Genomic DNA, 108869 nt, shown 5'->3' on the forward strand with positions numbered 1-108869 from the left:
TAAGTGTGTGAGACAAGATAAAAGTTTTTGACATATGCACTGCAGCACTGTAACAGTTACTCCTTTAATTAGCAAGAGAAGCTGGGCGTTTGCAATAAAACTATTTGTCAGTACTACGTCCGCAAAGTTCATTAAAAGTTCAGCACAGGCATTTTCTGGAGTTCGGCGGACATTTTATCTTGTTATGCAAACAGAGCAGAGCAAACAAGGTATAGTTGTATCTGGTACGTGAAACTGCATTACTTCACGCAGCACCATAAATGCTGGATTAACACGGCAGACTGATAAATTTGGAGTTTAGTATTCAGCAATACGTCAACTGCTGCCCGAATTAGTGTAACATAGCCAATAAAATAACTGTATGCTTGGATATTTTGTTGCCTTGTTTTAAGTATGCAGCAAAAGTTCATAAACAACGAACAATTATATCATGAAACTACGCTAACAGTTGATGGTAAGGTCTGTAGCATACTATAATATAGTAAAACCAAGTGTTTGCTATCAAATAGAACAGACTTTACCCAGACGCGCCATTGATATTGACGTCATAAAAACCTGTACATGAAATTTACCGTTATAACGATGCGGTTAACCAGCATTAACCTTCGTTACTTTGAAGGTCGATTACCGTGTACACACTTGCAGTGGAGATGTGTTTGCTAATTGGTGTTGCCTAGTGCTCTGCTTCTGTTTTCCGTTGCATGGCTGTAAATTACTGTGGTAATTTACGCTCGTGGGTTCATGACGTTTATTTTGGCATCGGATTTCGATGAGACAAGCTGTAAATAGCTTCTGGTATGATATATTACTGTATTGGAAACTGACCGTATTTGGTATTGCTATTTCTGGTTCTGGAAAGCAACAGCATATTTAAGCATGTTCTGAACAACCAAGAATTATCAAGCATAACCTGACCAATAGTATGGTTTTCAAATTGTTTCAAACTGTTTGCATACAAGTTCATTTGCTTAATAACAAATATCTAGTTTTTGACGTGTCATGGCAGCACAAGCTGCAAGGTAATTATTTGGCGCGATCGTTACATCGGCGACAGCTTTACTGACCTCCTACGCCAGCGACGCAATTGATTTACAACAATGCGTGCTGTGCAAGGTCGTTTCGCCGGTTGTGGTCAACAAACGTCCTCCGAGACAATAAAAGTGGAATGTTGGCAGAACCTTCGAATCATGGGAACTTGGCAACCGGGATAATTACTGCGTGCTGTGGTTAAATATGCGCTTCCTCATTTGCGGTAAAACACAGCAGTATATAATCAGCACTTGTGGAACCTCTCGCTTCATACAGAGTTTGCCACAGCGCTCAATTCAAGTGATATGTTAAGTGTATTCTGTAGCAATATACTCTAGTCACCGTTCAGCAACGTAGTTTAATCAACTCTTGCCGATTTAACGCTTGGATAAACTCCCACAAAGGCCTGCGCGTTCTTACAGGCCGGTGACAGTAAACAATAGTGCTGATAATCTTTAACACGGTGTAATAAAAGCTTGTCTGTTTCGCACCAGCGGCTTTGTGTAGGACCATGACGAAGGTCTTTTGGGAAGGACGCTTGACACTAACTAGCCGCAGGGATTGTGATTAGTGTTTTATGGATGTATGGAAATGAGTTAACTGACATGCTATGCGTTTTGACATATATTGACAGCACCATGCCGGTCTAGAAGAAGGAAGTGGTTGCTTTCATGCAGTTCAACGATATAGTTAGGTCGCAGTGAAAGTCGAAATCAAGTAACGTTTTGGGCAGGCTACAGCTATTAGAGTCTGGCTGTTCCTTTGCGATGTTGCAGACGAATTAATAAATTCTTATTAATTTTCCAAAACCGTAAATGCAATCTTTTAATTGCGGAAAGCGTTTGTAATATTTTATTTTATTCAGACCATCTTCCAAATCCACAATAACAACATCGCAAAAGTTATTACGTTTATCAAGTATGATATCAAACAGTTATTACGACCGAGAATATTTGTTACACAAACTCAAAGGCAATGAGGAAATCCCTTGAAACGAAAGAATATAACTGCAGGAAATGCTATTCACTGAGTTAGACATAAAAGCGAAGGTCTGGGTCCGTTTCGTCCTTGCAGCTGTTAGGTGGTTTGTCTGGTTGTCTAATAACAGTGACATTCAAAGTCAAGGTTATCAGTATTGTCTTAGGTTTTGATTTTGGGGACAATGATGAGTTTTAAATGTTTGATTTCTTCCAAACAATGCGAGAGACTATTTTGGCATATGTTTTGACTTGTGTATCATTTGTTTAGCCTCCAGATTGTAGCTTTAGGTACGAGCACTTAACTGAAGCAATTCTGCCATGGCGAAATGGGGTTACAACAAGTCCGATTGTCGTAAGTGAAAGTTCTAATAGAATTCTTGTCCAATATGACTAAAAATATTCCGTATAATTAAAAAAGTGGTTCTGTATATTACAAGGTTGACATTATACGTTAACGTTACAGCATTTACCGCTAGTTGCGGGCAGTGTATGACAGACCTCTAAAAACTTGATATGTATTAAGCTCCAAGCAGCTGGTCCAGTCTTTTCCCTATTGCCGCCGATGGAAAGTTCCAATCGCCAATCGACTTACGTACTTCCTTGGCTGTGGTAAGTCCCAAACAAAATGATATGCTTAAGTGCCAACAGTTGAAATGTAAAGACTATGCGTGACAATTTGGTAATTCTACGTTTCAAATTAGTTGTTTGTCGCGTTCCGCAATATTGCCGCCGCACTTTACATTTTTAATTTAAGCCGTGCCTATTTGCAGTAATGTTTCATGCTGTGTTTGGTACGTTCTACAATCACGACTTCTATGCGTTTTGACTGTTGATATACTATGATTAATATTCGACCAGTGCATGATAGTCTAACTAAGACAAACACTGTATTTGCCTGCCCGTTTATTATCCTTTCTGTGGTTCGTGTTGATGGATTTTGCATATTTGTATGCAGAAAACTGAACGCCCAAAACTTAGCATGAGCTACGTATCGGCGGAAGTGACGTCAGCAACCAACAACGGACATTCGGTGACGTTCCACCTTACCGGAGGACAATCAAGTTCGTAACGCATTAGGCGCATCTCCCCTAAACAAGTCTGTTCATCTGTGCTTTTGTCAAATATGAATATTTTTTTCCGGCTGAGTTTAGGTTTTTTTTCGGCTAAACTCTAAAGTCAAATGTTATCAAAATGTAAGTTTAAATTAGCGAAAGATTGCTTAAATTCCTTGTTTTTCTATTTTCCCCAGCTCTAAGCGGTGGACCACTCACAGGTGAGTACAAACTGCTACAATTCCACTTCCACTGGGGTTCCGAAAACACGAAGGGTTCTGAACACACATTGGACGGAAAACAGTTTGCAGCCGAGGTAGACCAACCTTTTATGCACCATTAACGGTCAGTTACAGACTAACGTCCCAAGCCAATGGTTCTGGACGTTTTTGTCATGGCGTACCACCTTATGTATTTTTTTAGTGTTATTTGCGTACCAACTTATTTGGTCCCTAGCCGAAGTTTAAAACATAATGATACATCAAAACGCATACAACAAACACCGTAAAACACAATTTAATGCAAAAACAAGGGGAGGTTAAATATGTGCGTATTCACGGTCGATGAGGTATGGCGATAAAAATATGTAACAGTACCACTAATGGTACGCGTGTCACTGGTTGCGAACCACAGCCCTAAGCTAAACACAATATAATACTGAGTGACCTTTTACGCCGGGGCGGAACCCACGGCCCACCAGCAAAATCATCCGGCCTGCAGCGGTGCTGTGATGTCATGGTGCAAAAGGAGATAATATGAATATGGTGCAAACGCCTGAGCTATTATACAATTCATTACAAGAACAAACATTTTGAACAACTATTGTTCACCCATCTGAATAAAATCACCCAAATTCGCAAGGTTTAACAACACTATAAACCGGAGTTTGCGTAAATGTTACCAGAAAAAATACTACGGTCCGCTGAAACCTATAACAGGTTTGGCACGCAGGCCAACTATAGTTGTCGGTCCCTTGCTTACTGTTGTTGTGCAAAGGGGGCAATTCTTTGCGAGGCGGTTCATGTTTGTGACGACCACGTCTAATTACTTTACTTTTTCGCAGTTGCATTTGGTCCATCAGAACATGAAATATTCGTCATTTGAGGAAGCTATCAAGCATCAGGACGGACTAAGCGTGATTGGCGTATTTCTTGACGTGAGAATAACAAATCTAATGTTACAAATAAATTAGTCCTAGAACAAGCAATTATAGGCGTTATACGCAAGTAAAAATGATGAGTTTAATTAAACGTGCACGAAAACTACATTATCCACAAACACGAATATATAAGCTTATAGAAACGCCATACTAACAGTCCAAAGTAGGTCTATTTCCACCCATGCTGTACGTTTCCTCTTATGCTTCAGTCCCATTCCGGTGGATCTGAAGTTCTATTGAACAAAGACAAAATGCATCCACTCTTGGCGTTCTTTCACAATGCTGTGGACAAAAAGCGTCAGGATACCATGCTTCCTTGCAATCACATAGGGGCGATGATTCGTATCCTATTCAACAAACCAAACAAAAGCATTTGAAATAAAAATAGTCACAACTTTTTTAGTCTGCGACTACGTAAGGTAATAATTAAGGAGGTGATTGTGACGTGAATCTACCCAATTATCCACTCCGTAACAGTGTATGGTAAAAAATCACTCTTCGAAACAATCGGAAGCGATTGCGTCCAATGCAATTCTTGTGAAGTAATGGGGCGCTCTGTACGATTTCTATAAAATTCAAGTCAGTGGCGTTCAGGATGTGCCGGAGCGAATTAGAATATCAACCTGGATTCCTTCTATTGAATAAGTTTTAAATTTATGAAGTTTTTGAATATTCAGATACCAGATTCGGCAGAATGATTGGACTTTGCCTGCGCCGTTAAAATCCATCATGCAATTACTACACTATGTGAAATATGATGTATTTGAGATTCATTATACATAACAGTAATCTGACAAAATTTCCATTTGTTAAAGGTTGACAAAATAGTATAATGTGTTAAAACTGTAACTTCGTCACAATTTTGTGCTTTCTACAGGTGCAAGGTGCCAACCCCGCCTACGACAGCGTGACAAACGTGATGAAGCAAATTCCAAACAGCGTAAGTTTGACAAGAAACACTTCGGTCAAATTTGACAATTAACAATTTGAAAAACACAGGGTGACAGAGCAAAAGTGAGCGGAGGAATCGATCTTATGAGCTTGCTGCCAAACAGTGAGTATGCTTTAAGTACAAACTAACTCAGATAGTGTTTCTTCCAAAATCCGCTTCATTATGCTTGACGTTTCGTTTGCATCCAACGGACCTTCATCGAGACTGCGCGAGGGATATCGACAGAAACGTCAAGACTAATAAAGAGTTTTGGGTCAGATGAGCTTTTAGAGTTAATTAAACGTTAATTTGTCTGGCAGCGTCAGCAACAAAATGCTTTGAGTATACTTGAACAAAAAAATATTACACGAATTTTTGAGATGCGGTAATCCTCGTCCAAGTGCCAATAAATTAGTAAACAGCATGCAGTTAAAGTTACAAGAGACAGATGCATTCATAACAGTTATTCATTTTGTTCAACGTAAGCTCGGTCCAAAAGCAATACATTTAGGAATAATTAAACTCTTCAACATTTACACGGTCCACAGCATGTTGCGTTTTTATCGGTTAAACACATCTACAAGGCCTTCTTTTTAATAAAAATATGATACAATTAATTGTGACCATTTTACTTTTACTGTTTCTAAATGGTCCATGGTGACACGCGTGTATGCACGGTTACAAACGTTGTTTCACTGACAAAATCAGAAAGCATGTGTGGGCATATTGTGTTGAATTTCAGATAAGACTTACATCCACTATCTTGGTTCACTGACGACTCCAACTTTGAACGAATGTGTTTACTGGATCAGCATGACCACTTCAGTGCATATTTCGGAGGCTCAGGTAAAACTTGTGTGAAAAGCCACGACACAGAAGAAAAATTTAAATTCTATTTAGCTCTAATCCAGATTTCAAAAAATGCAACTATCATGCTGATTCTGCGCGCCACAACATGCTTTATAATCTTAAGGCAATATGGTTATAACCTAGACCTTCGCCAAAATTAGCTAGTAGACATTATTTAGATTTTCGGCACAATGTGTACAAATATACCCTATGACTCTAAATTTTAAATCACGTATTAGGTATTGGTCTGGTATTTTATCAACAGTTTTGCAAAATAGCCCCGCCTACGAATTGGCGATTCGCAAAATTACGTTTATGTGTAACCGAAATTAGTTTGTCTTCCATACTTGGTTAATGCCAAGCTACTCTGCACTAACGGTCTATCGCAGAGGCCTGGAGTCACACGACCAAGGTGGTTATTTTTGTAATAAAATAGAAAAATGCTAATAAGTATGAAAGAATAAAACGATAAAAGCGCGAATAAAACAACGGTTGTTCTAAAACTCGCACAACTATGGCATTTCACTACCACTAGCGTTCATTACCAAATATCTCATTCGATCTCCCACAAAAACAGTGTTTGTAACCAGCCACTACCAGAGAACTGTCTGGCTTTTTACATATTCTTTCTGCCGCCAGCACTTGAACCAATCAACACTGCCCACGTTTGCCACGCAAGCGTGACTGCTCGGGTGTATAAAAACGAGTAAAACAGCGAAATAATAACAAATATATAAGAAAATGTGAGTGTAAAAATAAACAAAGAAAAACATGCGAGTGAAAGTGAAGTGAAAATACCTAAAGAAAAGCGTGAAAACCAAAACGAACAAATACGTTTACATATGTCTATATTCCAGATTCAAGTGTTTCGCAACCTTTTCCACAACGCCAAAGGCGCAGCCGAGGAACCACTGGTCGACAACTGGCGTCCAGTTCAGCAACTGCATGACCGAAAACTTGAAATATGCCATCACTAGACTGCATTCCGTCGAAGATATTCCACTGTCTTGATGTGGTGATATGAGCAATAGTCACGTCCTAAAACGTAATGCCTTTTCGTACTGTTGTAACCTTTAGTGCCTTTTACCAAAACACTTGTCCATTTCAACAGCATTGTGATTGTTATGTCGCCAGATTGTGTATACTGCTAAAAATGATTTATCAACAGAGCTTATAAATATTCTTGAAGACGACACAAAGCATAATAAAAGGACTTTATGCAACATATTTTGCAATGGCATTGGAATTGTATTTTAGATTATTTATGGGTAAGGTTATATGACCCTTTATTTACCCTTAGTATAGTTCAGGTGAATTACCTCCTCACAGTCTATAATACCCTACTTATGTTATTAATGTTTGTTTAAATTATTGCAACGTTATAGCATCACATTTGGCAAATCTTGTTTCAATTTCTACATACCTGGCCTGACTAACATAATACTTCGCAACAATTAATCAAATCAACACACATGCCACTATATTAGGTACTTCCCGGGGTCACAGCAAAAAGGGCACAACTTTTTCCACTTCCTTTCTCGACACCAGGTCTCCCTAAGACTTAAACCACAACAAAACAGCACATAGAGACAGACAAAGCTTTGTGTAAAGCTTCAAGCAGTAATTCTGTGGTGTGCGCCCAAGTTGAAGGACGAAATCAATGGGAAAGGACCGCAAATGGTCGTACAAGAAAGGCAAAGGCATTTGTGGTAAGTGAAGCATCAAGAGGTTACAAAAAAGGGCTACCTTTGTGTTGGAACGAGAAAGAGTGTACGCGAGGTAAGACCACGTGGCCCCGTTTAAATAGTAAATACGACACCATCAGGGCAAAGGTGATATAGCACGTGGGAAAATATTTGTGCATGTTTTCAAATGCCAGCAATTACGTAAATGCTGGAAATTAGAAAATTTTAAGTTCAACTACTGTTGTTGCTGTTAGGGACATCTTCACATACATGAGTGGTGGCAACGTATGCGCCAACGTATACCGCATACGTTGCAAGATCGTTCAAGACACACAAGCAGCAATGTATACAATGCTGGACAAAGTATAGTGTGTTATAAGCTGTTGTTTACATTACAAGGCATTGCTTAGTGAAGTGTCAAAGTCAGACTAGTTACAAAGCATTATGAAAATAAGTATTAGCTATATTGCTGAAAGAATAAAAAACCTACCTTGTCTCCCTGTTTTCTGTCACATCAAGTATTTGTTTTTATTGTAAACAGACATGTTTTTTAATTCTTCCAGTATATTGAGCAAATTGTTTTTTTGATAAACAAAAGATTACTATGAGCTGCAGACAACTTTTGCGTGTTTGTGTTTGCAGTGCCAGGTATACAAACGCATGCAGACCAAGGTTTGCAAGTCAAACAAAAGCAATCAAAGCACTGTATGAAAGTATGTGTTTAGAGTAAAGGTTTTTGTACAAATTGTTGCATTGCTTTGAAATGTTTGTCACAGCTTATATCTTTGTCGTCACTTTGTTGCTCAGCTAATTGTGACTTGTTTTGTAGAGCCCAATGACTGGCACCAACTTTATCCCATTGCTTCTGGCAAAAATCAGTCACCGATCGATTTAGTGCTGCATGACACGGCAATTTGCAAAGTAAGATTTAATTTTTTGATGTACCCAAATGACACCAAGCAACAGTTTTCATAATTTAACTTATATGATAATTTTGTATTTAGAAACAAAGTTTTCCAAAGCTTTCAATCACATATGAAACCACAGACATAAAATCAGTTGTCAACCAAAACTTTTCTGTGACATTTAACTGTGAAAGCACAAATTCCAGTAAGTAATGAATTGTAGTTTATCTTCTACTTACATATCACGTATTGTTGTGTAAAATAATATTTACATAATCCGGATCAGTGAATTGTGTTTTCCAGTTCTTAGTGGTGGACCTCTGCAAAATGATTACATGCTCCTGCAATTTCACTTTCATTGGGGTTCAAAGGACCACTTTGGCTCAGAACACACTTTAAATGGGAAACAATACTCTGCTGAGGTATTGTATGACAATTGTGTTATCTGGTGTTCCATAAACGTTCAAACATTTTCAATGATAGCTCCACTTGGTGCACAAAAATGAAAAATACAAAAGTTTTGAAGAGGCTCTCAAACATGCAGATGGCCTTTGTGTCATAGGAGTATTTTTGCAGGTACACACCATGTTATAATAAATTTTAAAATTACTTATTGTAAATATATATATATTATATATATATTCGCCCTTTTCAGGTTGGAGAAGATCACAACAAAGCTTACGACTTGGTGGCAGATGCAATAAGCCACGTAAAAACTGAGGTATTCATTTTTATGACCGAAGTGTGCTGTAGTAGAGTCGATAGTTATTGTAAAGCTATAATAAAAAGTTAAACACACCATTTTGGGCGACACAGGTGAGGTGATTTAATTTAAATGTGCTAAAGGGTGAACAATACCAGCTAAAGAACGGAATCGATGTTGCTGCACTGCTTCCTAAAGGTCAGTAGAAAAGCAGCAGTTTGCATGGCGCCATTTAGTGGAAAATAATAGCTCACATACATTTACACAGAGTAATGTGTATTTTGTAAGCTTGTAAAGATACTGAATGTGAAGATTGTAATTTATTTGCTTCCACTCAGACAAACAATATGTTCACTATGGTGGCTCTCTGACCACACCCCCCCTGAAAGAGTGTGTACAGTGGATAAATTTTCTCGAACCAATCACAATATCAAAACAGCATGTAAGTACATTTGTACAGTATCATTTGGCTTACAGGCTTCGCAGCCCTTTGCATAGCACAATAGCAATAAATATGTCAGTGAGGTTGTATCTAACAAAACAGGTGCATATTGTTTCATAATTTTTAGATTGAAGCTTTTCGATCCCTTTCCTTTAATCCATCCGGTGGGTGCCATGAATGCATAATGGACAATTTCAGGCCCGTCCAACCGTTGCATGGCAGGACACTTAAGTTTTGCAATCATTGATAATTGTGTTACATTGGTGCCGTGATGTTGTAAATTACAAAAACGTTTATTGTTTTGTTTGTCAAATGTAAACCCGTCTATGATTTTTGTTGGAAAGTGTTGCAGGAAATCTGTTGTGTTTTACAACATAACATGTATATAACTGATAACATACCAGTATCAGTTAAAACTGTGTACCTCTTGTTATACCGTACTCACATAATCCTTCCATCATGTATTCGTTATAACCTATAATAAGTACGTTGGTGCAAGATGTATGTAACTTTAGCCTACCTAAATATAAATGCAATAAATGTTCTAGTTTCAGTTTTTGTGATTCACGGTCCAAGATTAGAATCATTGTTACTGATTTTAAAATCTTTATCTGGTTCTACTGGAGTTTTAAGTTTTAGTGTCCTACAAATGTGCTAATGACCTGTTATCAAATGAAGGTTTCCTATTTGTTTGTCTCGTCATTCTGGAATGTGGCCGTATCATGTAGATTTTCTTACCACCAAGTGGCGCCAGAGGTACATGTGCAAAGGCTGTTGACCCACAAATTCGATTTTGACAAAGAGGTGTCTGTTGAGGACTTTTCTGTAAAGGTTGACAATAAGCTTCAAATTATCATAGCTCTTTAAATATTACCTAAAGCATAAATCCAACTGGATCCAAAAATTACTAAAGTTCGTGAATAAAAGAAATATTGGTAAGTAGTTAAGGTAGGTATCTAATTAAAGCCAAACAGGAACAATTGAGCAGGCTAAAAGTGTGTCCCTGCCTATTGCAACCATGTTTTCTGTAGCTAAAGATTTTTTATTCTGACACGGCAGTTGCATTGAGACACCGAAACGCTTGAACAAAGTTTTTTGTACAGATCCTATGTTAATGCAGTGGGTAACCCTAGTAGGTGCGGTTTGTAACAGCCCAAATCTCTGCACAGCTTCGACGCGATTAACAGCGGAATTTCGGGACAAGGAATTTAGCACGACGCTCCGCTGCAGGGTACAGGTGATCGCTTAAAGCGTGCGCACCCAACCGTGACCTAAAACCTGCGTCATTTCGCACTGTAACAAAAAACCTGTTCAGTTCGTTCGAAAAGGGGTAATTGTTGATAATAATGAGGATTTGCGAGTCTCTGACACAATCAGTGGTACTGTGCACTATTTGCTTACGAAGTCTTAAACCAATGTTTGAAAACAGCAAATACACCAATTGGGCTATGCGTATTTGTTCACGTTGGTACAACCACAACGGCGCTCGCTGTCAATGGTAGTAAGTTGTTTGCCAAGCAGTCGGAGATGTCTGTGTCACAGTATAGGCGCGGCCTTGTTCAACCGACGCCGGTGCCATAAATATTGCCGGCGTCGAAGAGAGGGCAGTGCAAAGCAATTGAGACTTGTTGATTGCCATACAATCAGGGCAATAGTTGGATGATGAGTGGCTTAGTAAGCTGTCAGTAATAAAGTTTTCGTTGCTGTGTACCTGTAAAGAGTAATTAGGTGCTGTCTCAAGAGTAGCTGTATGACTCTTTGTCTGTTAAAAAAAAGGAACGGAATTCAGAACCGTACGAATGTTTTATTTGCTACAGAAATCCGTTTTTTTTTAGTTAAAAAGCCATTTTAATACGACATTTTAAACACAATAAAGCGTATAGGCCTGTACAGCTTTGATTTCTACAGACAGCGTACAATAGCTTTTCTTATCTCCAATGTTTGTACAAGCACCCAAGCTTCCACACATACTTTTTACTCGGCGTGTTTGTGGTAATTTACCAACATGGGAGAGCGCAGATCACCGTGTCGTGTTTTTGCAACAACTCTCCATAAAAGCGAACGGCGTCCTACAAATAATAAACCCAGTTTTTGGAGTAAAACGTGATGCGATACCGCAAGAATGTTCATTACACTGCGTGGGTGTGGTTATGAGCAATAACTGTTAGGAACACTTTGTTTTGTTCCAAGGAACAGTGATTTTGAACTGTGACGTTCCCACTTCCAAAATCGAGCACTTGAAAAGCTCCCAACTGCGTTGCGTCATCAGTTGAATGGGCCTTGGTGGTTTGGCTTGAAATGCAAAAGCAAATATTGTCACATTCCTGTTGTGAGAGTGGTGTTATTGTAACGAATCAGCAGGAGGGCCCGAACGGCCAAATACCGTTGCCTTGTATCAGCAGGAGTGACGGACTAATTGGAAGAAAGATGTTACTTAATCCCCGCCTGTCATGGTCTTGTATTTAACCATCAGTAATAACGTTGCAATAGCCAGGTGTTTTATTTGTTTGTGGAAGAATGGCGTAAACTTTCGTTTAAAACTTTTGAGTAAAAAATGCTGGAAAAACGTACAAGCGTTGAGATGAGTGAAAAGTAAAAAACGCAGTATTAGGCACTTCTTTAGTGCAGTCGTATAAAATTGTAACAATAGGAACGAACCTATAAAACGCATCGTAAATTTGGGTACTTCGAGCTAGGAATGCGGGCGCTCGTTTTCCTCTCTGTTTCTTTACTCAGATGTCAGCTCTGCACTCGCATTGAAATGGCATGAATGAACGAACGACCGGATGTCCCTTGCAATGTCGTGATTTTCATTTCCAGCTGCTTTTGGCCTGGGCGTTGGTCCGTTTTACGGTTTGATTCGTTTCGCTTGTTGTTCATTAACATTTGCATAAGGTGGCGCTTTGATTTTGCGCCTGCGATCAGCTTACATGGGGCCAAGGCTAAACAGTGTGTGTATGACGTAAGTTGGGTCAGGCCATATAAGCTCATAGGCAGCATAAGCACTGCGGCAAACGTTTAACATCCGGAACACTTAGACTTATACTGCTCATAGCGATAATGGGCGAACCCGAGGCGATGTCCAAAAGCGCATATTTTACGAGGAAATATGCGCTCAAGACGAACAGCGCCGGGTCTGGTCGACGGCGTAGACGCTCAAGAATTCGAGCAACACCATATTTGGTGTGCGGCGCCGGTGAGGGCGCTTTCCCCGCGATGACGTCAGGACCGGCTCGGTTAAAGTTTTTGGGCACATCAACATTTCGTTTGGCGCGTGCCCGTGCAGTTGCCAGTTTCCAGTCCTAGCGAATGAAGGCGAAATTTCTGTGGTTGTTTGACGTTATTTGACAACTGTTGTGACTGCTTGAATTCCATTTTAAACTGTACTAAAAAGAACTATTTTCGGTCAAATACGAGCTTCTCGCAAGCTTACTTCAGGTTAATGATTGTCAGCATTTTGATTTCAGCAGGAAACGATAAAAACGACAATTGTGCTGTAAGTTGGCAAACAGTAATGAGTAGATGGGATTTAAAAGTGATTTTGAAATACTGTATCGTATGTAATTGTATTGTTATCTTTAGTAGGAACCAGCGTCATAAGTTTTGTCGGAATGAAAGTTTAGCGTTTTTCACGCTTTTACGGTTGGTAGCGGTTTTTGTTTTATTACAGACTGATCTACAAATTATTATTTAAATACCATCCTTTAGTTCCAGCTACGTGTAAAACCCTTAGAAGCACAAAAAAGCACATTTTGAGTATTATAAACATCTTGTAACAGTAGAAACGAAACTGTAATTCGATCTGTCTTATCTAACTTATTTTGTTTCTACAAAGCAAAATAGCAGCAAAGACCTTAAACCATTGCATTGGTAACCTGAGACGAACGGACAGGTAAGCTTGCGATTGGAGAGAACTGTTCTGTGCAAATAGAGCGTGACGGTTTGAAATTCTTTGCTCTCGCAGACTGTTTACTTGCATTGTGGTGTGATATTTGCCATTACTCTTAGTGTAAAATAGTTACGCGTCCTTTGCCAAACGCTGGGTAAACTTTAGGGACGATTGACCCACTTGGTAAGATTATAAGGAGGTAAGGACCCTTGAAATAAGGTCGAAACGGTTTTTTTTTCTTGTGAAGATTCTGACCTGATGCTGGTGGGAAGAATGCACAATTCGCGGAATCCTCATAGGACAGTTGACGATATATTTAAACGTTGTAAATATTGTTGTGAAGGATTGAATTTGATTCGAGTATCGAAAAGTGTTATTTAACAATTAAGAGTTAACTTAGTTTGAAATTATTGCGATTTGAGATAAGGTATTTACAGTACCCAGAATCTGATTGCGGAGTTTATGTTGTTTAGGGAGGGGTACGTGAAGTTCTAAGAATTATTATGTTGAAAATCGAACTACTTCCGGTCAAAACTGGCCAGATTTTAGCAGGAACAACCGTTTATTGAACGTTTTGGCAATATGTTTGTTTCAAAGGAATGTGTTAGTCATTGTGTTGACTAAAATGTGTATAGGAAGTCAAATAGAATTTAGCGTTTGTAATCAGATGAATATTTGCCTACGTAATTCCAAATCCGCTTGGGTGTGAAATAGTGCGATGCGTCACCAAGCTGACTTCCGAAGTCTTGCTGGAGTTAACGGTTAGGTGGCAAACGCAAACAAAGCCCTGCTGTGTTTAACGTCATTTTATTTTTTCGTACAACCTTCACTCACTACAGTATTATTGGTAGCGTTTCGAATCAACACGCACACAATTGTGTTTTCGCTGCTGCTGATGAAGGTCGTTTACGAACTATTATCGTTAGAACATTTTAACTATATGTTCGTTTTCATATAGCGATAGCAGCTTTAGAGACAAAACAGCAGCAGTTTCTATATAAACGCAAGAACGTGTATGTACGCTGTCGGGCGTGATGAAAGGCAACGCCTCAGTTTGATGGTTGCCACTGAAAACCATAACCAGAGTTATTTTTTCTGACAAAGGGTTTGATGCAAACCCGTGCAAAAACAAGTACAGAACAACTTTTTTTATGTAAATTTTTTTTTACTAGTGAATGAGGTTATAAAGATAAAATAATTTACTTGTTAACTGAAAAAGGCAGGTTTAATGGAATCACCGAACGTTGATACAACTCTAAAACTTGGGCACATAGTGTACGAATAAGTTTACTCATATACTGTTTTTGGTTACATGACTGCAGTGGAACCGAACATCGTTTCACGTGGGAGCGATTCAATCTTCAGCGCAGAAACCGTGTTAACATACAATAGAGCATAACACTAATATAATGATGTGGGCTTAGATTTACGTCTTGAGTTGTAGAGATACCGGGCATTAGTGCAACGGCGGAGCGGTTATTATCTGCAAAGAGCGGCTCACTACATACTTGTTATGCCCCGGGGTGGCGATTTCTAAAACGCACTCAATGGCTGTATTGACCACGTTCTCGCGCAAGTTACTTTTACAGCGATTTTAGTGCAGTCGCTTGCGAACCTTGCTGTGTTGTTGCTGTTATTTCGGTTTATTGTCCAAAGGGACAGTTGTATCAACAAAAATAACATTGCACTATAACAGGAGCGAGTTATTCAGTATCTGGATTAGCTCCTATGCAAGTTGTATTCTAACGATCGGTATGTTACAATATATCGCCAAGTAAAAGTGTTCGATATTAGGTTATCTTGCCTTCGTGTATATATAATTTTAATAGGAGCTGAGGATTAAACGAAAGCTTTCTGAAACACTGATTCAAAGCGCTTTAGTACCTAACCTAATATGGAGTCATTTTGTGTTGTGGTAAAACTATACGGTTTGGTGTGAATGTTGAACTAACACATCGTTGGAACAATCATCCTAACATATTACATGATTTGCACAGCTTAGGACCTAACAGTTTGTGATTTAATATCTGCACTAGTCCCCTCTCACCCCCGTCAAAATGGAAAAGGTAAAGAAGAAGATGCAAGACTTGCGCAACGACATTGAAGACAGAGAAGACAAAATCTCCCAACTCTGCAAGGAGCTGGAAGAGGAAAAAGCAGAGAAACAAGTGGTAGGCATCCATGTTTTTGCCACTTTTGTGTGATACAATTCTTTGTCACTAAGACAAGGAGAATACATCGTATCTTCACACCAAAGGCCGTTTTACAATTAGGTGGAAATAAATTCATACGACCCACGCAAAAAAACACGTTTAAACTGTACATGATAAAATACTCACATAGTTAATTGTTTTCCCTTTAGATTTTCTAGATACACACTATGTCATTTATACGATAAAATATTGGTAAAGAATTCTTGCTGCGTGTTGTCTGATGCGTGTCTTGCAACTAAAATCTTACAAACCCTCGTTCTGTATACGTTCAATAAGTTTAACTTTATACTGGCCTTTTTAGCTGGAGGACCAAAACAAAAGTTTGGGATTCAAAATTCAAACCCTGGGTGAGGATCTGGAAAAAACAGAGTCCCGACTTGATGATGCAGAACGGACAAAATCTACGTTGGAATCGTAAATAAAACTTCTTTTACGTCATAATAACGATGCGTAATGTTTTCATCACATTGATTTTCTTTCTGTAGGTCGTACACTGATACAACGAACTACAGCAAAAGTCAGGTAACAACAAACCAAGTTATTTTCTTTGATCATATTTTTGTTGATCTTGCCAGATATATTGATAAGGTTTCGATTCGTAATGAGCCTAATGAAGTAATAGGGGCGTGTCAGACTGATTACGAACATTTGGATTTCGAATATCCACCGCTAACCCTGCGAGTTTTCTAATAAAACGAATTGAGAATCTCCCATGTTAAAAGTTAAAAAAAAGATCTTTAACTTGTAGTAACTGATAGGAGTATATTTGATAGTGCTCCCTTTAAATATTAGGAACCTTGTGTAATGTACCTAATTTCATTCTTAAAGCCTTTTTCTAAGCGACTATTTGCTTCGTAATTATCTTCAACACGATGTTCTGGTTTTTGATCCAAATTATTTTTCACGTCACAGATTGACACGCTTGAGCGAGATCTGGACAGAGCAAGTGCCGATCTTGAAAGCTATAAATCCAGATGCCACGAGGCCGAAGAAGGACGAGAAGTAGCTGAGCGGGAAGTGGGCGTTCTGTCAGCAAAAGTGGATGCATTAGAATGTGGGTTTTTCGTTTATTTACCTAAAACAGGTTTTACGTAGCTTAAAGTAAAGCTGTGAGGAAAGCGCTTTTTTCTTGGAAATCCCACAAGATTTTCGGCCTTAATATTTTGTTTCCCACCTTATTGATACACCAGTTGAAACTTTTTCACGTAAGGGATGCTTGAAATAGCAATAAAGATGCGTTTTGTTGAGCCGCACACAATATATGACACACACTGTTTTGACCTACTGGTAACTGGCGACTGTTGTACTGGACTTACTCCACTTTGTAGTTGAACGGTCCATTAAGTACACATAATTAGGTACTAAACAATAGAGACGACAAGGTGGAGCGTACAATGGCTTTTTACTTATGGCTAATATGGCTCCTTTGGTTCTACATAGAGTTCGGAGTCACGTATTTACGATTATAGTTTCCCAAAACACCATAAAAAGCGTGTATTTTTCCACAGCTCAATTGGACCGGGAAGAATTGAAATTCAGAGAGCTCAAGGCAGATCATGACAGAATAATGGAGGAACTTAATTCCATGTAAACTCTCAGTAGATGAATAAGTAAAGAAAGCTCGTGACTTGTGACAGAAAAAGCAACGTTCAAACGATAAAGCCGACTCAAATGGATAGTTACAAACCGATATATGTCGTTGTTGAGTTACCGGGTCCAGATTATCTTACGATTGTTAAAATTGTTGGATTCATTTTCATTGTGCCTTCGAACGGTTCTTTTATATATATGACTGCTTTGTATGTACAGAAGCCTTTTTGTAATGTATCATAACCTTGTGTATGTTTATCTGTATCTTGTGCATACAATTTTTTCGTCAGTCATTGCGAGTGGCTTCCACAGCGCTCGGAGACACGGCCCCGACAAGTTTCATGTCCTTCCACAAAGTGTATGTTAATATGACTTCTATATATCGTTGCATGTTTGTGTGTATGTATGTGATTTTGCTATTGTGTCTGTTAGTGTTGTTAATTTCAAAACCAGCAAGAAATCGTTTTTTTTTTCACACGTCCTAACGAAAGTTTAACTAGCGATACTTTGTTTACAATTGTGGAAAACGATTTCGAACAGGTTACATTCTTAACAGCAACCACGATAAGTCTTCTTGTGCACCATTGACTGCAGTTACTCTCTGACCTATCAATTTGCTACACAGTAACGTTCAGCACCCATCTGCCTGATATATCATTCAAAATTTTTGCTAGCTCGGCTTGCATTAACCGTGTTGTCATTGTGCTTGCTATGCATGCCCATTCTTCGCATTGATTTCGTAAAAATCGTTTGTAAATTTTGAAAAACATGCCGCCCGTCGGGGCTTTTCTGGTACACAGAGTGCTTCGTTGGTGCGCATAATGATTTAATACAATTCATTGTAATAACTATCAGTTGGTGGAGGGAACAAATTGATTGGCAATATCTAAATTATGGGTTTTTGTTTACCGACTACAGCCCAAAAACTCGCTCATACAAAGACAAAACATGCAGAATTAGAAAACTATGATTAACAATGCACGAACAAATAATAAACAACAATGATCTTTAAACAAAAGTTATTCCCAGGCGGGTCCTAAGTCAATACACTCGAATATGTATGATTTGTTTCGTCGAGTGTTGACAATCCTTCATACGGAACGGTTCGCGAAAGTTCCCCACAGTCAGGGTTTTTCATGGATCGTTTGACGCCAAAATATGAATTTCTCAACTCGTTTGGATCCGTGGACTTCCTGGTCGATTAATTTGAATTTATTTAAAGTTTAATCATCTTGTACCTAGAACATTAAATGAACTTCGTCACTGAAAGTACTATTATTTTGGAAATTCCTGTGCCCCCTCGAGATATAGGTCTCTGTTGACTCTTAGTCAGTTGAGAAACACTGTTCTTAGTGGTTTAACGCAGTAATTCTTAATCTTTGCACATATGCATAACCAGAATTGATGCCCAAACATTTTCCGAACCCCAGTTTAATTTACAATATGATACATAGATGATTAAATCCAAAATCACCCACAGTGATATGAGATGACTTCATTTTCGACTGGATAGATATTTGTGTTGAATGGAACGTGTACCTTATATGCTCATAACCGTATCATAGCCAACCTGCAGTAATTGTAATCGCTCGCTTTTGGTATTAGTACCATCTATCTATATTTTTATGGCGAATGTTATAATCCTTTATTAAACTGCAAATCTGCAAAAAAACTATATTACTGTTTTATTTTGGCCAACTAAGTTATGTCACAAGTAAAATATAAAGTAAGACCTTGCAGGTCGAAACAGTGCGTGTATACACCCTGTCTGCGGCTCTCATTGATTATTATGGCTCGTTTGCGCATATAAAGTAAGACTGTTATGAACACCTAAATCGAGCCTTTACAAAGAGACCCCCGGAATCTGGTTAAGAACCATTGGTTTAGAAATGCCGATTTGAAAAAATGCCGATTGAAAATTGGAACTCGCCATAATGCCAACGTATTTAATGCCGACACCCATGCTAAGTTGGTTAACAGAACAACCGCGCATGTTTGTGTGTCAAGTCAGTCCAACACCGTTCATTGAAGCGCAGGAAACGAGTCTGTCAAACTCTATAGGTCACTTGTACACCGGAAGACACCGCAGCTCTTTCGTGGGCTTTCTGCCTCCATTGCACGCCGATGAATTAACGTAGATGGCGCGCAATGGAGCGAGATCTGCGGGCTGCGAGGGGAGGTTAAACGCCCCCGCGAGAAAGCTTTTTAAGCCGGGGAACGATTTGCAATCTTGTTTCGATGGAAGGCGGTATTTTAGTCGTTCGAGCGTTTGTATATAGCAGGAGATGCGTGGACACTGGGGCTTCTTTTGGCGTTTTGTGACTTCGTAGACTTGTGTATATTGCTATTAGGTTCTTGGAAGTTGTGAATAAGAAAAGTCAAGAAAATGTTGCCTCCGTTGTTGCCAGTGCGCCGAAAGTCACTTTAAACCTACTTGTTTTAAAAATCTACCCAAATATTTCGAATACCTGTATATGTGATTTTTACCGCCAGTAACTATAGTGACAACGTAGTTTTGTGTTGTAATATAGATGAAAAATGGTCATAATAATTGCTGTGAACTTTTCCATTGTAGCGAAGAAATTAAAGGCGCCTTGTACCATTACGAATCGCACTGGGGGGCTTTGATGTTTTCAATACACGATTTTGGCAGCAAGAGGCGATGCGCATAAATGACGTCGATGAAACAGGAAATCTTACCACGGTCAAATATGGGCGGTCTCGAGTGGGCTTTTGCGCTCAACGAACTAACATCAGTCACAACTCTGTTCCAATGTTTGCAATGTATAGGAAAGGGCGAAGAAGCAATGAAAAGTTTGGCAGTCGATGTTCAGAACATTTGGGCCTAATTATGGCATTTATTTGCGAGAAATATGCATCAAAAAAATGTTAAAGGTAATGTTTTTTGTAGTTGCAAGTCACCATTACGCACAAGTACAAGCTTAACGTGGTTTTATTTTCCAAATGACTCCAGTGCAAGCGCATGAAGTATCAGACGGTTTTCGCAGACAGTTAAACGAAGGTCTAGATTTTGAAAGTGTTTCTATACACTGATAGTTGAATCACAGCCTACACAGGGTTGAAAATCCAAACATAAATATACTATTTTAAACTCATGCGTCAAAATATTCCACTTATAGCTATTGTTTACCCACCTGTATTGTATCGCAACAGTATGTGAGTTGAAGGTAGCAATTTGGCAAAGTGAACGTTACCAATTTTGCGCCTATATGCACACCCGGTCAACCATTCGACCGTTAAACAGTGTACGTAGGGTAAGAAATTTAAAATCACTGCGCGTTGTTGACACAAGGCGACGGCTCAAGACTCGTTATTTGCGTTTTGAGATACAGGAAACAGTGGGAGTAGGTATACATACTGAGTACTGGGTATGGAAGCTGTTCGAAAGAAGATCGCTACTCTAAAGGACCAGGTTGATGAAAAAGACATACGTCTTGATGAACTGACCGAAGAGGTGAAATGCAAAGATAAAGAAATTCAAGAGGTAGATCTGTTATTCTACTTCGGAATTGCCTTTTTTGTGTCAACTGGTGAATGAAATAACATAGCTGAGTGGTTTGCACGCGTATTTGCTCTGTTAGGAGCACAATCGTCATTTCACTTTTTGCCAATGTTTGCTATCGCCTGTATATTTTCCAGCAATATTCGTAATGTAACCACGAAAATCCCGACAAAGACTTTTTTATCGCAGACAACTTTAAGCAAATATAGTCAGCTTTCTTATCTCCCATGAAAAGTGTCACGGATGTGTTCCACTTGTTGTTTATCATGTAAACCTACCGCATACCAAGCACTGACAAACCTGTCCTTGCTACATTTTCACATAATTATTTTTTGTTACCGCATCGAGATTCCAACCCTAGGCAAGAACCCCGATAGCATGTTTTGTAGTTGTTATATGAGTCACGCGCCTTTAACGGCATTGCCACTCGCTCGCACAGCATTTGTGCACGATGTACAGAAGCAGCAGAAATTTTTACTTTTTAGTGCCACCTGGCCGTCGATAGCGAAATGAATAGAGCACCCATGTAGAGATAAAGAGTAAATATGTGTTTTCTTTTAAAATGTGTGAAGGTGCAGGAGGATAACGACGCTTTAAAGCGAGAGGTTGAAAAGTTGAAACAACAGGAAGGGAAATTGGAAGGTGAAAATCCAATTTATAACAATCTGTCTTTTTGTTTGTTAATGGGAAAGATCTATCGAAGCTGTTTCACTGTCTTCGTTTTTACTCTTTTTTTTAACATCACTGCCAAAGTGTCAAAATTGCTGGTGCTAGTTTGTTACAATATGAGTTACCTAAGTCTGTTGCTTGTTAGTAAGACTTGTCCAATAACTGTAGATGAATCTAGCACTCGGTTGGGCATTTTCTATTTCTCTGCGACAGTAAATTAATACAATTGGTATAGATTGTGAAGCAATAAGCCTCTAATATATGTCAGCAGATTTTTAATTTGAAAAATCGACTTCGCTGATGTAGGCTAAGCTTCGTCAATTCTTGCAAATATTGCATAATAATCTAAGAGGAATTAAACACACATTAAACACCGCTGCATTTTGTCAATTGAATCTGGAAACTTGTAAGTGTATTTTGGTTTTCAGACGATAGAGACGAGGCTCGCGAGAGAGTAAAAGAGGTGAGTTTGCGTAAAACTTAAAATCGCATTCGTCAACATGTCTTTCCCTCAAATATGTTACCCTCAGATAGGAAAAAAGTATAACAATAAGGACAATGCAGTAGCATTACCAGCTGCCGATGCCGTATCAACAAAATTCTAATTTTTTTATCCAATATCTTACAGGTTGAATGTGAGTTACAGAATATGGAACGTGAAAATGCAAGTCTACGTTCACAGGCTGATGCATTGGAAGGTAAATACAATGAGATTTATGCCTCTTTTAAGTCACGATTGAAAAGTCATTCTAGCGCCTAGTTATAGCGATGGTATGCGATGTCTAATGAATGGTCCACAATTTTTTAATAAAACTGTTTCGGCAAAAGTCATCAGATGTTAAAGAACCAGCGCTATACGAATGTTAATCTACAGCATTTTCCGTGCTGTGACAAGTGCACTTACTTGGTACAAATAAAATAAAAGCCTATAGTAAACTATGATGTTATTTACTTGACAATAGAGCAACTGAAACAAGCCGGTTTGAGATACGACGCATTGAAGGAGGAACATGACACCACATTATCTGAATTGAGAGAAATGTGATGAAGGACTTTTGCCACACTGCTAACTGCTCTGTATGCTTACTCTATTAACATCACATATGTGCGCTTTGGCATTTTGTTGCGTGTGATGGCTGAAAGAGTTTCTTGTTGGTTTTGATTTATTGGTTAGTATCCAGCAATAAAATGGAATTTATGCGCGAGAAGAGGTTGCAGCTTCAACCGCGTCGTGTTGTTTCGCAATGCGTTTCGTTATGTTTGCTATGAAAGAAAATACAACAATATAATGTTTAAGCGTAACCTTATAAACAGAAACAGTTGTTTGAGATTCATAATCGTCCTCTTTGTTGTTGAAACTTCTTGATCTATGTTGTCTACAATATATTTGTCCATTATGCTGCCTACAGTATGATAAGATATTATTTTTGGGTCGACAAACAATCCGAATGAAATATGTTCCTGGAACAAAGTGAAACTTAGCAATTATACGCATAGAATTTTGTCAAATTTTGCCTTTAGACTATGCCAAATTAAGATGACTATTTTCAACGCTTGTAAAGCAAAAGTCCCGAGAAATACGTTAGAGGATCAGTACATTCTACCCTTAAGTTAAAACCACATTTTTGAAAGAGATATGTTCCTGAGCTTATAAGTTTGTTGACTTATAGACAAGTATATTTCGCTAAAATGCACCGTCAGTGTCTGTAAAAAAAAAACCTAAAAAGGGTACGGCCGAATTTTGTCGCTGCTCTCATTATCATACTGTGTTGTTTTTAACCGTCTTTGTTTTTGATCTACGTAATCATAGCCACACACAATTGACGTTTTAAAACACACGGAAACGACGAGATGCAGGGGACTGACGAAACTGCATCAAACAACAAATATTTTGTGATATATTGCACGACGTTGGCAAGAGAGCACATTTGAGTGAGCAGTATTATAGTCGCAACAATTACAATGGAAGAATTCCTTAAACGACAAATACAATCTTGGATGTCCAAAGTAAAACAACTTGAAGACGAAATCGAAAAACTGAAGATAGAAAATGGGTTTCTTGAATATGAAATCGAACAAGTAAATGAAAAACATTAGACAGCAAATAAACAGTAGAAATATTGCACCAGCAAGCAAACGGCCACGTGAAATGATTATAGTTGGCCTTGACACAAAATTTTCTACAAATAAGTTCTGCCAAATAAACAGTAATACCGCAGTAGTACCGAATAACATCTTCAAATTTTTTTTGCAGCTAAAGAAGGAAAATGACAATTTGAAACAACAAATAGTAACTGGAAAGGACGCCAGTACATCAACGTAATTAGTTTTGCCATAAAGGTTATGCACATCGAATTTAAAAAAGTTTTTTTTTGTTAGGTCGGAGACCGAAAGTAGAAAGGTAAGCGTGGGATTGCACAAGTGAAGTTTTATTCAACTCACAATGTATAAGCTGTTGCCGAAAAGTCCTAGAAAAAGTGAACATGAATATATTTTCTGCAATATGGGCCAGCACAATTCAAGTTGTTCTAAAAACCCCTTCGAACCGCACACCACACACGTGTATTTTTCAGTTACAAATTCAAGTAAAAAAAATGGACATGAAACTCGTGACGGTGAAGACACAAATCAAAAACCTGGAAGAAGAATTAAAGGCGGTTTCAGCAAAATTGGACGGGTAATTATGTTTGCGTAGATTTCCGAAATACATGAAATGATTAAAATATTGTGTATAAGCTGCAGACAGATGGCCACTGTTTCGACCTAAAAGGATTAAAATATTGTTGAAATCGCAATTCGTGTAACAAATAAAATCGAATCACTTTGAGATCTTTTGCGACTTTTATGTGAGAAAATAAATACATTTTTTTTTTAAATTTACGCAATGAAAGCCTTAATTGCAAATTCAGCGAAATAAACATGCTTTTTGTTTCAGTGACACTGAAAAACGTGTGCAAGAAGATTCGGTAAGTGTTAAGAGAAAAAATTACATAAAGTTCGTTTTCAGTTAATCTACAGCAGTAAGAAGATAGTTCTTAACTACAATTTCTTTAAAAAAAACTATTGTGCCCGAGAATTTTTCTCACAATTAGCAAAATTTAAATGTTATAACCTTGCATGACTGTTGATATTATACAGTTACTCTATATACCAACTTTCCAAGTATATATTTGTTAGTTCGCTGTTTCTTGAACACAGACAAAAAAAAGTATTTTAGTCAAACACTTGTAGCAGGACTACCCAAATTCTTTTATTCGGTGACCCTGTTGTGAAAAAAAAATTTCTTTGCTAACCCCTTGATGTGGTCCAAATAGGATTGTGGTGGATAGTTTAAGAAGTCGTGACTTCCGTTAAAGTCTTACACAGGTGTAGCAATGCACGTACGGTCTTGAAAACTTTATATGGGTCTACTTTTGTATTTACAGCCTGGATTGGGACTATTTGATTCACCTTTACCCAAGCTACCAGGTTTATAAACTGTGTAATATAATAAATATGAAATTATATGGCTTGTTGTTGCAATATGTGCTTGTTTTGTTATTTACGTGTTACCCGGTATAATATGTTGGATGCTTTTAATACACAGACGTCTTACTTGTATAATTATTTTCGCTCATGACGAAACGAAATAGTTATGTATGCATACTTGACACCTCTCCAATAAACGTGTTTCAACGTGTAGCATAGCTTGCATAAATTATTTCATAACCTGCGGCAGATATGCTGAGTATTGATGTCAACACACATGCGTTTATATCACAGGTAATTGCATTCAACATATCACACAAAATTAATAATAATGCGGATGTTCACAAAATAACGGCACAATGCAAAAATCACGATGTTTTAAGCAAGCTAGTTATCATTGCTGTGCGTAATACCAAGGCGTTACAATAACATTTAAAAGGATTGTTTCGGAGAATTATTACAAAAACAGGACCGTATAGAAAAAAAATGTTTCTACTGAAATTTCTTTGCAAGAAAACCGTCAGTTTATACCACATTTCTGCATACACCGCTAATACAATAGAATGCGTTATAAACAGAACAATAAACACCACTTATACTATACAATGAAATATACCAGGCCGTCCAGAACGATAAGAAATATGAGTTTGGTCAACGCTATTGTTTCTGATGCGCTGCGTTCACAAAAATTTTATATTTTTTTTTTATAATTTTTGAAACATTTTTTTAGCATTTGACTACCAAGTAACGTAACAATATGTGGTGAACTATAAAAGTTTACCTTAACAATACGGATGAACAAGTTTTGCCTTGCCTTGTGTAAAACCGTAAATGTAAAATACATAATACATGATTATTTTTGTTAAAAATCCGAGAAGAGAGCTTAAGAGAACAGCAAAATTGAATTGGCGACGATATGTATGAGCCTATTATCGAGTGAGACGCAACGATATAATAGAACTGGATGTGGTTTAGTTATAGCTGATTAAGAAATGCGACAATACACATAACAACATGCAGCCAAACAAAAGCACAAATAGACGATCTTGATTAAAATACGTTTTTATTACCGTGCATAGTTTTTCATCTGCCGTATTGTCAGACATATACGCATAACATGAGGCATGCATTGACTTACCCTCGCAGTTTTCGAGACAGTTTCGTTTGCTGCAAAGCACTCGCTTTCGTAAGAGTAGTTGGATAAGCTGGCGTTAGATGTGGTGTTCACCCGGATGACAAAACATACTATTTATATATACACGTTTTCAGTTTATGCATAGACTACACATATTTACTGTAGGGAATGTGACCTGATAAGGCAAAGTGTGTCTCGCGAAATTTCGTTTTACAACAGTTATTCCTTTAATCGGTCTATCTCAGTAAGTGCCGATAATACAATGGAAAAGAAGGAGTGTTGCTACACGAAATTCAAACCCTTCCTTTAGATTAAGTTTAACACGCCTGATGTAACTTGTTTAGAAATAAGACTAGTGTTGTGCCAAAGCTCGAAACACGTTGACTTGCCATGGCGAGTATTGCCACGTTAATTCCATTCCTCAGCGAGTATAGACGTTGATAACACCGAAGGTGATCATTCCTACCAGAACGTATCGTGTCTTCACGTAACAGCCAGGGTTTTCTCCCTGAATTGGAAAATATTTTTAGTTTTCGTAAATTATAATTAGGTTTTTATATCGAGCAAGTGAATGTATAAACAGTATTGCAAAGGTCTGCGTGACGTACGTCAGCCATTCATCAACCGTTGCCATACACCAAATTTCAGACTGGAGTTAAAAGAAAAAAATTGATGGGTATTTATATGACTCAAAACAGATTATTTTGTAAGCGATTTACAGGTAAACACGAATACGATAACTTCACATTTTCTCCCGCCTGTCTCCTTTTTTTTTTTCTTCGCAGTGTCCAAACCCAACAAACATTCCTTCAGAGTTGATTGCTCATTGAGAACGCCACAAACATTGCTTAAGGGGCACGGTTTCTTCAAGAAAAACAGTCACACCCGAAACGTCGGGCAAGGAAATTTTCGTGCTTGTTTGTTTCTTTGATGCTCCTCTATATCAGGGTCCCTGCGGCGCAAATCAAAACGCTGATGAAAATTGGGAAACGTTTTTCTCTTCGCCTTCAATCCACAGAACGTGTTGCTTCATTCGCTCAAGTTTTTACAACGGAAGGTTGTGTTTGGTTTCAACAGGTGAGTGATTAACTTCCCATAATCTATAACCCTTTGTAACATTTAATTAACTGATAGGGCTGGTAAGGTTGTTCTTCAAATCGATCCCAACATATGCATGTTGCTTGCTGTCTTGTTTTGTGGTGTGACTTTGCTTGTCTTGCATGTTTGTTTGTGTTCCAACATTATCATTAGGAAGCGGAACTTTTAACATGGCGCCCGATCGTAGTTGGAACACGTGCGTTTTAGTTAGGGTCACGTGATCTCGTTATGTTGGGATCGAATATGATGGAACGACCGTTTTAAATACCTCGTATTATAGTGAATTTATAGCAATATTAATAAAGGTGATATATTTTTATTTTACATGCTGCAACCTGGACAATATTATTCAGACCTGGTGAGGCATCTTGAACCTATTGGTGAGTTGTATCACTGTTTCTTTTGGTTGTATCAAAAAACATAGCAATTTTTTTATCTTCAACTTTTTTTTCAGATTGAAACAAAATCGGACTCTTGTTTTTCACTGGAATGATAACTGTTGCTTGGCGTTTTTCTTTATTGCTTGGCGTTTAAATTTGACACATTTAAACAGACTTGCCCAGTCTTTTTTTTTACAGGTCAGTGTTGCGTTAAATTGACGTAACGTGTTTAATAACAAACCAAATTGAATTTTGTCATTACAGGTATGTGGAATCGTTAATACGGTACTGTAAGCTTCATATTTACGAAAATGGTTTCAAATCCGGTTTCCTTGTCTCAAAATATTCAGCACAGCAACTACTTCACTTACTCTTGAAAGACCGATGTGTGTTCGTGGAAGATTATTTTAACTTTTAATCGTAACGCTTGTGTATTTACTTCGCTGTTGTACGATTTCTTTCGTGGTGGCGCGTCATTGTTTGTGTCGAAAGTTAGAAAACTACGTTCACGACGTTTATAGCTGGACCACCGGGTGCACACGGCGGTGTTGCTTTCAACGTTGTGAACACAGAGCATAGGATGGTTACGTTTAACTTGCGGTATGCGATTTTTAACGGTTCGAAATCGGTTGCGCTAAAAGTAGCGAAAAAACACATCCTGCGCAAATAAAAAGAAAATGGTCAGTCTACTTTTTGGGAAGTAGTAGTTGGTTTAGAAAAGGGAAGGAAAGCAGTAGACATAATATAATGCAATAAAAGATCCTACACCACAAGCGAGAACAATAAACACCGGTGAGAAGTAGGAAAACAAAGATGTAAAATTTTAAACGATTAACATGAAACCAATCACCAGGAACATGGGGTTTAGTGCAGCTTGGACCTCTACAAGAAAATGATAGTGCCTTCACACAATTTGTGTTGTTTATTGCCCTAACGCTCCGGCACGAACAAAATTAACATCGCGCACCTGATTAGGAAGCAGGAGGTACAAGTGAGTTATTGAATTTGGATAAATGATTATTTATTAAAACGACCAGGAGACCTTATTTATGCGCAAAAAAGCCATATTATTGGAAAGCTGCAGGCAGGGTGTGTACAAGCACTGTTTCGACCTGTAAGGTCTCACCAGTGCAGCTGTTGAGTGGCACTGTGCTAGCTTTTACACTAGCAGGCACACTAATATCCACTTTGTGGTACCTTTCAGTCAACGTCGAACTGCAGGGTACTCTGCACTGAGTATCGAAACCTTATACGCATGTGGTATTATGAGGTTTTCACAATGCAAATCGCTGTTGATTTTAGGAGTGTTGAAGTGTTGCATCTTAAGTGCGTCTCGGTCACCACTTCAACGGTTTTTCCCCCGTACAACATGCGATAAGGACCCAAAAAAATCGAAACCTTTTATTCCGCCTAAAGCAAAGTTTAGGAGGACCCACTATTTGCAAACACAATAGGCAGTAATCTAACATTATTCATGTGAGGTCGGGGCACAAAAAAACTAAAGAGTTATTTTTTGATTTTTCCGTTTTTGATTTTTCGAAAATAGTTAACTTTTTGTCTGTGGTGCCTTGCATGTTCTGGTAAACACATTCTGATAAAACATTAATTGAAATTTTCTAGGGTTTTTACCGACTTTTTTTACTAAAACGTCACCGAATTTCTACACGTATGATAGTTGCGAACGATTCTGTGTGCATAAAAACACCAAAAGGAGTGTTTTTAAAATATGTCACTTATATGTTCTGGTAGATACATTTTGATAAATCATTCATTGACATTTTATGTATATGTGATAGTTGCAAACGATTCCAAGTGCATTAAAACGCGTTTGCGACACATTGCGTTTCACATTAACACTTAGACCATTTGCATTGTAAAAATAAATTCCATGTAAGTTATGTTATTTTGTTTCATTCGTTCATCATTCGCATTTGTTACAGCTTGCACACCATGGTATGAGTGTAGCTTCGCACGACATCCAATCCGTTATCTTTTATAGTTCCGTTGATATTCCAGTCAACAATCGACACGCAATCAGGCAGTTCTGAACCTGTAACCTATCGCTCACCTATAACCTTTTGCTGTACAAACTACTCCAGACACTAACTGACCTGACAAGTTTTCTTGCTTTAAATTCATGCAATTGTTTTTAAGTGTGTCTTGAATCACCCAACGAGGGTAAAATGGATTTATCTTTAATGAGTAGAAAAGATACAAACGTCTCCCGATAGTCTAGTGGTTAAGATTCCTTGCCATTCGCATTAGGACGAAGTTCTCGGTTCGAACCTCACTGTAAAATTTGCGCTCATTGTTTTGGCAAAAAAATGTTTAAAAGAAAGATATAACGACAACTCCAGCTCCAACGAATCGTCGTCAGTTGTGGTGTAGAGGTTAAAGTCACTGTAATGTAATGCTCTGCACCCGAGTTCGAACCCCGGTAAAGATAACATCTTTCTCCATAACCGATAAGTCACATTGGGTTCGAACTATCCCCTCTCAGATAAACTTGAACTGGCGACCCTCCTTAATACGGAGGTCTGTCTAGATTACCGTAATTTCCTTCACTCTGGATACACAAATACCAATAACAATAAGATAAAAGTCAGAACCTTGCTCTGCATAAAAATCTAACATGTTGTAAGTGCCATCACTATCGCCGCTGTAACTCTCGGGATTAACCCAAGAACTGTAATGTAATTCATCTCGTGTCATTAATTAAAGTTAGCAACTGTCCCGGTAATGATGGTAACACGTAAGGCCAGGGATTAACCCATCTGTCACCGCTACCCCCAATGAATTAATGTTAAGGCCCGGGATTAACCTATCGTAAGGCTCGGGATTACCCCAAGCATCGTCAAGGCCAGGGATTAACCCAATTGCCATGGTATCGTTGATGAAAACTAACCGAACCTAAACAAAAAATCAAGAAAAAAACAAGGGGACATACACAAATTTTTCTTAAATTTTGCGAAATCATTGGCTGACTAATCTCCTTATGCACCCGCTTCTGAGTTGGCCACCTGCCTATGCCCCCTGATGGGACACTTGCCCCCTGGTGGGGCGCTCCCTGATGGAGCATAAGGTGTGTTTTCGGATCTCGGTGGCCAACTCAGAAGCGGGGACTTCTTAGCCTGACTAAACGCAGGGCTACCTGGCCGCGATCCTTAGCCTGATTTTGGTGAGTTAACGGGGGTGGGAGAGATAATTACCGAATTACTTTTACCCATCCGTGACAGGCACACACACGGAGTGGTGACACCAGCGGGAAGAATTTAGTTAGAGTGGGATAAGTCCGAACCCGAAGTGAATTAACGGTTACCGGGAAAGAAGTATTAACTTTACCGGGGTTCGAACTGTGGTGCAGAGCATCAATAGAGGGGGGCGGTAACCTCTACACCACGGCTGGTGACAATGGTTTGAAGAACTAATTTCCCTTTTAGGTTTCTTTGTGCAGAGTTTTTACTTAAAAGTGATTTGGCTAAGCTCGCAGTCGACGTGCATTAAGGTTACTGGGAAAGGGTTTTAACATTACCGGGGTTCGAACTATGGTGTAGTGTATCTCGTGTTCGGGGCGTTATCCTCTACACCAAGTCTGGTGACGAAATCTCGTGGTCAAAGTGTGCTACGTAAGTTTATGTTTTTACTTAAAATCGGAAAAGTCAAAAAAGAGACATGGAATATGGATTCTTGCTGTCGGTCTGAAACAACCCAGCCATGAATTACACGGAGGTTCGATATCCGGAGCGGGATAACTGTTTCGTGTTCTTTTAACCAGCACAACAACGGAACACATGTTTCGTTATTCGAACCAGTAATCGAACCAGTAATCTTTATTTGAATCAGTAATCTTTAGCACTCCTACCAAGCGCTCTACTCACCCCACAACTGAACACACTGAGGCCGTTGCTGGTAGTTTAAACATTAAGTTAAAAAAATCTTTTGGATATAGTTAAAGGGTTGCAATTTAGTAGAATGTTACCGTGTTATAATCTTCATCCCTAGATTTGAAATCGATTGAAATCGATATACACGCATTCTGACAAATTTTTGACTGCCATTTTTTCTATCTGAAAGTCGCAAGTGATTGTATCTGTGTTTTGATGACTAAACGTATATCTGTATTGATTAAAAATATTTAACTTGTATTACCTTGTTCTGGAACCTAAATCGGAAATTCATTTTAAATAAACAAGTTTTGGACAAAGCGTTATGTAATTCCAACGCATCTCATGGTAGCAAAAGATTCTATGTGTATTAAAACACAAAAAAGACTGTTTTCTATTTTTTCAAAAATGATTTGGCTGTAGTGCCTTACATATTCTGGTAAACACATTCTGATACAACATTCATTGCAATTTTCTTGTTTTTATTTTCAGTTTTTGACCAGAACGACACGGAATTCTTATACATATAATAGTTGCAAACGATTCTATGCACAATTTGACACTAAAAAGACTGTTTTTAACTTTTCGAAATTAATTACCTTTTTGGCTGTGGTGCCTTACATGTGCTGGTAAACACATTCTGATAAACCATTCATTGGAATTTTTTAGGGTTTTAACCCAGTTTTTGACCAGAACGACATCGAATTCGTATACATATGATAGTTGCAAACGATTCTATGCACAATTTGACACCAAAGAGACTGTTTTAAATTTTCGAAAATAATTAACTTTTTGGCTGTAATGCTTTATATGTTCTGGTAAACACATTCTGATAAACCATTCAATGGAAATTTTTAGGGTTTTTACCCAGTTTTTGACCAGAACGACATCGAATTCTCATACATATGATATTTGCAAACGATTCTATGCACAATTTGATGCTAAAAAGACTGTTTTAAATTTTTCGAAAATAATTAACTTTTTGGCTGTGGTGCTTTATATGTTCTGGTAAACACATTCTGACAAAATTTCATTGGAATTTGTTAGGGTTTTTACACCGTTTTTGACCAGAACGACATCGAATTCTCATACATATGATATTTGCAAACGATTCTATGCACAATTTGACACTAAAACGACTGTTTTTAATTTTTCAAAAATAATTTAACTTTTTGGCTGTGGTGCTTTATATGTTCTGGTAAACACATTCTGACAAAATTTCATTGGAATTTGTTAGGGTTTTTACACCGTTTCTGACCAGAAGGACATCGAATTCTTATACATATGATAGTTGCAAACGATTCTATGCACATTTTGACACCAAAAAGACGGTTTTAAATTTTTCGAAAATAATTAACTTTTTGGCTGTGGTGCTTTTTTGTTCTGGTAAACACATTCTGATAAACCATTCAATGGAAATTTTTAGGGTTTTTACCCATTTTTTGTCAAACGCCTTTGTATGTTCTGGTACACACATTTCGATAAATCACTCACTGCCATTTTCTTGGTTTTTAACCAAAACGGATAGTTGCAAACTGATTTAGAGACAATTTTTATCTAAACATTTAGATCACATTTCCAGAAGACTAACAGTGGTGTTGGAATTTATTTGCGCCAGATTTTGATGTGATGCACGCCGACCGAACCTATTTCTCAAATAATTAAGTCTTGCTAATAAAATTTAGCACTAGTCTACTACCAATGTCTAACAGTGTGCGTTTACAACATTTATAGCACCACCTCTGTGTGCACCCAGAAGAAGAGCAACAAACCTTGTAAACCTCAACCTAATTTCGGATACTGGAACATTGCTAGTGGCAAATCGTGCCGATGCAAGTAAAAATGCACAACCGATTAACGAAATAACACAATTTGATGGTAAATAATCTTCTTACAGTAGAGGTCTTCACTGATGAGGTTTGATGTGGTTGTGTGGTCATGATCACACGAATTCACCATATATGGCTGCATTTTGTAGATATTGTAGCCTTATAAATTGTTTTGAACTTGGGAAATTTCCTAAAAAGTAAATTGTCACATAACATAAAAATCTGTCTGCAGCGCACAGAATTCATATTTTTTGGCTCCACTTGCCTATGTACGTCACAAAAAATTGCAAAATTGGACTCCGTAGTAAAACCAAATTGCAGATTAATCTTACCGCCAGGGACGCTTTTCCTCTCCGTTGCCACATGCAAAACAAGAAAACTCTGTCATTAAACTATGTTAAAAGTTTGTTGTAATAAGGAGTCACTAAAAAGATTTGTATTATAATTAACTAAGGCAGATCCGATCCCAACATTAAGACAAATGCATCACGTGATCCTCATTCGCTACGCGCGCGGCTTAACTAGGGCTAGGCGCCATATTAATGCTCTTCCTATGCTACAGTGGGAACACGTGATGCGTAACAAACATGCAAGGCAAGGTCACACAACAAAACACAACAAGGAGCATGCAAATGTTGGGATCAATCCAAAAAGTATTTTACAAGACCTTTTTAATTAATTAACTATAGTAATACAAATGTTACAGAACATTATGTAAAGTTAATCACTCACCTGTTGAAACCAAACACAACCTTCCGTTGTAAAAACTTGATCGAATGGAGCAACACGTTCTTTGGATTGAAGGCGAAGAGAAAAAAGTTTCCCAATTTTAATCAGCGTTTTGGTTTGCGTCGCAGGGACCCTGATAAACAGGAGAATTGAAGAAACAAGCACGCGAATTTCCCTGGAGGTGTATCTTGTTGAGAATTCCAATCAAGTAGTAAGGCATTGAAAAGCCTGCTGTTGCAAATGGACAAATTATAACTCAAACGACAAGAGTTCTTCATTTAGAGCCAGTAGTTTTGAAGACTTTGAAGACTTTAAAGACAGGCATTGTTTTCCGCTCTTCGGCTTCTCTCTATGTCCTATACACCCACACTGGGATTCGAACCCACACCATCTCGCACATCTATTCTATGGAGTTTTATTAGCTCTGTATGGTCGGACCAAACTCAGTTTCACTGACAATTCGTTCCAATAAACCTATACCCTTTCACACTTGGGACCTACATCTAAAACTCGTAGAAACTCTCATGATCATACGACCCAAAAATTAAAATCGTTCTCATTGTTCAAAGCATCTTTTTCGTTTAAATGCTTACATTACGTCACACATGCTTCCAGCGTGACGACAATGAAAAGATTCGCTTGTTTCAATGACGCAATAAACAAACAAAAATATCACTGTAATCTGCAGGTGACGAATGGAAGCTTTTGAAAGAACACACGCGGTGTGAACCCAACATCAGTTAAATAAATGCGCATAAATCCACGTTTGCAGTTAGCTGTGATCTCATAGCGCGTAACGTACGAGTGGTATAAAAAATGTAAAGCTGTAATTATAGAATAAAATGTAAGATATAAAGCGTGATTGGACGAGTCAGATACAGACGATATATATACAAAAGTACGGGCGACAATAACATTGACGGAAAAGGACGCAAGACAGTTTGGAAAGAATAACATGTAAAAATTTTTACTGCACAAACCTTTGTGTGCGAAAAAGTCTTATTATGATATCAATAGATGTGATAAACAATCCTGTTTTCCCGAAAACAATACCACGTTAAACAGATACAACAAAGCAGGATATTTAAAAGTCGCCGGTGCTGGAAGTGTTCTTGACATATACAATAGTTTGTAAGCCGAGTCGCCTAGACTTGCTCTTGAACCGAAATGTATTTTGGGATGAAAGTTACGGTGAAGGTCGACTTTCTATTGTCCCGAGAAACAAGCATGAAGTGACAAGCAGAGGGCAACTATTTTCGGCTCGACTTATCGTATCATCTACGAGAGGTGAATACACATAAATATATAGAGTGGATAGAAATCTACATCCAATGGTAGAAAACAAAGCGAATGGGCTGCAAATAAACGATATTATTGAGTTTTACAGACGATTGCAGAAGTGAGGACAAAAACAGTATGATTGTGACACAATTACGTATACGGACCAAGATTCTCACCAACCAATTTTAACTGGTCCATTTTGCGTCCACAATGCAACAGTACGCTACACAATGGCAAACTTGCAATTATGTCCCATGTATAATGAAAGGCCACGCGATAATAAGCACGCCGTTTAAAGGGGTGGAAGTACCCACGTATTGCGCATAGATAGCGCTACGCGATACGTAGAGGACGTTTCAAATGAGTCGCTAGAAGAATGTCACATGCTAACATTTTGATACTAAAACGACTGTTTTTATTTTTTGAAATTAACTTCCTGGCTATAGTGCCTTGTATGTTCTGGTATTCACACTCTGATAAATCATTCACTGCATTTTTTTATTTTTACCCAGTTTTTGGGCAAAACGACGTGTAATTCCAACACATATGATAGTTGCAAACGATTCTGTGTGCATTTTGACACTAAAATGACTGTTTTTAACATTTTAAAATTAATGAACTTTCTGGCTGTAGTACCTTATATTTCCTGGTATTCACATTCTGGTAAATTGTTCACTGCAAGTTTCTGGGGTTTTTTCGAGTATTTGCCCATAATAAAATCTAAATCCAACATGTATGATAGTTGCAAACGATTCAAAAATATGAAATTCCAGTTGCTGCCAGGCATATTGCGATTTAAAATGTACTGCTCTTCTGGCATAAAATATACGTATTGTATACGTGCCTATCCTTCGCGCTACTGGAGACGATACGTAAATGACACGTTTGTCATTCTTGATGCAGCAAAAGTGCAAGCCTTCCTGACTTACATCAACAGCATCGAGGATTCCATCAAGTTTACGTTGGAAGAGGAGAGCGATGGCAAGATACCCTTCTTGGATGTAGAAGTTTACTGGGACAAGGATGGAATTTTCAATGCTTGTATACATCGAAAACCAACACATACGGATCGCTACCTTTCGTTTCTTTCGGTACAGCCGATAGAACAGACCCACATTTCGAAAGTAGAAGACCAAGCAAAAGTGGTTAGTGTCGTCCAAAATGCGCTGCGAACAAACCAATATTTGGCATGTATGTTAAGCGCGAGACCGGCAGTAACCCAAAAGGATGAAACGCCCACTGGCGGAACAGTTGTTATTTCCTACGTCCCTTGCCTTACCAAAACATTGCGAAGATTGATGTCGGATAACGGTATAAAAGTCTACACTAAGCCCCATACAACGCTTGGCAATCTAATATCAACACCTATTGCTACGGAGGCTTCAGAGTCAAAGGAAGTGGTCTATTTAATACCATGCAAACATTGCGATGGTATATACATCGGCGAAACCGGAAGGGCCTTTAAGACGCGACTGAAAGAGCATCGCCGTGATGTCGCATCGAAAGATGCTAGCAAGACTGCGTTGACATAGCATGAGGTAACATTGCGACACAAAAATCTACCTTTGCCAGATCGCTTTGTGAAATTAAATATAGAATTTATTTCCGGCAGTTTGTAACAATTTGTTGTAACTGTTGCGCCTCCCGCAATGTTTGGTGTTTCTGCCACGGGATCTGACAAATGGTGTCAACGTGTCCCTTTTTTGTGCTACTGCACGTTTTACTTTGAAATTGCGGCATCAATACCTGATGAAGTCTCACCGCCAAAAGACATCTAATTCCAACACAAATGATAGTTACAAACGATTCTATGCGTATTTTGGCACTCAAGCGATGGTTTCCAGTTTGTCAAAAATGATTGACTTACTGGTTTTAGTGCCTTGTGTATTCTGGTACACATATTCTGATAAATTATCACTGCAGAGTTTAGGATTTTCAACCAGTTTTGGGCCAAAACGACATCTAATTCCAACATATATAATAGTTGCAAATGTTTATATGCGTATTTTGACACTAAAATTACGGTTTCAAATTCTTCTAAAATAGTATCTTTCTGGCTGTTGTGGGTTATGTTTTGGCACACATCCCAAAGTTATTCATTGCTATTTTTCAAGTTTTTTTTTTGATTTTGATTTGATGCACGCCGACCGTCGATCCCCAAAAATGAAGTTTAAATGCGCTAATAACACTTCGCACGATCCTGGTATCATTGTCTACAGTGTGCGTTTACAACATTTGTAACACCACCTCTGCGTGCACCCAGAAGAAGAGCTACAAACCCTGTAAACCACAGCCTAATTGTTTTGATACCGAAACAAGTGGAAAATCGTGCGAATGCGAAAATCGGAAATCGTGCGAATGCGAAAACGAAAATCGTGCGAATGCGAAAACACGACTTAATGGTAAAATAATCTTCTTACAATCTTGGGTCCTCACAGATAAGGTTTGATGTGGTTGTGTGGCCATGATTACACGAATTCACACATATGTGGCTATCATGAATTGTTTTGAATTTGGGAGAGATTTCCTAAAAAAAATTGTCACTAATCAGTAAAATCTGTCTACAGCGCAGAGAATTCATATTTTCGGCTGCTTATAAATGTCACTAAAAAGCTTGTGAAAAGACTAAAATTAAACTAACTTTAAAAAAAGACTTGAATTAAAGTTTAACTGACCTAAAAGAAATGTTCTTCGCGAATGAAGTCTCCATTCCATTGTATTGATCAAATCCAATTAAATTGAATGCAAAGTATTCGTGATGAATCCATACCAAACAGTCTACGTAAAGTAAAAATTGTAGGGTATGTAGCGTCTGAAAAAATTGCAAAGTTTGAACCCGTATCAAAAGAAACAATTGCAATTTAATCTTACCGCCAAGGTCGTTGCCCACATAGTATTTTGTCCTCTCCGTTGCCACATGCAAAAACAAGAATACTCCGAACTATGTTAAAAGTTCATTGAAATAAGGAGGCACTTTTAATGATCTGTATTATGTTTAAGTAAGGCGGATGCGATCCCAACATTACGAGAATATGCATCATGTGATCCTCATTCTCTACGCGCGATTCTTAACTAGGAAGATACTTTTACACCGGGTCACAAAGTTTTTTCCAAACTTGATCCACATATAAGCCTATGTAACATAGAAATCTGTGCGAATATTAACGCTACGATTTCGTGTAGTATTTCAACTCAAATTTGTAAACAAAAATAACAGGTGGTGGCCCTGTTTACACCTAATCATCAAAATTCTCACAGATTTCTGTTTTACACAGACTTATACGTGGATCAAGTTTGGAAAAAACTTTGTGACCCGGTGTAGTAGTATTTTCCTCTTAACTAGGGCTAGCGCCATATTAGTGTTCTTCCTATGCTATAGTAGGAACACGCGATGCGTGACAAACATACAAAGCAATCCAAATCACATCACAAAACACAACACAACAACGAGCATGCAAATGTTGGGATCGATCTAAACAATATCATACAACCTGTTTTAAATTAATTAACTATCGTAATACGAATGATACAAATCACTCAACTGATCAAACCAAGCACAACCTTCCGTTGTAAAAACTTGAGCGAATGAAACAACACGTTCTTTGGATTAAAAGCGAGAAGAAAAAAGTTTCTCAATCTTAATTAGCGTTTTGGTTTGCGCCGCAGGGACCCTGAAAAACAGGAGAATTGAAGAAACAAGCACGCGAATTTCCCTGGAGGTGTTTCTTGTTGAGAATTCCACTTAACTAGTGAGGCATAGAAAAGCCTGCTGTTGCAAATGTTGTGTAAAATCATAAGTTTGATAAATAATACCCAAATGTTTGAATGTTTTTTTAATCGCCGTTATTGAATCGGCAAAGACATATTGAGCGGGAACAACGAGTAGTAAGTTACTAAAATATCAGCAAAAGTGGGCTTATCGCAAATGCAATACAGATATTAGACAATTGCCGTGAATACTCTGCTTTAAATGCAATTGTATATGGTGAGCAGACAATTCAATAAACAATGGAATGCAGGCAGGATAAGAAAAGCCTTTGTCGCAACGCTGCGTTGGGTACAGGGGAAATTGGAATTTGGCTCTGCATAACTTATAAAAGAACAATCAAAACTAAAGACCAATCCCCAAAGGATTTTAAACCATTTGTGCATTTGGTTTCAACATGCATGTCTCAAGGAATTTAAAGACGACCTCATTTTGCAAATTTAAATTAAATTTTTCTTACTCTTCAACACCACATCCACACATAATACAGTGTTTTATTTGCAACATATTAAGTTTAATTATAGACGAAACATGTGACCATATATTTTTCCTGCTTCACTCCAGCATTTCAACGTCGTCCAGTATCTTTTTTCCGCCTCTGCATTTACGGTAGGTCGTACAAGTCAGACACCACAATCTGTCTGTTTAAACAAAGAATTCATTATGTTACTTAAAATTAGTTGGTTTAGCTGATAAAGGGATAGATATCATGACTATTTGTTTGCAATAAACTGTACCAAATTATTTACCACTTTGTGTATAATGAATATTGCAGTTGCGAGCACATTTTCTGTTGCAAATTTCCTGTAAAAGGGTCTTCATTAAACCAGATTAATGGCAAATATAAATCGTAACAACACAACTACAATTTTGTATCCTAGCTTTTTAAATCTGGTTTCTAAAAATGACTATCAATTTCCTGGACAGTAAGGTTTGGTATGTCACAGGATAACATAAAGTGTTTTGGCATGCTTTCTCATTTGTTTTGTGCGCCGCAGTTTTTTTTAAAGTCCGCATGCTTACTTACTTGAAAAATGTCTCGAGCCAGACTGCAACCTTAAAGATAAAAGCAGAACGTCAAAAAGTTATCGCATTCCAAGAATTTAATATCTCATATAATTAGCCCAAATCCCCGCCATATTGTTATGTATAACAAAAGTAACTTCATGCAAATAATAAAATTCTGTTTGTTAGTACGTTTTTCGACTTACCTGTGAAAACCACCAAGATCAAAACAAAAGAAGCCTTCATTTTCTTCGGTCTCCTAAGACTAAATACAAAGAAACAAGGGCCATCACCTTTTAATGAAGCACACAAGGAAATTGAGGCGACAGTGTGTCCATTGAAACGCAAGGAAAGTGGGAAAGTTTTGCCGCCAAAAGTGAATACCTTTCATAACGTGACTCACTGAGTGGTTCCTGCATAGATTACAGTGCATCGTGATTCGCATTTTTTCCGTGCTGCTTTACCGTGCCTTGAGTTATATCTAAGACAATCATACGAGAAAAAATTCCCACTAGAGCGTTGAATCGACGATTGTGTGTCAACAAGCTTACTCAATTGAAACCCTGTTCGTGCAGTGGTGCCTTGAGGAATTTTTTTCTCCCGTTATGCTTGGAATTCACGTTACGCAGAAGAAAAGTTTTTCTACGAAACAACAATTGGCTTTCAAAAAGTTGGGAGTACAATGGATGAAACCATTTGTTGACGTTCTAAAATGATCACAGTTACCCTTGTTTGAGATTTTTAGTGTTTTAAATAAAATATTGCAGTTACTTTTAACAAATAGTCATTATTATTTTGTTTTCATTTAAATGCAATAATAATTTTTTGTGAGCTGCATACAGATGGCAACTGTTTAGACCTATGGACTCATCAGTGCAGCTTAGTGTGACTCTTTTAGACAACTTTGCCGGCCAAACGGTTTGTACTTGTACTATACAATCACCGTCATCAGTTCGGCACCAAATTGGCTCCATTTTCCTCATATATATGATAAAATAAGTCTAATCAAGAAAACATTTAATTATTTTCGCCATGTATCCTTTTCTCCCCGATTGTTCTCCGTTATGACGATCATCACACTATAAAGTAAGGAACAACGCCGATTTAGCGATATTTCCTTCGGTATATGACTGTTCACAGAAACCCTATTAAGGGTTTTTGCGCGAAAAATCCAATATCCGGCATTAGCGCGAACGTTGATTCCGCATATAGAAAGCTCGTCCCGACTAAACATAGTTAAAATGTGGGATACAGTGGTTTTCGTATCATTTGGGTTTCGTTTGGCTGAGTGTATTTAGTTATAAGTCGTGTAGAAATGAAGATTTTACTTGCCTCCTTGTTAATAATTTGCATCACTTCGTCTGCGATGGGTAAGCAACTACAAATTAACCTGTTTTATTGAAATTCACTGTATTTGTTGATAATTTCGTAACAAGTTGTATCGAAACCGTAACATGTAAAATGTTGCTGATATTCATCTAATAACTAATACATTCTGTAGGTTTGACATCAAATGAAACCCAGATTTTGAACGTAAGTTGCACAAACTTAAGTTTGTCTACGTTGCACAAAGATGTACAAGCTGCTTGTAAAGGTGTTGATTTTTTTGTTATAGTATATTTGCAACTACTTCTGCAACAAGAATGCCACGAACCACTTTGTTACCGGGGATTGTCCGACTACATTCCCAGGTCAGTAAGAATAATTGGTGGAATGTTTTGTTGACAAATGTTAGGCTCCAGAAAACCAATGCTACTGGCTTGTTCTATTGGCAACATTAGTTTGTTAAATTAAACTGAATAGAATTTAAGCGTGTAAATTTGTAGCAATGTAAAAACTTTTACAATGACTGGATTGGAATGGAACAAGCTATAAAGTTTAAGGCCCTTATTTGATTACTGATGACAAAGTTGGTCGTAAAATGACTGGTGTTTGTATCAAAGGATTTGGATTTTGCCTCTTCTGTCGGTTCGGATTGAATTGCCTGCAGAAGTTTAACTACCAGGAAGGAGACGCACAGATGGTGTTCGATATTATTCTTGACATGGATGACGACCAGTTGTAAACTGTTCTTAACTGTTAATGCTTGCAGTTGTGTATGTATTCACTGTGTGATCTTGTCAGAATATAGTTTTTCACATGCCGTTTCATGATGTTTCAGTCTTATCTTTCTCGAAACTTTTTGAAAGTTTATTTCAATAAATTTGCTGCATGCCAGAAAGTGTTCTCCACAGCGTGGTTTCGCCTTTCTATCAGCATGGTAATTTTGCTCTGACTGGTCATGCGGAACGTTGCCTTTATCCAAATGAGGGCGCAAAAACAACATGGTTAATATCATTAAAATTAATTTCTAATTATTTCGCAGCACAACTACAAATATGACTCCAGTGCGTAAAACTTTTGTCACCACTTAAACGAGTATGTGTGCTCTGTTTTAAAGTGCAGTTATTTCACCTTAGATTTTATGCGATAGATTATATTCAATGGCCCTCTACAAGGCTTACATATTCTGCCGAACCACTTAAGAAACCATAACATTGTGCCCTGCTTCCGTATACACAACATAGCGTAACGCACGATTGTTGTGTCCCGCTCCATATGTTGCACAAATACTCTCCTTGATGAGTCGGCAGAACGGCAAGCGCGTGCCCATCAGGATTGATTGGTAGTGCTGGATTAGTCAAACTATTGTAACTGCGACGAGGTTCGTGCGTTAGTGCATTTAGAATCCATAGAGGCAATTAAGGGCCACATACGGTTTTGAAATAACTTCGCGTGCCACTGAACGTGGATTTTTCTTGTGGTTTTTACAGCAAGCAAAACAGAGAAAATTATCACACCCGAATTCTCTGGATAATGTATATTACAGCCCTGTATAATTGTGAATGTAGTGTTTTACTTCACTAAAAATAAGTGTCGTTTTTAAACTATGCTAGTTATCACACAAAAAATGACTATCTTTATGAGTACGGTGCGCTATACGCATAGTTGATTTGTCCAACGTATTCCTATTTCCTTGACATATGGTACTCGACTGAATAGGAATTTAAGTGTTCATTCTTTGACATTAAATTCAAGAGTTCCTTATATCCCTTCGAAAATTATGGGTATAATTTGTACCCACGCACCAAACTAATGGAGACCTTTGTTTTTCCCATTTACCGTTTCCTATATTGCGGTAATCGTTTCCTGTATTGTGCAGCTGCATCAAACTCAAAGAACTTGCAATTGAAGAACTCCATCTATTGAGCGTTCAATATTTTTGCAGCCTGTACTGTCGCAAACAACTCACTTTAAAGAGGGGTTCATCGCACTGTCATGAAAAATCATATATTACGATACTATATATTATACAATACTTTTGAAATGAAATACGTAATCATGCCTTTGAAATAAAGATTAAAAAAACTGCTCGAAGACAACAATTTAATGCGAAGTTGTGCAGATTTAGTCCCTGGAAGTTGAATTGCCTTTCTTTGCGGCATAGGCTACGACAGACCTGCCTAATTGCCTTTAAAAAAGGTGTCAAATACATAATACGTGTTTTTTAGTTGAAAATCCAGGAAGAAAGCCTTAAACAAGAAATCGAAACACTGAGGTTAAAAATTGCAGACCTGGAAAGTGATTTAAATAAAGCTACAGACAAGTTGAACAGGTAGGCTAAATGTGGTTGATGTTTAGCTTTATTGCAGAAATAACCTTTAAGGTAAAGAATAGCCTACATATTTGGAAACAGATGCATTTCGTTCATTAACAAAACAAACTTACGTTAAGCGATTAAATTTTCACCTTTCTTGTGTACACGGTGGAAGGGCTTTTAACTGGAACATGTTCTTTTTTTTAGAGGCAATGCATCGTGTGCAATCGCTAATTATGGAATAATTTACAAAGTGTTGAGACAAAGTTGTCATGGTATTTTGCAAGAAACTTGTCCGATGAACGTTACTGTTGTGCGAGGAATAAATGTGTCTTTAAACTTACAATACACTTCGTTTTAAAAACCATCACAATAAAAAAGCGTTGTAGTGCTTTATTGCATTCCAAAGTTAAGACTGACTCCACGCAACACCAGCAAAAGACAAACGAGGTGAAAAAGGCAATTAATCCGCTTCGTTAAAATGCGGTAAAGTGAGCGCTACATAACCCCCCGCCAGAAGCGGACAACAAAATTTAGAAACAAAACGGGCCGAAGGGCCGAGTAATGCGACCAGAGCGCGTGCGTTGAATAGTAATGCGACTAGAGCGCGTGCGTTGGGTGGCAATGATGGTTGCCGGGTGGATGGAACTCGACTCTGCTTGCAAGGTTTCCTTGGCGCGGTGGTGGAGCTATTTGGACTGGTTGTGTCAGGTCGACGTGGACAGGCTTTAAACGGTCAACAGAAACTGTCTGTTGACGCCCGCCAAAGTCCAGTGTGAACGTTTTGTTTGTCCTTGCTATGACCCGGTATGGCCTTTCATACGGAGGTGTCAAAGGCGGGCGATGTTTGTTTGTGCGCAAGAATACATAAGCGCTATAGTGTCTAATGACTTTGGAACATTTTCATGCGGATGTGAGTGGCGCGACGTGGGTGTCGGCAGTTGACAGGGCACGATAAGCCGTCGTGCGATGAAGCTTGACACCAAGAAACCTAGTAAAAGATGTCCATAAATCAAACGTGAATTGTGGGCCGCGGTCGGAGGAGATGTCCAAAGGTACACCAAAACGCGACACCCAGTGGTATGCATTGCCATGTTAGACGGAAGTGGACCGACAATGTCTACATTAACATGAGCAAAACGAGCCCGTGAAGGCGGATAGTTTTTAAGAAGCGAACGTACATTTTGTTGGAGCCTGTAATCTCCACACGGCCTCCAGCCGCCTGTAGACTTTGGGAACATGTGTAGCGGCGAAGCCCAGGGGCTGGACGAGCGTCGGGTAATCCCCATTTTTAACATATTTGCGAACACATTTCTTGCCAAAGTGAGTTACTCAGAAGGAAGGCGCCGAGCACGCGCGTGCACTGGAGGTCTACTTGTTGTTATGAAATGCTGCACTCCGTGCCTGGGGAGCAATTCAGAAAAGTGAGACGCTGTAGCTGCTGGAAACGCGCGTAATCACTCTTGTCTGAGGTGAGAGCATTTATGCGAGGTCCCGGCTTTTTGCAAAAAACTAGCAAACGTTTGTGCGCTGACCAAACGCTGTCATTAAAGATCAACTAACAAAGAATATGATCTTAAAAAGTCGACGCAGAGCAGTTGCGCTTAGACATCCGCCAAAACAAAATTCCAGACTAGAAAATTGCGCCCAGACATTCGCTCCATTATAAAAAATACGCTGCTCGTTTTGCCGGCCGTCGCAGCGGCTAAAGACGGTCGGCTTGCTCGTTTCCCTAAATGAACATGGAGGACAACACTGACGTTTTACCGAAACGGCGGTGGTAAAAGGATAATTGGGAAGTGTTTCTTACTTGTTGTGGTGCGGAGTAGGACTGAACCTCGGGCGTCGCACCTTTAATACTGCGTATTCCTTCTCCTTAATTGCTGCGTACTTGTCTTCTTGCGGCGGTTGTTCCAAGTAAATCAATCAAACGACTTACTGTGTTCTAATCGAGTGCTGACACTACATAAAAGTACTTGGTTTCGTCAGCTGTCTTTCTTTTGAGCTTCCGCTTGCTGGAACCAAACAAACAAGCTTAATCGCCACAGCGTTCTGACAATCACTGCCGTCCATCTTAATTTGAAACTTATATCAAGAAATATACATTTTTGACTCGTCGGGGTAACCATTATAAAAAAGCGTTGAAGTGCTTTATTGCATTCCAAAGTTAAGACTGACTCCACGAGTCCACGCACCACCAGCAAAAGAGAAACGCGGCGAAAAAAGGCAATTAATCCGCTTCTTTAAAATGCGGTAAAGTGAGCTCCACAACAACGAATTTTTTGTGTATAGGTTCAACGCTTAGAAAAGACGATAGCAGCGCGAGATATAGAAATTGAAGTCAAAACAACAAGTCTTCAAGAGGTTTGTCAACATACGTGATAATTTACTAAATATTCAAGGTCTGTGTGTTTTCGTGCTGAAGGTTGTAATTCAAGTGGAAAAACTCGTGACGGAGATTAAGAAAAAGTAAGTTTAATTGCCAACAAAATGAAGTTAAGTTGAACGGTTTAATTGTGGATAAGAAAGTTATAAAATTTGTGTTGACGTCTGTAAAGCTGTTTATGTTGAATTTTTGAAATGACTGTTGCTTCTTGTACTTGTAATCAATTTTTAACGGGTTCCAGAATAAACATCTTGTTTATTGTTACAGTTTGACTGAGAAAATTTCGTTAGAAGCTGAGGTAAAAGTTAGAAGTAAATGTGCTCGGAGCAAACGTGTTAGGTAACGTAAATAAAATTGAAAGATTTTATACTTGTAATACACTTATGCTTTCTATATGGAAGCCATTGCAGGAATTTTATAATGCAGATTCAACGCTCAGAGAATAAGTTAGAGGCGCTGAATATAGAAATTGAAGACAAAACAGCAAGTTTCCAAGAGGTTTGCCTAAATACACGCTAGATATTATATATTTTATATCCTAGTGTTGTTTTTGTGTTTGAGGTTGAGTCTAGATTGGAAGAACTGGAGAGGGAGATTACGAAAAAAGATTACCATATTCTCGAAATCAAAGGTTTTATTTAATTTTGGGAGTTTTATTTTATCACAACATATTTTTGCCATGGGATCTAATACATCGAAACCTGCAGGCAGCTCACTTCCAGGACATAATTTTTCCGTTAAAATCAGTAGCCGCAGTTTCTTATCTTTAAATCATTTGCAAGACCACGATTTTCCTTGTGATGTGAACTTTTATTAACGTCACTATCTTGTCTGGCACGGATGAAAAATTCTTCTTATTATAATTTTTGTCTGTTGATGTATTTCGGGTGATTTGCAACAAGTAGTGGACAAATACGAAAAAGTGAAGCAGGATTCGGATGCGATGTCAAATTTTCAGGAAATTTAGTTTGTGTTACAACGCATACACTAAACGATGTTATGTTGTAATACGTGTGTATATTATCGTTTACATGCTTCCAATTGTAATATTTCTTAGCTTTTGTGACTGCTTTTATTACACAGACGTCTTACTGATATAAGTAACTTGTTTATGGTTTGCGTACTGAAAAAACAAAACGTTAAACATAAAAAGCGAATCTTTTTTTATTAATAGGTTTCCCGGCTTCGCAGCCCAGGCATTGCAGCCCAAGCCTGAAAACTTATCTCGATACTATAGCTGTGGTTGCCAAGTTAGGACCTGTGCAGTAATTCTGCAATATTAAAATTCAGAGGACATTGAGTATATAGATGCTGACACAATATGTAATCAATGAATAGGGAAACTAATTTTACAACATAAAAATTCAAATGCATTTGTGACCGAAAGCAATGCTGTTCTACAGCTCGTGGCCAACAAAGATATAATGATGGTCGCAAGAGGGCAGGTTTGTGTGTGGGGGGTATAATTTACAACATATGATTGTAAATAGTAATTACCCATAATTATGCTTGCAGTTACATATCATGCACATTTGTAACCGGAATTTAGCCAATACGTCCTTAAAATAAATAAAACATGTCAATGTTTTCTGAAGTATAGGCCAGTCTCTCCATTCTCAGAATTATGAGTAAATTCGTTGTTAGTGTTCCTTACCAAGCCAATTTTTAAGAAAATTTGTTCGTGCCGGTCCTAACACAGTAGACCCCGGAAAAATGTCATCAACGCGTCACATAACCGATGGCTGTTTTTCTAGAAATTTTACTCAGACAAAGACATAATGACTTTAAGGTGTCTCGTTTAGCGGAAAGCAGCAACTACCAAAATAGTAGACTATTTCTTCGAAATGTTTCATGTGCTGGACTATTAACCTATGCGAGGAACAAAGGTTTTCTATTGTTCCTGTATCTGATTTGTTTTCGTCAACGCACACACCAGCTAACTGACACTCTATAAAAGACTGCTGCATAACGAAGTAAGCATAAGAAAGCTTGTAAAGTGGTAAAACAGTAAAAAACGAATTTTGAATGGAGTTGGACGAAACGTGTAGAAACACTTTAACTTGCAACGGCATAAACTTATATTCTCGGCAGAGTTACCTTTGTGCTGTCGCAATTTAGATTTTTTTCCAAGGTTTTAGTTTTAATCATCTGCCATGGAACTCGTGAAGCTAAAAATTCTTGCCCTAAGAGATGACGCCAAAAAACTGGCAAACGAAAACGACAAGTTGAATGCGGAGAACGACCTTATTCGTTCGGCATTGGAAAAGGTATTTATGATTCAACAAAATTAATCTCTGTTACGTGTTCTCAAATAAATTTTTTCCCTGAGAAAAAGAGTGGTGAACATTTTTTTGCCTCCTTAGTTGGAAACGGAAAACAGCTCTTTAAAACGTTCCACCGTGAAACTGGAAAGAGAATTGGAAAGGGTGGAGAGGAAACTGGCAGAATTGGTTATTGTTGAAGAACTAACAGACGGGTAATTAAGTAAATGACATGTAAACTAAGTTACCTGTCAATTAGTTACGTAAGCAATTGCTAAATTTTATTCGATAGCAATTATATTGATTTTCTAAAACGTTGGCTATTTTGGTGATTTACTGTCTGGTCTGGGCTGCATTTTCCACAGAGAAGTTTTACAGTTGTTTATTGTTTTGCAGGGGAACGAAATGTCACCGTAAGGTAAAATGCCGAATTATGAATGTTGTGTGGGGTGTGTGTATTGCGCGTATTTCTTAAAAAAGCCTAATAACAGGTAGAGCATGATGTGAACAACTGACGGTTATATGACTCGTCGATTCTAGGTCTATATAGTACCTGCATAAACACCTATTGTTGCAGTTTCAGCTCATGGAAAATACCTTATCGGCCTTTGAACAAAAGGCCGGGGAGATGCAAATGAAATTTGATCAAGTGAGTCTTCTAAATAAGTTGTAACGCAATTATCATCCAAACAAATGCGTTTTCTTGGCAGGCCTGCGCAAATGCAGACCATTTGGAAAAGGAAAACAAACAAAAGCAACGGAAAATTACATTGTTGGAGAGTAAGTTACGCTGTTTTCTGTTAAGCCTGTACATTTGACGCAGCTATCACCAAAAAAGCTAGACTGTAGAAACTACGTTACGACACAATCATATAATCTTCTGTTGGTGTTATGAGATAATTGTAAAGCCGTTAAAGTCAAATTTAACATTTTTTTACAGTGGAGCTAGGAAGAGCTGAACAAGATCTCAAGGAATGTAAAGAAAATTTCGCTGCCACATTTGTTCTCCTGGCAGAAATATAAAAGTCAAATTTTGTTATGTGCATCCTACTTCTGTGGGGACTTGAAACTTAAATATTGCAGCGTGTTATTAATTTACTTTATTCGGAATAATTTTTTTTAAATTATTTGGTTTTTATCAAAAGAAATCTGCAACCATTATTGTAAAATTTATGTTTACCAGCGAAGTCGAATAAATACACAAAAATTCTTTTGAAGTAAGATGTTTGTTATGTTTTACAAGTTCCCGCTCAAACACTGATCACGTGATAAGTGTAGTTTGATTTGTTTGCGATTTGTAAATTCAGAAAATACTATTTGCGGCAAACGTAAACAAGGTTTAGGATGTCGCAGCCAAAAATTAATTCCTTCTTTAATTCGAACCTCGGGTAAGCGTCCATTTTTTAGCTGTCGTCAGTGCGGCACAAACTAATTGTAAAAACATGTGAAGGAGAAGTGGTGGTTATTGTAATCAAAATGGAGACAGCAATATGGCAACAAATTCGTCACGAAAGGCTTTGTATTGGAATACGTACAAAACGTCAAACCAGACTTTACAAATGTATCAAAGCAAAAGGGTAAGCAACATAGTTCCTGAAGCAAAACAGTTCCTTCACGATTCCATTATTTGACAATGGATAGAATTGTAATGTTTATTTTAGTTTTATTAATTAGGGTATTTATATATTATGTTGTTTATCCAAAAACAACATAGCACGTTTTTGCCCTGTTTACAAATAGGATTAACTAGAACAGGTTTTTTGTTGTGTTTTGGCTCTAGGCCTAATACAAGCATTGGGTTTCTTAAATTTTTAGAAGGAGCAAAGAGCTAAGAAAATGAATGACCAGATGATGTTTAACATGAGTAGTGAACTCTCCACACCACCCAGTGATTCGCAAATAATGGACGACTCACAAAACTTTCCGAGCACCTCATCCCAATCTCAGGTATATATGCCTTATGCCATGGTCCTATTCATGCCTATGCCATCTATTTGAATAAGAAGTGATGATGCTTAATAAAGTGAAACATCTAGTTTGGTACCCAACATATCGACGATTGACCGAAAGGTACCACAAAGTGGAAATCTGTGTGCCTGCTAGTCTACCAGCTAGCACAGTGCTACATCAACAGCTGCACTGATGAGACCTTACAGATCGAAATAGTGCGTGTATACACCCTGTCTGCAGCTCTCATTGATTATTATGGCTCTTTTGCGCATATAAAGTGAAACATGTTTTCTGAAAAATAGAAGGGTTGACACAGAGTTGTTTTAGTAATATTTGAAATTGTCATTATAGTTTTACTTGTGTCAAGTCAAAAAAATGTTACTGGTCAGGTTTTAATTTCGAGAAGTTAAAAAATTTTCAATGTTATTTAATTTCTTTTTGTTTTGGTCTGCATTTTTTCAACCAACCAAACTTGATATCACCTGTGTCAGAATGTAAATTTTGACTGTGTTTAGATCCTATTGGCCATAAAACTTTATATTGTCACAGGAAAGTTGCGGTTGGAATTCACGACCTGCCAGCTTAAAACCAATGAGAAACCCCAACTTGGGACGTAGTCGGTCAGGCTTTTATGGAATAGATACAACTGACACCAAACCTGACTTTAGACTTTACATGGAGGAGGTGGAGAGGGTGGCCAAAGAAAAGGAAGAAAGGTAACAAAAATGTGTATTTTTTAGAATATGGTATTTTTTAGAACCGAAATGATTTTTCGGATTCATCATCACCACTATTTTTGGACATGTTTTCTCTTTAAGGCATTGATTAAAGACCTGCCTAATTGCCCTTAAAAAAGGTGTCAAATACATAATACGTGTTTTTTTAGTTGAAAATCCAGGAAGAAAGCCTTAAACAAGAAATCAAGAAATCTGTATATACTTGTGTTAAAGTTTGTCATTGTTACAGAGAAATGCTGCAAAACTTTCTGCTGTCTGCCAAGCAATGTTGTGAGGAAGCCAATCAAATGGCTACGGAACTTAAAGAACAGCAAGCCAATCAAACAGAGACTTTGCTTTCAAAATGTCTGTATTACAAACTTTATTTTGATTTTCGGTGCGTTAGTTTTAGGGCGTTTGCATAGCAAATCACATCATTTATTGTTTTTTTTTTATTGTGTAAAAGACCACAACACAAATGAACAATATATACAGAAGGTAATGAGCTTGGTATTAGAGGCAGGTACCCATGTAACTGTCAGGTGATTTCCTAGAGATTTCTAGAGAATCATGCTCTGTCTCATACTGTACTACCAGATCCTTTTGTTGCCTTAACTGTTAGCAATATTTATGTTTTTGCTGCAGTTCGAAAACTAGCAGATGACATTCCAATCCAGAAACTAGTGGATAATAATAATGCACAGGTAGATGTATTCAATGATTTTTTTGAGACTGGGTTATCAGTTAAACTTCTGTTGCAGATTGAAAGGTTAGATAAAAAATTACAAAGCTGCCTGGATCGATTAGAAAGCCTGCAAGCCACATTTGATGAACAGAAAGAAATTCTGGCAAAGTCAGAAGCCAGTGTAGTTTTGGCAGTGCAGGTTTTTTTCAACCTTACTCTGTTGCAAACCCTTCCCTTAGTCATTTTCGTTGCATTATATTTTGTCAGGCATGTTGGCAAAATGATCTTGAAGACCTGAAGAATTGCATGAGCCTAAAAAGGCCATTTTGTACAGAAATTTCAACACAATATTCACCAAAAGTTTCAACAATTTCAAAGGCATCTCAAACTTGTCCCAACAACTATCAAAGCTTTTCTGACGATGGTATAAAACATGCTTGGTTTTATCTCGGTGCCGACATATGCCATTGCACTTTTTAGAACATGCAGTTCCTTGTGCCAAAATGGATTATGATGTAGACAATACAGATGAAGAATTCTTGACCTATAAAAGGTACATATATATATATATATTATAATACATGACTACAGGGACATGGCTTAAAAAGCTGGGTGTTTTTATCGGTACCAGTGACATTGTATTCACATGTAGATTATTTATTTGTAAAGTACTTTGTTGTGCAAAGCAAAATGTGACTTGATTTGTATGTTAAAAACCAGATAAAAATATGTTTTTGTTGAGAAGCTTGGGAAACACACATTTCCAACAACAACACAGAGGAAAACGTGACCAAAAACCAGTAAGACTCACGTTGTTATATTTTGGTCTAGTACATCCATGAAACATGGTTTGCAAAGTTGTAAAATTCGGTTCAATATAGTGATATCTTTATATCAAGTGTTGTACAGTTGTGTAAACATTTAAGATTGCTGAAAAGAAAGTTAAAGACAAACAGCACTGGAGAAAACCAAAGAAGACAAAAAGAACTTTGTCTCCAGCAATGGTTGGATTTATATATACAGGCAGTACTTTCTTGAGGACTGGTGTAAATGAATACATATAATTGCAGGTAAATGAAGTTCCTCCAAGGTTTGTGGATAGAGGTGGTGACTACCATGGTTCTAGTGGAAACAGTGCCACAAGGTCAGTTCTTTATACTGCATTTATGTGTTAGTGCGACAACAGTGCAGTACTTTGAAACTTAATGTAGACTTTTTAACTTTTGTTCATATGATTTGCACAAAACTGCACCAAGAAACTAACAATGCTAACTTCAGAAAAAGGTGTTATCTTTTTAAAAATACATACTTCATAATATGGTTTAGGGTAAAAAAGTCCGACATGCAAGAACGTCAAACAGTAAGTAGTGTTTTTGTATTCACCAAAACAATAAATCGTGACTGTAATTGTTTCGCAGCTGGAACTTTCCCCAATAAGCTCACCTGGATTGGTTATGGTAACTTCTAAAGTAAGAAATTGGCCCTACAAATATAATATTTTTCACTTTTTCACACTAAAGTAGTGAAGATTTATGACAAATATATTTGTTATTTCTTACACAATTTGAAAGGTTATTTGTTGAAAATGTATGCACATAAAACCAAAAATGAAGCTGATCAAAGGTAAGACATTTGCCCTAAGAAAAATGTAGCCAAGTGTCATAGCAAAAAAATAAAACAAGCATATGTTTCTTGGGCAACTCAAAACCAAATTATTCTCTTTGTCGACGGTAAAATATTTACAAATAAAACAAAAATGGAGCCAAAAGATTGCCATCATCACATTGTATCTGTATAATTCAATGTCAATATTGTACTTTGCAGAATTTTGGACGGAATCGAAAAAAGGCGGATGACTATTTTTTCAACTGGTTTCAATCTGACGAAACAGAAATAAGTTTATTTTAATTTATTTCGACTTGTGGCTTTTTTTCAATGAAATGCCATTTAAAATGAACTGGGTATAAGTTTTTTGTTGCTCAGAATCAAATATATTTGTTGCCGTTCTTTTGCTGTTTCTGAAAAATATATATTCTAACAGCAAACGTTGCGGTCTTTTGTGAGTGCCCTGCAGTCTTCACACAACTCTTCTTTAAGGCATTAGTTTAATAGCAATGACAAAATTTGCGAAGTTAAGGATGCAACTGACGCAATTGAAAGAATAATTAAGACACAGCAAGAAGCAAATACAGAAATTGTTTTTTCGTGCGAAGTTTCGTAATGCAAAAAACTGGCCATCGCTCATGAAATTGATTTCAACAAGTGTGGTAAGTACACTGGTATGGAAGCTGCTTCCAAGTTTTAGGGCAGCGCGAAGAAGCAGGATGCTGCAGGTTGTCTCACATCTGGCATTGATGAGTAGCAATTGCACGCACAGGAAAAAATCACTTTGCACATTCTATGTACATTTGATGCCACAAATGGTTAAGCCAACCACCATGCAGATTTTTTTTTGCCAAAAACAACATGCAAGGGCTGCATTTAGTATAGCTGAACTGAGCTGTACCACATAGATAAACATGGGTTAGTAAACTGGTATAAAACAGAAAAAAAATGACCAATTAAAATAAAAAATGGGTACTTGGGATTCAATTGTCTCAAAACATTGAAAATTTTATTTATCGCTACAAATTACTTAACCTGTTGTAAGTTTAAAATGCGGTGGACACTTTCAATGTTGTACAAAAAAGCCAATGCAACAAGAAATTTAGTAACATAGAAAAAATCCATGACCTCGCTAAGTGCAATATTTAAAATATGCCAGTGACTTTTTGATACAAGGTAAAGTTTCTTGGGCCCCAACCAGATAGCATTGGTAAGTATTGGGCACAGTGATTTGTTAATTGTGATTGCTTTGACATTAATTACATTTCTTAGTAATCCTTTTACACCAATTATTCGGGGCGTTTAACAATTATGATAGGCAAAAAATAGATGGTTTTGCAATATTAATTTTAATGGTAAGCAAACAGTTAAGGCACCATATTACAAGCATCCAGTATTGTTAAGAAACAAGCACTATAGTCTTTACAAGGTATAATGCGCCACCACCACAACAAAAATATGTGCTACAGAAAATAGCACTAAACAAGGCAGACTGCAAACAGTGGAGAAGCCAGTCAAATTTGTATGTGTTTTGTTTACGGGTGCAACAGTTTTTTGAAACATAAGGCAGAAAGCTGTAAGGCATGTCTGGCCGAAATATTATTCAAATAAAAATTAGCTACAAATTACACATATGGAAACCTCAATCTTTGTCTTACAAATTTGAAGTAAGGCCATAGCTACAATGACGAAAAAGATTCAAGTGCCAAAAATGTTGATTTGCTAATCATACAATGAAGCATACAAATCCACAACTTTTGATTTAAATTTTGTGGTTGCCAAATGTCAATACTCGCTTTTGCATTGCAACAGTGGAATTAGTAGTACTGAAACAAGGCTGTTACAAGTGCAGTGATTTTGAAACAATATTATTCAGCAATCAGTGAAAATACAGAATTAGTGAATGTAATTTATAATACTGGACGTGCAACAACACAATACAGCGATTAGATTTGAAAAGCATATATTTACAGAAAGAAAATGGAACATTAAATGAAAGAAAACAGTAAGTTTGATGTATGGTACTCAAGTTGCTTCTGGTACATGCAGCGCATACCTAAAATGTAAATTACATCTATTAGTTTAGAAATACATTACTTTTTCTTTTAAATTGAAATTAGAAAGGACACAACACCATTTAAAAACTGGCCCAGTAAAAAATAAATTGGCATAATTTACTGGCAATCCATCCAAAGAATATACTTATTTGTGTGACTATAACACTTAAAAAATTACAGCTAAACGTTCAATGCATTGTTTACCATTCAGTTGTTGGCTGGTTTAGGTCGCTAGAGGACAAATCTATGGTAGCTTGCCCCATCAGCACCTTCTCAGAGGAAAGAAACCCAGTTTGATTCTTTACAGTAACATGAAGCTTGCCATGTGAGACATCTCTCAAAGGTGCCTCAAATTCCAGTCTGCAAGATATGAACATATGTAACATTCATCATTGCACAATGGTGTTATACTGTACAGCATTGGGCAGCTTAAATGAATTAGTTAATTAAATTTAAATGAGCAGTTCTCATAAATTGTGTCAACAGTATTAAAATATTGGCTCCACTTTGCTTTTTATATTAAAACAGTTTAGATTTCAGGTGATTTAGACAGGAATTCTCTGCAAAAATGCATACAACAAAACACAACTGTTTACTGATGGGCTGAGTAAGATAAACATTTGTTAACAGTCTACATTTTAGCTAAAAAAAAGTATTGCATGATGACAAAAGCTTATTCTCTGACCATGGTTAATACTTGATCAGCCATTGGTCGCACAACCGAATGTAAATCATTTGAAAGAAATTATGTGGTGAAAATATTTTGTTTCCAATAAGGCGTATTCACTGAAAAGTTTTACACACTTTTGATCATAGACAGGATTCAGGTTGTTCTTCACCACTTTAGTTTTTTTCCGGTTTTTCTTATCATTGTTTAGATGAATTCGTATGTAAGGGTCAGACGTTCTGTCGTCATCATCACAAATGATTAGATTCCTATAAGTGAAAATGTGATTAATAATAGAGACTTTGTGCATGTATTCCGAGACTTTGTGCATGTATTCCGAGGTAACTAAACACATTTTAGCATATTAATTTGTAGAGAAATCTGATGTACAGTATTTTCTTGTACAATCGTACAGACATTTGCAGAACATATTTGCCGGATAAGGTTACGTTACTTGTTGAAACAGATAGTAAATTGGTAGGAAACTGAGCATTCTTTTCAAACATACTTTTATTGCATCTTATTTAAAGTCAGACTGTTATTTGATAAGGGTTTGACTTTTGTTGCTGGTATTTGCATCACATTTAAATCACGGGTATTTGCATCACATTTAAATCAGATAGCGCATTTATGACATTAGGGCAAGAACCTGAAAGCTTTAAATTCAACAGTGAATCAAGAATACACTTAATTTTAAACATCACAGTGATAAGCTTTTTACAATACCATAAATATATCTTTATTTCTATATTCTGACATTATGTGAGTATTCTCAGGTGAGTCAATATAGAGACAAGGTTAGGTTGATAATATAGCAAATCAACTGTGTTGATAATGACTTACTCGGCACGGACAACCACAACAACCAGTTTGTGGTTGTGGTAGCGGTAAGTAAGCTTGACACGCCCAAGACCGTTGTCATTTTTCTCTTCTGCGGTTTCAGAATTTTGCATCCTGCATAAAAATTGATTTTATTACAGGAAGTGTCACAACAAGCTTTCTCACAATTATATACAACCAATTTGGTACGCAAATCTATAATCAAGGTAAATTTGTCAGCACTATCTCATAGCGCAACAGATTTGCAGATCATTAAATTATTTAATACAAAAATCCAAAGAGATTATAACGGTTTCCATAACCTACTTTGCATTTAACCTCTTTCTGAGGTCATTCAAAGCTCCTGGGTTGGAGATTTCGGAAGCCACACTTGGTGTGCGATTCAGGCCAGTGTTTACTGGTGTACGCAAAGAGCCGCTTTCTGTGAATTGTGATTGCATATTTGTAATGCATTTATCTCAATACACTTTACCACAATGTATTTAGGTGTATGTTTTATATCAAGATTTAGTTATCTTCTGTTTGGCATATACTAGGTGTTGGCAACCTCTTGGAAACAAGATTCATGACATGCCAAATGATTTACAAGTTCATATTACAACACTGGAATGTACATACCTTTTCCTAAATTAACCACTTAAAATTCAAAATTGCTGATAATGTAATTCGTGTAATGATAGGGTGTCATGAAGTTTGGTTACTAAACAAGGTCAATTGACACTTTGACATAATTGGAGAACCATTATATTACATCCAAAAGGTTGCCAACCCCTTGCAAACATAACATAGCTATACAAAACCTTTATTATTGAAGTATAAGAAGTAAATAGACGGTAAATAGACTTCATCCAACAATTACCAGAAAAGAAATATTTACACACATCAGTAAAAGGTCGGTGCAAAATTCCACGGGCGAAATTAAAAAAGCACACTATTTTTAAAACCAAGCACATCATTGATATCAGACAGGTAGGTTATAGGCAGAATGTGGTGAAATGTAGATAATTCTTCCAGTATGATCCACGATTTGTTTAGAACTTACCAAAATTCTTTAAAGCCAGAAAAAAAAAATTTATTTATGTTGATCAGGTTTCGAAAAGCATACACTTCATATTTCATAGTGATTACTGACAACCCTTGGGTCCTATGTAAACTTCAAATTTCATGCAAATTGCAATTTAAGGATAACTTATTTTAACCTTCATCCCAAAACTCATTAATGTTTTTTTTAGTTAATGCACAAATATATTAATTGTGGCCTGCTTTTAACAACATTTAATAAGGGGGACATTGGGCAAAACAACTTTCCATGGGGTAACTGGTGTACACAAAACTGGCTATCACTGCATTGGTGATAACTACAAGATTACAGGCTTACATGCAAATTATCAACTCCACAAAGTGAAAACCTTACCACAAAAGGCTTGCAATGTCTTATCAACTGTTAAAAATGAAAGATATTTGTTAAAAAATGGCAAACCATGGGATGATTTTGAATGTTTGTTTTTTTGATTCATAGTTTGTTGAAAAAATACCAGTTTAATTACCCTTTCTGTACACAGGTGATTTAAATCAAGGTATAATAATCAGAACAGTTAAATGCTCAATACAGGAAAGTACATTTATCTGGTGTTTCCTATCCTTTACCAGGTAATATATATACTATCAGCTTGCCCTAAACATAACCTGTCAGGACCAATCATTGGTTAATTAATTTATCATTTCCCAGCTATACAGTCTGCGTTATTCCCAGCAGCGAGTCTGTTTTGAATATGTACAAAATCGCATTCGTGATAATGTGGTTTCGTCATGCAAATGTAAAAAACATAAAATTCAATGCACACCAAACTCCACATCTCCAGTGCTCTCACTTGCTGTTTCACTGACTGTTGAAATTTTCTCTTTTGAACCATTGCCCGAATCTTTACCTGCAAACAGTTCAAAACACCGCTTTTTTAAAAAATGCCTTACCTGGGGCCATGTTGAACATGTATAAGTAAACAATGAACAAAACAGATCAATTCAGTGATTTAAAATCAGGCAAAATAAAAGCATACTATCATTTAAAATCAGTACACTTTCAGTATGCCAACTTAATTACCAATGATTTTTAAGTGTACAAAATACTCTTTGTGTATGCTTTTGGATTCGTTGTTTTTTTGTGACCTTCATCTTTTCTGTTGCACAAACAAAATGCAAACAGTTAAATAACATGGGTTTATACCCAGAACCAAATAAATTGGGCATATTTCTTGATCCAGTTTTATTGTTTTTCTCCATTCATTACTAATGCCACAATGGTGCCAATCACCATGGTGATGCTATACAAGAGGTTGTTAAAATTGCTTTAAAGCTATTGTGTTGTCACAATTGTCAAATTTTGTAAAAATGTTGCATTTAATGAAAAGTAAACAAGAAAATGTCATTAAATAACGTCAGGAATTAGCCTGTGCAGGTCGGCGCTGACCGAGGAATCTGTCTTTGTACATATTAGTATTACCAAAGAACTCAAATAAGAGAAACAAAACGATCAGCGTCAGTGTAATCTTGAATTCTATTTGAATGAGACAGAAACTGATGATGCCATTAAGCAAAATTTATAATTTTCTTTCAAAAATATAAGATAACATACACTGAAATGGACTGTTTTGTAACTCTTTTTCGAGTTCTTGGATTGAAAACTATAAAGCACTCTTTATTGAACGTTGAGCAAAAACATTAAACCTGTGGGTGTTTTTTTAGCAGTTTTGTGCACAGTTATTTTGCTTCCTTCCCCCTCGATCGGAACATATGGCTTCGGTTTCAACATCTGTATAAAACATTTGGACAATGATTAACTTCAAAATAAACAATTTATGAAAAAAATCCTAATGCAAAATTCTACTTTCATAAATTAAAGAGTGAAACAACCTAGGGTTGATCAAAAATGCAGAATACATGAAGACTTACCTTTAATGTGACTTTAACTTTGAGGACAGAGCGACCATCACCTCCTATCAAATGTATTGGTTCATTCAATATCATGTTTTCTGCATCCAGAACCTTCTTCAAATCTAACTCATAGCTGCCAAGGCTCTGTTTACCAGTGGAGTTCTCAACCTACAGGCATTTTCAGCAAGTTAGACAACGTTTAATTTGTTTTTTGACAAACTACCACACCCGAGCAAATCACAATTTCAGTGTTTCCGGAAACATAATTATTGTGAGCAAACATATTTTTACGACACATCTATCATTGGATCAAACATTATGACTACAAAAACCTATAAAAATGGCAGACAATTTTGCTGCCAATTTTTATCGATTGAATCAGAAATGCTGCACAGAACCGACATTCAAAATCACTGCATATTTACTACTATGATTTTTTGGGGAGTTAAAAAAGCAAAAACAGCTAACAAATTTTCTTCCCTTTTTGCATTTAAAACACACCAACATATCATAATGTTGATAAACCCATAAATATTAAACTGTGTTGCAAAACCAAGTTTAAAAATGCCTAAGTTGGGAATCATTTTTCAGGTTCCCCAAGGGGAACAATTCCATGCAGTTCCAGGATGTACAGCAATTTTTCTGCTGACCATTCCATTGCACACAAGATGCAACATTTTATGCCAGGGTGCAGTAGGAAGAGACGCATGGAAAGTTGTGAATATTCAACAATGCATACAAAGTGTAGGTGACATAACAGGAGCAAAAAATAAGACTAAAATGCCCTGATATTTAAAAAAATCACCAGCATTTAGAGCACAGTAATCGTAATGGATAGCAGGTTGTTAGTAATGGATAGCAGGTTTAAATCAAGAAGACACAAACAGAGAAGCATTTGCACGCAAGTCACGCAAATGAAACCTGCTTTTTGTTGAACACCCTGGATGCGCGAACGACAGTGTTGATGCGACGTTTGTCTTTTAGCTATAATTTGCATTTAGCCATGCAAAAAAAGATTTCAGTTAATGAGTTTAGTTGCTTTGCTGTCTCAATCACAACGCTGAAACGCCACACACAGATATCACACTGTTTATTTGTCGGTAAGAAACAGGATTGAGATGATTTTTTGAGTGTTGGAAAGTATGTATAAAAATCCCTAGTCACAAGCGTGAAAACTTTTTGTGATAGCTGAATTCGATTCATGGTCAATGCTGAAGCAATGCAAAATTTCTATGCAAACTGACCAAGCACTTCAGGGAATATGGTTACATATGTCCAAAAAAATACTGTTAGTGAAATAATAAATAATATTTAAAGCTGGATTAGTTATAAAAAAAATAAACCAATTATGTCTTTGCAAAACTAAATAAAGTTACAAATGCAGGCCTCAATATGTTAGTTATCGCCCACACTAGTTACAAACATACTGAAAGTCAGCTAAACAACAAACAGAAGACAAAGTCACACCAGTCAATACAAACATCCTTACCTCAAAGGAAATTGTTTGGTTTCGCGGATTTTTGATCAAAACTCGAAAATTTTCCTCCCAAACTGGGTGGTTTGTCTCAGGAGCAGGCTAAAGAGAAATTTTAATTTTATTTTTTACTTCCTTGTTTGCGGGGTGCTTTTTTATTAGAAGAAACAATTGTAGGAAAAACTAAAAGTTGAAAATTAACAACTAAAAATTTGATTTTAGCCAGAAAAGTTGTTTTGTGGCAAAAACTTAAACCATCCACGTGTCAAGGGTCAGGTTTAAGACAATCAAAAATTCAATATACATTTTATTAAAAGTTGACGCAACTTAACTAGTGCTTACTTAAGGCTTTTGCACTAAAACAATCGTTATGACAAATCGTTTAATAAAACAACAATTTGTACTTGATACAAACAATGTAATCGTAATCATTTCACTGGAAAAAAAAGAAAAGTGATTTTGGACATTTTAATAGAGTTTTTTTTATACACAAACCAAGCAACTAATAAACCAACCTGAGTTTTGAATGGCTCATTTTCTGGAACTGTAATTTTTAGAACAGGACTGGGGTCAAAAACATCTTCATTGTCTCCCTGTTAAGAGATAGAAACTTTAATTAAATAATAATATGACATAAAACTAATGACTTTTTCATGCAATAAAACTTCATATGAATATGTGTTAAAGGAAATTTAAAGGTATTTTTACAACTGAACTGTCTGGTTATGTAATGAGCAGAAAAATTACACTCACAAAAGTAATAAAAAATAAATATTAGCATGCAGCAAGAGACATGCTAGCACTAAAGAGAAGGCACTCTATCCAAAATATTACCATACACTTAGACAGTGTAAATGCACACAATATTAACATTTGTGGACGATATAGACATGCGCCATTTACATACACAATTTGGTTATGCCTAGACTTACTGTTGCAAGTTGTGCACTGTCAGCATAAACATTGAGCAAAGCTAAATTGCGAGGCTCCAACAGTTCCACTGCCTTGGCCTGAGAAAAGGAAATGATAATAAATGCCGACAAGTACATTGTAGCAAGTTACCACCTTTGCTAAATCGCTGACATCGCTTGTCAAATCCATCCACTCAAGCCTGACATGAATGGAACCTCTGCTAACATCACTAAGGTTGAACCACTATAAAGGAAATGTCAAGTTAGGGTGTATACATACAAAAGATCAAACATTATTTTTGTGTTTACCTCATCCACGATGCCCTGGTCGTGGACATATTTTATTGGAAGGGAAGCACTGTAAATATTATGTGTTATCAGTGTATGAAAAGAAACAACTGCTTTGCAAGCTTGTGATATGTCCTTTAATCAAATATATTTTAAAATCTATGAACAGCTCCAATATTAACAATAGGTTATACATTGTTAACACTGTTGCATAAATATAAAATGCATTACGGCGATTTAGGCTGTTCTTTTGTGTCATAAGTCTGTTAAAGCTACATAGGTAGTGTTATAGGGACTAATGACGTGTTTGTTCAAAAACTAAATTAAAAAATAATTTACTCATACTGACATATCATGAACTACAGAAGCTGGAAACCAATGTCAATATACATGGGTATACCTTCCCAATTCATCAGCCTTGTTGAGGGGCCCGTCATCGTCAAACAGGAGAAATTCAACTGTTGTGAGAGGGATATCGTTGATAAGAACATCGAAAGTTTCATCCCATCGTGGGTTCACATTGTGCTCAATCACTTGGGTTTTGAACTTCTGATGACGTCCAACTTTAAAACAGTGTTAAAGGTTTTAACTGGTGATAATGTGGACAAGTTTTCCTTTTTATGCCAATTTGTGTCAATAGAACATCCAGAAAAGGATTTTGAAACTTTAGTTTTTACTGCATGCATAAATATTGAGAGTACTTTATTTAGATTATTTTTTTATTCATATTTCTTGAGTATTTATCATACATTTCTATTTGTTAAAATCAATCTATAAATTGGCTTTACATCATCAGGGTAACCATGCTCAAATCTACCAACTATTATTATTATTTATTTTTTACTGATTGTATGCTTCCAAAACACAGCAGAACCGTCGTGATAGCTTAAAAGTAACATAATGTCAAGAAGTGAAACATTATGTTAGCATGTATGCATGCATGTAAACGTATTCACCCCACATCAAATAGTTAGTAACACAATGGGCAAAGTTTATTTAGTTGTTCATGCAAGATTGTTTGAGTCAGGGGTAGGCAACCTTGCCCTAGCAACAGGTTAAAACCAACGGTGTTGATGGGCCTTGCTATTTTTTCCATTAACAATGTCGCGACTGTAGGTTACCAACCCCTGGTTCAATGGCAGTTTATTTTTTTTAGTTCATGGTGTCTTTATTGCTGGTTTGATAATAACTGCTAAATTTTCTTCAGATTTTTTAAAAAATTTTTATCTGCTTTCAGATACACATTTTATTTTTCATTGAAAATTACACAATGAGTAATTATTAAATTTTAGTTGTTTGTTTGTGTGATTTGTGCAAAAATTGGAAATACTACAATTAAACTCATATATATATACACTGTAAGTTGATGATCTATAACCACTGAAGTAACCTCATATTACTATTAGCACATGCCTGAAACTGTGCCAACAATAATGAACCCAGGCTTGTCCCTAGAGCTCAAAACGTTTCGACAGAGAGTTTTAGTTGCTAGTTGGGAGCTAGAACTTCTTCAATCTTTATGTATATACACTGGATATCAATGCATTTATGTATTAATATGATTTACCTTTGGTGAACTACATTGCTAAATAAAAATTTAATAATTGCACGGACATCACTTTGAAATAATTTTGAAAATTATATCAATTTTAAACACCTTGACACTACAGCATTACCACACACTGGGACCTAATAAAGTTTTCCTTTTGTAAGTCTCACAATTGTAGTCAAACTAGCACCAAATTATGTTCACTCAGAAGATTTCCTGCAAGGCAATTCTTGCAATTAGCAAACTTCTGTTCAAATGCAGCAAATTAAGTGTGTGCAATGTGGTATTGGAATGATTGCCACAATTTTGGACAAGTGAACAACACTTTTACAAGTCTCATACCTTTTAGGTGGAAACCTGTCCAAAAAGAACGAGTAAATATGTTGCTATTTCACAGTTTTAACACTTACTTCATGTTGGACCCACAAAAAAGACTTTAAAGGAACCATGTCAATGTATTTTACTATTTTTACCTAAAACTTTCAGTCTGCCGAGTGCTCCGGTGTTGGGTTTAAGCACTGGGGAACAAGGTAGGCTTGGGATTATGGTTTTTTATCAAAGCAAAGGAAAACTACGCAGGAAATAATCTAAATTAAATATTTGGGCTAGGTGACTGTGACAAAGCCAGGCAGAGCTATTACCTGATTTCATGAAAAATGTAAGATTCAAGAAAAATATAATTGCAGCAATAATTTTTAAAAGTGGCAACTAAATGATGATGGCAACAAAGCAGACTATAACCAAAAATTTTAACTAGTTGTAAATGATTCCAAGTGACAAAGACACTGAAGTGGTAAAAAGAGTGATGGCATAACAAAATATTCCAGTCTATTTTTTTTTACCATGCATGTGATTAAAATGCAATAGCCAGACTGAACAATTTGGCCACCCAAGCTTATTGGAGAAAATACTTCATAGATGTTAGTGTCGCAAAATGGCAGCTATAAAAGATTCCATGCAAGTCATGAAAGGCTGAAAACCCAACTAACCAGGTCTCTGTGCGTCTGGACTAAGGGAATGACTAGGATAAACTGAAAACAAAAATGATTTAGGCATTTGGATTCCATTTTTATACGTGACAGAAACTGTTGATGGTAATGCATGTCTGTTTGTGGTGAAATATATTTTACTAAACATAAGCAAAGCTGTGTACTGATGAAGTTACACTGTTATAATGGTAGTTTTGTCATGAAAATCAACTTCAGATGACACTTAAAGTTGTTTACGGCTAATTCAATGACAAGGTAACCATGACTTTGTGACAGTGTGATGAATCAGACATTGTCTGAACACAGTTAATCATATTGTGTACGTGACATTTGTGGTGTGTTTGACCTGCAAATGCACAAGCATAAAAATTGTCACATACACTTTGCAAATAAAGGTTATACCTTTGATCGTCACAAACGGATCGCTACCACCGCCAAATCCAAGAACTTTTTTGTCTTTTTCTTCCAAGTCTTTTGCTTCTATGACGTGTATTCTCACCACACCCTGCAAACAACAGTATTGATTCATAAAAAAAATGATAAGAATGTTTTTAAGGACTAAAAGTGGTCTGTAAATTGAACAAAAAAACTCATAATTAGGTGATAGCATGAACCGGATACGTAGCAAGCAACATCCTATTGACAGGCAAATTCCCTTTAAAACAACAACACATTTTTTTCCTCAAGATACCTCGAAACAATTGCGCAAACATGTTTTTTCCAATGCCTAAAAGGTCTAAAAAATTGAATTATTGTCATTTATCAGTCAATACTAAGAGAATAAAATGTACTGAATGTCAACACTTGAGAGCTGTGTCAAGTGGTTGGAAGAAATAAAAAAGACTTGCATTTAGGCTTTAATGGGTGTTGCACCATATAATCTAATAAACAGGATATCCCTTATCTTTGCTCCTATTACAGAGATAGAGGAGATGTTTGCACAAACTATTACTTCCTATAAGGGATTAATAGCGCCATGTCATGCAAGATTAAAAACAAGGCGGTTTTGGCTAGATGGGTTTTATTTTAAAATGCAACTGTGGATAGGCTGTGAAATGTCCATATCTGTTGGAACTTTTTATTGGTTTTGTATTTTAACAAACTTTATGCTGCTTTGGATTTGCAATAATTTGTAAACAGTGTAAAAATATGTTTAAAATGTTTTAGGATATATGGCTTAGGTCTCCTCTGCTTTTCCTGTAATGGAACATGGGACACTACGTGACACAAACAGTGGTTAAACCAACACCACAAAATGGTAGTTGTAAGTTCATAGAAATATTGACCCTTAAGTACTGGTTTTCTATATGCTAATGCCAGACATGCACTACAAGCAGTTCATGTTTACCTAACAAACTTACAACGTTACACATGGCATGACTTTTGCCACCACTACACAACATATATTTGCACTCTTGTCAATGTATTTATTTATTGATTGTCATTACAGATAAGTTTTATAAATTCTGACCTTTGGCAGAGGGTACTTGAGTTCACTGATGTCAAGGTCAGCACTGAGCTTAACAATGTACCGCTCAGGCATGACCATAAGACCTCCGATGCAATCAACAACAGCACCTCGGAGTAAGCCATCAATCCCAGGCAAATCGAACAGGTTCGCCAAATGTGTGAGATTGAAGTCAATTTGCTGGAAATTTAAGGAATGTAAATTGGTAAAGAATGGTTGGTTGTCTGTGATGACATTGAGCATATTTACATGTAAATGGAACAGAGACGCTAGCATTACTGTGTTACTATTCACAGGCAACTGGCACATTTGCATTTATGCAATCAATACGGCAAGGAAATACATTAATTATATATTAGAAATTTTTTTTGTTTTTTTTTAGTATTGGAAGATTATTATACAAAATAAAATGTTTTACGCACAAAAGTGACTGAAACCACAGTGGTAACACACACAAAAAACAAGACCAAAATGTGCAAAATCTTTCTAAAACATACTGGGTCTCGTATGAATGAAACTGACACAGCTCCCACTATGGGCAGTTGTGGAATCAACGGATACAGCTCAATGCGTAGAAGACCACGAACTTGAAGGTCACAAATTCCTGCCTCCAGACCATTGATTGAAACGCCAAGGTTGCATTCGCTGTCATACCTGAAAACACAATAATATTTTGAATAGGATAAGGCCATACATTTACAATTTGATACTAAAACAAACTGCTGTGGAAAAGTATTCAAATTTAGTGGTGCAAAATTTTTTTATTAGACTAAGGATATACTCAGTGCGCTGGTGCTGAAGCATTTCCTCCTATCGGCAAACCATTGCAGCAATGCAAAGTAACAAAGACAGGATATACCTAATCCCAACGACCTAGCATACCACCTCACAACCTGCCAATTTTCCATTGTGAATTATGGCTGAAGGAAATATTATAATGTCACGGTGGTTTATCAACCAGGATGTGTTGTAATAGGTAAAAGCAGTATTTACAAAACTTTTTCGCATACAAGCACTGGGAAAGATTTCACTTGAGATGCAGCAACTTCAAATCTATCAGGACAGTTTTCCCTCTGTGGACCTATCAGACAGTTTCCCCATTTTCCCAAAATTTGTTGTGTTGAAACATTTTTAAATTTTTATTGCAAGAAAATTTCCAACAACATTTAATATTAACAATTTTTAATATATATTTGTTTCTACTTTGCATTGTGAGTCAGTTATCGCTTGATGATGATACATAATTATTTTATGCGATGATGCTAAACCCAATATTCACACATATGTGCAACCTACACCAATTGCATATCCATGATAATTTCATTGCGGCTGGTCTGTGTCTTGTCGTAGACTTTGATGCCGGCTATACGGGGCGACCTTTCACCCAAATCCACGTCGGTGAATGTGAAGCTGGACAGGAGAGCAGAAGAGTTTCTAATCGATGTTTGTACCTGGAAATTTATGGACAAAGGATTAAAATGTGTCAGCTCTCATTATGTGTGCATTAGGACATGCATTATGCATTGTGATATTAGCGTATGTTGGGTTCATGCCCTGTGGGTTCTAGCCTTCTGGAAGGGCGTGTGAGGCGTTAAAACCGCTTGCAGCATGACAAACTACATTGCGATAATTATTCTTTCACAGTTAATGGGTATTACAGACTACAATATGATTCAAATTACGAAAAAGTGTTTATTTTGTGGCAAATTAAAACAGTGAAAAACCTGTGCCTTCTACCACACATGCACAGACTTACTCCCCAAAAATAAATCACCTGCCTTCTGAAAAAAAGGCAATACATTAGAAGTGATTCTTTTGTCACAGGAGTCAAAAGACGATTTTAAGCAAACAAAAGCCCTTTGTTAAACATCGCAATGTTTTATTAATACATTTCACTAACCTGGTTTGTAAGGAGCTCCTTGACATAGTCCCCTACATTTGGCCATAGCTGTTGAAGAATCTTGTTCAGCCATTCTGCTTTTTCCATGTCAGGAAAGTAAACCTACGGGAATAATTGCACCATATTACCGTGATATGTGGTATATACATGAATGTGGAGGGAGAAAATGCAATAGTTTACATATATTTGTTGTAGTGTAACTTACACTGTTGTGAAATCAAAACTACGTTTAAAAAATCACTGCACACTTGTCATTATGACACACAGCACTTTATATATTAATTAGTTTTTTACAGTAGTGACAAATATTATGATTTTTATATATTTGTAATACAATTAAAATACTCTATTAATAAACAGATCAATACAATACAAACCTCCATATCTTTGACATTAACAAATACCCAAGATTACTGCAGTAAAATGTTCTTTTTCAATATTACCAAACGAAAAATAAGGCTGTGTTATAAATAGAAGGAAGTTATTTCAGCACACTGTATGTGAATTGGCTTAACGTTTCGCTCCCACTACTGAGTTTCACAAGTCTATTGTCTAACTCAACAACCCATCAATGTACAATTCAACCAGCGGATGTATACAATATATGTAGTGTTGTATATACTTTGTTCAAACTAGAACAAATTATCTCGTTTCCCAAACAGATTTAAGATGAAAGGTGTTTCCTATGACTCACATCTAGTAATTAATAAGTATTATTCATATATGTGTAAAAAAAAATAGACAAGTTAAACATATCTTTCCAGTAGTTATACAAGTAAATAGCATATGCACTTGTTTTTGATACCTTTTGTTAAAACACAAGACAACAAATAATACAACTGCAAGTCTAATGGGTTTTTGCAAAAATCACTTACTCTGACTGAGTGACAACTAAGGTACTGCTTGGTGAAACCACTATATCATGTGTATCATATTCTGTTTTCCTCTTTCTCAGATTGGCCAAAACAAAAGGATTGAAGCACCAGATATCACACACCCACACATACAAACGAGATTGTGTGTTGTCAACAAAACAAGTGAAAATTAAGTATCGCTTGAAGAAACCACACTCTCTCTATTTCGTTTTTAGCTCAAGATTTCTTTCCGGCCTTTAATTTTGTTATAAATATATTTTTTTTATCCATATAGGCATCACTATGTAATACTATATGAAGCACTTTTTCAAAAAAATATTGTCACATCAACATAACGTTCCTTTCATATTGTTGGGCGCAAAACAACATTTCCAGACGGTTTAAAAAAAGGTTGGTGGACCACACTTTATGCATCACATCCCTTCTCTCCCCTCTATGTAAAATTTATCATGTAAGGCATACCAAGCTTCCCTCTCTGCAAATGTCACAGCCAGAACCAAATGTCAGAATATCCAGAACCCTTGACAGTTATGCAGCACAGTGCTTTTTATTAAAGGAAACTGTGGTGGTTTTTCGATAAAAGTGACATTTCGCCTGTAGATCAGCTGTCAGTTTTCCTCAAAAGGAAGAAACGTTAACCACCTAAATTTGCAAAGCTTGCAAATTTGCAGTTTGACAATCTGCATTCCTTGCATTATCGAGACTTTCACTATAGCGTTGTCATCAGTAATTCTATTTGGTTTGTGGTAGTAGACTAGTAGCATTAGGTTAATATTTTATCTGTACACAAATGCTGCAATGCTTGCCAACACACAAACTTAACAACATTCAACATGAAAAACAATAAAAGAGCGAAAAAATTGCCATTAGTAAATAAATGACACTTTTGGACTAATGTAAGGTAAATATAAACATTAGAACATACCATTAATTCTTATGTATGCAAAAACTAGCACAAGAAACCCTCAGCTAACTTATCTGAACTATGTTCACAACTGCACAATACTTAGTATTGACAAAGCACCTGTTCCTCACCAGAGCGTGTCTACACATTGTAAAAAACCACTAGCCTTTGTCCCATCAGTATTTGTAACCTGTGCCTCTAGAGCATTGGATTGTCGGCAACTAAACAAAATCATAACCATAACAAAACCACATTTACATCATTTTGAAAATCAAAATAAATTTTATAAATGTACAATATGACAAAGTTTTATTGTAAATAGTTAAATAATTCAGACCACTATTGCAAATCTACCATCAATGTATGGAACATGGTATAAAAAAAATACATTTGTTTGTGTTTGTCCTTTTATATACAGTTAGCCATATCAGTGTTATGTCACGATAAATTCACTAGAAATAATAAAGCCAATAATGAAAAAAAGCAATGTATATTTTCAGAACAAAAAATTCTATATAACTCTTAACTTTTCACACAACACATGTCAGAATAAATTGTCAAGGCAATGAGTCAGACATAAGAGGTGGCACCAAGTTGTTAAAAACCCTTTTTCCACAGTAAGTGTATTGTATTTATAAACTCCAATTTAAGCATACCCAGCTGGGAAGTTGTCTCCCCTCTGAGCGATAAAGTGCTTTCATTTTCTCCACAAAGAGGGTTGGATCATCTGCTGACAATTTTGATACCTAAAGTTTAAACAAAAATAAAAATATTAAACAAAATAAAAAAATTATTTAACGCACAACATAAACATATAGAACCATTGCAATGTAAAATGCGAACTTGAGAAATATTTATTCAGAGCCAATACAAAAAACATCTACTAAAGAATTTTTTTTGTTTTAGGAAATAGGGATATATCTGTTTAAAGTGCTTAGATTGCTAACATATGATATAAGTGGTTCCCTAATTGTGGCAAATTAAGCCCTCAGTTGGGCATTCCCCATTTATTAGGATAACAATTAAATTGATAGAAGCAAAATGTTCCAGATTACAGTCAGCTGATTTATTAAATTTAAATTAGAATTTAAAATATAGCAGCTGACTTCAATTTGAAACATTTACCTTCAAACAATTAAATGATAAAACACAACACTTTATTCCAGTTGGTATTTAACCAAACCAATAGAAGCAATAACTAAAGTACAAATAATATTTTATCACCAATGCTGATTAAAACAAAATAAATGTTTTTACCTCCGATCCAATTTTACGCTTTCTCACTTTCTCAGCAATGAAAACCATCAGACAAACCCCTGAAAAATAACAAAAGTTTAGAAGAAAATCATGTTCACTTGGCAACAAAACTTACCACAGAATATCCAGAGTAAGCTGAAATTAAAGTAACCAAGGAACCAGACCAATGACGCAAGAGCAAACTTGTAGCTCCCAATTCTCAACAAATCCATAGTGCTTGTCACTCTACACATCAAAGGATGATACATAAAGGCTATGTTTAAAAGCCATTTAAAAGCCAAATAAAAAAAATATTTTATATTTCCCAGTTGCATATTTCTCAGTAAATTGTAATGAAGGGGAAGACAATTTACCAAGTGTTTGCTTGTGTTAGATTAACACATACATGCAACATTTTAACAGTCCTAAAAGTAGTTTAAAAATCAAAATTACCAGATATATATGTGTCAATAGCATGAACGTCAACTATATGAGAAATGAAAAACTTGGTTGGCAAAATGATTGGGAAGACACACACATACATATATATATATAACATGAAGACAACAAATAATGCCTGCAAACATTATTGGCCACCTAAAAGCTTTCAGCTATAAGTTATTCCATGTATTTAGTCTACTTACTTTGCCCAAAGTACTGACTGAACTATCTCCTGCATGGTGCTTGGTTTCTTGCTTGTGTTTTCATGATTAGCTGATTCTTCTTTTGCATCAGATGCAACACCATCTTTCAATGTTTCGTTGTCCATTTTTAATGGAGTAATCACAGACCCATTGTCTTCAGCAAATCCGGAGTCATTTCTTCTGGACATTGCCACTAAGCTCAAAGACTTTTAACTGTCCAGACTGTATTGTTTTGAAATTCCTAAATGGCTCGGAGATACACCATTTCAAAAGCAACCCTATGCAACTTAGCAGTTCTTTTATATCTGGGCCTACTAAAACAAACATAATGTGTTTAAGTTAGAGTTTGAACATTGTAAAGTCAGAATTTGTCATCTATAGGTTATAAACATAGCATTGCATGTTTAATGCCATGTTCAGCTACCAAAAACTCTTCACGTTCAACACTAGTGTATAACCCAGATTATAAAGTTGATAATTTGCACTAAAAATTTTCTCTTAGCAAACATTGAAAACAAGTGAACATTTTTTTGTAAATTTATTAGAATTTTTGCATGGATTAAAGATTAAAATTTGCAAATCAAAACATTTCTAAAATATCTGGTGTTTAAAGAAATTCAAACTCACATAGGTTGTAGCAAAACAAAAATGGTAAATTAGTTTATGTAGGTTAACAGGCTTTACAATAAAACATTATAAAAAATACTTTTTTGTCTACACAATTGCTCCTTTTATTTCTAAACAAAGATGGCTTTGCTACTCTACTAATTAGAATCAATCATTGAAGTTAAAAATAGGTTACTGGTGCAACATCTATTCACTATTATTGTATTTTTGTCGTGACCTTTTTTACCCTTTTGCCATTGCTGCAACAAATTGTGTTCCAATCAATTTTTACGCAAGCCGACAAGTTCAATCCCGAACAAGTAAACGTCAAGAAAAATAACACAACGTTGAACAAACAAACACAGTAAGTCACTACGCATTTGCGGGTATCAACACCGCAGCTGTTATCACTTCCGATAATGAGCGATCTTCTGTTGCAACCATTGCATAAAAGAAGAAAGCACACCTATGAATGTAAATGACCCATGGTAACCTTTTCCTGTAAACGATTTCTATGGTCAAAAAAGGAAATAGGTGAATGGGTACAGGGCGAAATCCTAAAGGATAATGAAGTATAACGCCAACGAAATTTATAAAATAGTATTCTGTTGCATTGAAAGATTTTTGCAAAACCCGCCAAAAATGTGTGAGACAAAATACGTGACATGCATTATGGCGGGGGATTTACCAGTTTGGAGAAGTGGACTATAATTGTAGGCTAGCAAATTACGTCACAGTGCAAGTTCGGTGTCTGAGTATGCGCTTTTTTTGACACGTCTGCATTGCTATACATTTGTTTTACCCATATCATACATAATTTTCATTCTACTGTTAGTTTCACGATAATGTTACGTCACCATGACCACGCGCTTTACGTTCTGCGTATTGTGGCAGGCATAGCGGCTCCTCAGGCCTTCCTATCCGTCACGACTATTTACAATTCCGGAAATATGTTGTAGGCGTTTTGTTTCAGTTGATTTTTGTAAGGCGTCATGCTATCAGTTGGGTCCAAACGTTGTTGGAAGAAATATCTTCGTAATATGGGAGTCGGCGTTTTGTCAAGAACCAAGCTTTGGGCTGTTATACTTGGAGTAATTGTTACAGGTAAACAGCGTTATACCAGATTGGAAAATTTATTTTTTGATCGTTTTCGACGATCGTTAATAGCGCGGTCGATCGCACTGACGTCACGAATACATCACTCTTTACCTATTATTATCACATTTCATTTGTTTATATATGTAAAAGAAGTTTTTAACTCTGTACAGTCAAGGTGATATCAACTACCTACTTGCTTTATCGATAAATTAAATTATATTTTTGAATTAAGTAAAACTTTTTGTGGAAAAAGTTTTGTAGTAAATGTTATTGACCAGTTTTAATTCGTCAGGTTTCTGTTTCATTGGACTCCGAATTTCAGAAGTTATTGAACTGCAGAAACGCGTACTTGCTGTGAGACAATCGGGTCCTGCACATGAATCAGTTGTAAAATTTGTTGAGAAAGCAGTAACACACAGACAACTCACATACTGGCTTCAAGCAAAAAGGTGCATTTGCGGGGCTTGTGCTTTACTTGGCAACTACAAATTTTTTGAGAGTGTAAATATGACACTTCCTGAAGCCATGTTATCGGGATTTAGGACCTTTTATTATGAATTTATTCTCCAAACAGCTGTAATTGTTCTTCTATATGTTTTGAAAACTCGGCTGTTGTAATGTTTTTTTTTGAAAATATATGAAAACTATACATGTATGTTTTTTGAAAATATATGTTTTGAAAACTCGGCACTGATTTATTTCTGTACTAATAAGAGTAATATAAACACATTTGGTTGCGGTTCAAACACATCACTTGAATCTAACTTCTGCAGGCTATTTGCATACCTTACTGAGTAGGATGTAAATAAGTAGTATTGTTCAGCAGTTACGTGCTTACCTAAAACTGCCTCTGTTATGATAATATCCTACGACCGTTGCCAAAAACATACGGACAGTAAATTTTGAGCAAATGTTTTAGTAAATTTTGGAGTTTGTAACACATGAAGGAAACACACAAAGTAAGGTTTTAGCTTCTATTGTTTGATTAGAAAAAAACATCCTGCACACTTTTTTGAAAAATCGAAAATTTGCTTACATAAACATTGCGATTGATGAAATCCTCTGTGCGTAAATAACAAGCTTTCCAATTTGAAACTCTCACTGTGTTGTTGTTTTTTTAATTTACAGTGCCGAGTCCCCGCATATGAGACATGTAAGAAACATATTTGAAATGTTCGGGTTCGATCGATGGGACACCAAGACTGGTTCATGGGATGTTATGTGGGCCTACGATTATCCATTTCCATCAAAAATTAAGCCTGAGGACATCAAGCCAAACCAATTGGTGAGCGTTTATGCTGAGTGAACATTTGTTGCATACACAATGTAAATAGTTGTAACTATTCCTATTTAGCATTTGCTTTCATGTATTAATGTTTTTGGTCATCACATTTATTAACTCAAGGTGTTCCTTTGTGTTTGATTTAGATAAATCACTTTCCTGGATCAGGATACCTTACAAGCAAAGTATTCCTGGTGAAGTCGACACTTAAGTAAGTGCTTCCATTTTTACATTTACAATCATGGGCAAATATGGTATATACACTATAGGGTAGAATCTGTTTTAGTTGAGGGCCAGTGGTATCATAACCCAGAAAGGTCAGGGCCACTTTGCCGTAAGAGTTCAAAGTGAGATATGAAAATCCAGTTCTTGGTGAGGTTTAAAATCACGGCCCATGGCACACAGGGTTGCTGCTCTACTGACTGAGCTTCTGTATTACATTAGTGTACTCGGTATACCGACCGCTGTATTATTGATAAGCCAACCTTTGTATCACAGATACATTCCAACTGCGTTTGAGTTGCCAAGAGACAAGGACAAGTTCACTGAATTTGCAAAATCCAATCCGAAAAAACTGTGGGTGCAAAAAAGTAACAACCATCGAGGAATCACCATTAAATCAGTAGAAGGCAAGTGTGTATTCATATGCAAATTTAATGAAAATATATTCATTTTCATTTATATTCATATATTCAATGTGTACATTTTTCTTCCAGGTCTAGATCTCAGTGCATCAAATACGTTTGTGCAAGAATTCATCAGTGATCCATACCTTATTGACAACCGAAAATTTGATATCGGCGTTTACACAGTTATCACTTCTGTCAATCCTCTCAGAGTTTATGTGTTTGATGGAGAATGGCTTATAAGGTATGTACACCAATATCTTTAATTTCCTTTAAGGCTACAACAGTCGTAAAACTAAACACTGGAAAGTTTTGGAGCAATTTCATGGGAGTATCGCAGTGTTACTGAGCACAGAGCTGGGGGTACCATGCTAATTGTTTAATAAAAACACATTTTCCCTTTTTTTATAAATAGGTAGCATTCTGTTGTTACCTTACAGCCCCGTTTGTTTTTTATTAGTGTCTGGTATGCCCTGCTTTTACAGTTCTCACCAATTTGTGCTCAAATCATTTGCCTTGAGGGTGTAAATATGATCCATTGTAGCAGCTATTCTTACTTGTTGTATGTATGGAACATATGTACATGTATTTCTGTTCTAGGTTCTGCCCAGAAGACTATGCACCCCTTGATGTAAATAACCCTAGAAAGTATGTAGTGGAAGATGACTACACACCAACATGGGAGGTAACTTTAACTAAACCAATGATCACAGAATATTTAACATGTTCTGAGCTTCTATCCTGTAGCATAGAAATTCATATACATTAGGGCATCTGAATATTTATATACATATGAACACATTAGTAGAAATAATTACATTCAGGCAAATCATGGGTTGAATAAATGCACTGTTAAGCTATTATTATTTCCTTTCAAGTGGTGCCCACATAAATAATTTAGCTTAAAATGTCTTGGTTTAGTGATTTTGGCTGTTTCTTCTGTATACCTGTGTGTCTTGACTTTAGTGTCAGTGAAATGACTGGTAACAATGCTGTTGAAGCTTGTATGTTATATTCCCTTTTTGTTATCTAATTTAAAAGATGCGCAAACCTAAATAATTACAGTCTTGAGTCATACATTAATTCTCTCAAACACCACCAAAAGTTATTTTTATCTTGCTCCAGCTAAAAATAAAAAAGATTCACATAAACTATTGAAAAGTAAGGTTTATTTTTTATGTGTTTTACATTAAACTAAAAGCAATTTGCAACAAAGTGGTTGTAGTAATATACTAACACAAAAAAAAATGGTAATACTCGATTTAAACATGTCCTAGTAAACTTAATTTAATTTTTTTATATTTAAACAGAATCATAAATATACAAAAGATATGCTTGAACCCCTTTCTCTCTGTCAAATAGCCTTACCAAAACATTTTGATTCTATGCAGATGCCTTCGTTAAGAGATTATTACACAAGACTAAAGCTTTCACACAAGGAAACAATTCTTGCCCATATAAGAAAAAACAATTTAGATGCCAGTGATCTATCCAGGAGAATTTATGATGCTGTGGCTGAAATGACGTTGGAAAAGCAAGCCAGTTTCGCCAAGGCACAGGAAAAGTTAGTGTTGCTTTTATTGTACCTGAATGGACTTTCCCTAATGCTCAAGTTTTATTCAATATTTGCATGGAAGAATTTGCTACAGCTAGCTAAAATGCATATACAAGGATGGCATAAGTCCCAGTAATATGTCGTTTGCACATAATTGTTGTGATAGATCTATTAATGTTTGTATAAACTAGCGTTTATCACTTCATAATTAACGTAAAAGTAGCTTTCTTAACATTGAAGCGGGGTGTGTTGGTTTTAGCTGGTTAGTTACATCCATTTTAACATATTCTTGAAACCTAACTTAGTGCATAAAGCTGTGTTGTAATATAGTGATAAGTCAAGTTTTTTTACACAGATATCCGTATGGGACTTTCTCATTCTTTGAAATGGTGAGATTTGATTTTGTCCTTGACTCCAAACTCAACATCTACCTTATGGAAGTGAATATGTCTCCTAATCTATCGAGTGCCCACTTCTCAGACAACGCTCTACTGTATGAAAAGGTTCTTCATAATACTCTCAGCTTGGCTGGGATTGCTGACAAATTGTTGAATGTTCATAGGTAAGTTTAGATTCATGTCAAAATCAATTTTATCTTGAACAAACATCTTCTATGCATATGAACCCCTAAATGCAAAAAAAGTGGCATGGGCATCGATAAAACCACAAGGATTATCTAGTCAAACACCCATGTAAAGGTAATTTCCTCACAGAGAATCACAGTCTGCTGTATGGGTCATAATCAGCACCAGGAGGTCATGGGTTGACATTAGTTGGCCACTCTGCTTGTATTGCATGGGCATGACTTGTTTTTAATAATCAGTTATTTTTTTTACAAGCAGGCCTACTTTTTGTATTTCTCTGAAATATAGTCACTTATATCGTGCAATACACCACTGGTGACACATGCCTTATAGGTTTGTCACCCCCAATAAGGCAAACAAATCTTCATTAAATTTGTGGACAGCAGATTACCTGATCAAATGAAATAATGCACGAGGAATATATTGCATTTATTCAGACAGTAGCACACACGGTTTTGACCTACAAGGTCTCATCAGTGCAGCTGACTGTGGCACTTGGCTAACTTGCTTATTGTCATATGTTTCTAGTGCTATGCATAGTGAAGTGCTTGTCAGTTCCAAGGACATTCAAGTATATGAAAAGGAATGCTCAGATTGTACGCAATGCAAGTCACTGGTAAGTAACTGAATCATTATATTCCTTCACTTTCGTAATGCTTGGGTGTAAAATGATATTGAAAGGTTTAAATCCTGCAACTTAAAAGTAACTATTCAATGGTATTTGCATGCTCACTTAATTATATTTAGCTGTGCAAGTTGTGTGCTCCATGCTTAACAAGTCTGTTGCAACAACACTTGGAGAAGGCCTACTCGGAACATTTAAACAGATTGGACAGTTTAAGAGCATTTCCAAAGCCCCTGGTAAGTATCTGAAAAAATTATTTTGCATGACTCGTGGGACAAATTTTGAGGACAACTAATTTAAACATCTACAGCAAAAAAGTAACCGTTTGAAAGCACAGCCTATTAGAAAATGTTGTTCTGTCATATATTTTTCTTTTTTATGACTTGTTGTAAATATAAATATGTTGCTGGTTTTTGCCACCAAAACCCATGAATGGGTGATTACTTCAAAAAATGTTTGTGGCTAAAATTATTTTTGTCACAATTCCTATAGATTGGAAACGTGCAAAATCAAGCGGAAACTGACAAACATTTGACCGAACAAGACCAACTCATGCAACTCTGGTTCAAAGGAATGTGCCAAAAATCGGCCGTGTGGTGTCAGTAGAGCGCATGTTGTTCTATCGCTCAACATCATATGCATTCCTTACCTCAAAACCGGCACCAGTACTTAGTAAGACATTTTAGTACACGGGTCCCCTATCACCAATCCGTGTGTCATTTTCAACTGATCCGCACGGAAGAACAAATTCTTGTTTTTAATTTCTTGATGCTTAACGCTGCATGCACCCACTCCAAAAACGTGGTTCATACGCAACAAATCAACGACCTGTTCGTGAAAACAGCGTCTACTTTTAACCTGACTGTGGTACAGAATGGTTAAGTCAATTGAAAAACATTCCACCTCATAATGACATTCTTGTTATGGCGTTTTTTTTGTAAAATTCCACTAACAGTGAATCCAAACAAAGCTCCAGTGTTTGGACTTGACATGTGCAATACCAAGCCACGTATAAATATTTTTTTACTTACGGCGATATTGCAGTTTGTTTTGGCACAGGGCTTCCCAAAGACGACTCTTATGGGTCGTAAAGTGTCAATATTACACAAACTACAACATTTGTTTTTTTGTCCTTCCATGGTATTTTTTAGTCGTTTCACTACAATTAACTGTGGCAATATAATATCTAGATATCAATTTTAAACATGATGGGTCGCGGAAACTGTTAACCTGTAAAACTTGGTCGCAAGCGACAAGTCTCATTATTCTAACACAATTAACTTCAAGTTTTTCATTTTTAATTTATTTGAACTAGTAGCAGTAATCACGTAAAAATGACCGCGATTTTGTATTTTTTTATAAATTTATAATGTTTTTCTGTTCTTTTCCCTCTCTTTGTCCCCACGATGCATATTTGTTTCAGTTACACGCTGTAAACTTGTCAAACCTTTTCTACGCACTCTGTAAGCATCAAAACTACTTTTTTACAATTTGAGCTCTCGAAAAAGTCAGCAATTATTTTTTTAGTGTGTGTTTTGCTAATGTGTGTGTACGTCACCGTGAATGATAATATCCTACCCTTTGTTTGGGCGTGTTGGTAGAGCGTTGAGCTTGGTTAACCAGGGTCGTAAGCTTGATGTTTCAGATCTCGCTTCGACTTGACGTGAAATTGTCTGATCAAGCTAAGCTGCAATGCCAGAACCTTTCCAACTTTCCAAAAATCGAATATCTTTCATTTTTTTATCGAAATAACGAACAGATCAGTTATTTTCATGTTTTGCGGGATCAGATTCCATGCTTAGTTGCCACAGTGACTACGTCAAAAATGCAATCATCCAAACCGTGGAAAAAAACCCACATGAAATTAAAGCCGCTTTAATTAATCAGTGGCTTCTTCCGCTGGGAAGATGTTGTCATTTGTCTGCTAAAAAAACACAATTATTAACAAGCGTCTATATCACGTCTGGGGCCCGTCGCCGGATATTTACGCGTGTCGTATTTTTGTTCTTTGCTTCCTCCGATTCGTATGACTAACGCACCACGCATCCGCCGGAATCGCTCGTCATTGTTAGCGGTAAACGCTTGATTGTGTAAACATGATTCACAAGACGATTTCTGTAAGACCTCCAAGAAAATTGCGAAATTCGATTTTCCCTCTTATTTTAAATGTTCATAAAATCCCTATTTTAGTCCCAATTACGAAATAACTGCATTTTTGTGATACTTTTGCTGCCAGACACACCGACAGACTTCTTTAAAACTTCATCAGTTGTGTTGTGGTTACGTTTCAATTGCTGTGAAACCCTGATGATGTTCTTGTTGTATATCAGACGAAACGGCAAACAACAGAGTACGTTAATTTATGTCAGAAAACCAGTTCTGTTTAAACTGTGTTTTTGTTTATTAACATAAGCTTGACGAATCGGTTTTGTTGAAGAGTGTTGTTGGCTACCTATGTGTTATTTTTGTGATTGGAATTACCTGCAGTATGCTCTGCCGTACGATTTACCATGTCATCAACAGAAATGAAAGCGCTTCACCGTAAATGCATTTAATTTTTTTTTGAACAACGCAAACCCTGTGTCCTTTTTCTATATGTGCCGTTTTTTATTTCATGAAAAAAAAACGCAATGTAATGACGCAGTTACTTCATAATATCATTTCTGCTTATCTCGTTATGGTATTTCCTATTTTTGCACCGTTACGTTTTATCGACAAAAAAATACAAAAAGAATAAACAGGTCCCATTTGAATACACGTTGATCATTAGCGTATATACATGATATTTTGCAGAATTTTTTCAGGTTTATTATGAAACTTTTAATTTACGAGCAATTTCTTTTCATGTGTAATAGGAGTTGATTGCGAAAAGCTGCAAGTGTCTATAAGTTCCAAGAAGAAGACAATAAAAGTTGCGTTCTTCGTGGAAAAATGTCAAAAATTACACCGCCACATGCCAGAATTAGACTTCCCCTTAATACACATCTATAACGGTGACACCGGCATTGCACGTTTAGCTGCACAGAGCATTTAAAGTGTCTATTTTAGTAACGTGATCTGGAAGAGAGTTCAGCATATGTTTAAGAAAGCGACCTGACGGTTGACACATTATGTCGTGCATTGATCCTATTTCCGACCTGGCAATTTCGGAGTAAATACTTAAAGAGGTTATGGGAGCACATGCAATATGTGACTCACTGGCGACCTGATATGATAACACACTGTGGATATCGGTTTGAGCAGACTCACTGAAATTTAACAAAGCCTTGCTGCAAAAATAACGAAGTTGTGATATTACGCGTCCTCCACGCAGAAATCTTTTTACAACGTTTTAGATTCTTCTGACTCAGACGCACGATATATAAGGGTGCGGGATTACTCTATGTGGTATAACATACCGTTGAAAACTGACTGAAATCGATGAAGACCTCAATCGTATTCGCTGTATTGTTTGTCGCACTTTTTGGCCTCTGCCAATCAGCGCTGTTCTCATCTTCTGTCCGAGAACTCCTCTTGAACCAAGTCAAGGAAAACTTGAAAAGACGAAACTGCGCCGGCTGCAAGGACGCTGCAGGAATCTATTGCACGAATTTCGATTGTGCAACGAAAGGTGTTCTTTGCGCGAAAACGTGCGGACTTTGCAATTCATGCGAACATTACGGAATCACTACACCGCCTCCTACTGATACCGGTGCACAGGACAAGAAGTTTGGAGGCAGAGCAGGCACCGTGGCTCCTGCATGCGACCAAAGTAAGTTTGCAATAGGTCCTATATAGGAAGTAATTTCGAAGAAGAACTTTTTTTCTTGAAATTTGCACCGCAGTTGTGCACGTAGGGTGTGTTTCACAGAAAAGCTGACACCTAAGCCATAACTTTGATGAAAACTGACCACAAGTTATTAAAAATTCCATTTTTACAAACGATCTTTCTTTTATTTTTCAGCTTGCGAAGATGTACAGCCCTTTTACTGTCCGATCTACAAGCAGCAAGGAAAATGTAACATCTACCAGTTCCGCCTCTGCAAAAAGACCTGTGGAGTCTGCAACTTGTGCAGCGACCAACAACCGCCTGCGTCTGATGCCACTCCGACTGGTGTCCCTGCGACGGCGCCACCAAGCGGAAGCGCCACGTTGCCATGCTCCTTAAGTATGTGACTGACTGAAATGGCGCTTATCTAATCTTAAAACCAGTTATAAAGCCACAACAAATATACGTATGCAAAACGCGTATTGAAAAGCAACTATAAAACGTATGAAACTAAAACAAAACTTATAAACAAAGTAAAGTTTGTGAACCGTCAGTCAATTTACAACAAAATTTTTGCATTTTTAGGTTGCCAAGACTCGGCTCAGTCATGTCCAGCATGGGGATCACTCGGTTACTGCGACCCGCAAGGCAAATACCCTGACACTATTACGGCTTGCCAATACACATGCAAAGCATGCCGCAAGTGCGCACTGCCACCAACAGCATACAGAGCCCGAATCTCAACCAGCTCCATGGCACCAAGAAAATAAATGCGTATTTTTCTCACAACTGTAAATATTAAACCTCACAACGTTGTATTTTGTTTCCTATTAAATGTGTTTAAAAATAACGTTTTTGCGGTTATCAAATAATAAACAATTACATGAAGCGGAACTGGTATGTTTATGGTGGATATTGAGGGTTTGCAAGCATAAAAATACTTGTCGCGGTTGGTCGCATCCAATCAGAATGCGTACATTTGTTGCTGCATTGATTTTCGTAATGATTACAACCACTCGTTCCACAACAATTAACTAACATCCCTATATTTTTTCTTGTCAATTTCCTCGCATAAACTGTTACGGCAAGCAAGATTCCTGGCGCCAAGTTAAACTGATTAACTCATAGTGAATTTGAGATTCGCAATATGTGCCCACATTGGAATATAGGTTCGGCCCACATATCATAATTTTTAATAAAGGCACAAAGTAGAACGTAGAAACATATAGGTACCGAGAGGCATATGAGCATATCAGTTAAAAAGGCGACTAATATCTTTGATCTTGTGCGATAAAAGTGAGGACATAGTCTTTGTCAGCACGGTTTGATGCTGCTAAGCAGCCTGGAGTCATACGTCCCTTGCGGTCAGGATATGGCGGCATTTGTGCGATTTTGCGCGTGCGCAATGTACAGCCATCTTAAAACAGTTGCAGCAGCTCTACGGTGCCTTAAAACGGAATGCTTATTTCCTTCCAATCTCACGAACACAATGTTCTGTCGGTCCATTGTAAATGTGTATTCCATTCCCTTCTCTAAAAAATATCGTTTGCAGTTTTTAAGTAACAAACAGCTGAGTGGCAAGTTCTTTTTCTTTACGATACCTAGGTTTGGTCTGTTTGTCGTCGCGGTTGATTGCACATGGTGGCGTACAAAAAAGGCGAATGTGATATTGGGCTGCAAAGGCTGGAAAGTTGTACTATTGCTAGTTGTAGCGTACTGCAAAGCTTTGTGCTCTATTTAAAACCAAGAGTTACAAGCAAATCATAGTAACATGTACAGCAGGGTGCTACGAAGTATGGGCCACACTGGAAGGAAAGTGGTAAGTTTTTGGAGATGGACTTATGTAACTGGCGCATAAAACAGTTCAGGATATGAAAGAATTACAATGGCATAAGTTACAACTGCCAGAAGTATTATACCTTACCACCAGGTTGACCACATTCTCGTTACGTGGGAAATATAACAAGTGCCTACAAGCCTCGATATGAAAAATGTTGTCATTTAAAATACAAACGTGACTAGGGTTTGTGGTGTTACCATTTCCGCAAACGCTGCAGTCCAGTAAGACTACCGTGACAGCACGTTGTAAACAGAGTCGCTAAATCGCTCTTACAGTCCAGTGTGGAAAGAACGCTTAACTTTATGCACTTGTTGTCATGTTGCTATTAGCGTAAATGTGATGCCACTACAGCACTTGCGGTGGGACAATGTCCATTATTAATAAATGACTGTAATAACTCGCATTATAGCGTATTTATATCAAACACTAACACGCCCAGTGTTGGTTTCTTTAATGCGCCACTGAACCGAAAAGTATTAATATATATCACGTGGTTTTCTGCAGTGCGTGCACGCGCGCAACAAGTCGAGCGTGACGGCGCCGATCGCAAATCGATTCTTCTTGTTTAACTACTTCGAAGATCCGGTAAATGTGGAAAGATTCAAATCGGTTTGGTTGACTGGAAGCGAATACGTGGCCAAACAAGATCACTTCATCGCAACATATTTACACTGTTCTACCGACCCCAAAATTAAGTTAGTAAAAATTTCTGTTCTGTGCAGAAGTGATTTTATAAGATTGTTTCAATATTTTTGGACAATGTGCCATAGATTGGATTTACTGCAGAGCTGAATGTTAGTTTACTCTGCAAGTGCAAATTCATGTATAAAGGAGTATTTTTGCATTGATGTGGACATGATCTTTTAAGCGATTTGTTTGGCACCGTTCAATATTAGCATAGGTTTCTCCTAACACCAAAAATGCTCTTGGCAAATTTGCGCTAAGCCCTGGAGCGAAAAATGTCAATCTCGCTTTCGATTTTTTTACAAAAGCTTCCGCGATATTGGCCGGATGGCCTTGTTTGTCCCAGTTCGGTTATCACCGGCAAACAGTGCAATGCAAACACCGGTTGCTTGCGCGAAAAAATATACGCCGCGCTGAAGATGTTGGCGCTACACAATATGTATGACGCACAAGAACTGTAAATGTGCTTCCGTATATATATATGCACATATATATATGTCAATCATTGCATTTTATTAGTTAAAGTTTAAAATAGAGGGTAATTTGCAATTCAAAAACAATCTATTGTGTTCTGAAGAAAAATTATTTTTATGTTGCGTTGACAAATAATTCTTTACAATTGATATTGTTTCTATGGCCAAGTATGACTAATTGTCATTTAAAGTTTAGCGTAATTGGAATGAAATCTGAATATATCATCACAGGTTGTTAGCCACTATATAACTGCTACTAATATGTAATCAATTAACGGACAAATTGTAAGGAGTATGTTCTTCATTCTGAAAAGTCGGTAATGATATTTTTATTCAGGTATCCATGGGTGAACTTTGCGCTCACCGATTCACTCGACATTTGCTTCTTCGGCAAAAAAGACGAGTTCTGGTCTAACTATATGCAGACCATAATTAAGGAGAACTATAAAGCTAGTCCAGGTATGACGAAAACCTATGGCTTCAATATTCGGGTATATAGCCTACTAAATCGTTGAACACAAATTATTTCTGTATCACGTTTGAATGTGTTGCCAATTATCTGTAACAATATTGATTAATCAGTAACAAGTATCGGTTTCTTTTTTAAAAATTGCAAGAAATGTTTACTCACGTTCACGTAAAAAAGACTTCCTCGAATAACGTTAAATACATATTAGCCTTTTTTACTATTTTGCTTGCGGTCTATGTGAGCTACCTTTGGAATTTCACAACCCTGGTCAAAAAAACCATACTAGCTGATTTTTATGCGAAACAATTTCTCTGGCATTTAAACCAACCACATGGCACGTGAACTAATGGCAATGCATTTCCTTTTTAAGCTGTCTTCAAGGAGATCGGGTGTTACAACGAAAAAGATCTTTGTACAGGGGACAAAGAACGATCAGCAACCCACAGGTTCTTCATTACTGGACTGAAAGGTGCTCTTTTTATTTAAAAGCAATCACATTCCTGTTGTGTTATTATACTAAATCATCCTACTTAAATTTAGAAAAAAATTGTCCTTCTTTCTTTGTATTTTACAAACGTTGTTGTCTTTCATCTGGCGAGACTTCTTCAGCGTCTTTTTAACATATTTTACTTTATAATTCTGGAACATCTTACCTAAAAACTATTGATCCTTAACTCGATATACCATACAAAAATTCAAAAGTAGTTGCTGAACAGCGAAAAACAAATTCTGATTAAAATCTTTCTCGTTTCTCAGCCACTGAAGACGTAAAGGATGAAGACATCGAGTCAAACTGGAAGGAATGGACCGGTTCCGATTTGTTGCACTCAAATAAAATGGCTGGAAACGTTGCTGTCGATACTCATTTGTACAAGGTCGGTTTGCATGAATGTATATTATACGCAGCAATACAATGTACCCGCTTATGAGTGTGGTAGCGAAGATATACTATAGGTGGTAGCGGAGATAAGGAAAAAAACGCACGCTCACACGTGACTGTAAAAACCTGAAGCACAAACGAGTGTACCAGGAGCAATAAATTTATTGCAGGTTTTTACGGTCACGTGTGAGCGTGCGTTGTTTTTCTTATCTCCGCTGCCACATGTTAGGTTCGCTTCCACACTGTAGTTAACAGTTTGAACTTTGAGGAGATAGCGTGAAGAAAAGATTTCCAGTTGCAGCGGTGTTTTGTGTGTATTTATTGCTTTCATTATTACTATTACGTAATATTTGCAGAAACTGACCATGCTTATGGTAACCTACATATGCGAAATCAAATTTTCAAAATAAAATCTGCTGACGTTAATCTGAGGCTTGTTGCTTCACAACATATACCCGCTTATTACATTTTATCAACTATCGCATGTTGCGGTTTCACTCAAAATTTCACAAATATAAGTGTTTTACTACTAGATGATGGTTTTAAAATAAAGACTTTGTTGAGCTTCACTAGCTTAGAACATACGAAACAGTTTGTTTCTCATCTACATCAAATCAATTGTTTTAGGCATTCCAAATGTTTGGGATGTACAACTATAAAAACAATCGCAATGTTAGATAGAAATAATGTTATTCCCGACAGAAAAACGGCCAATTCACAAACAATGCAAAATCCTACTTCTAACAACGTTTTTACTCTTTATCGCAGAGAATCATGATGGCCCCGCTCTGGCGTTACGTCGTGCGTTCCGAGGTCACGGGAATGAGTGACCGCGAGGGTCACGTGATCGCCGACAAGCTCAACGCACGCTCCGGGATTCCACAGGGCGTGGAAACGATCACCGGTTTCTACCAAGTGGAGGTCACCGTCAAAGGCAACAAGAATTAAAGATGAACTTCTCGTTTCCATGACAAAATGCACAGTGTATTTGTACATTATCGTATTGTCCCAGTCACGTTCGTGCGCCGTGAACCATCACATACAGTAATTTGCACTTTACTTTGCAAAAATTATCGTGCACTGCTTTTAATGTGTTTTTAGATTTTACCTGTGGTTTTGGTATGTTTCACGATCATGCTGCCTACCTATATCATTTTGGTTTGTAAATTTTATAAAATTCCGTTTCATTTACCACATTTTTTTTGTATTTGCAACAGCTGGTTATTAGTTTCATAATTTTCTGCTATTCTGCTGCCAAAGTTACGAAGGACTATCCTCATTCACCAAGACCTCTATGATGGTGAGTAACTATCCCTTTTTTACATGGTAAAACGCCATAGAGCACTGGTTTCGCTTTGCCTATAAATAACACAGAAACAAAATAATCACAGAGCCCTTAAGAAGAAAAAAGTGCACCACGCAGTAATGTTTCACGCAACTGCTTAATTGCCAATATCGCCCCACTGCGCAGTTCTCAACTTGGCGATCACAGCTATCGTATCGCGATCATCAGGGATAGATTTACAGTGTAGTAATGTATATTGTACGTTATATAGACTGTTTCGCCGCTTGACAACCGCTTTTATCTTTACAACTTCTTCGAGCCAACGAACGAACTCGAGCTTCTACTGGAGAAATGGAACGACGCGGCTCTTTACATTAAGACCAAAGACCATTTCCTCGCTACCTATCTCCACACTTCAAGCGATCCTAAATCCTCGTAAACTTTTGTGATTGATTAATTCTTAAAGCACGAATAAGAATGTTTTTTTTCGCAGATACCCCGTAGTGAACTTTGCCGTCAACGAGTCGACCGACATTTGTTGCTACGGAAAACCTGATGTAGAATGGGAGAAAATGACTGGAGGAAAAGAGGCACGCAAATTTAAAGGATACCCATGTGAGTCGCACTCTTATAACACTAAATAGTGTTTGTTATGGCCATAGCCAGTCCGTTAGAGGGCCAAGTATTGTTATTGGTTTTGTACATTCTCCCCTCGAAACAGAATACGTTTTAAACCGAACTAGCAATGATTTGGCTGCGATGCTAGTGAATCTTATATCTTGAATATTGCCCTATTGCATAAAACTGCATCATTGCGTGTGCGTGCAGTTGTTTAGCATTGTTCTTGACTGTTTTGCAGCTGGGTACAATGAGGTGGCAAGTTACAAAGGAAATGATCTCACATACGACGACAAAGAAAGAAACGCAGAATATAAATACTTTCTTACAGCAGTAAAAGGTAAGGGTGGTTGGTGTAGATAGTACGACATATTTGAGTTCTTTGACAGTAATACACTGATTTTCCAGTTGCCGATTCTGTCGATGAAAATGATTTTGAACGTAACTGGAAAAGCTATACCGGATGTGACGTCATACATAAGGAAATAGAGGGAAAAGGGTCAATAGTTGACAGTCATTTATACAAGGTTGGTTGGGGTTGTAATTTTTCGTTGTCAGAACTACATTTTTGCCCTTGTGGGCCCCTGACATGACATAAACTATTTCTGTGTCACGAGTAGTGTGTTGCCAATTAACTTAAATATTTTCTAATTAATTTGTAACAGGTATCGGTTTATATTTTGAAAATGGCAAGAGAACTGTGCTCATGTTTACGTAAAAAAGACATGTATGGAAATCATTCAACTTTAAATACATAATAGCCTTGGTTTAACTATTTCGCTTGTGGTCTTTATGAGCTACCTTTGGAAGTGGCGTATTATATAATTACACAAGTAATGACCCCCGAATGTTATCAAAGGCCTTACTAGGAACATTGCCCACGTGTGAGACATTTTTGATCCTTGACCGTACATGAACGGGTAGAGGGGGTTCTTCTGAAGGACTTTTTCTTCATGTATTATTACCTGTTTTAATGTCCACATGGATGGGCACCTCCAGGGTGCGTTGTCTTATTAAACCCCCTTTAAAATCTTATGTTCCAGCGTTTCCAAACACCGCTATCGAAAGTTTTTAAATACGTCACAAGGACTGAAGTCAGCGGATTGGACGACGGAGCGGGTCACGTGATATCCAATGCAGCCAATGAACGCGCGAAGCCTGAGGGCGTGGAAACGTTTACTGCGTTGTACTGTGTTCGCTTAACTCACAAACACGAATAGAGTTTATGTGGGGTTATGAAAACTTCTACTTGACATACATTACCCAGTACCTCAACTACTCGTTTATTAACACTTGTGTTCTCGACTAACTCATAAATTTCGGCTTTTGTCATTACACATTTGTTTCCAATGTACAGTATATACAGCAATACAATGTACACGCTTATGACATTTTATCAACTATCGCACTTTGCGGTTTGTCAAATCCACTCAAAATTTGACAAACGATTGAGTTTTTTACGAGATGATAGCTTTTACAAAAGACTTTGTTGAGTTTCACTAGCTAGAATATACGATAATGACGTAAAGTTAGTTTATCATCCACATAAAATAATTTAGTTTCGGCATTCTAAATGTTTGGGATGTACAACTACAACAAAATCCCAATGTCAGATTATTCCCAAACATTATTCTCGACAGAAAAACGCCCAATTCACAAGCAATGTAAAATCTTACTTCTAACATCGTTTTTGCACTTTATCGCAGAGAACCATTGTACATTTTCGTATTGTCCCAGTCACGTTCGTGCGCCGTGAACCATCACATACACTAATATGCGCTTTTACCCAAATCGTTGCGCACAGTATGTACACGTGGTACACTGTACTTTGCGAAAATTATCGTGCACTGCTTTTCATGTGTTTTTAGATTTTACCTGTGGTTTTGGTATGTTTTACGATCATGCTGCCTAGCCATATCATTTTGGTTTGTAAATTTTATGAAACCCCATGCACTTTCAATCACCACATTTTTTTGTATTTCAATAGTGGTTACTTGTAACTGTTAGTTTCATAATTTTCTGCTATTCTGCTGCCAAAGTTACGAAGGACTATCCTCATTCACCACTACCTCAATAATGGTGAGTAACTATCCCTTTTTACATGGTGGAATACCGTAGAGCACTGGTTTCGCTTTGCCTTTGCCAATTAAATGACACGGAATCAAATTGCACAACACCGAACCCTTGAAGAAGAAAAATATGTACCTGCCCAAGACAACGCAGTAGTGTTTCATGCAACTGCTTGATTAGCAGGATCGCCCCACTGCGCAGGTCCTTACTTGGCGACCACAGTTACCGTATCGAGATCATTAGGTGGTAGATGTTGGAGTGCCTGGAATTCGAATCTTGTACAACCTACCCAAGACCTTTAGAAATTCTCAGTGTTATGATAAACAATGGTGTTCATTCGGCCCTTAAAGTTGTATAGTACCTGGTACGCCGCACCGACGGCAATAATATTTGTACTTATTTTTTTCATCTGTCGTTAATCGCATTGCCTTGAGTGGATGCATTACGCACACGATATTCGATTTCAACATTTGGCCTGGTCAGCTAATTTGTGTTATATTATCTTGTATTCATTAAACTTGTGTTATATTAGCTTATATTCATTAATTATCTACGTGGACATTGCCATTTCCATACATTGAGTTATATATGCTTGTAGTAATGTATATTCTACGTTATATAGACTGTTTCGCCGCTTGACAACCGCTTTTATCTTTTCAACTTCTTCGAGCCAACGAACGAGGTGGAGCTTCTACTGGAGAAATGGAACGACGCGGCTCTTTACATTAAGGCCAAAGACCATTTTCTCGCTACCTATCTCCACACTTCAAGCGACCCTAAAGCCTCGTAAGCAGTTGTGCTTGATTGATTGTTGAGCACGAATAAGAATGTTTTTTTCGCAGATACCCCGTAGTGAACTTTGCTGTCAACGAGTCGACGGACATGTGTTGCTACGGAAAACCTGATGAAGAATGGGTGAAAGTGACAAGAGGAAACATGGCTGGCAAATTTAGGGGATACCCATGTGAGTCGCAGCCTTATAACACTAAATAGTGCTTTTTGCGACCATGTTGTTCCTTGACTGTACTGCGTTCAAGTATCTGGAAGTATCAGTAGATGCACTGGTTCAGTGCCACAGCCAGTCTGTTGGGCTAAGTATTGTTATGGGTTTGGAACATCTACCTGCGAAACAGAATACCAGTTAAACTGCACTTCATTTTCAAAGCCCGAAAACCAAATTTCTCGCATTTCCTTTAGCTTTGTAACAGCGTATACCACAGGCTAACATTACGAAACATCGCATTCACGGAAAGTCACGAAAACGAAAATTTATTTTCTGTTTACTACATAATGTTAATATTGCCCTATTGCATAAAACTGCATCATTGCGTGTGCGTATCGTCGTATTGCATTTTTCTTGACTGTTTTGCAGCTGGGTACAATGAGGTTGCAAGTTACAAAGGAAATGATCTAACATACGACGACAAAGAAAGAAACGCAGAATATAAATACTTTCTCACAGCAGTAAAAGGTAAGGGTGGCATCGGTGTAGATAGTACGACATATTTGAATTCTTTGACAGTTATACACTGATTTTCCAGTTGCCGATTCTGTCGATGAAAATGATTTTGAACGTAACTGGAAAACCTATACCGGATGTGACGTCATACATAAGGAAATAGAGGGAAAAGGTTTAATAGTTGACAGTCATCTATACAAGGTTGGTTGGGGTTTTAACTTTTCGTTGTCAGTGCCACCTTTTTGAACTCGCTGTTCCCTGCCGTAGTGTGTAAAGTGTTGTCACCCGAAAGTTATTAAAGGCTTCGCTTGAAACCAGGAACATTGTAATCGTGTGACACCTTTTTGATCCTTGACCACCACATGAGCGGGTAGAGGGGTTCTGATGGGCTTTTTCGTCTTGTAAAATGTCTGTTTCAATGTCCACATGGATGGGCACCTCCAGAGTGCGTCGTCTTGCTAAACCCCCTTTAAAATGCATCTTATGTTTCAGCGTTTCCAAACACCGCAACCAAAAGTTTTCAAATACGTCACAAGGACTGAAGTCAGCGGATTGGACGACGGAGTGGGTCACGTGATATCCAATGCAGCCAATGAATGCGCCAAGCCTGAGGGCGTGGAAACGTTTACTGCGTTTTACTGTGTTCGCATAACTCACAAACACGAATAGAGTTTTTGTGGGATTATGACAACTACTACTTGACATATAGTACCGATCAGTACCTCAACTGTTCGTTTATTAACACTTGTGTCCTCGACTAACTCATAAATTTCGGCTTTTGTCAACACACATTTGCTTCCTTTACGCACCAGTGTACATGTTCTGAAAATAGTAAAATCATTTGATTTGGATAACAAAAAGTTTCGTTTTGAAAGCTCTTAACCAAGCCCCACGTGACGGGGTGTAGTGTGTGCTGCGCTCCAGGGTCCACACTAGTCTACTGGGCCGATTAACAGCTTTGTTTCCTTCGAAAGGGATTTCAACGACAAAGGCTTAGGCATCACGATCTAAAATGTGGCCTCCAAACAAACGTCCTCTTACCGGCACAGAGGTGCTTTTCTCAAAGGCAGTGGTAAAAAACAAATCTTGTTTCATTTAAAGCTTGGTCATTTTAAGTCGTATCAAGAATGCACCACACATATTTTATTTTACAATGTCACAAACTTTTTCTATCTGCGAAAAATCGCAGACATGCACAAAATTATGTACTTCAGTGGAATCAGCACAAAACACACGCCAAAATTAAATACCAAATAGATACGTATGTATAATAGTTATATATGCAGTACATATACACCGATGATGTTTTTCTGCATTGACTGACACTTCTACTTTCCCCAAATGAAAATCGGATCACGCTGAACAAACCCAGTATAGGGGATCAAAGCAACGTTGCCAATACGGCTTGAAGGCGTGGTTGCATTGGTTGAATTGATGGTTGTGGTGGTCATGGCAGTAGTCGTAGTGTTGGTCGCGATGGTAGTGGTTGGTGGAAGGCTGCATCTTTCGCACTTGCCGCAGGATAGTGGGCAGACATGACGCACATGCGGAAATTCGGATCTACGTTCATCGCAGTGAGCTTTCCAGCCTGGGCAGTTGGGGTCCTTGTCCATGCAAGCTGTGTTGACAAAGAACCATGTATTAACGCATAGGGCCAATGATGCTTAAAGTGAGATGCGTGAAGGGCCACTGTTTTGAGTTTTGTTGCATTATGGTGATCCGTTAGTTACTAACTGGCAAAAATGCGTGCTTTTTTCCTAAAAAAGGTCAATTGAATAGCGAACGAAAAATGGAGGTAGAAATAACGTTGCGCATTTTAAGTTGCAGTAATGCTCGATTTTACGGTGTTTTTTCCAAAACAAAACACTGCACAAAAATTTCGGCTATTATAAACCTTTTTTGCGTAAATATTGCGTAGCAAATGCATAAACCGTTTGGCATGGTAGACGAACTATCGATTTAAAATAAAAAAAAAAATATTCTCGTTGGCACACAAGTTGGCGAAAAAAAAAGAAAAAAAGAATTACTTACTTAGTGTGCAAGGCGTGACTGGGGGAAGTTTGCAACAAACACCACATGTTGCTTTACATTCATCTCTGAAATTTCGGCATAAGGACGGATTTGTCTTTTTGAGAATCCCGCATGCTGTTAATGTGTCATGACACGGTCCTGAAAACAAATCGCTCCATATTTAGGTCCACGTAACGAAGAGACGAATTAATCTTACGGCTTCTTAATTCCAATGTAGCAACATTGCTAACCCTACTTCTTGGATGAAATGGCGCTTTATTAATTCACATTTTGAAAATATTGAACTTATCGTCTGCACATAGTAAGAAAAAGGACTATCAAGTAAGTTGTGTTTGAGCTAATGAAAATTCCCTTGCGTTTAAACCTCGATGGCAAATAAAAAACGATCTGCGCTTAGGAAAACCTCGTGCAAGCAGCCCTTATTTGTCAAAATTTACCAGTAGCTGGGATGAAAAGAGGTAGCGTACTTTGAGGCAAATAGTGTGCGCCACATGATGGCATTACTTTCAATTTTTAAAATTAATACGACACAAGGACAGAAGTTCTTTTCGAGAATTGCTGCGCTATAGCGAGCTGTCGTTCTTGCAGTCCTCTGCTGCTACGTAAATGAGGAAAGCATGCACAAGTTTATGCCCTCTAAGCAAAAGTAAAGTCAATGAGCTCCAACTGTTTTCTGACAAGTCAAAGGTGCGTCAAAGTGTGACAGAAACGGAAGTGTTTGCCGTTATTCAGTTAAATACCGTCCCCCTTATCATCACAAGCATGTATACGGACTTACCAAGCTCGCACGGTTTTTCGCATGGAATGCACAACCCACAGGAAAGAGGACACCAAAACTTGAACAACAAGTTGCTGCACAATGCGTTGACCGCGCAGACCCTTGGGGACCTATCTTCACACCAAGCACCTGTAATATTGGAAACGCATATATCACAAAACAGTAATGTTTCATGCAACTGCAAGGTTGGCAGGATCGCCCACTGCGCAGGACCTTCTACTTGGTGATCACAGCTATCGTTTCGAGATCATTAGGTTTACAGGCTTCGCTGCAATGTCTTGGCTGTACCCAAAACAGTATAGCTTATATAGTGCAATTGTTGCTGCCTTGGCATTGTAAGTTTAAAAGAACTGTTCTTTTGACATAAAAGTTACGAGATTAATATTGCAACCGGCGTTTCGCCTGCCATGAGGCGATACTTCTTTAGGGGAGGTTATAGCCTACAAAATACTCACTGCATTGAGCATCAGAAGTTCTTGCCCCGAGTATGACGAGAAAAATTGTCAAAAACGCTGCAACAATCTTCATATTTTCAAGTCCTCCACACTGTTGATATCTTATGATGAAGATGTATTTTCTGCAAGGTTGAATGATGGCAAGTGATGGAGCAGGCCTTATTATATCCATGCAAACGTCCGATTTTTTTTCACCGACTTTTCGACGGCTGCAATTATAATTACGCTGTGATTATTTTTTCATCAAACACCATTTCGCCACCGAAGCTCGGCGCGCTTTCTCCTTAATGCAGCGATAGGCAATGCTGACTGTGAGATCCCGTCAAGTGTTTTATCCGGCCCATAAGGATGCATAAGCGGAGAGTGGATAGATGGCTATTCCTTCTTGGTACCCAAGTGTACGTTTTCATGTTTTTATTTGTGCTTCGGCTGAAAGGTGAAAATTAACGTCATTGTATTTTGAACTTTCTCCATGGGCAAACTTTGGCAACTTTGCAAGCCATTGTAATTCAGTACCACTCAGTGACATATTGCTGTCCACTTTCTGCTGATGTTGCGAAAAAAACATTCAAACGTTGTTGGTACGCGTTTGGCGATGTGAGTTGCTGTAATTATAAGGTTTCATGCTATTGCGTCATCTAATGTAAGATTTTGATAAACAACGTAATCGTAATGAACCTCTGATCACGGTAATCAACTATAATATTACACAATAGCAGGCAAATATGTGCAAACGCCTCATCGCATTGCCACAAGCCGTGCGATAGACTATAATATGTGCATTGCGACGGCGTCCAATCATACATTGGAGGCTTGATACAATTTCGAATTCGTAATCAAGCGCCCGGGGGTATTTTACCCAAAATAGAACAGTCTTAGCGCCCACTAGCGGCAGAGCATCAAACAACGAACCATTCATCACAAGACAACATACACTTGACGCATTACGTAAGGCTTAAACCGACCACGGTACTTTCCGATGTTAATTCTTCAGTAGTCGTGCCGCGGACGGTGAAAAATGACGCAAAATGATCTTGTTTGACCGGTAAGTAACAAAAGCCGGCCTGTTGTGCGCCTGTTATGCGCCTGTTGTGCCCATGTATGTAACGTGGGAATGGAATTAAATATCACAAGACCAGCGTGCTTCCAAGAAATTCCTAAAAAAAGATTGCTTTACCAAGTTCACGAAGCGAAAGGATTACCAGATTACCGTGTCCGATGCCGCAGATTAGCAGTTGCGCGCGTATTGTCATCTATTTAGGAAAAATGCTGAACGAGACATTATGTTGGCGCCTTTTCTACAAGCGGCTCAGCCGTCATGGCAGGAAATAGTCAAATCGAAGCTGATCAACGTTGGCAATTCCCTGACGTAATGATGTGGAATAAACTTGCTTTGTCTTCTTAGTATAGCTCAGGGCGCTTTTCATGGCATATGCGTGATCATGTTTAATTATGCACAACAACGATGAGAAAGTTACCAAACTAGTCGGTCCTGCTTTTTTACTGTTCGCCAGGCTGCGCAACCATATATATGACTACCTATAGTTTTTTTCCATAAATTGATATATTAGTACAAAACGAACTGACTTTAGAAATAAGGGTTGAGTTTTAACAAGATTATTGCACCGTTAAACGCAAAATTCTGAAGACTTTTGTTAATAAAAGGTATTCAAAAAACGCTTGGTTTTCACTGAATCATCGCACATGTTTATAAAAGCCTTCAAAATCGGATGCTGTTTACCACGGGTATTTTGCTCTATGCAACAAGACATACAATATGTAAATCAGGCCGGCTTTTGCAAACCAGCCAAAAAAACCCGCCATCGGATATTCCAACTAACGCATTGAATATTCCAATTAGCGCGCTTAGCATATATAATTATAAACTTCCGATGTGGTGTATGCATGTCGCTGGTGGCCTTATTACCGGTGGCAGCAGTTTTGCAGTCATCCCTTACTTACCCTGTTTCTCCATTCACCCCTGTTTAAACCATTCAGCCAGTTTACATAACACCTGTGTAGACTAGAGTGTTTTGCCGAAATTTAGTCATCTTTCATCACACCTATTTTCCGCCTAGTTTACTGACTAAAATGTACCTTCATAAAGGCCTAATTCATGATGTCATTAACAGGCGGCTTTGAAGGAAGGATTGCCGAAGTTACTTTTTCTTAGAAAGTTAAATTGCTCACCGGCAACGGGGAAATCTTCCTTTGAAATAGAAAAAAAACAGACTTCTTGAGAAAATCCTGTTAAGAGAAGGAGCAAGAAACAAATTTTGTGGGTTGTTGCGACTTTGTAAGTATAACGACGCCTCTTTTGCATTGTATTGGTTGGAGGCAAGCCACAATACCTTCGTTTCGGGGAATAATGTTCACATATTGACGGTGATCTAAACTATATACAAAACAGCATCCGTTTAAAATTGCTTATAAAGCAACAATTTTTCATGATTTGCACAGATTATTGTTGTAACTTTGAAGAATCAACATGAATACGGCCGAAAAATTTGTGATGTTGTTCTGCGTGCTGGCTTCAGCGACCACCAGTGTTTACGCTCAAATTAATGAGCAGTCTTGCGGTAAGTTAATATTTTTTCCTTTTTTTATTTGAAACACCAGCAAAGTGTTTAGATTGTTATAGAGAATTTTAGACGTAAAACACCAAAAGGAATTGGACTCATTTCGGTTTTTGCAAAGATAATGTGTTTCATATATTTCAATCTCTTTTTGCGATGAATCTTCTTCCACCTACGCCCTTCTGCTTACGTGTTCTACAGATTTCCGCCATAATCATGCGTTTTGTTACTGTGCAAGAACTGCGTGAAAAAATATTTGCATGATAAATAAACGTCCTATCTCCCTATAGTGATAAGATTAACAACATAGTCTTTGATTGGTAAAACTTTGTTTTGATAAAAAGGAAGTGTTGTAACAGAAGGAATGGAAACATATACAATGTTTGTTACCTTTTTACTGTAGATCCTTTTTGCAAAGACTTCAACCAATTTTGTATGGTTCTAAATTGTGGTATTTACGAGGAATTATGTCCTCAGGCGTGTGGACTGTGCACAAGATGCTCTGGTGATAAAGTGCCTTGCCAAACTGGTACGTTATTATATTTTTTGGTCCGTGTTACCATTACCTGAAAAGGCTTTTCATTGAAGTTGTGTTAACCTAACGAGTGTCAACTGTGTAACTATGGAAGTGCAAAAAAGTTGAAACTGGAAAATCAGACAAACCTGTGTATTATATTTTATGTGATACAATTCTCAACAAATCTAATATTTACTTCCAATAAATTTGTGAGGGACTAATTTTTTAAATATCTTTCGCACGAAAAAATAAAAGGCCCAAAATTTGTGTGCCTGTAACAAAACAATTTTGTAAATACGTGAATCCAAAAAATAAAGAATCCAACAAAATTGAACGTTTTTGTAGACGGGAAATGCGCAGACAGAAGCTGGTTACCATTTTGGTGCACAAGAATAAAGCAACGAGGACTCTGCCATAAATCAGGGAATACATGCTTGAAAACTTGTGGCTTCTGCAGAGATTGTCAGTTACCACCAGATGAGCGTTGTGACCCGGGTACTACTACGCTATGTTTTTGTGTGTACAATTACATATTTTATTGGTGTAAATAGGCTAGAACCATGTTTTAAGTAGGAATCCGGCAGTAATTCGATGGCTGAAGTAATTCGAAATTGTCGTTAATTCCTAAGATTTCATTCTACAATAAAACAACCTTGGTAATTTTCAACAAAGATTGCAAGGACCTCAAAGTCAAGTGTCCAACCTGGGATATCTACTGCCCACGGAACAGCAGCTTCCCCGACGTTGCCGACTTGTGCCCAAAAACATGTGGGGCTTGCAAACCGTGCCGTGTTCCCAACGATCCTCCTATAGGAAGCTTCCAGAACTCTTCCACTCCCATACAAGAAGATCAGAGTCAAGAAATGGCATCTTATGACCTCCCCCCTATGAACTCTATGACGTCTTACAGTAAAGAGAACAAAACTGAGGTTGCACAGAAGGAAAAACTCCATGATGATGTTCAATAATACATGTTTGTTTGTGGTATTGTTGTACATAACATTGAATAAATTACTCCGAAAAAAAAGTCAAAGATGGTTCGCTTTTTATAACAGTGTCGAAAGCATATTTCCTTTAGCAAAACGTTGGTTGTACTCTTGCCTACAAATTAATTTGAAAACAAAAATCGCGTAAACTCGTGAAATGTAAAAAGACATAATTGTGTATAAGCTGCAGACAGATGGCCACTGTTTCGACCTAAAAGGTCTCATCAGTGCATGTAAAGAGACATGTTTGCAAAAAACTTGGAGTTCATTAATTTAAACAAAAAAGCTAATATGCTGCAATACATTATGGAAACGTCTCGAACACGGCTGCGTTCATCATCAGTGCAATTTGAGAATGAGACTGAACGGGCAAAACATAACAGCACGTCGGAGCCACATGCACGAAACAGACATTTCTGTCCATCTTTCGTCAGTGTTGCTTGCATTAAGTAACGTCTTGTTACCAGCTGAGCAAAAACTTCCTCATGTGGCAACTTCGCATTGCTGGATACTTTACTATATAGGTACAGACCCCGCTAGGTGCGAAAACTGCTTAGACCATCAGTGCGTTTAGCTATGCGTCACAAAAACAGTTGCACCTATTTAACACAGTAGGTGGAAACAGTGTGCGCCGTATGCATCTTTTTCATTTGATCTACTACCTGACATGTAAGTTCAAGCTGGAAGAATTTCATTTTCATCTTGGCCCTATAGCCCTATAACGTATTGGAAAAAACGCACTCGTACTTGCTATCACTAATATTGGCAATTCGTATACATTTGTGACTTGTTTTCTTAACATGGAAAGATTTCTTGAAATGCAAATAAACAAATGAATCGCTGACGACCTTCAGCGGACGTAAGATTCAACATACGTACAATTTAATATAGGGCTACGTGAGATGAAATTACTCCAGAAGTATTGTCACTAACGTTCAAAAGTAAGTATTTTCGGACACATCCCAAGTTTGAAGAATCCTTAGAATTTGGAAAATAGTTGACAATAGCATTACCGCTTTGACGCACAAGCGCAATGCTATCGTTTAACCGTTTTGAAGTTTGCAGAACTTTTGTCAATCAATTTATGTTAAATTTGCAGTCACTCGATCCGTATCCAACTGTGAAATGGGCGTCTGAAAATACAAATTATTATAAATTTTTGCGGTAATACTCACGACAGAGCCCAATGGTCCTCAAACTCGTTCGCGTGCGAAGCACTTGAAAAGATTCACCGCACTGGCGACCAACTACAAATCTCAGTACGATGTACTTGTTCCTATGTACTGGAATAGTCTGTACATGCGATGTTGTTGATAAGTAAAGGCAATCGAACTTTTTCTTTAAAGAAAACACCCGCAATCTGTGCTTTTATGAGGAAGATATCTTTTACTGAGAAGGAAAAGTTGTGTTGCAAATGTTATGATTTATAAAAAGGTTTTGTGGAGCTGTAAACAAGGCCATAAAAATATTGCGACATGTCGTGGTGCAATAGGTTTTAGACGTGTCAGCATAAACTTTCTTCAAAGATTAAGTTCGACTTCTGCGAAATGTTGTGACACGATGGGGCGTCACTGCACGGACAACTGTTTTGCATCGCATTTAGCTGAGGCAAGCACACGTGTAATTTCGTATCAATGAATATTCTCTCCACATTGCCTCTATTCTAAACGTTAAACAAAGCAGCATCCGTTTCTGGTTGCATATAAAGCAACAGTTTTTCATATTTTGCAAGGGTTATTGTTGGGACTTTGAAACATCAACATGAATAAAGTAGAAAAGTCTGTGTTGTTGTTCTGCATTGTGGCTTCAACCGCCACCTGCGTTTACGCGCAACTTCTTCAACAGTCATGTAGTAAGTTACATCTTTTTATCAGTTTTGTGTACGTATTTGTTTATAAAATGCTGTAACGTAATACCATTAGGAAATTTACTATAAACTTCCTGTAACTGTTACTGCAAAATTTGTATCAGTACAGCATTTCTTGGGTTTCAACAAATAAAATTTGATCTGTTTCTCTTTACGTTTTTAACTTTGGTCAGAAAATCGACATTGGCTGGTTACAAGTGTGATTGCACTGTTTTTTCACACTTTTTACTACAGATCAATTTTGTCGAGACACCAACTTATATTGTGCGTTTTTCCCTTGTGCCAACCAGTATGTCAGAATGCTGTGTCGTCAGTCATGTGGTGTTTGCACAAGATGCTCTGGTGAAAGTGTGCCTTGCGAAACTGGTACGTATTCATTCGCAGTAAGTGGAGATGTTTGTACAGAATCCGTCGTATAAATGTACGTCAATTAAAGTAGTTTTTAGCAATACCTTGTTAGGACGTTTTAACTATAAAGCTAACCAATTTTATTTTCTATGTCGAGAATTTGTCAATTAAAACAAGAAAAGCTCAGAACAGACGACAAATATTTTATTTTTGCACCAACCTATTGTAACTATGCACTAATAACTAAGCTGACGCACTTGATGTTACTCTGTACTTCACAAACCAACACATTCGTTTTTTTTTCGTAGGAGGAACTTGTGCAGACAAGGCCTCACCCTATGTGTGTGCAAGATTGAAGCAACAAAATTCTTGTCATAAATCGGGACAATCGTGCTTGAAGACTTGTGGCTTCTGCCGAGATTGCCAATTACCTCCAGATGACCGTTGTGATCCTAGTACTGTTTTTATCTATGCTAGATATTCTGTGGATCCAAACCTAACGTTTTTTAGTATAATTCGGTATTGATGGATGTTTAGTGCTGAAGTTGTTCAGAAAATGTGTTGGTAAAAATACAATTAAGGTAGAGCGTTAGGCCTGGTTATCCCAGGGTCGTTACTTTCACCCACACCGGAGCTTGATTATCTAGATCTCGGAGAAAAGTGGCTGATCTAGCCAGGCTGCAATGCCTCTAAACCTAATAATTACATCAAACAATATTGTTTTAATGACAACTTGCCATAGATTGCAAAGACACCGACATTAAGTGTCCATCTTGGGATGTCTACTGTCCAAGAAACAGTACCTTCCCAGACGTTGCCGACTTGTGTCCGAAAACATGCGGAGCTTGCAAACCGTGCCGTGTTCCCACCGAGATTCCAACTCGTCCAGTAGAGCAACAACGGAAACTGGTAGCTGAAGACCTCCCGTCAGTGCAACGTTATAATATAGAGAATATGGCTAAGTTTGCTGCGAAGGAAAACGCTGCACTTTACGATGAAATTGAGTAATTTGTACAAGTGTGTATTGGAGTTGTACATAGAATTGACCAAACCAAACCAAGTTAACAAAAAATGTTCACTGATAAATTGTTAGTTTTTTCTGGTATTATGTGGGTAATACGGTCTCAACAATAATCTGTTAAGATTCTATTTGAATAAGAAACTGAAGATGCCAATAGGCGAAATTAATATTTCTGTGAAATAAACATCGTATTCTGGCGCTGATCGTCTTTTACTCCCTTTGGAGCTCTAGGAATTATATTGATTCGTAAAGACAGATCCGTCGGTCACCGACTTGCAAAGGCTGATTCCTGTAGTCAATTTTTTGACGTTTTCTCTATTAATCTGTTAAGTTCATAATGTAAAATTCGATTTAAAAATGAGAATTTAATTTTTTTGTCAGTGGGTGTTGTTGCGAAATATAAATGGATGTACAAAGTCGTTGTTTAAATTTGTGATTGCTGATAGTGAGATTTAGGTTTAAATTTAGGAAAACTGTTGGCAGAAAATCCTTTGGGTGCATTGCCTTGATTTATACCCTGTCACGCCCAACAAAATTATTGTACAGCTGTGTGAGGAAACATGGCATTAACTCTATGGCATGTTTGGTAATGCGGGGCCCCCTAAAACGCAGGCCCGATTTGGTTAAATCAGTCAGATGTGCCAAGGGGGGCCAGTGTGTCAAGAGAAAGTCGAGCATGGATGTCAACGTTAGCTTTTAGGTTTCCCTTACTAAGTTTAGTTTCGTAAGGCAGGGTATATTCGTTGAAGAATTCAATCTAACATAGTGGCTTGCAGTTAATAGATTAGACACTTCTATTGAAAAATTGTGTTTTCTGTTTAAAGGGGAAGACACTTACTGGACGAAACACAAATAAATGCGTGAAAAAATAATTAGAAATCTGTTAGCAAGGGTCTATATCCAGTGGGCACTATATATCCTATCGTTTAAACTCTTTAAACCGATATTGTCAAGCTGTGAGCCGTTAATTAGTTCTATACGATACTCTTTATTAAGTCCCCACTAGGTCAATCCATACCCAACAGAGAAACCTACTTACGTGGCGCCACGAATATGTATTGACCTGTTTACAGAAATGCATCAGGCCCTCGCATGAAATTGACAAACGTTGACAACCAAGACATGCAGTTGAACGCTGTTGTGTTGCTTATTTTCGAAATTAGTATAGTTTTTTTAAGTTGTCTTGACCCTTATATATAGCGCAAGTCTATAGTCAGGTGTTAATCCTGAAGGTGGTAAGATGAAACGATATGTGAAATAATCAGGCATTTGGAACAAATTTAGCTAAGGGATGGACAGCATTTCCACATACGTTGAGGTATAGATTGCAGTTTGTCGTTGCCAGGTATATTTGACAACTAACTTATTACTGGCATTCCAACACCATTGTAACTGTTACAGCAGAATATTAAACACACATATTCAAAGCAACGCAACTGCCTACAACAAGCCGTTATACCTGAAGGCAACTTGACGTCAACCAGCGGAATAAAGGCAACTGTTTAGTAAGATTTTTTGAAACGATAAGCCAGCACACAATATAGTTACTGGCCTTGTCTTAACAAGTTTATTATTCACAAGGCAGTCCTTGTCTTATAAACAGGTATTATTCGTAACAACTTGAACGTTTTTGTAATTTCTAGCATGGCTTTGAATCAACGTTATACCCGACGCAGAAATGAAACCAGCAATGTTAAAGAAAACTATGCGATAGTCATATTTACATTAGTAACATGCAATTACTTTGTTGACCGATTCGAGGCATAAATAGTGTATTGGAGACAGCCTGAGTTCCACGCGACCACATAATTTGCACGGTTAAGCTTTTCTTCCCTTAGGGCATCTCGGAATCTTCTCCATCGCTTTATCGTGTGTTTGTTATTTCGCAGACATCAATGGAATGACTGGAAATGAAGCCGGCCTTCGTTAAATCGCTTTCGTTTCTCGTTTTGGTTGCCCTTATTACTGTTTCCTTGGTGCAGTTGGACTACGTAAACGTCAATGATTTTAAGGTCGTGAACTTTCAGGGGCTGATTTCTCCACCTCCGATGGCATCTTCCGCTAGCTGTTACTACAGTCACTTGGTAAATGAGAAATTACAGTAAAGGTGTTATAGGCTTCTTAAATGCGTGTGCAAGGATGGACTAAAACTTGGGCCATTGAGACATGGCGCAGCATTTATGCATATTAGGCGTAAAAGGGCAGGTAACCTTAGTGCATGAAAAGTTTACGGCAATGCAAAAATTGTGAGCTACAACAGCAATGTATTTCAAACCGCAAATGACCGTATAACGGCTAAAGCTACTGTAGCAAACTACAGAACTTTGACTCTGCTAAGAGTATAATGTAAATAAGTGTTGTTTTTTTACTTTAGAATTGTGTCGAAACATTGAGAGAGGCCAAATTGGACGAAGCTTACAAACCTATCCAGGCTGCGCTCAGTAGGGCGAAGAAAAAGGTGACGTACGTGATCTTGTATGCAGACTGTGTTAAGACGAAATTACACGTGGCTTTGCCTCAATCAAACAATACTTTGGTTGAGTACATAACGACACATTTTTGTGGCGAGTGGGGTGTTCTACATGTGCTTGGTTTATTTTATCAACCAAACTTCGGTTATATTACTTTACACACGTTCGCTACGAGAAAGTGACATGCTGGATACGCATTGCATCCATCCTTTGGGAACGCGTTATCGTGAAAACGTTGTTGTCTCATGATTATACTTACCTTTCTACAATAACAAAATGTGCAAAAAACGTGCTGATCAACGACGTTGCGCATACACGCACATAATTGACGTAGTTTCCGCCTGTAGCGTTTTACGTATTCTCCTAGAAAATAGCTATTTGGTCATATAATGTATAGACCAAATGTCAATGTACAGCCGTTGCTAGCCTTGGGCTAAGTGCAATTGCCACAAACTACAAACCACAGTTTTGCGTTACAGGAACATCGTTGTATGGTATTGGCCCTATTGCAGAGAAATAAATATACAACTGATATGTATGGTATTATGGCCCTATTGCTTATATCACTGATAAACAACTGACATATGTTTGATTGCAGATCAATATTGTGGTGTGGTATCCTCCATTTGACATGCCGGAGATTTGGAAATCTACTGACGGCGACGGCTGTGGAAACTGCGAACTCACAATGGACAAAAACATGGCTCGTAAAATTCTTGCTGTTATTCAGGATTTAATTGAATTTAGTTGTAGCGGTAGAAATTTCTTAGTTTCAAAGAAAACAATTTGATGCATTGGTCGCCATTTGATGTTTGTGATGCCTTACGGGCTTGTGTGGGTAAACCCCTGCTGGCCTTTATGTTTAAGACTGGTAGAAAAACCCAGACATTCACAACATTAACGCCTGCGTTTCTCTAAATATTCTCCACCAATCAGTAAAACCATACTTATTATGGTGAGTGTTACACCATGATTCGTTTCCTACTGTTTATGTACTAAGTTTGGTACCCACTAGATTAACGGCGACTGCAACGTCACCATAATGTGCATACGTCTACACCGGGCTGGCAAGCCGACAATGTCTTCGTAGCATTTACTGTAGCTGCACTAATCGTAACTCTGACATTATGTGTAGGAACTCACAATACCTTATTTTGTCGCAATAATATTAATGCAATAGCATGATTGGCAGGATCACCCCACTGCGCAGGTCCTTACTTGGCGATCACAGCTATCGTATAAATCCTCATGATACCCTATTTAAGCAGAGAACTAAAACATAAAATTGTATCACAGCATGGAAATAAGTTCAAACAACTAAATTCACCAAATAGCTTTGCCAGTAGCTGTTGAAATCTTATCTAACTTGATTTATGAACTTATAACGTGTATTTTGCAGATCAACGATGCCAACACCAAAGCCGTGGTTTTCCATTTTCAAGAGACTAAACTGGAAACATTGCCCGAAATCCGGTGAGAAAAAATGCATACTGAAGGAAATTGACTGGAAGTTGATTTTTAATTATTTGTGTTTAGCATTATGTTTATCCCTCATCACAAAAAATTATGTATGAGCGACATAAACAAAAAGTAGGAAAACGCAAAATTATATTCTGGATACAGCGTTGATTTTCGTTTGAGCAAATTGTTATTTAAGGAAAACCTAATTAAGGAAAACTTTTCCAAGACGCCCCGCCCGAGGCTAAATACATGTTGTTTACTTGGTTTACGATCTATATGCTCGCAAGTGATTCCAAAGATGAATATCAAAGCTCATATGTCGCTGTGTAACTGAACATTGCTGAATGTACTGGTTCACTTCTGCGAAACATAATAACAGCGGCACTCTCCGTAAAGGCATACTAAATTGTGAAGAAGTAAATTTAAAAAGCAAATTTAGGCAAATTTACGTACTCATGTCAAATGCAAATGGTCCTATAGACCTTGCTTTCATTGTGAGCGAAGGTCAAGTAGTATACGTAAAATTACTAAATGTGCCGTATCAGTCTTTAAATGTCTACGAACTGAATTCTCTTGGTTTGTAACTCTTCTAAGAAGACTGACTTTTGCATCGAAAAAAGGAAACGCGTAACATGAGTAGGTTCTGAAACAACATGTACCCTCATAAAAAGGGGTTGGAAATGATGCCGCAATTCCAACATAATTTAAGAATGTACAATGTGTCAGGACATTCTAAATAAATACATATCAGGCGCAGGCGTTCCTACATAGATATATTGCGAACATCTGTATATTTATTAGGTTCGTTAAAACGTACGCGGTTTGCGAGTTAAAGCACCTATACAATATGGTTGCATTAAGATTGTCCCAAGATGTATAAAAAAATGAAAACAACGCAAGAATAATGAACAGTTTGCCGAATTTCAAAGTGGTAATTTCAGCCATTTTGTTTTTCAGAAACCTTAGTCATTATTGGGTGTGGTGGGCCCGGGAAGGACCCATATCGTCGTACTACCTCAGAAACAAATTCCTCACCAATTTTAATGCTGTATTTAACCTTACAATGACATACAGGTACCAAATAAATCTTTGTGCTGTTTGATTCTTCTATTCACAATACAGGTGTTTGAATATACCTATGTATATTCACCGTATGTAAAAGACATGGTGTGTTTATACACATGGTTTTTGCCGTGCATATCCGTTGCCTGTACGATTAAGATCCAGTTTATAGCTAACCGGTTTAATGTTTAATGCTTGTAGATCTCATTCAGATATTTATTATCCCGACGGCTCGGCAGGTGAAGTTCACCAATCTCACAAGCTCCCAATAACTGAAAAGCAACTGGATGATTTGATCAAAAAGAAAACCGATCTTAGTCTATTTGTTGCGGCGAACTGCGACTGGACGAAGGGTGCTATAGCACGTTTAAATCTTGTTAACGAACTAGTTAGATTGGGACTCCAGTTTAAAGGGGGCGGGCCTTGCTTCAAACAACGTGGCATCAAAGACTACGAAAATCACAAGTACAAGTTTTATTTAGCTTTCGAGAACAGTTGGTTGTGCAAGGAATACATCACGGAAAAGTTTTGGGACAACGCTCTCGGCAATGGCACAGTCCCTGTAGTAGTTGGACCGACCAAGGCCGACTACGAAAAAATAGCACCGCCTAATTCGTTCATCTACGCTCACGACTACACTCCTGTAGAACTGGTAAATTATCTTCAGTACTTGGACAAGAATGTGACAGCGTATAAAGAGTATCTGCGATGGATGACGATGCCTCAAGAAAAGATGCCCAACTATCGAAGGAGAACTCGTTGGTGTCAACTATGTAGAGTACTTCACGGTATTAACGTGGACAATCTTTACAATCCAGATTATGAGCAGCGTTATTCAGATATTCCTTTGTACGGTGAAACGAAGAGACCACGAGTTGTTCCCTCTATAAGAGACATGTATTATGGCAACGAAAACGCCGAATGTTTGGCCCATTAGACAAACTTGATCCTTTAGAATGGATTTTGTAGTCTGATATCTTCCTCCTATATAACAGAAGCTTATTGGTTTGCTTTAGACTAGTGCAATGTAAACACACCAATTAGTTTATTGGGATATCGTTAAGGTATGCTCTATTTGCTGTAGACATTATTCGGTGTTTATGGGTACATGGACTTATTTTGTGTGATTTTGTGCAGTATTTCGTGTTGTTGTTTTATGTTTGAAATAGGATTGTCTCGTCGTTCGGATTTTAATAGCCAAGGCGTATACCGATCCAGCAAATGGTT

The 108869-nt window shown here is 37.4% G+C and overlaps 15 protein-coding genes and 2 long non-coding RNA genes across 23 annotated transcripts; 14 read left to right on the forward strand and 3 right to left on the reverse strand.

Moving 5' to 3' along the window:
- Window positions 1–2275: 2275 nt before the first annotated feature.
- LOC145908122 (carbonic anhydrase 2-like) lies at window positions 2276–7215 on the forward strand. The gene is made up of 9 exons (XM_082995315.1): window positions 2276–2361; window positions 2533–2618; window positions 2965–3070; window positions 3259–3377; window positions 4125–4217; window positions 5098–5160; window positions 5220–5274; window positions 5894–5997; window positions 6858–7215. The coding sequence occupies exons 1-9, from the start codon at window positions 2328–2330 to the stop codon at window positions 6975–6977; spliced, it is 780 nt and encodes a 259-aa protein (XP_082851441.1). The 5' UTR covers window positions 2276–2327; the 3' UTR covers window positions 6978–7215.
- Window positions 7216–7387: 172 nt separating this feature from the next.
- LOC145908121 (carbonic anhydrase 2-like) lies at window positions 7388–10300 on the forward strand. Of its 3 annotated transcripts, XM_082995313.1 has the most exons (10): window positions 7388–7709; window positions 8328–8398; window positions 8515–8606; window positions 8690–8795; window positions 8894–9012; window positions 9074–9166; window positions 9246–9311; window positions 9437–9491; window positions 9632–9735; window positions 9863–10300. In XM_082995313.1, the coding sequence occupies exons 1-10, from the start codon at window positions 7678–7680 to the stop codon at window positions 9980–9982; spliced, it is 858 nt and encodes a 285-aa protein (XP_082851439.1). In that variant the 5' UTR covers window positions 7388–7677; the 3' UTR covers window positions 9983–10300. The 3 variants fall into 3 exon arrangements, with proteins under 3 accessions (XP_082851439.1, XP_082851440.1, XP_082851438.1); XM_082995314.1 differs by lacking the exon at window positions 8328–8398; XM_082995312.1 differs by lacking the exon at window positions 7388–7709 and having other exon boundaries at window positions 8021–8398.
- A 5325-nt stretch (window positions 10301–15625) lies between these two features.
- Window positions 15626–18281, forward strand: LOC145908620 (uncharacterized). The gene is made up of 5 exons (XM_082995937.1): window positions 15626–15795; window positions 16139–16251; window positions 16323–16359; window positions 16750–16891; window positions 17346–18281. The coding sequence occupies exons 1-5, from the start codon at window positions 15682–15684 to the stop codon at window positions 17426–17428; spliced, it is 489 nt and encodes a 162-aa protein (XP_082852063.1). The 5' UTR covers window positions 15626–15681; the 3' UTR covers window positions 17429–18281.
- A 2473-nt stretch (window positions 18282–20754) lies between these two features.
- Window positions 20755–22827, forward strand: LOC145908984 (uncharacterized). Its single transcript, XM_082996300.1, has 5 exons — window positions 20755–20932; window positions 21523–21592; window positions 22048–22082; window positions 22248–22317; window positions 22582–22827. The coding sequence occupies exons 1-5, from the start codon at window positions 20819–20821 to the stop codon at window positions 22662–22664; spliced, it is 372 nt and encodes a 123-aa protein (XP_082852426.1). The 5' UTR covers window positions 20755–20818; the 3' UTR covers window positions 22665–22827.
- A 754-nt stretch (window positions 22828–23581) lies between these two features.
- LOC145909344 (uncharacterized) lies at window positions 23582–25095 on the forward strand. Its single transcript, XM_082996736.1, has 6 exons — window positions 23582–23698; window positions 23874–23938; window positions 23999–24020; window positions 24193–24296; window positions 24555–24585; window positions 25045–25095. Exons 1-6 carry the CDS (start codon window positions 23582–23584, stop codon window positions 25093–25095), a joined length of 390 nt encoding a protein of 129 aa, XP_082852862.1.
- Window positions 25096–39669: 14574 nt separating this feature from the next.
- Window positions 39670–40524, reverse strand: LOC145909079 (uncharacterized). The gene is made up of 4 exons (XR_014403061.1): window positions 40401–40524; window positions 40217–40245; window positions 39939–39993; window positions 39670–39830 (listed from the first exon to the last, which is right to left on the reverse strand). It is a non-coding gene; the product is annotated as an uncharacterized LOC145909079 (long non-coding RNA).
- A 1036-nt stretch (window positions 40525–41560) lies between these two features.
- On the forward strand, window positions 41561–42259 carry LOC145909345 (uncharacterized). The gene is made up of 4 exons (XR_014403133.1): window positions 41561–41564; window positions 41696–41727; window positions 41810–41885; window positions 42138–42259. It is a non-coding gene; the product is annotated as an uncharacterized LOC145909345 (long non-coding RNA).
- A 6061-nt stretch (window positions 42260–48320) lies between these two features.
- On the forward strand, window positions 48321–49628 carry LOC145909070 (uncharacterized). The gene is made up of 6 exons (XM_082996390.1): window positions 48321–48484; window positions 48581–48693; window positions 48875–48896; window positions 49056–49127; window positions 49189–49258; window positions 49419–49628. Exons 1-6 carry the CDS (start codon window positions 48371–48373, stop codon window positions 49499–49501), a joined length of 474 nt encoding a protein of 157 aa, XP_082852516.1. The 5' UTR covers window positions 48321–48370; the 3' UTR covers window positions 49502–49628.
- Window positions 49629–49750: 122 nt separating this feature from the next.
- Window positions 49751–53737, forward strand: LOC145909346 (uncharacterized). The gene is made up of 15 exons (XM_082996737.1): window positions 49751–49866; window positions 49929–50055; window positions 50294–50425; window positions 50978–51144; window positions 51395–51510; window positions 51790–51848; window positions 51906–52028; window positions 52097–52253; window positions 52310–52382; window positions 52575–52629; window positions 52756–52833; window positions 52900–52973; window positions 53156–53189; window positions 53248–53298; window positions 53654–53737. Exons 1-15 carry the CDS (start codon window positions 49823–49825, stop codon window positions 53735–53737), a joined length of 1374 nt encoding a protein of 457 aa, XP_082852863.1. The 5' UTR covers window positions 49751–49822.
- Window positions 53738–53917: 180 nt separating this feature from the next.
- LOC145908214 (extended synaptotagmin-2-like) lies at window positions 53918–72477 on the reverse strand. Of its 5 annotated transcripts, none has more exons than XM_082995442.1 (25): window positions 72168–72477; window positions 71660–71769; window positions 71545–71603; window positions 70944–71033; window positions 68509–68610; window positions 67905–68059; window positions 67106–67262; window positions 66612–66788; window positions 65543–65645; window positions 65141–65182; window positions 63003–63165; window positions 62624–62672; window positions 62469–62558; window positions 62336–62413; window positions 61919–61996; window positions 61419–61505; window positions 60851–60913; window positions 59948–60097; window positions 59723–59807; window positions 58870–58926; window positions 57305–57419; window positions 57002–57112; window positions 56296–56427; window positions 55696–55851; window positions 53918–55490 (listed from the first exon to the last, which is right to left on the reverse strand). In XM_082995442.1, the coding sequence occupies exons 1-25, from the start codon at window positions 72353–72355 to the stop codon at window positions 55460–55462; spliced, it is 2628 nt and encodes an 875-aa protein (XP_082851568.1). In that variant the 5' UTR covers window positions 72356–72477; the 3' UTR covers window positions 53918–55459. The 5 variants fall into 5 exon arrangements, with proteins under 5 accessions (XP_082851568.1, XP_082851567.1, XP_082851569.1 ...); XM_082995441.1 differs by having other exon boundaries at window positions 58843–58926; XM_082995443.1 differs by lacking the exon at window positions 65141–65182 and having other exon boundaries at window positions 58843–58926.
- A 1229-nt stretch (window positions 72478–73706) lies between these two features.
- On the forward strand, window positions 73707–81274 carry LOC145908204 (putative tubulin polyglutamylase ttll-15). Its single transcript, XM_082995428.1, has 12 exons — window positions 73707–73877; window positions 74164–74320; window positions 75000–75156; window positions 75300–75364; window positions 75652–75782; window positions 75870–76023; window positions 76380–76464; window positions 77171–77343; window positions 77690–77896; window positions 78447–78534; window positions 78666–78779; window positions 79036–81274. The coding sequence occupies exons 1-12, from the start codon at window positions 73766–73768 to the stop codon at window positions 79147–79149; spliced, it is 1557 nt and encodes a 518-aa protein (XP_082851554.1). The 5' UTR covers window positions 73707–73765; the 3' UTR covers window positions 79150–81274.
- Window positions 81275–81963: 689 nt separating this feature from the next.
- Window positions 81964–83061, forward strand: LOC145909347 (uncharacterized). Its single transcript, XM_082996738.1, has 3 exons — window positions 81964–82294; window positions 82487–82690; window positions 82877–83061. The coding sequence occupies exons 1-3, from the start codon at window positions 81964–81966 to the stop codon at window positions 83059–83061; spliced, it is 720 nt and encodes a 239-aa protein (XP_082852864.1).
- A 916-nt stretch (window positions 83062–83977) lies between these two features.
- Window positions 83978–90527, forward strand: LOC145909348 (uncharacterized). The gene is made up of 11 exons (XM_082996739.1): window positions 83978–84110; window positions 84636–84826; window positions 85626–85747; window positions 86128–86226; window positions 86514–86632; window positions 87406–87582; window positions 88194–88357; window positions 88416–88537; window positions 88782–88880; window positions 88949–89067; window positions 89584–90527. The coding sequence occupies exons 1-11, from the start codon at window positions 84063–84065 to the stop codon at window positions 89758–89760; spliced, it is 1437 nt and encodes a 478-aa protein (XP_082852865.1). The 5' UTR covers window positions 83978–84062; the 3' UTR covers window positions 89761–90527.
- Window positions 90526–92908, forward strand: LOC145908265 (uncharacterized). Its single transcript, XM_082995507.1, has 6 exons — window positions 90526–90619; window positions 91233–91396; window positions 91453–91574; window positions 91983–92081; window positions 92152–92270; window positions 92562–92908. Exons 1-6 carry the CDS (start codon window positions 90617–90619, stop codon window positions 92736–92738), a joined length of 684 nt encoding a protein of 227 aa, XP_082851633.1. The 5' UTR covers window positions 90526–90616; the 3' UTR covers window positions 92739–92908.
- Window positions 92909–93397: 489 nt separating this feature from the next.
- Window positions 93398–95496, reverse strand: LOC145909349 (uncharacterized). Its single transcript, XM_082996740.1, has 4 exons — window positions 95334–95496; window positions 94879–95007; window positions 94101–94238; window positions 93398–93687 (listed from the first exon to the last, which is right to left on the reverse strand). Exons 1-4 carry the CDS (start codon window positions 95404–95406, stop codon window positions 93398–93400), a joined length of 630 nt encoding a protein of 209 aa, XP_082852866.1. The 5' UTR covers window positions 95407–95496.
- Window positions 95497–101150: 5654 nt separating this feature from the next.
- Window positions 101151–102734, forward strand: LOC145909165 (uncharacterized). Its single transcript, XM_082996489.1, has 4 exons — window positions 101151–101264; window positions 101514–101645; window positions 101936–102082; window positions 102370–102734. Exons 1-4 carry the CDS (start codon window positions 101174–101176, stop codon window positions 102633–102635), a joined length of 636 nt encoding a protein of 211 aa, XP_082852615.1. The 5' UTR covers window positions 101151–101173; the 3' UTR covers window positions 102636–102734.
- A 1315-nt stretch (window positions 102735–104049) lies between these two features.
- LOC145908306 (3-galactosyl-N-acetylglucosaminide 4-alpha-L-fucosyltransferase FUT3-like) lies at window positions 104050–108585 on the forward strand. Its single transcript, XM_082995557.1, has 7 exons — window positions 104050–104153; window positions 104538–104732; window positions 105023–105106; window positions 105718–105822; window positions 106519–106592; window positions 107538–107654; window positions 107844–108585. Exons 2-7 carry the CDS (start codon window positions 104559–104561, stop codon window positions 108577–108579), a joined length of 1290 nt encoding a protein of 429 aa, XP_082851683.1. The 5' UTR covers window positions 104050–104153; window positions 104538–104558; the 3' UTR covers window positions 108580–108585.
- Window positions 108586–108869: the final 284 nt, after the last annotated feature.

This window comes from Ascidia mentula, chromosome 7 (genome assembly GCF_947561715.1).
Source record: "Ascidia mentula chromosome 7, kaAscMent1.1, whole genome shotgun sequence".
Lineage (NCBI taxonomy): Eukaryota > Metazoa > Chordata > Ascidiacea > Phlebobranchia > Ascidiidae > Ascidia > Ascidia mentula.

Coding starts and splice junctions, on each gene's coding strand:
- LOC145909346 (XM_082996737.1), top strand. CDS start 49,823: ATGTCGCAGCCAAAAATTAATTCCTTCTTTAATTCGAACCTCGG. Junction 52,029..52,096: donor GTGTAGTTTTGGCAGTGCAG/GTTTTTTTCAAC, acceptor ATATTTTGTCAG/GCATGTTGGCAAAATGATCT. Junction 52,254..52,309: donor TCAAAGCTTTTCTGACGATG/GTATAAAACATG, acceptor TGCACTTTTTAG/AACATGCAGTTCCTTGTGCC.
- LOC145908984 (XM_082996300.1), top strand. CDS start 20,819: ATGGAAGCTGTTCGAAAGAAGATCGCTACTCTAAAGGACCAGGTTGAT. Junction 21,593..22,047: donor ACAGGAAGGGAAATTGGAAG/GTGAAAATCCAA, acceptor TTTGGTTTTCAG/ACGATAGAGACGAGGCTCGC. Junction 22,083..22,247: donor CTCGCGAGAGAGTAAAAGAG/GTGAGTTTGCGT, acceptor AATATCTTACAG/GTTGAATGTGAGTTACAGAA.
- LOC145909347 (XM_082996738.1), top strand. CDS start 81,964: ATGAAGACCTCAATCGTATTCGCTGTATTGTTTGTCGCACTTTTTGGC. Junction 82,295..82,486: donor GGCTCCTGCATGCGACCAAA/GTAAGTTTGCAA, acceptor TTTATTTTTCAG/CTTGCGAAGATGTACAGCCC. Junction 82,691..82,876: donor CACGTTGCCATGCTCCTTAA/GTATGTGACTGA, acceptor TTGCATTTTTAG/GTTGCCAAGACTCGGCTCAG.
- LOC145909348 (XM_082996739.1), top strand. CDS start 84,063: ATGTACAGCAGGGTGCTACGAAGTATGGGCCACACTGGAAGGAAAGTG. Junction 85,748..86,127: donor GAACTATAAAGCTAGTCCAG/GTATGACGAAAA, acceptor TTCCTTTTTAAG/CTGTCTTCAAGGAGATCGGG. Junction 88,881..88,948: donor CTTTCTTACAGCAGTAAAAG/GTAAGGGTGGTT, acceptor CTGATTTTCCAG/TTGCCGATTCTGTCGATGAA.
- LOC145908204 (XM_082995428.1), top strand. CDS start 73,766: ATGCTATCAGTTGGGTCCAAACGTTGTTGGAAGAAATATCTTCGTAAT. Junction 74,321..74,999: donor TACTGGCTTCAAGCAAAAAG/GTGCATTTGCGG, acceptor TTTAATTTACAG/TGCCGAGTCCCCGCATATGA. Junction 75,365..75,651: donor CTGGTGAAGTCGACACTTAA/GTAAGTGCTTCC, acceptor TTTGTATCACAG/ATACATTCCAACTGCGTTTG.
- LOC145909344 (XM_082996736.1), top strand. CDS start 23,582: ATGGAAGAATTCCTTAAACGACAAATACAATCTTGGATGTCCAAAGTA. Junction 23,939..23,998: donor AAGGACGCCAGTACATCAAC/GTAATTAGTTTT, acceptor TTTTTTTGTTAG/GTCGGAGACCGAAAGTAGAA. Junction 24,021..24,192: donor CGGAGACCGAAAGTAGAAAG/GTAAGCGTGGGA, acceptor TGTATTTTTCAG/TTACAAATTCAAGTAAAAAA.
- LOC145909349 (XM_082996740.1), bottom strand. CDS start 95,406: ATGAAGATTGTTGCAGCGTTTTTGACAATTTTTCTCGTCATACTCGGG. Junction 94,239..94,878: donor CGAAAAACCGTGCGAGCTTG/GTAAGTCCGTAT, acceptor ATTTGTTTTCAG/GACCGTGTCATGACACATTA. Junction 93,688..94,100: donor AGTCACGCCTTGCACACTAA/GTAAGTAATTCT, acceptor TTGTCAACACAG/CTTGCATGGACAAGGACCCC.
- LOC145908214 (XM_082995441.1), bottom strand. CDS start 72,355: ATGTCCAGAAGAAATGACTCCGGATTTGCTGAAGACAATGGGTCTGTG. Junction 62,673..63,002: donor AAGGCTGATGAATTGGGAAG/GTATACCCATGT, acceptor TAATATTTACAG/TGCTTCCCTTCCAATAAAAT. Junction 62,559..62,623: donor ACCAGGGCATCGTGGATGAG/GTAAACACAAAA, acceptor TTTCCTTTATAG/TGGTTCAACCTTAGTGATGT.
- LOC145908620 (XM_082995937.1), top strand. CDS start 15,682: ATGGAAAAGGTAAAGAAGAAGATGCAAGACTTGCGCAACGACATTGAA. Junction 15,796..16,138: donor AAAAAGCAGAGAAACAAGTG/GTAGGCATCCAT, acceptor TGGCCTTTTTAG/CTGGAGGACCAAAACAAAAG. Junction 16,252..16,322: donor ACAAAATCTACGTTGGAATC/GTAAATAAAACT, acceptor TTCTTTCTGTAG/GTCGTACACTGATACAACGA.
- LOC145908306 (XM_082995557.1), top strand. CDS start 104,559: ATGAAGCCGGCCTTCGTTAAATCGCTTTCGTTTCTCGTTTTGGTTGCC. Junction 106,593..107,537: donor GAAACATTGCCCGAAATCCG/GTGAGAAAAAAT, acceptor TTTGTTTTTCAG/AAACCTTAGTCATTATTGGG. Junction 107,655..107,843: donor AACCTTACAATGACATACAG/GTACCAAATAAA, acceptor TAATGCTTGTAG/ATCTCATTCAGATATTTATT.
- LOC145908121 (XM_082995312.1), top strand. CDS start 8,290: ATGAGCTGCAGACAACTTTTGCGTGTTTGTGTTTGCAGTGCCAGGTAT. Junction 8,399..8,514: donor AATCAAAGCACTGTATGAAA/GTATGTGTTTAG, acceptor CTTGTTTTGTAG/AGCCCAATGACTGGCACCAA. Junction 9,736..9,862: donor TCACAATATCAAAACAGCAT/GTAAGTACATTT, acceptor CATAATTTTTAG/ATTGAAGCTTTTCGATCCCT.
- LOC145909070 (XM_082996390.1), top strand. CDS start 48,371: ATGGAACTCGTGAAGCTAAAAATTCTTGCCCTAAGAGATGACGCCAAA. Junction 48,694..48,874: donor GTTGAAGAACTAACAGACGG/GTAATTAAGTAA, acceptor ATTGTTTTGCAG/GGGAACGAAATGTCACCGTA. Junction 48,897..49,055: donor GAACGAAATGTCACCGTAAG/GTAAAATGCCGA, acceptor CTATTGTTGCAG/TTTCAGCTCATGGAAAATAC.
- LOC145908122 (XM_082995315.1), top strand. CDS start 2,328: ATGGCGAAATGGGGTTACAACAAGTCCGATTGTC. Junction 3,071..3,258: donor CCTTACCGGAGGACAATCAA/GTTCGTAACGCA, acceptor TATTTTCCCCAG/CTCTAAGCGGTGGACCACTC. Junction 4,218..5,097: donor TGATTGGCGTATTTCTTGAC/GTGAGAATAACA, acceptor TGCTTTCTACAG/GTGCAAGGTGCCAACCCCGC.
- LOC145908265 (XM_082995507.1), top strand. Junction 91,575..91,982: donor CAAATTTAGGGGATACCCAT/GTGAGTCGCAGC, acceptor ACTGTTTTGCAG/CTGGGTACAATGAGGTTGCA. Junction 92,082..92,151: donor CTTTCTCACAGCAGTAAAAG/GTAAGGGTGGCA, acceptor CTGATTTTCCAG/TTGCCGATTCTGTCGATGAA.
- LOC145909165 (XM_082996489.1), top strand. CDS start 101,174: ATGAATAAAGTAGAAAAGTCTGTGTTGTTGTTCTGCATTGTGGCTTCA. Junction 101,265..101,513: donor ACTTCTTCAACAGTCATGTA/GTAAGTTACATC, acceptor TTTTTACTACAG/ATCAATTTTGTCGAGACACC. Junction 102,083..102,369: donor AGATGACCGTTGTGATCCTA/GTACTGTTTTTA, acceptor AACTTGCCATAG/ATTGCAAAGACACCGACATT.